General features: G+C 35.8%; 2 protein-coding genes across 3 annotated transcripts; one reads left to right on the forward strand and one right to left on the reverse strand.

Moving 5' to 3' along the window:
* The first annotated feature begins 599 nt into the window (after positions 1 to 599).
* On the forward strand, positions 600 to 22048 carry LOC149801588 (TM2 domain-containing protein 3-like). The gene is made up of 5 exons (XM_089955835.1): positions 600 to 707; positions 5548 to 5840; positions 13830 to 13989; positions 16257 to 16332; positions 19084 to 22048. The coding sequence occupies exons 1-5, from the start codon at positions 614 to 616 to the stop codon at positions 19256 to 19258; spliced, it is 798 nt and encodes a 265-aa protein (XP_089811961.1). The 5' UTR covers positions 600 to 613; the 3' UTR covers positions 19259 to 22048.
* Positions 22049 to 32331: 10283 nt separating this feature from the next.
* On the reverse strand, positions 32332 to 117293 carry LOC149801589 (AP-5 complex subunit beta-1-like). 2 transcript variants are annotated; one of them, XM_089955836.1, is made up of 25 exons: positions 117149 to 117293; positions 110256 to 110347; positions 109115 to 109241; positions 108221 to 108352; positions 101971 to 102083; positions 98482 to 98536; positions 90865 to 91023; positions 90060 to 90134; positions 80549 to 80686; positions 77304 to 77448; positions 74675 to 74831; positions 69953 to 70042; positions 69265 to 69400; positions 66948 to 67083; positions 62830 to 62936; positions 62498 to 62570; positions 61920 to 61986; positions 59259 to 59401; positions 58475 to 58548; positions 57291 to 57369; positions 56245 to 56274; positions 47167 to 47230; positions 44902 to 45066; positions 44354 to 44460; positions 32332 to 34157 (listed from the first exon to the last, which is right to left on the reverse strand). In XM_089955836.1, exons 1-25 carry the CDS (start codon positions 117275 to 117277, stop codon positions 33970 to 33972), a joined length of 2781 nt encoding a protein of 926 aa, XP_089811962.1. In that variant the 5' UTR covers positions 117278 to 117293; the 3' UTR covers positions 32332 to 33969. The 2 variants fall into 2 exon arrangements, with proteins under 2 accessions (XP_089811962.1, XP_089811963.1); XM_089955837.1 differs by lacking the exon at positions 117149 to 117293 and adding an exon at positions 116865 to 117121.
* Positions 117294 to 144179: the final 26886 nt, after the last annotated feature.

Genomic DNA, 144179 nt, shown 5'->3' on the forward strand with positions numbered 1-144179 from the left:
CCTGGAAGATTTCTTAAAATCTTTTTTGTTTGTTTAGTTCTTCTTGCTATCTTTTCAGCTTGCTCAGCAGAAGAAGACCCTCAGTAGCTTCTGAAACTCTTTCAGTAACCTTTGTAACAGGTTTAAAAAATTGTTCTTTATTTTCTGCATATTCAACTTGTGTTTCTTGTCGTTCTTGCAGTTTTGGTTTAAGAGCATCACGAACAGGGATGTATCTTCTGATTGCTTCTAATCTTTCTCGAGCTAATCTAGAAGTGTAAGATTTCATTATTGATATAATAATGATTTAATTACTCACACAATACAGCAGCAGAGAGGGTGCGACCACTAAGTGTCACGGTAGGTAAACAAAACATATACAAATTTTGAAGAAAAAAACAAACGACAAAGATAAAGTAACAAAATAAAACCTAATCCAGTTAGAGAAACTCTCGGTTTTAGTTAGAGGCTACGGTTTGACGTTATTGACTTTTTATTTTCATTTTTCGTAGAAAGCTTTATTTTTCAATAATGCACCTTCCAGCAAGTGGTCTGTTCACCCTGCCGCTTCAATCTACGAGCGGATAAAATTTTACTCGTCAAAATTTGGCTTGGACACGGTTATTCGACTGTCATGGTGGCCAATAGGAGCGTCCTTGTTTCAAGTCTGAAGTGTTTTGTATTATTATTCGCTGTCCAGGTTCCGTCAGAAGCAGAATATACGTCTGGTGATTAACATTAACAATAGTTGTAAACAAAATCATTAGGAGAACCCCAAAAAAAACCCAGCTTCACAAAATGTCATTCACAAACGTTTGTTTCATAAGAAAGACTCGCATGTTCCTCTCACAGCAGTTTTTATTCAGAAAATTCGACGAACATTTGTGACGACACGAAAAAACCTTATTTGTACTATAAATATACACTGATATATAATTTTTTTTCGTGTTTTTAAAATTTTTCGTCTTATTTTGATGATAACATGTCATACGTGGTTTCTCTCATCCCCCTTTTCCACTTCAAACTTGTCCTACAACGTAAGGCCTCGCCTGTGATATTTATGTTTTGGGCGTCGAACTCTTACTGCCTATACGACGGCACTGTGTAGTATGTTTTGATGTCGACTGACATCGTAACAAAAGTCAAATTTTCATGAATATCTCACACATTTGGCGGCCTGTATCAGAGCTTTTCCACAAATGAAAGTTTTAATGTATTAGTCAGACTTTACTTACTTTGATGTCTTTTTCCAAATAAATTCAAATTCTCACACAAGCAAATGGACCTGTTTTCAAGTTTTGTTGGCCTTCATGATTACACTGAAGTATTATTCTTTAACAAAACAAATAAAAATTATAGTATGTTTGCAGTGCATATTGGAACATTAGGTAATGTTTCGTTTTGTTCAAGAAACATATCCCTACATGAACCCATTTAATCATACTTTGGCATACTCAAATACCATCACATTTTAACAAATTCAAATGTAGATCAACAGAAGATGAAAATGCATCCATTTGCATGTGTCATATTTTGATTCCACCAGGACAATGACAGTACAGTAAGTATATTAATTACACATAAATTTGTGGATGAGTTTCAATATTGGCTGCCAGGTGTTTGAGATATTCTTGAAACTCTGACTACTCATAATTAACAATGGAACACGCTTCACAAAACCATTATTTGGGGAGGAAGACATAGCACTAAAACATAAATAACATGTGATACATCTTACAATGTAGATTGTATAGCTTCAGCCTAAACTCCAAGCAGCTTGTACACTCCATCAATTTTTAAAACAAAATGCATCAGGTATATAAAAAAATATACAAAATGATCATATTTCATGCATTGATTTATAATTCTATGCAGCCCCCAACATCATCTTCTTAACATTTAAACTAAAAGGAAATTTTTATAGTTTATGAGGAGCCTGTTCACGGCCATTTTCTGAATACTGGAAGAGCTCATTTGACAGTGAAAGGGTGGATGCAAGCATACACATGCATAAAAGTTAAACACTTTGTCATCAGCATCCAGTGGTGCAGTGTCTAATTCTAATATTTCCAACAAACCTGATGAAATGGGGTGGGTGGGTGAAATTGTCCTTTTATCTCAACATTACGGAAATGTACAGAATTTTTCATAGCTTACAGAACACTATGAACATCACTCGTGTTGTGTGAACAACACATACCTGCCTATGCAAATATGAATACCTTGTTAGTAGTGATTTTCATTAGGTTTGAATTACAAACAAGGTGACAGTGTTATGGGTCACTTGGTGTCAGTCGAGTTAGAAATTATAAATCATTGAATGAAATTAGTAAGTTGTGTGCATTTCATTGGTGATTTCATTTTTTAAATCAGTAGCAGAGTACAGGCTGCCATGATTGTTGGCTTAAACTATAGAGAAGATGTTAAGGAGGATTGTGTGCATTTGACCTAGTTACATGTAACACATTTTATTTTTATGGTATTGAAGTCTAGAGGGTTGCAACAGTTGCCTCATGGAACCAGTTACTGCACAATTGTTTTTTTATTCCTAATTTTGGTGCTTTTTCTGTTTGTTGCAGAAACAAAATGTACCTTGCACTGTGTGCTATTTCTTTCTCATGCCAGTTCTAAACACACATCACAGAGCCAGGAATAATTATGATCATGAAGCATCCATTTCTTTGCAAAAATGGTGCAGACCCTCTTATATCAGAATACTGAATCTTATCAATTGATAAGGCATTTTTCACCCAAACTTTTTAAATTTGTTAAGTTATGCCTACTTTATTAGCAGCAATATTCGAAACTAAAATCACCATAAACCACTTACATTTTGAACATGTGTATGTTTACATGGAGAGAAATATGCTGTGTGTTTTGACCATATGACTTTAAATGAGTACAATAGAAACTATATATTGTAATGAACTTTTACGGATAGGAGTATTTAGATTACAATATTGTAATTACAATCAGGTGTTATGAATTTAGGTATGTAACAAAAGAAATTGAAACCAACAATTTGAATAAAATCAACAAGTCCAAAAATATAGTGTTCCAAATGAATTCCAGTAGCCTTGAATGTCCTGATATAACACAATGATACAGTCCAGAAATGTCTCGAATGAGTTCTCAAAACTCCAAAGTAATGGTAATCCAAAAGGTCAATGAGCATATCATTAATTCCAATTAATTTCCTCTCAGATATATATGCCAACAACACAATTGAAAACTCTAATCACAAATGGATTCCTGCAGACTGACTTAAAACAGGAATGATTTGTTTTTCAGATACCTATTTATACAGTTTCACTTGATCTATAACATAATAGAATGTGAAGCACTGAAGACTGGCTTTAAACTTAAATGATATATAATCATTGTTTAAAATTTACAATCATGGACAAAGACTAAGCACATAATATAATATACCTAACAAAGATACACATTCTTAATCATCTATCACTTAAATAACAAATTTAATCTTCATTATCTCTAAATCTTCACTAGAAAACTGTCAGTCAGATTCTAAATTGGTTGATAAGAGACTCTATAACATACACTTGAAAGCACATCTTAGGTGTCTTCACACCAGTGTTTATCCATTGAAACTACATTGGTCACTGATGTTAGGGATTTAACTTTACAAATGATGTTTAGGGAATTTATAAAAAATTGAATGTGAATCTTTTGAACTCATTTTTTTAAAAGCAGAAGAATTAAATTGCTTATTTTAGTGACAGTTGATTAACTATATATACATAAAGTTAAAACCTGTTATAATGCAATTCATTATAACGCAATTCATTATAACACGATTCCTCTTATAATGCTATGTCAGCATGGCTCCTATTTTATTGATTTGAGGTGACCTCTCTTTTTAACATCCTAAATGCATGCTCTCCAAAAAGTCGATTATTCTTATCCCTAGCAGATTTTTAATCCCATCACTGCATTTAATGTTGCCTTAACTTGACCATGCAGAGTTTCCACCATACTGGCATGTATCCAATTCAAAACTGAAGTATATTGATGTCTGATGAAACCCGGCAAACAAAACAAACGATATATGATCAAGAGGTTAGTTAAAACTGATGATATTAAAATTTCAATGCACGTCTTTTGTGGGGAAGTTTTTAGAAATTTTTTTTAACACAATCCCACTTACGTCATGATGTTATTCTTTGGACCCCAAGCATTGTGTTATCATGGGTTTTACTGTATTTGTAATTATAGTGATGTAATCTAGGTATTCTATCAGTTTGAATCAACTACAGTATATAGTTTCTGATGTGCTCATGTGAATTCATATGGCTAAAATGGCATGCAGACCAAGAAGAGCACAAAAACGTTAAGTAAATGACTGATCATTTATTTACATGACCTTTTTGTAAATCTTAGGTTTCTGTGTTCCATGACCTTTTTGTAAATTCTTAGGTTTCTGTGTTCCTTGGTATTTCTGTAAATCTTAGTTTTCTCACTTCCTTGGACTTTTAGCAAATCTTATTGAAATATCGTGTTAATGCAATATCCTCATGCTCTCACATTCTGTTCAACAATACCAGATTCATATCTGTAATGACATCAATCACTGATATTTCATATCTTGACATGAGTTTAAATATTCCTTGATTCTCTGTCTTTTCTACATGATTTTATATCTAGTTGCCTTGTACATGAATTTACTGATCAATGGCCAAGCATCAGCCCTTTTGGAAATGGTATGGTGTGTGGCAAGGATCTCATATAAGCCAGTATCAGTTAGCATACTAGACTCCCAAACTAACTGCATATTTTGATAATCCTTACATTTATCTTCTTGCATCCCGTAGAATTCAAATTAATCTTCCTACTGTCCATTGGCATTTATTTCGCTTTCAAGATCAGCATCTTTTGCCAATTGACTTCCTGCCTGCAACTTGTTACTGGGCTGTTCTGTGTTGTTCTGTTTATTTTTTTATATTGATTTTAATGCATGCATATTTGGCCATTTGACTATCCCCAGCAGCTCATTACTGGGATACTCTGTTTTCTTTGTTCTGTTTATTTATTTTCATTGATTTTAATACAGGCATATTTGGCCATTTGACAACCCCCTGCTGCTTGTTACTGCTGGTTTCTATTTCTATGTTCTGTTTGGCTTGAATGTCTTTGGTTCTTCATTTTACCGTATGTAACATTTGCACATCATTTTCAAAACTGTCCACTTTCTCAGAACAGCACTTATTTACATGGTACTTCATTTCTTTCTTTAATTGTTGAGTTATTTTATCTCTAAAGCTCATCATAATCATTTCCAAATCACTTAACATAATTTAGATTCCCTGACCCAGCAGTGAAAGAAAGACTGTATCTGTTCATGATGAAGCAATAGTTCATTACTTTCATTATTTATAACTTTCCATTCCAACAAAGAAATGGTGAAAGTAGTGTTTTTTGACATTTTGAAGGATCAGAAGGTACTGAAATTCTTATACTTATATTTATCATTTAACATCTGTAAGGTTGGCATCTGATAGGAATTTTAATTTGTACAGTTAATAAATTTATAGTCCTCTTTTACTGTAGGATCAGCAAGCAACAATGTAAACTCAGCAATATCTTCATCACCATTGCCAACATCAGCTGAAACTAGTTCCAACAGTTTAACGGGGAACACAACAGAAGGACCAGTGTCAACGTCACTAAAACCAACACAGAGCACCGTTACTCCGGATGATTCTTACCGAGCACAATGTCCTGACAATGCTTCCTGTTCCAGCCTTGGTGGCCAATGTATTAATTGTGACTTCAATTATAACTGTACCTATGGAACAAATCAGACAACAAACTGCACTGTAAAACCAAATATAACATGCTTTGTAAGTATCACCATTTGCAGGGATTTAAATTGTATACAAAACTTTGTTGTCTCAGAATGTTGCATGTTTTCTTTCAGTCATCAAAACTTTTGATATTAATGTGGCAGATATCCAGCAGAGTACAAGTAATGGTTATAATCTCTTTTAATATATATTATTAATCAAATCAGCATTGAAGACCGCCTGTATTAAGTGCTCAGCTAATTTAAATAGCCAGCTTTTCTGAGTTCCTCTGAACCAGATTATTATCAAATGAACTGCTATTAAGCAATCACTTATCTTCAGAGGATACTTTTCAGACATGGCTGCTTAAGACATTAATCTGACCATTAATATGTACCATCTATCCCTTTGTTTTTTATTCCAAAAGTGAACACTTTAAATTTATGTTAATAATAGACTTAACACTTAAGATAGTTTGAATTATAGTTCAAATATAGCTTGAATAATAATAATAATGTCGAAGTCAATTTAATTGAAAGATGGAAAATGGTTTCTACCAACTGAAGTTCATAACCTTCTTCAGTTAGCAAATTTACAGATGGTTTGCACTTGGGGGAAGGAGGAACTCTGTTCTCTTAGGGTCAGTGTGTCAAAAGCCAAGGTCACTCTGACTGAAAGAAGAAAAATTGTTCACACAATAACATTAGTTCTACATCGTGTACCTCAACAAAACTTTATGGATGGCTTTCACTTAGAGTAAAGAAGAAGCTTATAAATTTCTGGGTCATTGTGTCAATTATAAAGGTCACTGACTAAAAGAATTCATGTTTCTGCACATAATATATCAGTTATTACCCATGTACCTTCACTAGAGTTTATTGATGAAAAACACTTAGGTAAGAAAGAAGCCTATTGATTAGGGGGCAGAAAGTCAAAGGTCAGGGTCACTGCAACTGAAAGATAGCTTTTCTTTTGCATAAGAACTTTTGTTCTAGATCACCTGCCTTAACCAAAGTTAGTTGAGGGCTTGCACTGAAGATTTGTGTATGTGTGATTTGGATTTTTAACGTAGCTTTAACAATATTTTAGTCATTTCACTACGATGTCTGCAGTGGGGCAGTTTATAGTGATACCCAGCACTGGGGCATCATGCCGCAGACATGTCACATTATCCTGACACCAGGCCAACCAGTCCTAACACTAACCTCATAATTTTGTGCACCAAGTGAGGCAGCTGTTAGTATCATTTTTATAAGTCTTTGGTATGACTCGGCTGTGGAAAGAACCCATGACCCTCGCATCTGAGGCAGACGCTCTAACCACTAGGCCACCTGAGTGGAGTGGTCCTGAAGATATAAAAGAGGCCTATTGGTTTTGGAGTCAAAAGGTCAAAGGTCAGGGTCATTATGGCTCGAAGAAATTGGGTTGTGCAAAATAACCTAGGGTAATAAGCCACTCTCAGCAGTAGAAGTGACTAGTGTACTCTTTGAGATGTGCATTCAGTTAAGGTTGTAAAATGATACATCTATATTTGTCGGCAGTCAGTGTCAGCCATACTGCCACATTGAGCTCTATAGTACAGTATACGTGTACTGTTGGAATGATGCTGGCATTGATTCTTTGAGTACTATAGACAGTATAACTTTCTGGAAATAAAGCATACTTCAGAATGTTTACTGAGATGTGCCTAAACCAATGACAAAACACTTCAAATACTATGATAATGTTATAAAGTGTCCACTTTGGTTTGACATGAAAATGGAGACTGGAAAGATAATAACAGATGTATTAGCATTATTTTCTTTTCCGAGCAATATAGATAGGCACAAAACTGCCTTATGTGACAGAAATAATTTGCATTTCAAAACTGTTTTGATGACAAGTGTTTATCTTTTGTGCATGTAGGTAGTAGAAAAGGAAGTCCCAAGGATGTCCAGTGGTTGTGTTCTGAATATCCTGAAGAAGTTGTACATATAATATGCCAGGATGCCTCTTAGAAATATAGTACACTGAAAAATACATTTATGCAGGGATTTTATTTAAAGCAAAAATTATGGAGGTTGTGGCCACATAGTGTAGTATTATTATTTGATAAACACTTTTAGTCTGTGAGAAATGTATGAATATAGGCCATCTTGTTTATAACAGTTTGCCTTATTACTCTCACTGTCATTAATCATGTAAATGTGGCAAATTGGACATAATGGACACAATATACATTGCCAATATCTAGTTCTCCAACTCTCATTTTGGTGTAAGCATTTAATCCTTTTTAGCTCCACTGGTCTTTGACCAGAAGAGCCTATGGGATGGACTATTGCCTTTTGTCCATTGTCTGTCTGTCTGTTTGTACAGGTTTGTTATTGCTACTGCTAAACTACATGAAGGACTGCCATGACACTTGACACGTACACTTATTTGGCCAAATGGTTTACAGATCACTCACACATATCATCTCACATGAGTTTGAGTCTAGGCTCAATCAATGCAGGTATATAAGAAAGTTTGCCAGGTGCTTTCCATGGGTCATTTGTTCTTCCTCCACCATATATACTGGCGGCCATATATAAACCCTCATGTGCTAAAAATAGTGTAAAACCCCACCGAGACAAACCAAACCAAACTTTGACATACACAGTAATCCTGAGTTCTGGTTGATCCAAAATGAAAATGGTGCAACTCGAACATCCATTTTGAAATCTTATTATCACTACTGGTATATCGACATGTTTTTACTAAAAGACTTTTTATATCTGCTAGGTCCTAAATGAAAATGGTGCTGATCTGACACCTAATATGGCCTCCACTGTAAACTTTGTTATTGTTACTCCCTGGAAAGACATACTGACATGGGGTCTGTGCCAGAAGATTTATTGTGATGTCTAGTTCAGTCCTAAATGAAAATGGTGCCACTCAGATATCCAAAATGGCCACCACGGTGGCCATCTTGAATTCTTATCACTACTCTTTCAGAATGGATGGTCATATCAGTATGAGGTTTTCACTAAAAGACATCTTATGATGTTCAGTTCTTCCTATAAGAAAATGGTTCTTATCTGACGTCCACTGTAGCCATCAGGTCAGCCAATTTGACATTAGTTTTAATGCTATTCCTGAATAGAAGGTCATATCAACATGGGGTTTTCACCAAAAGACTTATTATGGTTATATCTGGTTGGAACTAAATGAAAATGATATCACTTAAGCATCCAATTTAGCTACCATAGCAGCTTTATCTTAAAACCTTCTTATCACAGAATCTCTTATCAGCATAATGTTTTCACTAAAAGACTTTTTGTGATGTATAGTTAGCCCTAAATGTGACCACAGCAGCTATCTTCAAAATCTTGTTGCTGCTCCTCCTGAACAGAAAGTCATGAAATGAAAATAGTGTTGATCTGACATTCAGTATGGTTGCCACAGGTGACATCTTGAAAATCTTGTTATCACTACTCCCCCAAGCATACATGCCAACCATTACGCTTTTGGCATAATCATTATGCATTTTTTCACTAAATTACGCTTATGCATAAACGTATATGGATTACGCTTTTTCGGTATATCCACCTTCCCAAAAAAATCAGTTGTTTGTTTTCTCATTTTTATTAACATCCCATTAATTCCACAGACCTTATTTTAGAAAAGACGGCTTCTGCATAACTACAGTATAAGAGTACGCTTGTCCGTGCACTTTCTTAACAGTATTATGTTCTATTAAAAACAATTATCCGATTACCCAGAAACATGCAGGTTCTTCTTTCAAACTTGTGACCTCGTATTCTATTTATAGCAGCTGTATGGCTTAGTGAGGAGAGAACAGACTGGTTTTCTAATTTTTAATCTTTACTCACAGATTCTTTTTTCTAATTTATATTTAGTACTAAACCAGTCTATAGGTATTTGGCGCTAAAAAGTATAATTTATTTTAGTCGATGCATGTATGAGAGCAAAATTATCTCCTTTCAAATAATTTCACAGTAGGATTGGAAAAAGGCCAAAAATAAACGAAACAAAACATACCAGAATCCTCCAAAGATGAGGACACGAGGGCAGCATCACGTGACGTCTATTGCAGGCCGTGTGGAAATAATTTTACTGTTTGGTGCTAAAAGTCTTCAGATGTATTCTAGTTGATGCTTGTGTTAGAGCACATTTATTTTTTCAAAGAATTTCACAGGTGGATCAGTAAAAGACAAACAAAAAGAATCTTTCAAAGATGAATACATGAATGGCATAATACAGCGTTCCATTCTCGGGCACAGGGGCTTGTATCGTTGCTTAAAATTGACCTGTCATACATGTACTATATAGTACATGTATGACAGGTCCGTTTTAAGCAACGATACGAGTCTCTGTATTCTAGGGCAGCATCATGCTTATTGCAGTGTGTGGAAATGATTTTAATATTGGGCATGTTGGTAAATTTTATGTGGAGAAACACTTGAAAACAAAGAAGCACATCGAATTAGCTCATCTTACGAACTCCAATACTAAGATAACTTCTTATCTGCAGCAGAACTAAAGTGCGGACATGAATGTTATAAACGCAGAAGTGTTATTTACCGAGTTCTTAATAGAAAGATAATGAAGATCTTGCTATTGGTGCAGAAGCAAGAGAATTCAAAGAACACAATTCTACTCTAGCTGTGAACGTGTTTTATGATAATGTTAGAAATTATTATGCTACAGAACCAGAAATTCCCTTATGGAGATGATGTGCTTTTAAATGCTTCAGTTGCTGATGTAAATGAGAGACAGTCAAAAAGCTTTGAAAGTGCTAGATTCTTTGTCAAGAGCTATCCCTTTCTGTTACCATCCTTGTCTACCTTGGATCATCTGGAAGGAGAATTCCTGAAGTATAAAGTTGGGATTCTACCTGACAATATACTTAATGCAGATAGAGTTGATGTGCAGTGACACCTTATTTCCCAGCTAAAAGACTCAGTCACTGGAAGATATAAATTTCCTCTTCTTTGTCAGGTTATGAAAGGAATATTGGTTCTTTACCATTCTAATGCTGACTGTGAGAGATTGTTCAGTATTGTTAACAAACATAAAAGTGAATTCAGATCCAGGCTCAGTAACCCAGTACTTTGTGCTCTACTGGTGTGCAAAACATTCATGGTCTCAGCTGGTACAAAGTGTTTTAAAATGCAACATGAAAATCTGTTGCTTTCTAAAGCTAAAAGTGCTACATATGAAAACTTGAAGCAGTAAAGGATGTTAAAAAACGAGAGGGGCAAATAAATCATTGTTTATTGAATTTGTAGCATGTTATGTGTGGATACCTCTTTTTCTGCTTGGATTCCTCTTTTTGTCCACTTGGATTACACTTTTTCCTCGTCAGGGGTTGGCATGTATGCCCAAGGTGGAAAGTGATATTGACAATGGGTTTTCAACAAAAGAATTCTTAAGGTAAAATCTTGAAATGCTTATCACAAGTCCTTCTAGATGGAAAGTATTATAAACAGTTGGTTTTCTGCAAAAGACTTCTAATTGTCATAGTTGGTGCAAAATGAAAATGTTGCCAATAAGTGCCTGACATTGACAAGAGTATCTCCATCAGCTTGCAGTTGACATGTACAGGTTCTAATTAGGGTGAAACAAGAATGCAAAGCAGATATACAGTAGAACCTGTCTTGAAAGACCACCCCTTGTGCCAAATATTAATGGTCTCTCAAAACAGGTGGTCTCTCATGACAAGTCACAACACAATATAATAAATAAATCCATGCATCAAGAAGGTGGTCTCTCAAGACACGTTGTCTTCCATAGCAGTGGTCTTTCAAAACAGGTTTTATGGCACTTGAACACCAAGACCACACAGAGCACCCTAAACCCACACATGGTCAGTTCAGGTAACATTAGCCAAAAGTACTACCCTTGTGGACTCCTGGACATGATTATTATTACTACAGTGACATATATATATATATATATATATATATATATTACCTCAGTGATAACATATTCTTTGTAGTACTTAAGGTCTTTTATCACTCATCAGGAGAATAAAACCAGAGTTACATTTGAAGAAGATATGCTCTGCTGCATCCCAGTAATTGGCCAGAAAAACAATCACTAGCTGCAGGTAGACAGCATGGTATCTAACACTTTTGGCCAGCAGGACCTGTGTTAACTATCACATTTATGATGTAAATATATTGAGGTAATTGACATATCTTGTAACATCCCAGCTGCCATCATGCCAGTATGCAGGATAGAGGTGCATTTCCATGGAGGAACTAACACACCCATCCCTCCAATCAATTCAATTTTCATATCACACTGTTTATAGAATGGTTTATAAAGTCTCTATTACCAAAAATTCCAAAACCTACAAAGTTTTTATCTAAAAAGGATCAGCAAGGCTAAAACTTTCTGACATTGTCATCTTAGCATGGTGTTCAGGCTTATCCTAAATGTAGTTGATAAATACACAACCATAAAAAATTAAATACAAGCAGCATCACACAAGCCATACGATTAGGTTTTAATTGATGAAGTGGCAAAAAGTGAATCAATAGGCCATGATAGACCCCAAGCCAATGAGATCATAAAAAATCTTGCTGAAATTCATGGCCTTGAAGCCTATTCCCGGCACACCTCCATTATATAATACAGTTTTTCAGTAAGAGGCAGACACAAAATGTGTTACCAACAAGGCCTATTTTTGTGTTTAAATATTTATACTGCTCTCATTAGTTGCACTGTTACAAATCTATCTTGAACAAATACACCAAGCTCTTGCACAGCAATACCATAGCCTTTAGTCAGGAGGAGTTTGCAAAGTCAATCTCTGAGCACCTTCTTGCTGACTTCAGGCAGTGTAACAAACATTGGCAGAACTTGTCAAACAAAGCATCATGCCAAAATAAATTTTAACCAGGCTCAGGTTTCTCAATACTAATTCCATGGTCAGAACCAAGAGGACTGGTCATAAAGGAGACTGCCAGCAGTGATGTAGCCATTGAGAGTAACCAGGTAGACTGGAACATGTAACTGGTAAATGTTCACTGCTTATGTGCATGGCCATATAGGTCACCTCAGATTTCATAATGAAATTGGCAGCGCAGATAACGACAGAGGTGCAGTACATTAAGGACATGTTAGCATGTAATGACTTGGTAGCCAAGCCAAGCTTCTTCTATTCATAGGTGTATTGGTTTGGTATAAGGTGCTTACAGACTCCACAGAAATGACAGTATGTGATTGATAGTGTCTGGAAAATCAGGCCCAGTCTGATGGCATAAAGAACACTGAAAATGAGCATAATGTTGGCAATGGCTACCAATGCTGATAAAGAAAACAAAGAGACTGCTAGGGATGCATATTTGCATGATTTTAAGACAAAAAGTTTTTGTGCCAGTTGGGATAATTTTCCCATGTTGTTAGTCATTCCAACAAGGGCCAGACATGGCCTTGGCAAACTCATAGCACATGCCAATTGTTTTTAAGTGCCTTGAGATACATAAAAAAAGTGGTGTCACAGTGAAATATTGCCCAGTGCTGAGCTCATGGAAGTTTGATGGTGGTCTACGGATTACGAAAGTTTGTGATCTGACCTCAGATATGTGCCACAGTGAATGTACAGCTGTTCTGAAAATCTTGTCACTAACTTTCTTGAATGGGTGGTATTTAAATACGAGGTTTTCACCAAAGTCTTCTAATGGTGTCTGCTTTGTACTAAATGAATATGATGCAGATCTTACATCCAGTATGGCTGCCTGAGTGGCTAATTTTTTAATCTTATTGCCCAGAATATCAGAGAGGATTTCAACACTTTGCAGTTAAAAAGGAGAAATGGTCTTTCCATGAATTCCCGGAAAGTCTTTTCAGACATCAATCCCTTCATGGGACACCTTGTCTTTGAAAGCTGTATCTCCAGTTTTCTGTGGTAAATTGTCACCAGACTTTTCTACTTGAGCTTAGTGGGGGAATATGTAAGTCCCTAAGTGGCATGAAGGTCAACTGGTCAAAGGTCATTGTCAATCACTGATGACAAATGTAACAGCTAAGATTATTAAATTCACTTGTTCTTTCTAGGGTGATAGAACTTTCATCAGTCGTTATGAATGCCGCTACTGTTACCAGCTGAACCCAGAATTCCATATTTGTCAGCCATCTACCAACTGTGTTGCCAAGACAGCCCCCAGGCAGCGATACCAGTCAAAATGTACTACAAAAGAAGAAAAATTGTGTTTAGGTAAGTTCTTAGAACAAAATCATGTTTCAACCGTACTTTATTGTCTTCTTTCTTTATAGGATATTTAAAAGTCTTCAAATTTTGTATGCTGTAAATTAATGCAATCTTTGTTGCAGCCCATCTAGATTTGTATGACCCACTTCAACATATTAGCCTTGTATGTCCATCCAACACACTTTGGTTTAGTTTTCATTCAAGCTAGTTTTTTTGAATTGGAGCATTGATATTCAGAAGGGGAGGAGTTATTACATAGAATACAATGAAGTGAATTAAAATTATTTCTTTAGATTACATATTTGTAAAATGGATATATATACCTTTGTAATGATATTTCCAAATTAGGGAGTATAGTGCTTTTTTAAATTGTAATGATAAAATATTTTGTGTGAAAATGCCAAACCCTCATTTACATACAGTATGATGTAGACCAGAGGTAGATTATACAGTGATCACATCTTCACTGGTAGCTCATTTGGTAGAACAACTGACTTATAATCCAAGACTCGTGGTTTATTACCCACTGAGGCTGGCACTGTGTTAGCTGTCTCAGTGTGGTTTTGTTAAAGACAGTAGGTCGCATTTCACAGCATGATATAACCAATAATGTGCTAAAAGTGCCATTAAAATCAACAAAAAAACCAAAAAAAACCTGTCTCCAGCTTACAAGAAGTTTCTGCAATTTTGTCTGGACAGGAGAACATAGAATTTTGGGTTCTTTCACATAGCTTCTGCTGTCAGAGCCATTACCATGGTGATTGTTATGATACCAGCTCATTTAAGGTCATTTAGGGTTCCCATTCTTCATAACTTCGACAACCTCAACAGCATCCTCAAATGAGCCCTCCTGTGTATTCTGTCACACATCTGGGAGAAGGTGACTTGACTAGGCCTGATCCTTGTTAGTAGTGACTTGACTAGGCCTGATCCCTTGTTAGTAGAAGTCAGATCTTATCCCTGATCAGAATTTTGTTTAGGTGGGGACCGATTTTCTCATGTGTCGAGGAACAGTCTGTGAACAGAATCTCACAAGTTCTTGCTATCTTAGCAAGGTTGGATAAAAAAACGTATGCTCATCTCTACCTTTCTTTCTTTCCTGTTTATTCTGAATGTGGCATTGGACTTGATTCCCCTAGGAAGTCTTCATGTGTATCCTCTCTAGTTCTTGCTTCTTGTGACCTGGAAGCTCTTAGTGTCATCACCAACTACGTTGCTGAAAAAAATCATGACAGGTTTCTGATTGGAGTTCCAATTCACACTCCAGAACCTTACTCCTTCTTTTACAACAATGTCTCATGTAGATTCAGGGGAAGGGGGGCTCACCTAGTGCCAGAGGGAGTAGTTCTGCACACCACAAAATGAGAACTGTTAATCTATTACTTTAAAGTGTGTCAAGTGATTATGGTTTTGGTCACAGCATTCCTCAGAAATCAATGGGGCATTAATATACATTCTCTCTGCTTGGAATTTTGTTCCCTTGTCCATTGGACAGCCTCAGAATGGGCAAGATGAATTTTCTGGCGGACACTTGCACAAGCAGGAGCAAGCAGTCCTCTGTCCACCAGGATCAGGTTTTGAGCAAGGTTGCCAAATGCTAGAAGGCTATCGACCTTCAAGGGTTATGATGCCAAGTGGAAAATTGTAATTGGCACATTAGGAAATGCATAGATTCTATCTGCACCCCACCCCCTTGACTGCTTATAGATTTCATCTTTTTCTCTTCAAAAGAAAAGGACTTTTGACTATCCACCATTAAGGGCTATAGATCAGCTCTCTTTAACACTTTTAAAATCTCTACGATCTCCACTACATGATTGCATCTTTCAGAACTGATCAGGTACTCTATGTTCTAGAGATGATTCTCACTCTTGATGCTGTGGTGAAATTTCTTGTGTGCACTGTGTTTGCTATCTAAATCTTCTTCCAAAAGTGTTACTTATAAATTTAGCCAAATTTACACTTTGGTTGGTTAATTCTTAAACTTTGTCTAAGATATCAGGTTGAAGGTCAGAGGCTGTAGTTAAACATTTTTTACTGCATTTACAGGTGTCTCATGAACATGGTAACTTAAATATAAGAAACAAGTTTTGTTCCCTAATTTGGAATTTCTTAACAGAGATGGTTTCAATACTGAGCAGTTAAAAAGAAGAAATGGTCGTATCTTGGATTCTCTTTTAGGCCATTAGAGCATCAGTTGATTTGAGGGAGTTGCGTTGCTATCCTTTACTTTTTAAAAACAAATGTTGAAATATGCTTGTTTACATTTTCAGGAAACAGAGTATTTTACAAAAATCTGCTTTGTAATTGGACAAGTGGATACAAATGGTCAACAGCTTTAATACTTAGGTAAATTCTGTGTTTTTTGTGTGTGTATATCATATAAATCTTCAATGTTAAGTGGTGGGGAGAGAGAGAGACTTTTAGGTTCTTACGAAATCCAACAGCGTAATGAACCTATATATGAGAGGTAAGCATGGTAGCTTAGTTGATAGGGTGTTGGACTCCTAATCCAAGTTTCATGGGTTTGATGCCTGCCTAGGTCAGACTAAGCTGGCCGCCTTGGTGTGTCCTAATGAAACACATTTAACTCCCATTTCTTAGCATGATATAGTCAATGGTTTGTTAAAAGTGTCATTAAAACCAACCCCTCAAAAACATAACAAAGACCTGTATTATGCCCCAGGAGTTTCTGAAATTTATTTTTGCCGTGCTTTACATGCTTTGCTTGTAGTGAATTGCTTCCGGAATCCTAAGAATGATCACTGAATGCTGTCGAATTTTTCTCGATGAGCAAAATATCTTCTCCATTCCCACCAATGAAACTTACACGAGTCAACACCTGTCGTTAATGTACCATATATATAAGCATAAATTCACACACATTTTAGGGATTTTTAGATATAACAAAAAAGGGCATGGTTTATTTGTCAATCAATTGCATGTGCTTTCACTCACTTTAGAACAGGCAGTTTCTTTGAAGTATGTCGAATAGGCTTAAATGTAACCTTCAGCTATTGCATAGAATATGAAATGGGGATATGTTGGCGGGGGGGGGGCAAATAAGGCACTCCACAGGGAGAAACAGCGTGTCCTTTTTGAAAATTTCACGTTTATTGGAAAAATCAGAGAATATTTTGTGAAAATGATCCTTAAAAACTTTTTGCTGGTAGGTCCCAATCTGCCTGTTTTCGGATTCAATCTCCCAAATTGGCTTTTGAAAAGATTTATTTTTTGCAAGACACACTAGAAAAACTGTACGGTATGGTATTAACTAAATTTATTCAACGACTGTTCGAATTCTTTGGAAATTAATTCTTTATGGACGTTTGAAACTTCAACACAGAAGTGACATTTTTCGTTCACTGGAACCTATTCGGATTTCTTGCAAATTTTGGAATTGATAGGACTTTTAGGAACTAGGAATTAATTCACCTTGTTTTAAGTTAATTTAGTTCTTTCACTCCTATATTTTGAGAAATACAATATTTTTAATTATGCAAAACTTGTTTGTTTTGCTATTTCTTGTTGCATAGTTTAAGTCTCTGCAGTCGTATCACGGGATTGATGGCAAAAAGAAAAGATCAATGAGCAAAATTAGCATATATTACTTACCCCTCCTGGATTCATGTTTGGTGACACGCTCCTTTTTCAAAATATGACAGCCAGTTGTAAATGAATTGACGGCTTGTGCCTTGAGACATATATCACAGAACATCTGCTTTAACTTTGTATAATATCTCAGCCATGGACGCCCAAGTTTCCAGCTGTCTAGAAATTTTCGGGAACTTTTGACTGGTTCGTCAGGATGTGGTGTTGCACTTAAAGCATCTCAATCATCATATTCATGATAATTGAGGTTGACTGCCAGGTTTAATCTCAGGTTCAGTGACTGTGTTTGATGAATTTGCACTAAATCCAAATGCTGTTAATTTTTAAAACTTTTTTTTGAGATTTTTTCCATTTGCTTTGTATTTATACACAGCAATCTGTACATCAAAGGTAATCAGTTTTCTCTGAAGTTTCAGCAAAACTATTTTATTGGTATATTTCTTTTTTAAAAACAAGGATTAACCGTCCAATTAATTGTAGCTCTTTCTGTTCGCGTCTTCAGAGGTCGGTTGATTGTAGCTATAGACCGGTAGCATGATCGAGTTTATCACAGCATACAGTAATCAAGCCAGATGTCAACATAAGCGGATTATGATGTAACAGTGCACTGTAAAGATGGGTTTGTCAATACAAACGAAGGATTTGTTTATGTAACATATAGTTTCCAGTGCATTGTGTAGCCAAGTTTGTGGCTTCCTTTCGTTGTCCCTTTGAATTTCTCCACTCCAAATCCATGATTGTATGTACAAATTAAACAACCAAAAAGGCTGTTGCCAAAAAAATCATTAAATGGTATATTTTGTCGCCAATAAGGGGAAAAAAAATCGCAATTTGCGACATTGGCAAAGCCCAGGACGATCCCTGATGTTTATCCCATGCAGTTATGTTTTCCCAGCTGTTTGAACACACTCTAATCACAAAGCACAAGCCAAAAGAAGTAAGAAAGCCTATCTTCTGGACCTATCAAAACCCTATAATATTGAACGATTGATCAAAGGTCTGTAGCAAACATTTCAACAGTGTTTTTTTTACATCCACCATAAGGCAGATTGTATTATATTTTCGTAATGTTTCCCCAAAAATATTTCTTCTGATGTAGTTGGCCCTAATCTGCAAATCTGACATCTAGCATTGCCACCATTGGCATTTTCACCAAAAAAAGTTTTATTTATTTTTAGTTGGTCCTAATTAAAATGGTGCAAATCTTACATCTAATATGGCTGCCACAACAGCTAATTTGAAAAACTTCTTGCTGCTGACAAATGTCACATACAGTTGCAACATTCGGCAGTTAAAAAGAAAAAATACATGTATCTTTAATTCCTGGAAATTCTTCCTGATTATTAGACTGTCGGTCATTTCAAGGGACTCTTGTTTGAACATTATTTTTTACAACACAATAGCATTACAGTTAACATGCTCAGACAAAATTTATATTTTCTTGATATCTTATTGATGCTTATTTATTATGTATATATTTCATTTCAGCATCACTCTAGGAGGTTTTGGAGTGGACAGGTTTTACTTAGGACTGTGGAAGGAAGGGATTGGTAAATTATTCAGCTTTGGTGGGCTTGGAGTGTGGACTTTGGTGGATGTTATTCTGATAGCCACTGGCTATGTTGGACCATATGACAGCTCTCTTTACATCTACCCCTGGTGAAAATAAAGATATGTAATTATCAAATCACCAGGCTTCACTCATGTGCTCTGACTAATTATTTGTTGGCAGTATTCAAATCATTACACAATCAAACCTGTGAATTGAAGATCGTCTGACCTTTGGCTAGTATGGTTGGACACCTAGACATTTTTCACCATACTCGAAACTTAAAAATGTCAGGTCTTCCCTTACTGTTAATCTAGTTTGCATGGAATTTCAGTTCAAACTCCAAATGTACTTGTTTTAGTGTGAACTGGTTTTGAAAAAAAAACTTTTATTTTACAGCAGCATCTATGCTAATGGGTAGACAGTGCTATCTCACCTTTTGGCAATAGGTTAATTTAATATAATTCATTGACTAACTTTAACCCTGGCTATAAGTTAATTTAATATAATTCATTGACTAACTTTAACCCTGGCTATAAGTTAATTTAATATAATTCATTGACTAACTTCAACTCTGGCAACAGGTTAATACAATTCATTGACTAACTTTAACTCTGGTGATAGGTTAATTTAACACAATTCATTGCCTAACTTCAACTTTGGTGATAGATTAATTTAATAAAATTCATTGCCTAACTTCAACTCTGGTGATAAATTAATTTAATAAAATTTATTGAATAATTTCAACTCTGGTGATAGGTTAATTTAATATTATTCATTGATAAACTTCAGCTCTGTCAATAGGCTAATATAATTCATTTACCTACTTCTGGCCTAAATTCTATTTATAATATTATTTTGAATGAATGTTATCTGCTTTTATATGGTGTCTGATAGAAGTATTTTCTGTAATGTCCTTTTTTCATCTAGTCTTAAATATCTGTGTACATCAGGTCCGCATTTTTGATAAGCTTATCCGTGCAAACCATGTAGGATAAAATGATACATCTTTTTATTCATTCTGTTCCATGCCTATCAACACTAACAAGACCTGACTGGTAAGATGGTCAATATCTTTCCACAAGTCCAACAAATGTTTAGGAAGATGTAATGAAATTCATTTGCTGCTGTTGTTGACTTGGAAAACGTGCATTTGTCAAGTTTAGAAGTGGGGGGGCTGCTGCAGTGAAGACTAAGTTATATTCAGCCAAAAAGGTTAATAAAGTACTTTCTGTCTTTAATGACCTCCAGTTCATTTTCATAAACTGCAGTTCCAAACCCTATGGAGGTCAATGACTTTTTGCTAGAGCTCTCAACTTACGTATTTTTATTGTTTTGTTTTTTATTTCACTGGCAGCATTAATCATCTTTCACAGTGAGCAGAACAGATCAACACAAGATGATGTCCATTAAATGTAATTCTTGTCTTTACTGCATATTTTTATAAGCGTGGCCAAGTATCGGAATATTTCATTTATATATCTGTGATGATCATTTGAATTTTCAAAGATACTGATTGTCATACCACATTCAGTGTTGATGTTTTTTTTGTTGCTGACATTTCCAGATTATAGTGCCTGAGGTAGCCCCTGCAAAGTAAATCTAGTTCCTTAAAAATGTACAGTTTCAGTGGTCTAAAATTTAAAATACAGAAATTACAGGATAGATGAAGAAGAAATAGTTTGGGGTAAAAAAATTTTTTTAGTGACTTTGGCATTCATTTGCAGTCAAGTGAATCCCATATATTTAAAATATTTTACTAAACCTCTCAAAACCTTGTTGGGGCCTTGGGTGGCCAAGTGGTCTGAAGTGCTTGCCTTTACCAATCATTGCTGTATCACTTCTGTCTGTGCAAGTTTGAGTCTCAGACTCGGCCAATGTGGATATGTGAGAAAGCTGCCATTAGCTTCCTGTGGGTTAGTGGCTCTTATTGGGGTTTTCCCACCAGTTATACTGGCCATGATGTTTAGCCTATCTTGCGCTGAGAAATTGTGTTAAACCCAAAACAACAACGAAACCACGTTAGTTTGTGTTTCATATAGTTGGTTCCCATAATGCAGTATTGCTCAAATTGTACTGCTTAATTTTTACAGAACCACAGTAAAAGACTGACAGTTTCAAGGAAACTGAACCTCTATTGATTTAGCTTTTTTGCAGTATTTCCTTTTATTTTCTCCATGAACAAAATATATTGTTACACTTATGTTTTATGTTCATCACAAGTGATTTTAAGATACATTATTGTTGGCTCTTTAACAAAAATCCAGATGCTAATTATGCATGTAAAATTGATCGTTCATGATGTAGAGATTCAGAGCATACTGAATTCATTTGAATGAGGATATATATTGATAAACATTGAGTTTTCAATACTTTAATAATGTATTTTTTTTCCTTCTTTAAAATGCTGTAATCTTTAAATATTCCATGATTTCCATGTTGAAAATGCATGTCATTTTTCTTTTTTCTTTTAACTTTTATCAAGTCCTCATGTAGGGGCAGAAATTTATGAACCCTAAATACTTTACCATTAAGGGAGTTATAGAAAGTTTATCTGTTAACTAATATATTTCATGAGCCCCTAGAATAGAAAGTTTATCTGTTAACTAATATATTCCATGAGCCCCTAGAATTTATATGCAAATGTCTCTATGAAAAGTTTTTTTAGTAAAGTCCTAACTCTGCCAATAGACACAGCTAGTTGATGAAAAAATTTTCACTCCACATTCAGAATCATACCATCATGTTATTTTTAAACCCCCCAAAATGTGTATGGTCAGTTTTAAGAACATGTGTATGATGAGAAAATGAGAGAGAGAGAGTGAACATAATGTCAACCTGTATACATTTGTGAAACATCTATTTATTATTTGTTTTATTACCATGTAATAAATTTTAATAGTTCTTGGACTTTGTAGATTTATTTATGCCGCTATCTACTGTTGGACTTTACAGTGAGTATACGTGGTAATTTATTTTCCAGGACACATTTACTGTATAGATACTTAAATTTGTGGATTGGGAAGGGGTCTTAGAGCTTCCATAGATGGGACATTATTTGTCGGGTCTTTTTAGTCCAGGTTATTGATAACCTCAGAACCCAGAAAATAGAATGAGAAAGTAAAAAAAATTTTTTAAATTGTTCATGCAATAAAATAAAAAAGCCAGATAATACAATAATTATTGGAGATTTTAGGGATCTTGTATTTTACAGTAAAGTGAGGCTTTCCACATCTGGAACTCAAACTTCCTGGCCTCTGCCCGGCTTGATCACTTCTAAACATGTTTGTAGTAATAATTTTACCAAACCAGTTGTCATTGACTAATGAATTTTCAGTCAAGATTGTACCATAAATTAAATTTTGGCAAAAATAGGACAAGGCTGCAAGGAAAATACTGACCTGAGAACCATTCTGTTTAAGATAAGATGTTTTTATTTCAGACTGCATAGTCCACAGTAAGTTAATATATAAATACAAAAGTATTTTAAACATAAAAGATCAAAGATATCTTATGTACAAATATACAGACTGTATCTGGCATTACTGAGAATGAAACTATGTAAGATATATAAAGTGTAATTTGTTCTATCTAATGAGAATTTAAATGAATTTCATAGTTCCAGATATTTCAAGATACCGTTAGTACTATTATCATCATCATTGAAAACACATACTTTCTCATAAGTTGACTGAAAGGGATACACCTGTCTTGTTTTGTACTCAATTAGGTGAGACAAAATCAAGTGTAATAAAACTTTTTAAAAATGTAGTAAGGTCAAACTAAAGTAAGTCCTTAGAAATCAGAAGCCCCTACCAACCCTTTCCTAGTGCTCTAGTGTTCCTGCAGACCTTTATATTTATTTCACCAACACTTATCAAAGTGATTATTTATTGACGTTTTGATCAGCTTTCACAATCTTCCCTTTATGGTGTAGTGACCCTATGAATATATCTTTAAAGAAAAAACCACAAACTTCTGCCTCTCTTGTATGCTAAGCAAAGCAAATATATTAAAAAAAGGGAGGTAACTTTTTCATCCCAAACTGTATTTGCATATTCTATAGAATTACAGCAATAAACAAAGCGTGGTGCACATCTCATCCATTACAATAATATGAACAAAACTGTGCAGTTTTATGTATTTGATCCAATTTTTGACTGAAAAAGATTCATGGTTGTGCCTAACAATTTAATTTCATGCACAAGTTTCAAGGAACCAAATTTCCTGCACTTATTGCTAATGCAAAATATTCTCATTGATTTTATTGTCTGTGAGGTTTGTCAATAAAGGGTGTTAGTTAAAAAGGGACAAACACTGGCAGGAATAGACTGAACCAAATACATGCATGAATGTATAGATCTACACATGGTTTGCACAGGTCTTGAAAAGACCTTGAATTTGATGTTTGAATTAGAAAAGCCCTTGAACATTAAAAGAAGTGGAAAAATCTCTTAAAATGCCCCAATATGTGTACTGACATGAAAAGCCCTTGACTGTTGTAAATGTTTGACATAGTACTGTTAGTATTATGTTTTTACCTATTTAATAACTAGGATGAAAACTGAACTTTAACAAGCTTTCATTTTATCACGTTATTTGAGCTCATTCACAGTTTCTGTTGACAAGATCCAAGATGGTAGGACTGGGCGGCCTGGTGTCGGGATAATATGACTGGGTGGGACATCATGTCACACGTCTTTGGCATGATGCCCCAGTGCTAGACATGACTATAAACTGTCACACTGCAGACATCGTAGCGATATGAATGAACAAATTGTTAAAGCTACATTAAAACTCCAAATCACACACAAAATCCAAGAATGCTCAATTCTAATCACATGACCAAAACAACAGTAACTTGCAAATGAGTGAATGAGTGGAAGTTGATTCAAATTAGTAGTACATTGTATCTGATGGAACAGTGGCCATGAACTTAGAAATGGCCAAAGAAAGTAGCATTGTTATTCCATGTGGATTTCCATGTTGTCAGACTTGGTATTTGATCCAGAAATATTCTATACATATAGCCAAAAGGACCTTTTCAACTGAATGTAACTCAAGAGCTGCAAGAAATAACTGTGTCTAAAATGCACACTGATGTGTTGTGTACTGTTTTCTTTTAGGATCAAGTAAACAAGAAATGTCTTGATGGAAATCCCGTATCAACACCATTTGTTTAGAAGAAGTAGCAGTAAAAACATGTACTGGTAGTTACAGTGACTGCTATGGCATCTATTTTATGAGATCATGTTTGCATCTGTTTAAAATAAGACCAATAATATGTAGTAGGAACATGCAGTTTTTATTGAAAACCCCATGTCAATATGACCAGCATTATAAAAACCATACAAATTTTAAAAGGGTCATCGTGGTTACCCTGGTTGAACTAAGATTGCAGCAAACTATGTATCGTAAGAAATATTTTGGTTTTCCTCAGAGTTTCACATTTTTGCATTTGGTTCAAATCTATAAAAAGACATTCCAATGATTTTGCATACTGTTAATCCATGTTATAATAAAAACATTTTTTATTTATAACCAAGGGGAGGTTTAAAGGTTTAATGAATCTTCAAGTTTCATTATTTTGATATCTAACAGGCTTGAAAGTACATAGCTAGTCCTTATTTCTGCGATAATTGCCTGCTCTGCTTGGATATTTTCATTTTTATAGCTTGATAGCTAATTTATAAGAGGGCCAAGTGAATCTGATATTCCTTGCTGGGGTTACATATCAGTTAACTGTTCACTAAGCAGGTTTATGTAGTAATGTAAGAACACATGCTATGTAAACTATCTTTAGTATTTTGTATATTGTGTTGACTTTACCTTTTTTATTATAAATGATACAAATTCTTAATACATTAACCCCTGGAGGTTTTTGTCCTTTTCACCTGATATTCGAGTAGGCAACACATTTTGAAAGCTATTTCTGAATACATCCAAAAACACAAAATTCCATGCGATCTTTCAACAACATACTGCCTAGTTGTGTTAGAACATCATTTTTCATTGGGTATTTGGCTCGTGCATGAGCAGAAGGGTAAAAGTTGGATTTTTTGGTTTGCTAAACGGACCCATTATTTTTGTATCGAGATTTATTCCAAATGCCCATCTTATCCTACTTTTTGCAAAGGTTCATCAGTCTGTTTGCAGTTCATACTGGTTTGCCTTAGATCCGAGACCAAAAAGTCTAAAAATCCGGACACAAAATCGGATTCCAACCACATGTGAATTTTGGGTAGAAAAAAATCTGGTCCAAAAAATGAGGTATTTCCCTGTATTTTGTAGTGCAACTAGAAATTCCAGATTATTTTGGTATCATTGTAGAGCTACATCTGTCTACCTTTCTGTAATATCGCCCACTTTAGTGTATCATGCATGATCATGATGCTACAGAGCTCGGTAGTGGACTACTACCTCCTGCCATTAACTAGTCACCAGGGGTTAATGTGTTAAAAGAATTTTTGAATTTTTTTTTGCAAATCATCAAGGAATGGCTAAATTTGTAATTTATCTGTAATGTCGATGCACAAGTGATTAAATATGCAAGGAATGTTCATATTTGGTGACATCATCAAAATGCACCCATTAACACATTAACCCTGTAGGTTTTTGTTGTTTTTGCCTGAAATTCGAGTAGGAAACACATTTTGACAGCTATTTCTGAATACATCTGAAAACACCAGGTGATCTTTCAACAACATACTGCCTAGTTGTGTTAGAAACATTGTTTTTCATTGGCTATTTGGCTCGCATGTGAGCAGAAGGGTAAAATTTGGAGGTTTCTTTTTGCTTATCTTACTTTTTGCAAAGGTTCATCTGTCTGTTTGCAGTTCATATCGGTTTGCCTTAGATATGAGACCAAAAAGTCTAAAATCCTGACACAAAATCGACCATGGGTGAATTTTGGGTAGAAAAAATCGGGTCCACAAAATGAGGTTTTTCCCTCTTTATTTTGTAGTGCAACTTGAAATTCCAGATTACTTGGTATCATTGTAGAGCTACATCTGTCTACCTTTCTATAATACCACCCACTTTAGTGTATCATGCATGACCATGATGCTACAGAGCTCGGCAGTAGGCTACTACCTCCTACCACATTAACTCGTAGCCAGGGGTTAATGTGTTAAGATGAAGGCATAATTAACATGCAGTTCTTTATCATAACTGAAGTCATACAAGATGTTGATGATAATAAACCAAACAGATAAAAATTATGCCTTCAAAAGTGTTAAGCCCAGTAAATTGGATGCAATATCATCTAATTAATAAGTGTAAATTTCATTCATTAGTGAGAGACTCCAAGATCCTGATGACAGAAAAATATGTACCAAGTGTGATAAACATCAGGTTACAAAAATGGCTTCCATAGTCGTAACAACCTCAATCCAATGCAATACTACATTATTAATATGCACAGATATTGCACTTATCATATTACTTTAAAATCTTAACAGTATGGTTCTGCTGTATTGTTATTAAGTTCTTCTGAAAGAGGAACAAGTATAATGTGAAGTGTGCATTTGCAACAAGCAGAATGGATTAAATTAGCATACCTCTATGCTACCTTCATGTACTGGGTCTGAAATTTATTTTTGGTATGAGGGAAAAAAATGTGCTGCCTAAAGTAGATAGTGCATCAAAATGACTGCTCCCATGTACTCGAGGAATGACCTTCAATTTGTCTTGGACTGGTTCATTTTTTCGAGCACAAGGGTGCAGCCACTTTAATCAATTATTTTAGCAGTTATTAAAATAGAGGAAAATTAACTTTGCTGGTGTAGACATACTAACTTTTGAAGATGCAAAATGAATTGTATCGAGTCTCGGATTCAGCCAATGTGGGTATGTGAGACAGCTTGCCAGTAGCTTCTCGTGGGTCGGTGGTTCTTTCCGGGGTTTTCCCGGGTTCTTCCTCTACCATTAATACTGGCTGCCATGTATAGCCTATCATGTGCTGAAAAATGGTGTTAAGCCCCACAACAAGAATAACAACTAACAACATGAATTGTAAAATCCATTTGTTAAAAATGTAAAAGTTATCAATTGCTTTTCTTTCAAGTTTAATCTCTGAAATCCAGAAAATGAAAATGACTAAGCAAAGCTGACAATATTTTGACAGATGTGTTCTTTAGTCAAAGTCAAGCTGTAAACATTATTAGCCAAATTACACTCATCAACCAAGATACTCAGCAAGGAACGAGTTTAAAAAAAAAAGTAAATTCTGTGCAAAGCGTGAAATTGTAGAGAAGAATCTTTAAGCCATCATTTCAAGTTTGATCAAATTCTAATCAGAAATATTCTCCCAGTGAAGTAACCAGTTCTGCCAATCAGATACAAGATGAACTCCTTAACATGTATGCATCTCATTCATTATTATGATTAAACATGATCTTGATGTAAAGATGTACTGCCATGTCGGCCAATTCTGCGCAACGATATGTTATTTCTGTAAACACTGGATCACGTGCTACTTTGGGTCAAAAATCCATTTTGTATCCATTAAGAACAATCGTACATTAATTAAGAAAAGTGATATTCATAAAGTGTACAAAAATATCCCACATTTAGACTCGAAATGCACATAAAAATGTGATTTCTAAATGGCAACGTGAAAAGACCCACTCCATGACCTTGAACCTGTAACCCATAAAATTTGATTTACTATGCATCTTTTAGAATCATACAAATAAATACATTATATAAAAGATGGAAATGAGTACCTTAAAACAAAACTGTATTTTAATCAAAGTTTCCAATTTTGCAAGAAGTTGTCCCACACGTACAAAATTGTCTGCTACCCAACGTGCTTTCTTGCTGCTAGAACATAAATTCTCAACAAATTCCCTGGCACATAGTCTTTTTCCAAATTCTGTTGTAATTTTTCCCCATCAACAAGACGTTGTAAACACATTACATCCTATTCATTGTTGTTTCTCTTCCAGTAATAGCTTATTTTTCATGAAAAGTTGAACTTTACTAACTTTTTTACAAGATCGGTTTAGTTTGCTTAATATCTCTTGCCATTTATTGGCATTTTTACATTGAATTTTGTAAAACTAGCTATAAACCTGACCTAACTACTCAAGTGAACTGCTGACAGAAACAACCAATGTAATATATTTCATTTCCATAGCCCGATGGATAAACATTACATCTTTTCGAAGCTATGCGCAGAATAGGCTGACATATCGCGAGTCAGGAAAACGGGGGTGGTATCCTCTGTGTCCAAAATTAATATTATTTTGAACAGAATATTCTGGTGACAATTGCATCTATTCAAATGGTAAGCATTGCTGTATTTTATTTTTGTCAATCGCTCGAATTTGGTATGCGTTTTGCTTCAATATTGGAAACGAAAACCTTAGGTGCGCAGAAATGCCTGACAGCAGAGTATTCCAACTATGATAAAAATTAGATCAGAAATGTTGCCACCAGAGTGGTAACAAAGTCGGCCAATAAGTTTCACTCATTACTTATATAAGCACTTATTCTGAAGCTTTCAAGATCAGATTGGAAATCTGGCTTCCAATGTAGTAAAAATGTTGACCAATCTGAGAAGCAATATTATCTTATTAATATCATGGATCTCGCTCATCAAACCCATCCAAGATCTTCATAACACTAGCTATATTTCAAGTTTGATAACAATGGGATCACAAATTTAACTTACAGAGGTAACAAGCTCAATCAGATGCAGATCACTGCATCTTGCTCATAATTTCAATTTTTTTTTTACCTTGATGAATTAAGCATATAGTCCAAATTTGATCAAAATCCAATCAGGAATGCAGCCTCCAGAGTGGTAACGAGCTCAGATAATCAGAGTATCTTATGCATGGGTCTCACTCATTATTGGATCCCTCTTTCAGTTTGCTCCCAAACCCCAAAGAAGTACTTTAAGTACCAAACATGTTATTATTGTATCATTTAATTTGGGTCGGACAGCTGATAAATTAAGCAGCGAGGATTTAGACATGCCTTCTGACTAAATATGCATTTCTTCCACTGGGGGAATAAAGTGATTTGTCTGTATGTGCATCTTCAGACCATAAAGTATTTACCTACCAACTTTCATTGCAAGCCATCAACAAAAATCTCTCATAGAAACTGAAGCGCTGCTGGCTGAAAAGAAATTCCAGAATCTAAGACCATAAATGCTGAATACTGAAACAATCTTAAATATTCTTGAAAAACTCAAACATAGCAAATATGACAACAAAACCAAAAATACTATTTTCTTGTATTTGTGTTAATATTTTCACTTGATAACTAAGTGCAGTACAGAATTCTTTATCATAGCATTTAACCTTGATATCATGGGTAGAAGACCAAATTTCAATATAACCATTTTGTCGGGAGTAGTAGCCATATAAAAAAATGTCAGGATTGCCATCAAGGCAGCCATTTTTATACCGCAACAGATATTTATGATAGCAACAAGCTTTGACATGCACACCTAGAGGATACAACTGACCATATTTTACCCTTTCATGACAATCCATCAAAATATGGGGGACTAGATATACTAGTGAGACTGTGTCATACACTGCATTAAGCTACAAGACAAAAAAAGAGCAATGATTCGAACAAAAAGTGTGGTATCAAGGTGATTTGTTAATATGCATATCTTCAGGTAATGCCCATAATATTTACCAAATTTCCTGGCCATTGATCAGTAACTGAGAATGGCTGCAGTAATTAGGTTGTCTACTCTGAATTGGGATAAAAGACAAAAGGGCAGGAGTACTGTCATGTTTCACAGCAATCCATACAAATCTGCAGGACTAGTTGCAGTAACGAGATTATGGCTGATGGAATGATAAATGGACACGACAATTACTGTATTCCCCTAGTTCTATACAGGCAATGGTAGGGGTATAAAAAGGCTTTAAACAGTCTGTTGATCAATTCTAGCAATCACATTATCTAAGCTTTATTCAGTAGATAGTTATAGAAAATGTACTTTTGTCATACTCGAACTGTTTAACTGAGGAACAAATTGCTAGAAGGTGTAAAGACTTTGAGAACACCGTTCTTTTATAGCCAGCATGCCTTCCTTTTATAACCAGCATGCCTTCCTTTTATAAAGCCAGCATGCCTTCCTTTTACAGTCAAGTCCATGTGCTGTCCATTTCCAAAAACCTGTATCAATCATACAATAATTATACTGTATGACCCCACTATAGCACACTCCATTATAGCACAAATTCGGATATAACACAATTGTGGCGTGGCTCAAGAAATTTTATATCTTTTCATACACAAGAATTTTTGTTGTTGTAAAGTACAAAAAAAAATCCATGAAAAGTTTTATTATCATGTTGGGGAGATCATGTATGAGATTGAATGTAATATGATCATAATGTTGCTCATGAAAATTTGTATATTTGTTTGTGAAAAAGTTTTATTTTTCAAAGTATGAAAACAACTGTGCAAAAAGTTTATTATCATTTTGAGGAAGAGATTGTGTATGCGTTCAGATATGATCATAGCGTGGCTCACAAGATTTTACAATAATTTTGCAAATTTCTTGAAGTGCACAATTTTGTGCCAAATAGGCTTAGCCTAGTTCTGAAATAAAGTACGCAGATTATAAAGCTGATTATTGTTAATCTTGAACTATGCCTGTCAATATTGCCTGTAAGTCATCTTGAATGCATTCTGTGTACAATTTTGGCTCAAATGAAAGAAAAGGTTCTCATCCAAATTTATAAATCAGATAATTTCAGTAATTGCTAATCATCCAAGTTAATCTCACTACTACAGGTTGTTCAGATTACAGGGCAATGATTTCTTAGCTTTAAAAAAAAGTGAAAGCTGCCAACACCCACACTTCTTTGTGGTGTAATCTATTGTCATTCTGCCAGCTGACCAGTGTATACTATTCTGCATTTCCTATAAAAATTACCCCATTGTTCCTAACAGATATTCTTGCAGTATTAGTTCAAACTAATTGAGATCAAAGTGTTAATTAGTGGGTATTTACAATGGATAACAGGATACAGAACACAAAGCTTTAACTGTTCAAGACTGAAGCTCCAGGCATCCCTAAGTCTGAAGTTAAACAAATGCAATTGGCTTTGAGATTAGTATTGACAAGTCAAGCAAACAATGTCAATAAATTTTTCTGTGTTTTAAGGGAATAAAATATATTATTGATATATGCTCAATCAACCATCATATATATCTACTGCAACAAGTTTATAGACCAAATTCTCAGCAGTTTTGGTCCCCCACCCTTGTTTCATCTAAATCCTTTTTATTTTCTAGCTGCAAATCATTTACATATATACAGGAAACACAGATTGGAACAAAACCATTTAAGTTATAGGGGACAAGGGATTGGCTAATGTAATAAAACATTCTACTCTCTGCTTTTTTGCTTTTTGCTTATAAGAATTTTTTTTCAATGAATGTGAGTATTTTATCAAATTTGTTCCTCTGTTTTTTAGAGAATGCCTCAAGAGTATTTAGGGAACTTGCTCTGAACTCACACAGTCGAATTGTTTACTCCCAAACTGGGTTCAGGCAGTTTACATGTACAGTGTACACACACCTGCTGAATTCTCATTTCAAGAGCATTACAAGATCAATACATTTGATCTTCTGTGTGAATTTTCAGTCATGTCATGTGCATTTCAAGCCTAAATACAAGTTTCATTTTAGAAATTCTCAATGTCTGAATTGTGCATTTTAGTGTTGACCGAAAATCAGACTCTTTGGACATGTCCAGCAAATATAAATGTTGCAGAAAAGATCCACCTGTTTCATAAGTTTGTGTGAAAGTATTGGAAAGAAATTAATGTCCGGATTTGAACAGACCTAGGAAATATTTTTTATTATAGAAATGATATCTCTTTATGTATATTGATGATGGAACTAATATTATGGATAAAACAGATTTGACTGGTGAGTACTATACTCAACTATTTACGCTTACATAGTAGATTTTGTATACTTACAAATAAATATTAAATATGTAACAACTATTTTAAGCACCCCTTGTTTAATCTAGAACAACCTGCTAGCAGAGTCAATTAATCCACAGTAATGCACCCACTTGTATCCCCCACTGTTTTTATTATTGTAAGGTCCTCATTTTTGAATCCCAACAATCATGTTATAGCAGGGTCACACTGTGTTTCAATTTTTGTAAATGAAAAACACACAAGAACAAGAGGTATTATTTATCCTTTTTTATTATTTAAAATAAATATTCTTGATTATCATACCTGCCACTTCTATGTGTGTGGGTGTGAATAGTAATACTAACCACAGTGGAGGATCAAACACTACTTTTTTCACCTTGGAAAGGATTTTCTTTAAATAGATCCCCCATGCTTACCTCCCAAGGGGGGAGGGGTAGGTAATCAGAGGTGTACAGTGTAACGTAGTAGCTGATGGGTGATACATAGAGCACCCAATTTAAAATAAACACTGAGTGACTTTATATCACTTCTCTGGCAAAAATACATAAGGTATTTGTATACCAAATTTAGTTTGCATTGGTAATTATTCTTCTCTGCTTTTGCTTCACTTCTTCAAAGCCTCTGACAAAGGGAAGCTATCTCTATGGCCCCCTAACACCTGAACAGTCATTAGTTCATTCACTGTTTCTGATGTCTGAATAATTATTTTTTGCAATTCCATATGCCCTGTCAAAGTTAATGTTTAAAAATTTGTGCAACCATTTTTAATAGCAAAAGGATTATTTTTCTAAAATTCTTGACGCAAAACACATAACATTCCTCCTTTTAGTTCTTTCCTTAACCAGTTGCTGGCATTCAACCACTTGTCTTGGAGGTTTTGTTCCTTTTCTTTTTTGTCTTTTTCTAAGCCTCTTGTTCCCCTTCCACATTCCCTGTGGATGAGGTGCCAGCTATTTCTTTGTCGTCAGTTCATGTCATGTCAAAACATGAAAGCTCTCCACTTGCTCTGTAGTATCAACCGTAAAGAAATTGGTATCTTCATTTCAACATTCATAAACTAGCTGCTTGTTACACTTTATAAATTTCTGTTATAGTGTTATGGTTGATCAATGGATCAGTTTGCTATCACCATCTAGGAGACAGTTATAGATACGGATAGTTTCTGTAAAAATCTGCACTTATCACAATCATACAGAAACTTGTATTAAAACACTAAATCTACCTTAGTATAGCTTGATTGATAGCAATGGCAAAATGGATGACCAAGACTTAATTTGACAGTTATTCTAATTTGACAGTTATTCTGAGTTTTTGTCTTTAAAAAAAAACCCAAACAGCACACATGGGGTACAAGAAATTGCAGTAACTGCGAATAATTTGCGTGATCATTCCCCAATCAGTTTTGGGAAGTTGCATGACTAGCAATCATTGTTGCAAGAAACCTGCAATCCCACAGCCTGGCAGCATCTCTGTGAATTCTTCTAAATACTAAACAAGATGGTTTAAAGAAATGGCTGTCACTTTTCTATCACTGCCTGGAACTTAATATTAGAGAAGCATTCACACCCAGTTTTTAACAATTTGACTCTAATATGACAAGGCCATTTTCAAACACAAGTCCATTTACTCATTTGAAAATTATATTTGGATGAGCCCCTAGTCTTATTGTTGGAGAAATATGGGTAGCAGTCAAAGTATGAGTATTTTATGGAAACATTTTCTGGCTATATTTAGTCATATATTGCACAAGTCCCTCTAAAATTACCATGTTATTGCACCATATGAGTAGTATATAAATTTAATCAGGTTTCTGGAAACAAATCTGCTGCGTCAGTACTACACACAAAAATGAGAAATGTCAGTAAAATAATGCCAAATCATCATGCATATTCATGTCTTGTTTCCTGGATCTGATGTGCATGTTGCTAAGGATTCCAGAAACTTGTCCACATGCAGAAGAATTGTAGAGAAGTCTGTAGCTATGAAGACTGCAATTTCATTCATGTCACTGACTCTGCATTTGAGCAGAAGATGATACTTTGGTGGAAGAAAAATTCCATACATGGTTTCCGGCAAATCTGGAAAAATATATAAACAGTAAACTATGTAGTTCAAACACTGTTTACTTTACACAGATTACAAATCACCTGTAAGATGTACTACAACACAATATTGACTTTAAAGAGATTATAAATCACTGTAAGATGTACAACAATATTGACTTTACAGAGATTATAAATCACCTGTAAGATGTACTACAACACAATATTGACTTTACAGAGATTATAAATCACCTGTAAGATGTACTACAATATTGACTTTACAGAGATTATAAATCACCTGTAAGATGTACTACAACACAATATTCACTTTACAGAGATTATAAATCACTGCAAGATGTACTACAACACAATATTGACTTTACAGAGATTATAAATCACCTGTAAGATGTACTACAACACAATATTGACTTTACAGAGATTATAAATCACTGTAAGATGTACTACAACACAATATTGACTTTACAGAGATTATAAATCACCTGTAAGATGTATAACAATATTGACTTTACAGAGATTATAAATCACTGTAAGATGTACTACAACACAATATTGACTTTACAGAGATTATAAATCACCTGTAAGATGTATAACAATATTGACTTTACAGAGATTATAAATCACTGTAAGATGTACTACAATATTGACTTTACAGAGATTATAAATCACTGTAAGATGTACTACAACACAATATTGACTTTACAGAGATTATAAATCATTGTAAGATGTACTACAACACAATATTGACTTTAGAGATTATAAATCACTGTAAGATGTACAACAATATTGACTTTACAGAGATTATAAATCACCTGTAAGATGTACTACAACACAATATTTACTTTACAGAGATTATAAATCACTGTAAGATGTACAACAATATTGACTTTACAGAGATTATAAATCACCTGTAAGATGTACTACAACACAATATTGACTTTACAGAGATTATAAATCACCTGTAAGATGTATAACAATATTGACTTTACAGAGATTATAAATCACTGTAAGATGTACTACAACACAATATTGACTTTACAGAGATTATAAATCACCTGTAAGATGTACTACAATATTGACTTTACAGAGATTATAAATCACCTGTAAGATGTACTACAACACAATATTGACTTTACAGAGATTATAAATCACTGTAAGATGTACTACAACACAATATTGACTTTACAGAGATTATAAATCACCTGTAAGATGTACTACAACACAATATTGACTTTACAGAGATTATAAATCACTGTAAGATGTACTACAACACAATATTGACTTTACAGAGATTATAAATCACTGTAAGATGTACTACAATATTGACTTTACAGAGATTATAAATCACTGTAAGATGTACAACAATATTGACTTTACAGAGATTATAAATCACTGTAAGATGTACTACAATATTGACTTTACAGAGATTATAAATCACCTGTAAGATGTACTACAACACAATATTTACTTTACAGAGATTATAAATCACTGTAAGATGTACAACAATATTGACTTTACAGAGATTATAAATCACCTGTAAGATGTACTACAACACAATATTGACTTTACAGAGATTATAAATCACCTGTAAGATGTATAACAATATTGACTTTACAGAGATTATAAATCACTGTAAGATGTACTACAACACAATATTGACTTTACAGAGATTATAAATCACCTGTAAGATGTACTACAATATTGACTTTACAGAGATTATAAATCACCTGTAAGATGTACTACAACACAATATTGACTTTACAGAGATTATAAATCACTGTAAGATGTACTACAACACAATATTGACTTTACAGAGATTATAAATCACCTGTAAGATGTACTACAACACAATACTGACTTTACAGAGATTATAAATCACTGTAAGATGTACTACAACACAATATTGACTTTACAGAGATTATAAATCACTGTAAGATGTACTACAATATTGACTTTACAGAGATTATAAATCACTGTAAGATGTACTACAATATTGACTTTACAGAGATTATAAATCACTGTAAGATGTACTACAATATTGACTTTACAGAGATCATAAATCACCTGTAAGATGTATAACAATATTGACTTTACAGAGATTATAAATCACCTGTAAGATGTACTACAACACAATATTGACTTTACAGAGATTATAAATCACTGTAAGATGTACTACAATATTGACTTTACAGAGATTATAAATCACTGTAAGATGTACTACAACACAATATTGACTTTACAGAGATTATAAATCACCTGTAAGATGTATAACAATATTGACTTTACAGAGATCATAAATCACCTGTAAGATGTATAACAATATTGACTTTACAGAGATTATAAATCACCTGTAAGATGTACTACAACACAATATTGACTTTACAGAGATTATAAATCACTGTAAGATGTACTACAACACAATATTGACTTTACAGAGATTATAAATCACCTGTAAGATGTACTACAACACAATATTGACTTTACAGAGATTATAAATCACTGTAAGATGTACTACAACACAATATTGACTTTACAGAGATTATAAATCACTGTAAGATGTACTACAACACAATATTGACTTTACAGAGATTATAAATCACTGTAAGATGTACTACAATATTGACTTTACAGAGATTATAAATCACTGTAAGATGTACAACAATATTGACTTTACAGAGATTATAAATCACTGTAAGATGTACTACAATATTGACTTTACAGAGATTATAAATCACTGTAAGATGTACTACAATATTGACTTTACAGAGATTATAAATCACTGTAAGATGTACTACAACACAATATTGACGTTACAGAGATTATAAATCACTGTAAGATGTACTACAACACAATATTGACTTTACAGAGATTATAAATCACCTGTAAGATGTATAACAATATTGACTTTACAGAGATTATAAATCACTGTAAGATGTACTACAACACAATATTGACTTTACAGAGATTATAAATCACTGTAAGATGTACTACAACACAATATTGACTTTACAGAGATTATAAATCACCTGTAAGATGTACTACAACACAATATTGACTTTACAGAGATTATAAATCACTGTAAGATGTACAACAATATTGACTTTACAGAGATTATAAATCACCTGTAAGATGTACTACAACACAATATTGACTTTACAGAGATTATAAATCACCTGTAAGATGTACTACAATATTGACTTTACAGAGATTATAAATCACCTGTAAGATGTACTACAACACAATATTGACTTTACAGAGATTATAAATCACTGTAAGATGTACTACAACACAATATTGACTTTACAGAGATTATAAATCACCTGTAAGATGTACTACAACACAATACTGACTTTACAGAGATTATAAATCACTGTAAGATGTACTACAACACAATATTGACTTTACAGAGATTATAAATCACCTGTAAGATGTACTACAACACAATATTGACTTTACAGAGATTATAAATCACTGTAAGATGTACTACAACACAATATTGACTTTACAGAGATTATAAATCACTGTAAGATGTACTACAACACAATATTGACTTTACAGAGATTATAAATCACCTGTAAGATGTATAACAATATTGACTTTACAGAGATTATAAATCACTGTAAGATGTACTACAACACAATATTGACTTTACAGAGATTATAAATCACCTGTAAGATGTACTACAATATTGACTTTACAGAGATTATAAATCACCTGTAAGATGTACTACAACACAATATTGACTTTACAGAGATTATAAATCACTGTAAGATGTACTACAACACAATATTGACTTTACAGAGATTATAAATCACCTGTAAGATGTACTACAACACAATATTGACTTTACAGAGATTATAAATCACTGTAAGATGTACTACAACACAATATTGACTTTACAGAGATTATAAATCACTGTAAGATGTACTACAATATTGACTTTACAGAGATTATAAATCACTGTAAGATGTACAACAATATTGACTTTACAGAGATTATAAATCACTGTAAGATGTACTACAATATTGACTTTACAGAGATTATAAATCACTGTAAGATGTACTACAATATTGACTTTACAGAGATTATAAATCACTGTAAGATGCACTACAACACAATATTGACTTTACAGAGATTATAAATCACTGTAAGATGTACTACAACACAATATTGACTTTACAGAGATTATAAATCACTGTAAGATGTATAACAATATTGACTTTACAGAGATCATAAATCACCTGTAAGATGTATAACAATATTGACTTTACAGAGATTATAAATCACCTGTAAGATGTACTACAACACAATATTGACTTTACAGAGATTATAAATCACTGTAAGATGTACTACAATATTGACTTTACAGAGATTATAAATCACTGTAAGATGTACTACAACACAATATTGACTTTACAGAGATTATAAATCACCTGTAAGATGTATAACAATATTGACTTTACAGAGATCATAAATCACCTGTAAGATGTATAACAATATTGACTTTACAGAGATTATAAATCACCTGTAAGATGTACTACAACACAATATTGACTTTACAGAGATTATAAATCACTGTAAGATGTACTACAACACAATATTGACTTTACAGAGATTATAAATCACCTGTAAGATGTACTACAACACAATATTGACTTTACAGAGATTATAAATCACTGTAAGATGTACTACAACACAATATTGACTTTACAGAGATTATAAATCACTGTAAGATGTACTACAACACAATATTGACTTTACAGAGATTATAAATCACTGTAAGATGTACTACAATATTGACTTTACAGAGATTATAAATCACTGTAAGATGTACTACAACACAATATTGACTTTACAGAGATTATAAATCACTGTAAGATGTACTACAACACAATACTGACTTTACAGAGATTATAAATCACTGTAAGATGTACTACAACACAATATTGACTTTACAGAGATTATAAATCACTGTAAGATGTACTACAACACAATATTGACTTTACAGAGATTATAAATCACTGTAAGATGTATAACAATATTGACTTTACAGAGATCATAAATCACCTGTAAGATGTATAACAATATTGACTTTACAGAGATTATAAATCACCTGTAAGATGTACTACAACACAATATTGACTTTACAGAGATTATAAATCACTGTAAGATGTACTACAATATTGACTTTACAGAGATTATAAATCACTGTAAGATGTACTACAACACAATATTGACTTTACAGAGATTATAAATCACCTGTAAGATGTATAACAATATTGACTTTACAGAGATCATAAATCACCTGTAAGATGTATAACAATATTGACTTTACAGAGATTATAAATCACCTGTAAGATGTACTACAACACAATATTGACTTTACAGAGATTATAAATCACTGTAAGATGTACTACAACACAATATTGACTTTACAGAGATCATAAATCACCTGTAAGATGTATAACAATATTGACTTTACAGAGATTATAAATCACCTGTAAGATGTACTACAACACAATATTGACTTTACAGAGATTATAAATCACCTGTAAGATGTATAACAATATTGACTTTACAGAGATTATAAATCACCTGTAAGATGTATAACAATATTGACTTTACAGAGATTATAAATCACCTGTAAGATGTACTACAACACAATACTGACTTTACAGATATTATAAATCACTGTAAGATGTACTACAACACAATATTGACTTTACAGAGATTATAAATCACCTGTAAGATGTATAACAATATTGACTTTACAGAGATTATAAATCACTGTAAGATGTACTACAACACAATATTGACTTTACAGAGATTATAAATCACTGTAAGATGTACTACAACACAATATTGACTTTACAGAGATTATAAATCACCTGTAAGATGTACTACAACACAATATTGACTTTACAGAGATTATAAATCACTGTAAGATGTACAACAATATTGACTTTACAGAGATTATAAATCACCTGTAAGATGTACTACAACACAATATTGACTTTACAGAGATTATAAATCACCTGTAAGATGTACTACAATATTGACTTTACAGAGATTATAAATCACCTGTAAGATGTACTACAACACAATATTGACTTTACAGAGATTATAAATCACTGTAAGATGTACTACAACACAATATTGACTTTACAGAGATTATAAATCACCTGTAAGATGTACTACAACACAATACTGACTTTACAGAGATTATAAATCACTGTAAGATGTACTACAACACAATATTGACTTTACAGAGATTATAAATCACCTGTAAGATGTACTACAACACAATATTGACTTTACAGAGATTATAAATCACTGTAAGATGTACTACAACACAATATTGACTTTACAGAGATTATAAATCACTGTAAGATGTACTACAACACAATATTGACTTTACAGAGATTATAAATCACCTGTAAGATGTACTACAACACAATATTGACTTTACAGAGATTATAAATCACTGTAAGATGTACTACAACACAATATTGACTTTACAGAGATTATAAATCACCTGTAAGATGTACTACAACACAATATTGACTTTACAGAGATTATAAATCACTGTAAGATGTACTACAACACAATATTGACTTTACAGAGATTATAAATCACCTGTAAGATGTACTACAACACAATATTGACTTTACAGAGATTATAAATCACTGTAAGATGTACTACAACACAATATTGACTTTACAGAGATTATAAATCACCTGTAAGATGTACTACAACACAATATTGACTTTACAGAGATTATAAATCACTGTAAGATGTACTACAACACAATATTGACTTTACAGAGATTATAAATCACTGTAAGATGTACTACAACACAATATTGACTTTACAGAGATTATAAATCACCTGTAAGATGTACTACAACACAATATTGACTTTACAGAGATTATAAATCACTGTAAGATGTACTACAACACAATATTGACTTTACAGAGATTATAAATCACCTGTAAGATGTACTACAACACAATATTGACTTTACAGAGATTATAAATCACTGTAAGATGTACTACAACACAATATTGACTTTACAGAGATTATAAATCACCTGTAAGATGTACTACAACACAATATTGACTTTACAGAGATTATAAATCACTGTAAGATGTACTACAACACAATATTGACTTTACAGAGATTATAAATCACTGTAAGATGTACTACAACACAATAATGACTTTACACAGAATATAAATCACCTGTAAGATGTACTACAACACAATATTGACTTTACACAGATCATAAATCACCTGTAAGATGTAATACAACTTGACTTTACACAGATCATAAATCACCTGTAAGCTGTACTACAACACAATACTGACTTTACACAGATCATAAATCACCTGTAAGATGTAATACAACTTGACTTTACACAGATCATAAATCACCTGTAAGCTGTACTACAACACAATACTAACTTTACACAGATTACCAATCACATGTAAGATGAACTAAAAAAACAATATTGACTTTACACAGATTATAAATCACCTACTTGACTTTACTACAACACAATATTGACTTTACACAGATTATAAATCACCTGTAAGACGTACTACAACACAATAATGACTTTACACAGAATATAAATCACCTGTAAGATGTAATACAACACAATATTGACTTTACTCAGATCATAAATCACCTGTAAGCTGTACTACAACACAATACTGACTTTACACAGATTACCAATCACATGTAAGATGAGCTAAAAAAACAATATTGACTTTACACAGATTATAAATCACCTGTAAGATGTACTACAACACAATATTGACTTTACACAGATTACCAATCACCAAATCTGATTAATAATAATGTGATCTCATATGATGAAAATCTTTGTCATGGCTTTGGACTGTGAACTTGATACTGCAGACCATTGAATTCATCTCAGTCAGGGTCAAGACTGAAGCACATGCTAAATTTGGTTAAATCCAGAATTATTTAAATTTAACAAAATGTAAATTTTTAAAGAAATATTTCTCCAATACTTACATGATGATAATAATAAAAGGAAATAAACACTGCTACCTCTTGAATCCAGTCATCCTGGAAACACCAGTAGCAGGGTAGTTTCATAAATTGGCCCCTGGCAAATTTCTTAACTTAAGGCTATGGTGTGACTTTTTCAGCTATTATTGTTTACTATTTAAAGATATGGATATATTTGTGAACTAGGTGTTTCAGGCTTGTGTTGTTCATGAAACTGATGTCAGGCATGCACACCTTCCATAGTTACTCTGCAATATGATGACAGTAAAATACCAATAGTTGGCTAGGGAGAAGAGCTAGCCTCCCATAGCAGTAAACGCATGGGTTAGGGGCAAGAAGAATATCTCAAAAATGGCTTGGATGGCAACTATTTTCAACTGCATCAGCCTGTTTAGTACACACTTCTTTGCAGAATTTTCATCTAGGAAAAGGGCATGTGTTTGCACTGTGAGCATCACATGGTGTCAAAAATGACCTTCGGACATGAAAATTGCAGGTAGAAATTTGGGGTTAGGGTGAATAAACTTCTGCTATGAACTGCCATTGACTTCTTTGGTCAAGTGGATAATATTCTTATGCTTTATTGTAATATAGGTATCCCAAAATATGGACCTTTTTGACTTCACTTGTGTAATTGATTTTTTTATGATATTTTTATACTAGGTGGCATTAAATTTGTACATAAAAACTGGCCCCTGCCCCCCATCTAATCAATACAGAATATAAGCAAAGGGAATAAACTCTTCCAAATTACCTAACCTATCTACCAGTCATTGGCTACCCATATATACTGATGCTGTCCAGTTCAAACACGGGCAACACATCAATGAGGATGTTTGCATTTGCAGATAGCTCTACAGTAATGTGATGAGGTAAATATTCTTGGAGAAATATAATCTACTATAAAATTTCCATTCTCTGACAAATACATTACTTGATAACATTAATGTTAGAAGACTAGGGGGAGGAATGAATGAGCATCCATCCTCTTCCACAGGTAACCTTTGAAGGAAATATGGCTAGAGTTCCTATATGAAGGATAAGCTCATCTGAATTTTCATCTGCTTTATCTGGTCTTATGAGACTTTAAAGTGTACTGAATGTATCACCCACTTAAAATGTGATGCCAAGGCTGCAGGGGTTATGTAATGTTTCTTGGCCTTTATCAGAAGACACACGCATTGTTGGACCCTTTGACTGTTCATGTCAAAGTTAGGTAAGTAGTTTCTTAGAGCATGAACAGACATTTTGACCAAGGAGAGCACATGAAAGATCTCTTTTGATTGTCTGAAGATAATAACTTGTTTTGGCAATGGAGCCTTGTTTGGGTCCAGGAATGAAGAGATGAATGGGGAGAGTTTGTTGTTCCACCTTATTATAAAAAGATCTATCACTGGAGGTCTCCAAAGTGTGCAAATCCAATGAAGGCTCAATGGATGAAGGCATTATTTTATGTTAAAAGTCTGTCCCCTTGACAATGAGTTGGTTAGAACATTAGGTCTGCAAGGAATGTATTTGATCTGAACCCTAACCTTGTCCTGGGAGCAGCAGCATTTAAAATTTCAGACCAGGACACGAAAATTGGGTGATCAGCCCTCCCTCCCAATTTTAGGCTCTAGATAACCACCATCTTGGATCTTTTGACCCCCAAAATCAGTAAGTCCCTTCCATACCTTAAGTACCCACTCAACCTTTCTTCACATCCAAAGTACACTGTGTTTGATAGTAATCAGTACAACTATATTACTGATTGACTGATTGGTGTTTAGTGATACATAAGCTCCAAGAAAACTATTTAATGGCAAAGCAATGGGAGTCAAGCGCCTCACCTAAAGATACATCATAGCAGCCAACCCAGTTTGGTGGTGGTTCGGTCAGGATTCAACTCACAACTCAATGATTGGGTATCTTGCATGCTAAACACAGATACAACACAATCTATAAGCTATCTCTAGTAAATCGTGAGATGTTAGTCACTGTGACCCATTTTCAGTAAACAAACACAGTAATCCCCCACCCCCAACATGACTGCAATAAAAAGTTTAGTTGAAACAACTGGAAAGATGCTGGTTATGAATACAAAGCATAAACAGATAGATGTACAGACAAGTGGATCACAAACACTGACTGTTGCTTTGAAATAACATTTCTCACAAATAAAAATTATATGTTACCGATATCTGTTTCCTTGTTTATCTGGTATTGCTGAAGCTTCTCTTTAGCAGCTTGGTTAAACCGTGTTGGCGTAATGGGCAAGATTTTAACAGATTCAATACCATGTCTGAAAACAAAACGCATAATGAGTATAACAGAGATTCGTTCTAAAGTCTGGTGTAAAATGTGTTCAGTCATGAGACATGCAGACCCTATTGTGTCCTATAAATTTTTCTGAATCTTAGTGAATCATCCATATTTTTAAATTTTGGTTCAGTTATGAAGACATCCATTTATTTTGTTGTTGCAGTATGACAGAACTATAAAAAGAGGCCCAAGCAGGGTTTATACTGCTCACTGGGCTTACATTATTGCAGTTGACAGTTCACCTAGAACCCATTTTTAAAGTTTATATCAATAAGCTAACTTTCTAAAATTCTTAAAATCATGTCATTCAAAAATGTTAAATAATTTCCATAGCTTTAAAAAAATGTTACTTAATATACAAGATGTGTAGGATCATAATAACTACATAATAATACATCACTCCAGATGTTCTGAAACAAACCCTGCATCAGTCACTATCCAGTTCCAAAGACTGTTGAAGAAGTCCATTTTACTCAGATTTTTCCCACAATTCCATGGGAGAGGAAGGAAAAACTCCAATAGGCTGATGTTAAATGATGGAAGGTCACAGGAGAATGTAAACTTTCTGTCACAGCAAAATGTGGCACTGAAATCAATGTAAATATTTTTTGTCATGACTTTTTTGTATCACATTTTCATTTCATAAATAACATTAAATATTTATTGTTATACCATATATCTTGTGAAAGTTTATAGTTGGTAACATTGCTCCTACAAGCTAATGTTTTTATTATGTAAAGACAATTCTGGCTCCAAATAAAATTTGTCTATGCTACTTATCAGAAAATCGGCCCAAATTTCACTGAACAGTTGAAATGTATGCAAATAAAATTGTTTCCACAACTTATCAGAAAATTGGCACAAATTTCACTGAACAGTTTAAATGTATGCAAATAAAATTGTTTCCACTAAATATCAGAAAATCTGCCCAAATTTCACTGAATAGTTTAAATTTATGCAAATAAAATTGTCTCCACTACTTACCAGAAAATTGGCCCAAATTTCACTGAACAATTTAAATTTATGCAAATAAAATTGTCACCAATATTGCATGAAAGGAAAGCAGTAGTGTAAGGTGACTTAATGAAAATCATGTGTAAAATTTACAAGAAGAGGCCCAATCTGGCCTGACATAACACACCTGACTTATATAACTTAACAGTTATGCATTTTTGCTAAGCAGGGCCAATAAGATGAAAGATCACTTCATAAATATGCACAGGTCTAGCTCATAATAAAAACCATCCAATATCCAGATCTTGATGATGTTAACTAGATACAAAGCTTGATCAAAGTGGATTAGAAATATGGCATACACATTGATAACTAGCTAAGTTGATCAGATGCGAGATAACCTCATATATATGCATGGATGTTGCTCATTACGAAACTCATCATAGATTTTAATAATATAAGTAAATATTCCAGGTTTGACCAAAACTGAATCAGAAATGTGGCCTTCAGAGTGGTAACAAGGTCAGCCAATCAGATGCAAGATAACCTCAATATTTGTTTATCTGTTTATTACAGAAATCATCTTAGATTTCAATGATATAAACCTATATTCCATGTCTAATCAAACCTGGATCAGAAAAATGAACCCCAGGGTGGTAAGAAGCTAAAAAACACTTGTGCATGCTGTTTATGAAAATTGACCAGATGTTATAGTGATGGTAGTTTTGTCATTACAAACCTAAAGAAATGATCAGATTAAAGAACAAAATAATTGCACACCAAATGATGTAGAATTTGCTGTCATCAATATGCTCATGTTTCAAGAACGTTAATTCTTAAATTTCGTACAGTGAAGACTGCAGCTGTTGTACATTCATGTTAGCTGCAACAGACTGATTCTCATCTCGATGACTACAAGTGATACATTCATGTTAGCTGTAACAGACTGAATCTCATCTTGATGACTAGAAGTTATACATTCATGTTAGCTGTAATAGACTGATACTCATCTCAATGAATACAAGTTATACATTCATGTTAGCTGTAACAGACTGATTCTCTTCTCAATAACTACAAGTTATACATTCATGCTAGCTGTAATAGACTGATTCTCATCTCAATGAATACAAGTTATACATTCATGTTAGCTGTAATGACTTTGTCTGGCTTTGTGTGATTACAATGTGATCTCAATGAATACAAGTTATACTTTCATGTTAGCTGTAATAGACTGATTCTCATCTCTATGACTACAAGTGATACATTCATGTTAGCTGTAACAGACTGAATCTCATCTCGATGACTACAAGTTATACATTCATGTTAGCTGTAATAGACTGATTCTCATCTCAATGAATACAAGTTATACAATCATGTTAGCTGTAATAGACTGATTCTCATCTCAATGAATACAAGTTACACATTCATGTTAGCTGTAATGACTTTGTCTGGCTTTGTGTGATTACAATGTGATCTCAATGAATACAAGTTATACATTCATGTTAGTTACAAAATCAGATTTACTCTATGGGAAAATATCATAGGAAAATACTTGCTTAATAGATCCATGAGTGATGTTAAAATGTACTGCTTTAAAAATTAAAAGTTATTTTGTTGTATTCCATTTGTTCCAATACATATAATTAAAAAAAAAATGAAAAAACCCAAAGTCAATCAAGTGAAAGCTTGTAATATAGATAATCATGACTTCATCACTATGCTGATTTAATACCTGCAAGTGAATTTAGCTGGCACAGGCTTGATGGGGACGAGATCAACCACAATATTTACATCCTCTGAAAAAAGGAAAACTAAATATATATCCATATAATACAGATGCCGATGCCAATATGATGCAACTGAAGCAAGCTTGTGTGAATGCCCGGTATGCATGGGAAAGTCAAAAAGGGGCCATAACTCCATCAATATTTGTCAGAATTGGTGAAAATCAAACTGAAATTAAGTCTTCTTCACGTAAATGATTTGGTTTCAGTTCATAAAGTTCCAAAACAGTATTGAGTGGACATCTGTGATGGACAGGAAGAACAGGCTGGATAGGATGCATGGACATATATGAGAAACACTGTTTTGACTCCATAGATATGGCAGGGGTATAAAAAATGTACTGTTATTGAGAGAAAGAATGAAGGAGATACACATTTCAAACTGTGTTAGTCTGCCTTATTTCTTTTTAAAATACCTGAAAAATAAAGTTCATGAGACTGCATTTCCTAGAAATTAAAATCTGAAAATAAACCAGTGATTCATAATGACTTCAGTTTTATTAGCAGGCAGTGGTCAGTCTGTCTCTTTTATTTCCATGTAACAAAGTGTGATCACACATACTGAGTACAACATATCCATCAGGAAAGAATTAGTAACACAATTTTTAGATGAAATTAATGGAGTAACCTAATCACTATATTATTTTTTGCCCTGTAAACCAAAGTATCGATTATCAAATTGGTCAAATGAACATTGGACTACTTTGAGCTCAAATCACCATGTAGATCATCCGAGTCACTACATCGATACTACATGAAATAAAGATAAAACAAGAAAAATTTGGTAAATGCTTTGGTGAAAATGTAACTGTGTAGTATTATTATTCATATCTGAGAATGTTTTAACTGTTCAATCACATATACAAACAGTACAGAGAAAGCAAACCTGAAACTTTCATCCTCACACCAAGGGCTTCATCAGCAGACTGATTTAATCTCTCCTGTTATCATCACTCAATGGAATGGTGAGCAATGTTAACCGATTGTCTCAGATAAGTGACAGGTTGTAATGGCACATTGAAAGTGAGATTTAATGAACACAAAAGACCTGGTTCAAGCTCATTGGAAGTATCACAGCACATCCACAATGTTTACACTGGTCAAACTGTAACTTGGAACTGAGTAAAAATCTTATATAAAAAACAAGCCTGGTTTGAGCAGGGGATTAAAGAATCGATCTACATCCATGCGCACAAACCAACACTGACCAGGGACCATTTCTTTGACACAAAAAATAAAATAAAACACAAACATCATCCAGGATCTAAAAACATGTGGCACTTAAAATTGGAAACACTGATTATGTTACCAGGTACACAATGAAGCTCCTCGAGTAATGATTATTCAATATTAGCCTGGACAATGCTTGAGCATCAGTCAAATGTTTGCTAATTACGTAATGTAGGCTGTTGTTGTTGTTGTAGGGTTTAATGCCATTTTCCTGCATACGATACATGGCGGCCAGTATTAATGTTGGAGGAAGAACCCGGGAAAACCCCAGAAAGAACCACCGACCCACGAGAAGCTACTGGCAAGCTTTCTCACATACCCACATTGGCTAAATGTAGATTGTAAATATAAACCAGTTTTTGGAGTATAAAAGGCTTCTCAAGTAATATTTACCTGATTATAATAGTAAAATATATTTGGGCAACATAAAAAAAAATGCTTTGCTTGCTGTTTACTGGCCCACTATATTAACATTGGGTAGGAAGGTAAGCAGGTTAATAAAATAAAATGTCCTGACTTAGGTTTAACTTTATCAGGATTATATATGGTATTTTAGAATGTTGTGGTGAATGCCAGGTGGTCTTTGATCCTCAGTTATGCTAGTATACAGCAAGATAACTTGCTTTGGAAATTGTAACAAAGCTACACGAGGAATGGTATATTGCATATCCACATGGCTCACCAGCCAGTCTCTTCAAGCATATTGGAAATTGTTTGTTTTAGCTAGGTCTGAGTCATAAAATGATAAAACACATTTTTTGAGAAATTCAATCAAGTAAAAAAAAAATTATAAATAAACTAGAGCTCTTTACAATGGGTGCATCACAAGGGCACTGCACACTGAAATTTCTCAGTAGGGCATTAAATGAAAAAACTTGTGCAGGGAAATCATGTCAGGAGAAGCTGGACATTCAGGAGCCATGACTCCTCAAAATAATTATTTGAAATGCATGAAATTCATCACCTTCAAGGTCTCATCAATACAAGCAATATTCCACGCAAATATATAAAGGGGATGGATGAGGGTCATAACTCAGTCCAAAAATTGAGCAGATGAGAAAAACCCCACATATGATGCATCTAGGTCTATGAAACAATGTTCACATCAAACTGCATCTGAATATGTTGAATGGTATCCGAGCTATGCTTCTTACAAACAGCATCGCATGTAAGGATACTAAGCTGACTGACAAGGGCCACAACTGTCCAAATTGTATGGATGAGACAAATGCATACATGTCAACCCCTGACGAGGAAAAAGTGTAATCCAAGTGGACAAAAAGAAGAATCCAAACAGAAAAAGAGGAATCTACAAATAACATTTTAAAAATTCAATAAACAATTATTTATTTGTCCCTCTCGTCTTTTGACATCCCTTACTGCTTCAGGTTTTCATATGTAGCACTTTCAGCTTTCAAAAGCAACAGATTTTCATGTTGCATTTTAAAACACTTTGTACCAGCTGAGACCATGAATGTTTTGCACACCAGTAGAGCACAAAGTAATGGGTTACTGAGCCTGGATCTGAATTCACTTTTATTTTTGTTAACAATACTGAACAATCTCTCAGTCAGCATTAGAATGGTAAAGAACCAATATTCCTTTCATAACCTGACAATGAAGAGGAAATTTATATCTTCCAGTGATTGTCTTTTAGCTGGGAAATAAGGTGTCACTGCACATCAACTCTATCTGCATTAAGTATATTGTCAGATAGAATCCCAACTTTATACTGCAGGAATTCTCCTTCCAGATGATCCAAGGTAGGCAAGGATGGTAATAGAAAGGGATATCTCTTGACAAAGAATCAAACACTTTTGAAGCTTTTTGACTGTCTCTCATTTACATCAGCAACTGAAGCATTTAAAAGCACTTCATCTCCATAAGGGAATTTCTGGAGCATGTAATCATAGCTGTAGGATAATAATCTCCAACATTATCATAAAACACGTTCACAGCTAGAGTAGAATTGTGTTCTATGAATTCTCTTGCTTCTGCACCAATAGCAAGATCTTCATTATCTTTCTATTAAGAACTCAAATAACACCTCTGCATTTATAACATTCATGTCCGCAGTTTAGTACTGCTGTAGATAAGAAGTTACCTTTGTATTGGAGTTCGTAAGACGAGCTAATTCGATGTGTTTCTTTGTTTTCAAGTGTTTCTCCACATAAAATTTACCACCATGCCCGATATTAAAATCGTTTCTGCACAGACTGCAATGAGCATGATGCTGCCCTAGAATACAAGGACTCGTATCATTGCTTAAAACTGACCTGTCATACATGTACTATATAGTACATGTATGACAGGTCAATTTTAAGCAACGATACGAGCCCCTGTGCCCGAGAATGGAACGCTGTATTATGCCATTCAGGTATTCATCTTTGAAGGATTCGTTTTGTTTCTTTTTTGTCTTTTTCTGATCCCCCTGTGAAATTCTTTGAAAAAATATATGTGCTCTAACACAAACATCGACAAGAATACATTTGATGACTTTTAGCGCCAAACAGTAAAATTGTTTCCACACGGCCTGCAATAGATGTCACATGATGCTGCCCTCATGTCCTCATCTTTGGAGGATTCTGTTACTTTATGTTTCGTTTATTTTTGGCCTTTTTCTAATCCATCTGTGAAATTATTTGAAAGGAGATATATTGCTCTCATACACGCATCAACTAAAATAAATTATACTTTTTAGCGCCAAATACCTATAGACTGGTTCTGTACAAAAAATAAATTAGAGAAAAGAATCTGCGAGTAAAGTTTAAAAATTAGAAAACCAGTCTGTTCTCTCCTCACTAAGCCATACAGCTGCTATAAATAGAATACAAGGTCGAAAGTTTGAAAGTAGAACCAGCATGTTTCTGGGTAATAGGATAGTTGCTATAAATAGAACATAATACTTTTAGGAAAGTGCACGGACAAGCGTACTCTTACATTGTAGTTACGTAAAACTCGTCTTTTCTAAAATACGGTTTGTGGGATTAATGGGATGTTAATAAAAATGAGAAAACAACCATTGATTTTTTTGTAATCCATACACATTTACGCGTAAGGCGTAATTTAGTGAAAAAAAGCGTAATGATTACGCCAAAAGCATAATGGTTGGCATGTATGCAAATGGCACATCTAAATGCAAAAGACAATGTTCTTACCAAGTGACTCAGAAAATGTATGACCCATGGGTCTCAATGACCTGGACCTTTGATTAAGGTATGCAGTCTTGGTTACTGAGCAGAAACCATCATGACCCCTGACCTCTAGACCCCAAAATGTATGAGTTTCTTTATTACCCTAAGTGCAAACAATTCAAGAAGTGTTGTCAAGGAACTTATTCTAGAATAAAAATTATTCTGCAAAACCCATTTTTCTTTGCCTCTTCCATACCTTAAATGCAAGCCATCTACAAACTTTGCTTGAGGTACATGACCTAAAAGTAACTAAAATTAACTAAACTTAAAATGCAAAAATAATTTTTCTTCTTTTTTCTTTCCATCATAGTAAGCTTGACATTCTGACCCCAAAATCAATAAGATTTTTTTACCAAACATGCAAGTCATCCACAACCTTAAGCGAAGGTACAATGATTGAAAACTTACAATGTTTTGCAGAAAAGACTTTTCTTCTTTCAGTTACAGTGACCTTAAAGTTTGATCACAAAATTGATAGACTTCTTACATACCCCAAATGCAAGCTACCCAAGGAGTTTGGTCTAGGTCTGTGATTTAGAATTAATGTCATTATGCAAAAACCATTTTTCTTCTTTCAGTCACAGAGACCTTGACCTTTTCACCCCAAAATCAATAGGCTTTTTTCTTACCAAGCATGCAAATTATCCACAAACTTCAGCAGAATTTTTAATGCAGAAACCATATTTCTTTTTCGGTCACAATGACCTCTGGAACTTGCCCCAAAATCAATATGCTTATACCTTACAAAAAGTGCAAGCTATCCAAAGTTTGGTCCAGGTAAGTGATGCAGAACATTGTGCAGAAACCAATTTTTATTTTTCCTATCAAAGAACCCTTATCTTTGACTCTAAAAATGATAGGTTTCTTCTTTACCAAGTTCCTGCCATCCACAAACTTTGCAAAATGTTGGTGGGTGGGAACTAATTGTAATTATATAATACTTACATGTTTCTATTGCAATACTTTCATGTTTCCAGGACTCCTAATCCCCAGTCCAAGCTAATTATTCCCTACAATGAATATTGGAGACCTGAATTGAAAAGAAGATGATCCAGACTTACTCCTTAATCATCTGACTTGGACCAAGACAACATGACATCAGAGTGGAGTGGGAGAAGGGAACCTTTGCAAATAGGATGAATTTCTTCAACCTTCTCAGTACCTCACCAAGAGGGGGCCCCAAGTGGCCAAGTGGCACTCACCATTATGGATCACTGCCTTCTCACCTCTGTGTGGGTTGGAGTCTCAGGCTCAGCCAATGTGGGTACATGAGAAATCTTGCCAGTAGCTTCTCATGGGTCAGTGATTCTTTCTGGGGTTTTCCCTGGTTCTTCCTTCACTATTTATACTGGTTGCCATGTATAACCTATCTTGTGCTGAAAAATGGCGTTAAACCCTATAACAACAACAACAACCTCACTCAGATAGGGACCTTTTTTCATGAGAAATAAATCCCATGAATTCTGGCAAATTACTTTATCTTGGGCATATTGGAATCACTAATTTTTTTAGAGCCACCTTATAGTGATCTCACACTACCTTTTCCTTGTACCTTCCATCTTTGATGAACCAGAGTGAACGTTTTTATCTTCTGGGTTCTATAGAGCAGGATCACTTCTTCCTGAGCTATAATTTTTTAAAAACTACAAGTTCTGGCTTCAAGTAAGCACCTCATCCAGTATCTGATGCATTAGCGAACAGAAAGAAATGGAGTCTGGAGGTGTGAATTGGGAAACCTGAACCATTCTAAGACTGATGAAGAAATTCATCCCACATATACAAAATCCTGAGAAGGGATGAGATCCAACTTCTTTAAGTTGGAGATAGGACCAAAATGAGTCCCTGTTGCCAAAAGAGGAACAAGTCCTTCAGAAAAGAATCTTGCATGATGCTGTGCATCAACTAGTCATCAAAATACTGGAGGATGTGGTAAAGGCTTGCAAGCATGGACATAATGCCAAATAGAACTGCTTGAAACTGAAATATCTCCTGGTTGTGACAAAACCGGAGGTATTTTCTGTGTGGTGGGAAGATGGGGATGAGAAGGAATGTATCCTGAAGATCGGTGAAGACTGCCCCATCATAGGGCATTATGGCATTCCTCACTGAGATGGCAGTCTTAATCCTGAAGCATTCTTCCTAAAGAAATCGGTTTAAGGCAGAAGTGTTGACAATGAGCTGAAACTTTCCACCTTTTTCAGTACCAGAATGACCCAGATACAGAAACCCATAGCTTGATCATTCAACTGTGCCATTCTATAGGAGGGTGTGTACCTTTTCCTTAATGGGGCCAGTTTGGGTTGTAGATAGAAAATGGGGGTTGTGATAGGGAGGATGTTCCCACAAATGAATTTGGTATATCTCCTTTAAAATGGAACAGACACACACATTGTCCATGATGCCCGATCAAATCCCTGAACAGATGGCTAGATATATGGGGATAGATGAAGATTATACAGGAAAGAGAGAAACTCATGGAGAAGGGGGTGGAATCCAGAGACTTTCCCCACTGACCTCTCTGACTGCCTCAACTAAAAACTACAGGTGGGAAAGAGCTCCTCACTGACGCTGTTTGCAAGACTGTTGAGGATGTGCCTGCTTTAAGAACTTGGAAAAAGTCCCATAGGGTAGTCAGGGTGGCTGCGCATTATGTGCTAGTTCTGATGGGTGCAGAGTTGCTTTCAAGGGTAGGAGACCTCTGAAAAGCATCTCTACCTGTTCTTGCTGTGGTTGAGCAAGACCTTAGACGTCTCCAAGGCGGCATCCCTGCAAAGCTCCCCACTGACAAGAAAAGAATATGACACGTTTTCTTTGCTAGGGCCTCCTGAAGTGCTGCTGGAGACTAGGACTCCTCCTTCATGAGACTGATATTGGCATGTGATTCAATCATCATCTGAATGCAGGACTCTACAATTTTTACCTGGAGGTGATGGTCACAATACTGCCACCAGTTCCTCCACCCCAAAGGCTAGACAGGACTGTCTTTGATATCCCTCTACAGAGAGGGAAATACTGAAATGGGACTTTGGATTTCTGTTGACTCATAACCACTGCATGTGTGTGTGATGGGACTAAAACTACTAGCTGTCCTCCAAGGCAAATAGGATTGCTGATCACTTCTAGACTGTCTAGGAAAAGACTGGCAACCCTCTATGCTACATTATGTTTGCCTTATCTTCAAACTGACGTCATTGGATGGTGGTGGTGAAAGACTCACTTTCCATTTCACACATCCCAGAGGGATTAAATGGGAACAGGGTAGGGGGATGCCGATCTGACCCCAATTTCAAGCTGGGCAAGTGCAACCCTATTTAGCATTAACCCAGGGACTGGGGGTATTGACCTGTTCCCTGTCCTCACACTTTAATCAAAACCCAGTGACTGATTCTCAAAGCCTGGTGACAGGCACCCTGTAACTGGTCAAAGATCGGTCAAGCCACGAAGACCTGACAGACATGCTCACTTCAGAAGTATCAGAGTGAGATCACTGCTCTTGCTCTCAGAAAAATGCAGTTCACTTATCTCTGTCATCAGGACACTGACCTTGAGAGGATACATCTCACCCAAAACTGGGTGGCATCACTCACTATTGGGCATTTTCCCTCCCTAGGGAGAGGCCACAGATTGATTCCTCACATACTTCATACTGAATATCTTGGATCCTTGACCTTTGGAAGTCATGGTATGTCGATGCCACACAGGGGGAACTGTCTTCCCTAAAATGGGAAGAGAACCTGACCCTTCCTGGGACTGACTCGGATCTTCCTGTGATGAAAAGGAAAAGGAGGAGCCCTTGTTTCTCTCTCTGTATGTGCAGCAACTTTGCACAGATTCCCACACTTGATCTCTCCCAAGAAAACAAACTGGATATCCATCCATGCATGCACATCCAGTGCATGATACGCTAGTGGGGTGTTTGTCCCTCTGGGCCATCCTGTGCCTGCATTTATCCACACCCTGTGCCATACTAAGCACTGAAAGAGAGAAAATTGCACAAAACCCCCAAAAATGGGAGAGGTGGGTGATACTTAACTTAGTGTCAGAACAATGATGAGGATTACAATTTAGTGATGTGCCACTTTGCTAAGCAAGGCCCTTTATTATTAACAAGTGAAACATAACAAGTGAAACACAGAAAGCCCCTTTATTATTAACAAGTGAAACACAGAAAGCACTCAAATAAGGCACAATAATGACACAAAAAGACATAATTGGCCTAAAAGCATTTTAAAAATGACAATGAAGGTAAGTTAAAATGAGCAATCTGGTAAACATGTACTATGCACATAGTCCATAAACTCCAGATATACTGTATGCTGGCTCAGACTAACTAGTCAGACTGGGATCATGTTATTTTCAATTCTCGGCCTCCAATACTAATTGGAGAAAGGAATATTTAGCTTGGACTAGGAGTCCTGGAAAAGGAAAGCAATGCAACAGTAGCGGGTAATGTATTACTGTTATTTAAAGTACATTCTTCTGACTGTCATCATCCAGAAAATGAAATGTTAATCAACAAATGAGTAGACACATAGGGTGTCAGCGTAATATTGCTCTGCCAAAAGGCAGGTGTATACAAAAGACAGTAAATGATGTACATACCTGACTGGTCTAAACATGGTAAATGGATATCTGCCAACAAAAAAAATGATGATAATAATAATTAAAGAAGAAAATGTCAACTTCCTCAAAATAAACACACGTATAAAACAAGAAAGTGTTTTAGAGCATGCTTACAAAACAAAAAGTAAAATCTATGAACTGATAATTACATGTGATCTATTCACTTGCAAATCTATAATGACCCTAACAAGAGTCCTGATAAGGATAAACACAAGCATGCACACAAACAATAATTAAAAAAAAAAATCCAAGTATTTTCCAGTTAATATTTATTTCCACATCATATCTGAAAATTAGAAATGTGTCCAGTTGGCAGTGACACCATGCAGTACCACTGACACCATGCAGTATCACTGAAGAATGCTAGATTCAAAATGCAAGGGAAATTTTTTTGTCTACAATAAGGACCATTGGTCATCACAAAGTTATAATTTTGATTTTAAAAAATGGCGAAAACAGAACCCTTCCTGATATTAAGTACAATACGATTGGCTCAGTTCAAAAGTTATCCAGAGGAAATGAAATCGATGTGCAAACACAGATTTACAAGTCAAAACAAGGGTATAACTCTTGTCAAATTATGCTGGAAAAAAATGACTACTAAATTTAGCCAAGGAATTAATAAGATGTTCTTATATTTGGTTTCAATAAATTAAACCCATCAAGATTTTTGTGCAGAAACAAAATCTATGAACATGTATAAGATTACGTGCCCTTCCTCTCCCCACATGTACAATATTTGACGTTTGATTCGTTTAACTTCTATATCTGACACGACACTTAACCTTTCTGTCAGGCACTTGAATGTGAAATAAGAAACACTTTTATCTGAAAAGATTTATATCTAAGCAAAATTTCATCAAAATAATGGTTAACTTTGAACCAGATATGGAAGGAAAACATTTAAACTAAGCTATTTTATAAATGCAATGTTTTATTAGGTCTGGAGTCCTAAAACACACAAAAATATACATAATCGAAAAGAAAAGCCCATCATAAATATAATTTACAGCTGGATTTCTTACCTTTGACAGGTTTAAAGTCTAAACTGACAGTGATTCGTATGGAGACTGCATGAACTTTCTTAAAGTCAGTGTCAGGTTTCTGAAATCATAATATCTGAAGATAAAACAAATCTTAAAAATGTTAGAAATCATTCCCTATTCATCCACACATTGAACAATTTTAATTTGTATGATGAGCAACACAAAGTCCATGAGGGTTTGGAGAGTATATGAAACGTTAATGTGCAATTCAGTCCAATACAACAGTATCTATTTGAATATTTTTTTTCGTTCTCTCTCTCACTGATCTGTATTGTTTTGTGAGATGGCGAAAAAATGGTTAATAATAATGTGCATCATTAATGATAGACAAGATACAAAAACAATACAGGTATAAACATATACCAAAAACAGGCAAGGTGATGAAATTAACACCTATTCTTCAGATATGAAGGGGACAAACAGCATCCAAACCAAACACAAAATTGGCAATGTCTCCAAAGTAGTATAGGTCCTTGAAGACAGTGAGTTTGGTCAGCAATACTATTGGTCTCAAATTGTTTTGCTATCAATCCATTAAAATACTTCATTCACTAACATAAAATAGTTAGATACCTAGTCATAAATGTTGGACACCTGCTTTAACACAGTTATAATTCAGAGACTATTAAAAAACCAAGTCATGGGGGAGGACATTCTGTATATTGGGGAATTTAATGAAATGCATGAATGTAGGACATGTTAACAATGTGCGACTTTGTGCATTTGGTAAATGTTTGGCAATATAATTTAAATATCAGCACGAGTCGTGTGTGTGTGTGATTTGGATTTTTAACGTAGCTTTAAACAATTTTTCAGTCATATTGCTACGATGTCTGCAGTGTGGCAGTTTATAGTGATGTCTAGCACTGGGGCATCATGCCGCAGACATGTAGCATGATGTCCCACCCAGTCACATTATCCTGACACCAGGCCGACCAGTCCTAACACTAACTCTAAATGCTGAGCGCCTAGCGAGGCAGCTGTTAGTACCATTTTTGTAAGTCTTTGCTATGACTTGACCAGGGATCGAACCCACCACCTCCCACATTCAAGGTGGATACTCTAACCACTAGGTCACCTGAGCAGTCACATGAGCCGTGCAATTATATTCCAAAATAGACATTGATAATATCTACAGTAAAAGCAATACTGATGAACCTTACCAATTTCATTGCAAACTTTGCCTCAATCTTGGTCTCTAATTCTTCCAAATGCTTTAGATAATTTTCAATACTGCCTGAAAAATAAAAATCAACTTGTATTGGTTGTAAAAGTGTATTTTTTCGCACTATCATCGTGATAATATTGGCAAATTTATCCAAAATTATACAACTGACTTATAGTAAGATGAACTAGTAAACCTCACAATGATAGACATGATGAATATGATAGGCTTCATAGTTAGAATACTTCATATAAACTAAATAATCTGTAACTGTTTTATTAAATTATTTAGAGCAAAATTGTGAAATTTAATGCCTCAAAATGGTGAAAATACAACTTTAGCAACAGAAAAATACATATATAAAACTCAGTGACCATAAATCAGTTCAATATGATAAAAAGAACTGCAAATCACATGACATCATTTCATCCAATAATAAGGCATCTTGCAAAAATGTAATAACAAACTGTCCAGCAAATATATAAAAGCATCTTATTCTATTAATAACTACTTTTTCTTAAAATGTAATGTAAAATATACAATAAAATCAGTTTGTAAAGGATGAAATTTTTAAAAAAATCTAAGAACAAAATCTCTTAACTTTGGTAGGGCAGCTGCTTGTGTATGAAAATTCAAATTAGCAGATTTTTCTTGAAAAAAGAAAGTGGTCAGTCTGTTAACTCCTCTTACATGCAATAAAAATTATTCTAGTCTGACTACACATCTCAATAACTTTTTTCTATTCTACTGTATCCATATGCACTAATGTATCTCTCACTTACCTTTTTCTCCTTCTAAGCTTGCATCTCCCTTCTTGATGTCATCTTCCTCTGACTGTATGTCTCCCTGCTTACTGAAGTCCTTTTCAACAGTGGTTTTCCCCTGCTTTCCAGTTGGAGGAAGGATCATAGAAGACAGAGCTAATCTACATATACACAATATTATACATATTATTAATATTATTATTTATTATATTTTATGATATATTATAATGTATTATACACAATATTTAGTAAATTGAGGATCACAAGTGTCCATTAGAAATGCAGCCAAAATGTTAATGACTTAGTTACTGATCACTTAAATACTCACCATGTTGACTCAAATAGTGATCACATAAATAGTCACCAATGACTCAAATAGTGATCACATAAATAGTCACCATGACTCAAATAGTGATCACATAAATAGTCACCATGGCTCAAATAGTGATCACTTAAATAGTCTGATTTTTGAATCACTGCAAAGTTTTAATGCCAAGTAATTGGGATACTGATTTCTTAATCTGGTGAGATGTGTATTATTTTAGAAGAAAATGGTTTGTCTTTCTTTAAGTAAAATAAAGATTTTAAAAGCCTCTATGAATCTTTATTGCAAAGATGTCAATAGTCCATCACTTCACTTTCTTGTAAGCTTGTTATTTTTTTTAAAAGTATCTGCTCTTAAAAAAACTTTATAACTGTTCATTTAATCTGTACAAAACCATCAACAATCACATTAATAATTAATAATGCATTGTACAAATCGCTGTTCAATCCAGGGCAAACAATAGGCAACCATTGCCTGCTCAATCAAATGTCATACACACCTGTGCACCAAAAAATGACACTGTTGGAATAGGTTTATCAACCTGAATCAGCAAATTTTAATTTACCTTCTTAATAAGCAATTGTAAAATCAACAATATTAATTCCACAGCAAACCATTGCTGAAACTACTAGTGCTGCTTTATTAACAATCAAGTAAAACTAGCATCCTTCATGAACAAGTGGCTTGGCCATATTGACAGCCAACTGAATATACAGCACAGGTCTGGACAATTTGCTGACTGTTGTTGGAGTGGTTTTGATTATGACCATATAAATGTAAAAATACACCTTCAAACCTCCCAGCCCTTCAACTTACCTCTACATCGGAAACTTAATTCCTTAAATATGAATACATTCCCACATTATGTCTTTCATCAAAGGTCTGAAGCAATCATATGACTGTGCCCATATTCTAAAATTCTAACTCAATCATTTTTATTTCCTTTAAATGAAGTCAGGAATGCAAATATCACTCTTGAAATCGCTCTGACATATACAAGACACTTGTCACTGTTATTCTAGGTACACGAAAATAATATATGATATTATGAACAGTTTAAGAGTCACGGTCTTGAAATGGAAATATTTATGGACACACATTCACATGGACACAACAACATCGATTTGAGGTTATATTTGTTTCATAACTGAAAAACTTTGTGCATTACTTACTTGTATAAATTTGAAACAATGCTTGGTTTTGTATTGTAAAACTAGTGGAGCATCTATAGACCATGCATCTCTCACTGAAAAACTGCTTATATGCTGTACTGTAGACACTACAGTGGTTAGGGATTTAAATATGGGGAGACAACTCCAATGACTGGCCAATCCCATACTAGTCTTGATGTCTTGATTTCTGCTTCAATTTCATAGCAATGAAAACTCAAGAAGGTCAAGTGATCAATGCTAATAACAGAAACTGCTTTTACTGACTAAATAAGAAAATTAAATACTGCATATATCATAAGATTTTGACTCCAATATGTCTAATTCACATTTTGCAAAATCTAGCATTGTAAACTCTGGCAAACATTAAATACAAAATTACAAACTGAATCATCTTATTAAATTGAATTTCAATACACAGATATTTTTGAAGGATTGCAGGTGAAGGGTCAAGTTTTAAGTCGAAAATAGGAACCATAATTCTGTAAATTCTGCCAGAAAATAGTGAGAATGAGCTAGATCAATATTTTCCAAATGTAAAGACAAATATCGGTTTTAGTCTAAGCTCACCAGATCCTCAAGAGTTGAACGGTAACAACTTTCTGATCCAAATGAAGAGCCATAACATTTTTAATTTCTTGGAATGGTGAAAACCGAAGCTGACCAAAGACTTCCTAATGTAACACCATTTATAAAATTTGGTTTGAATCCATTAAGTCCATCAAACATTAATCAGTAGTAGGAAATCAAGATATGAAATGATGAAATGGATGAAGACAGATGACACTACATGTCACTTCTATAGATATTGCAGGGAACATAACTAAGACATTTATATCACAGCTTAAAGTAGATTAGGGGAGTGATCCTATATTTTGTACAGAAAGATTATTGCTAAGTCTTTGAATTTGTAGTCATTATCCACCAAGAACTCCGCAAATATTGGAACTCCATAAAAAATAATGAATTCATAGCAATTTTTATTGAATCTTGTCATATAAATTAAAGCCTTGGAAAAGAATACTTACAATGACAATACAGTAATCAAAGATTTAAGTAATCAATTAGTGTCATGGATTTCAAGTGAAACAAGTATACCTTTTAATCATTAGTAAAGAAATACTGATTTCTTTTGTCCAAGTTTCATGGCAAAAGTAGACAGGATCAACACAGTGTAGAACTTACCTTTTCCATGTGAACATGCAGCTGTCAAGCTTTCTGATCTGTGCCAAACGTTCTTGTTCAGTGTCAGCTGAAAACATTTTTTAAAAAAACAGAAATGTTGTCAATATGACATGGATGACCCTGTCAATATGATGCAATCAAAGGGTAAAATGCTAAGTCAAAAGGGGCCATAACTCCATTAAACTGTGTTGGAAAATGTTAAAATCTGAACTTAACCTAGGTCTCTTTAACATAAAGACTTGTATCAAATTTGGATTCAATCCACGAAGCCCTTCAAAATAGGAGTAGAAACAACAGCTGTGATGAATAGAATCACGCACGCATGCATGCACACACACACACACACAAACACATAGAAGATCACAGAAACCCTCCAAACAAACAAATGATGCATAAATATTCTAATCAACTGAAAGAAAATGTTTCTCAAGTTGAGTAAGAATTGACTCATTATTGGTACACAGATGAAAAAGTCTTAGATAATAATAATAATAATAATAATGACCCAAAATATTTTCTTTGAACCATATACAGGATTTTGAGAAGTGCAGAAGTAATCAGGATATATGCAATCTTACCTGTAAGTATTGTAGATATGGCTTGGTGCATGGTGTGGGCTCCATATGTGGTATCTGCCAGGATGCTCTTAATCTGAATGTAATAGAACCACATCAATCACTCAGAAATTGTAAGTATGTGTGTATGCGTGTTTGTATGCATGCAAGAATGTATCACTGAAATGCAAAAAGCTGTATGTAATAGCATTAAGTCATTCAATTTGTCTCCGTTCCATGCATGCTTTTTCTGAAACCATATGATTTATCTTTAAGATTTGAGGTTATCAACTATTTTAAAAATCTGATAACACTGAGAACTAAAATACGCAAGCCAAGTGGGAACATCTATCTACCTTGTAGTCTGAAGCTCCTGTTAGCAAAGCATAGTAGAATTTGGCTTTATCCTGCACATCCACATCATGGTAAGTTGTCATTATATAGTACAGAAGGTCACCCATCTCTGAAAATAATTTTTGTTTAAAAAAAAAGACTGAAGAGTAAAACATTGCTAACTTGAACATCATCAACTTAAATACTTAGTGTCACTCAAATAACACCACACTCACTACTGGCATAAAGTTTTCTCTTGCACGCCTGCAACCTTAAATACCAAACAAAAAAATTGGAGCCTTCAGCATTTCAAATCTTGAAATCTGTACTGTACTTAGTTACTGTTATTACTATATTTAGTTACTGTTTCAGAGCAGATATTATGCTATGAAGGATTACAAAATCTTACACTCTATACTTCTAACTTGACAATTACTCTTTCACTAAGCAGGCTCACATAGTATTGTAAGAACACAAATATGTAGTTTACTATATAAATTTTACCTGATAACACTCACCTGCCTTACATAATTTAACTAAACAGGCTTACGTAGCACTGCAAGTACATGTCCTATATAAACTGTCGGCCAAACTTTATCTCATGTTGATTTTACCTATTTCATTATAGCTTGATAAAAATTATTTATAAATATAACGGCAAAGTTAATATGCACAGCCTCTTGCTCATAATCAATGTCATCCAAGATCTTTATGACTGGAACCCATTTACCAAGTTTTTATAAAAACTGGATGATAAATAGTCCCTAGATCTAATGAGGTAACAAGTTCAGCCAATTAGATGCAAGGTATCTCATTAATATCTACCGATTTCACTTATTAAAGAATCTGTCTACAAAAATGATAGATGTTAAATGTGAAGTTGTTGTTGTTGTGGGGTTTAACGCCATTTTTCAGCACATGATAGGCTTTACATGGCGGCCAGTATTAATGGTGGAGGAAGAACCTGGGAAAACCCTGGAAAGAACCACTGCCCCATGAGAAGCTACTAGCAAGCCTTCTCACATACCCACATTAGTTAAATGTGAAGCAAAATCTGATTCAAATTCGAACTCAACCAATCAGATGCAATAAAACCTCGTCAATATGTATATACCTTACTCATAATCAATGAAGTTGGATGAGAAATATACATGTTCAAATGTATGGTGAGACAATGTACTCGGTCAACCAGATGCAGTGTATCTCATTAATAAGTACAGATCACACTGATTATAGAACCTGTCTATGAAAATGATAATATCAGCTTCAAGGAGATAAAATCCAATTGGAATTTATTCTTCAGAATTGGAAGAAACTCAACCAATCAAACTCAACAAATCAGCAACAATGTTATCCCATCAATAATTATAAATCTAGCTGATAATCAAACTCACCCAACAGCTCAATGATAATCAAAATCACCCAACATCTCAATAACATCTCAATAATATATAACTATTTAATAAGGATGATAAAAACTCTTATTATAAATTTAGTTGCTAGATTGTTGACAAGCCAATCCAATCTTATGCAAAGTCACATCATTAATATGAATGAATTTCAAAATCATATTCAACCAAGAGTTTGATGAAGGCAAAACATCTCAGAATTAAATCCAAGATCACCTCAAAAATATGCACAAGTCTCACTCGAAATAAAAATCACCCATATTGACAATATGAACCTATTTGCTAAGTCTGATTAGGGTCAGAAATATGGTCTCTCAAGTTGAAAGAAGCTCCACCAAAGCAAGATCACCTTATTAATATGTGTAGATACTGCTCATAATAACACATTAAATATCATCAAATAAAATATGATTAGAAGTATAGTCTGTAAATGTTGACAAGTTCAATCAATCAGATGCAAAATTACCTCAACAGAATGCACTGATCATGCTCATAAATGAACCCTTACAGACTTTAATAAACTAAGCCTATTTACCAAGTTTGATCAAAATTGGACCAGAAATATTCTCTAGAGTGGTAACAAACTAATCCAATGACATTCAAGATCACCCCATTAATATGCATGGATCCCATGCATTATCAAACTCATACTAGATCTTGATCATATAAGCATGTATTTGAAGTCTGATCAAAATCAGATCAAAACTTCAGAGTGGTAACAAGTTCAGCCATTAGAATGCAAGATCACTTTATTAACATGTTTTGATCTTCTCACTAATGAAAATGTCCAAGATCTTGATGATATAAGCATATCTTTGATGTATGACCACAAATGGATCAGAAATATAGCCTCCAAAATTGTAACAAGCTCAGTCAGTCAGATGCAAGATCCCCATACCATATTATGGGGATCGATCTTGCTCAATAGTAAACTCATCCAAGAGCCTGAAGATATAAACACATTTCTGAAGTTTAATCAAAATGAGATCAAAACTATGGCTTACAGAACGTTAATAAGCTCAGCCACTTAGATTGAAGATCACCGTGTTAATACACATGTACTTCACTCATTACTGAAAATGTTCAAGATCTCAACTGATGATAAAAGCCAATATTTAAAGTTTAATAAAAAAATCTGCACCAAAAAAAATAGCTGCTCGAGTTGCAACATGCTCAACCAATCAGATGCAAAATCATTTCGTTAATTGGGGAACCTGGGTGGTCAAGTGGTCTAAGGCACTCACTTCTGTCTGCATGGGTTGGAGTCTTTGGCTAGGCTAACGTGGGCATGTGAGAAAGTTTGCTAGTAGCTTCACATGGGTCAGTGGTTCTTCCTTGGGTTTCCCTGGTTCACCCTCAAACCGATATACTAGCTACCATATATAGCCTATCATGTGCTGAAAAATGGCATTAAGCCAAAAATAACAACAACTTCATTAATATGTGTGATTTTACTTAATATTGAATTTGTTGAACATCTTGATATTAGCGTATATGTGACCAAATTTGAATATTCCTAGTGTGACCAAAATCGATTCAGAAAACAAGCTCAATCAATCAATACAATCTCACTTGCTAATCAAAGGTGGATAAGAAATCTAGCCTATAGAGTGGTGAGAAAGGTCAGATCACTTCAGTAATATAAAATTATCTCCCTTGTCACTGAACCCATCCAAGACTTTGATTTAATCAAAATTGGATCAGAAATACAGCTTTCATAGCAGTAACAATATCAGCGAATCAGATGCAAAATCACCTCACTGGAATATGTGGATTATGCTCTTTATCAAACTTGTCCATGATCTTAAGATTCATAATTTGATCCTCAGATAAGAAATATGGCACACAGAGTGCTTGCAAGGTCAGCCAATCAAAAGCATGCAAACGTCATTAATATTCATGTATCTTGCCTATTACTGAACTGATCCAAGATTTTGATTTAAAAAACTTGTGTTGTTTGATTACAATCTTATCAGAAATATAGATGCCTGAGTGGTACCAAAGTAATGATTAATAATGCATGAGATACAATGCCTAACACAAGACAAATGCAGAGCCATGCAATACCTTAGAGATGATAGTAAGAGTCCAAAAAGATCACAAATGTGTATTAAAAAACAAACTTGAGTTCCTGAAAATCTAATCAGGTTATCCAAAGTACTAATAAAATATGACAACCATAATTAATTTTTCTACCTCAAACAGTTTTAACTTAAAAAAACAAGTCTATGTCCAAAAAGTTCAAAAACATGCAGAAAATGAAAACAAGTTGCTGTAATGGGCTAAAAGTTTTATCACATAATCTCCAAATACAAATAAATATACCTATTAAATTTCATATATCAATCTAAAGCACATTTTGCTTAATTATCTTAACAAGACTTTTGTCAAAATGTTGAAATGTAACAATGTCCCAGAAATCTAACCAGATTGTTTATATCAAATGTGCTAACCAGATTTTACTGTCTATATTCAGCGGGTTTAACACAATCTTTCTAATAATTTTTTGGAGACATACATATGGATGGACAGTGAACATATAAAGGTTTCCCACCAAAAGCCTCAGAGGCATAACAAAATTAAGCAAAAGATACAATTTTAAACATTCATAATTGGCAATCAACAACTGATATAGAATTTCTACTACTGATTTTGCAAATTTAATATTCTACTCATATACACTTAAATTTTCCATTTTCTGTGAATAATTCTCAGTATCTTCATGTTACTACCTGTGTACAGGACGTTTGTGCCATGGCAGATGAGCAAATTTCGGCAAACAGACAAGACTGCATGACCTAACTGCCAGCTGCTGTCTGCAATCTGTGAAGCATGCTCGCATAGGTAGTGTAAAAACTTCAGTGTTGGCTGAAAACAATAATGTACTTATTTAGGAGTTCTGGATACTTACTATTCTTGGAAAGTACTTATTTCAACATGGGATTAGCAACTTTGGTAGAGTGTATTCTTAGACATGGAAGAAAAAAAATAAATTCTCACGAATACCATCCATACTTGAATGTAAGTTGAGTCATACTGCAAACTACACAGACCTTAATCCATTATTGCATAATGGGTCTGCAGAACAGGGTTTATATTTTTTGTTCTAATGATTAGACCAAACTGCAGAAAGACCTAGATCTGACAGCATATTATGTGATTGCAGATCTGGGTGTGCACAGTTTGCAGATGGATTTGACTTATAAGCAAGTATAGATTGTAATATGTATAAGCAAGTATAGATTGTAATATGTATATTTTGACAAGTCTTAGTCTATTGATACATTGGAACCTGTCTTTAAAGACCACTCTTTCTGCCAAGAAATAATGGTCTCTCAAAATAGACAGATCATAAAATCATATAATCAATAAATCTATTCAAATAATCAATAAATCTGTGCAAGAAGAACCTGGTCTCTTAAGATGGGTGGTCTCTTAAAGCCATGGTGTCTCAAGACAAGTTTTACTGTTATATAATATAGCAGAGATTCTGCTAGGATTGTGCAATTACTAGTACCTCATATTGGCAAAAATGATAAAAGTCAGTACAAGACCAAATTTTACTGATATAAATGCTAAGCAGCCAATCTCATCAAACATCATTTATGTTACCATAAAAAATTGTTGACAACAACAGAAGTCAAGACAGTGGCAGTTGCATAATCCAATTGCAATATCATTGTTGCCAGTTACAAAATTAATCCACACACAGTAACAACTGTGGTTCAGAGTTCACTTACAAAGTAAATAGTTACAGGTGTTCAAATGCACACAAACAGCTTAGTTTTAGTGTCTTGTTGAGTGTGAAAGTCTTTAACTTCATTAATAATAATAATAATACTAATAATAACAATGAGGACTTTGTATAGTACCTAATCTTCATTATGGCTTATGGGCACCTAAAATCAGAAAGTGGCAAAACCCAAACCAAAATTGGTCTCCATGTGAACAAACATGAGATTATTAATTTGTTTTGAACAAGGAGAAATAAAAGCACAAATGTTGTACTGTGTTGATGCTGTCAATCACTTATATATATATAATAAAGAGCAGGAGACTTTTCACAATTGTCCTATGAACTACCTGAGAATCGACATTGACATTACTACTGGGCATGGCCATGATTCCGCCTGCTTAATTTACAAGTGAACTCACTCAATGGAATACTGCCCACTCATTGGTAAAAAAAAGGTGGTGGGAACTATTCCATTCAAAGCATCACATTACTTTAGGGGCAACTTTTTCTCCTCCCTCCAAATCCAGCCCTCCCAAATGACAGAAAAATGTTGTTCTGTGTGTGTGTGTGTGTGTGCATATATATATATATATATATATATATATATATATATATATATATATATATATATATATATATATATGACTTGAGGGACATCTGAGAATTAACATACTGTACAATCTAATTAAAACAGATCTCTGACCTAAGGGAGATCTGAGAATTAATATACTGTACAATCTAATTAAAACAGATCTCTGACCTAAGGGAGAGGTGAGAACTAAAATGCAATACATTCTAATTAAAACTGAGATCTCTGATCTAAGAGAGATCTGAGATGTACTGTGCAATCTGATCAAAATCAAGATATCTGACCTAACAGACATATTACGAGCACAGAAACGAGGTCACATTCAGTTGACTTTTCAATTTACCAATCAGATTACATTTTTCATATGCATGAAAGTGAAACATTTAATTCAAAATATAGTTTCTAACGATAACTCTCCCTAACACAAAATGCAACGCTTTGACTGAAAGGTTACTAAAACAAAGTGAACAATAAATTCCAAAGGTTGCCACAACATGACCCTTTATCAGTGCTTCTCAAATTTAATAAGTTGATCCCGAGCTGAATCTGACTGCACACTGTATAAACTTGAAAAATATAAAGTTCACCTTTAATTACAAGAAACAGTGGTTATTTCATCTGCTGCAGCTAGGAAGCTTTATTTTTGTCATGTTCTCATATTTAACAAAACAAAATTATTTTTGTATTTGCTAACATAGGTGAAAGAAAAAAACAGAATACTAACTACTGGGGATATAGCTTTTTCGGATGCTGCCCTGTTGAGAGCTTGAAGGTAGAAATCATAGCAGTAAGCAATCTGTTCTTCTGTGGCTATAATGACCTGTCGATGAAACAGTGACAGAATTTCCACATACACTGAGCTGAAATCCAAAACAAAACATAAAATAGATATGTTTGATGTCAATATTTCAAAACTTTCTGAAAGTGTCCCTTATACAAAATGAGGACCAAAAAGAATTTAATTGTATTCATACATTTTTAAAAGGTCTTTGTTGTAATATTTTCATAAATTTCTAATTTTGTAAATTTTTTATCTTTAATAACATAATCTTTCACTAATAATTAGTATACTACAGCCCTTGTATAACATCTATGGTCATGGATCCTATTCGGATATCTAACTTTAGTTCTACGATTGCAGCTCCACACGATCTAGCATTCAAGATCGAATTACTATAAAAATAATAATATATATTTACTATTTCACTGACAATGGTAAGTGATTGCTAATTGAATTTATGAGTACTACAGTCTAAGATAAAGATCAAAGGTAACTTTTAACCATTATACAAGCTTTTCACGAAGTTATCATCTTACTTCAGCACTGGAACTGCATGACTGTCTTTGCCACTGGTTTCCCCAATTTTTAGGCAAAAGCAGAAAAACTAAAAGAATTCTAATTATTCACATACCTGTCAGGGGTATTGGATCTCAGACATTCAATGAAATCTAAGGCATGTGGAATGAACTGAGGAAATTCAGAAATCAGCTCCTGAATAAGTCTGAAAATAGAACAACAAATTCAGTACTATATAGTGAATTCATTAGAACAAAATTAATTACAATGAATATTCAGGTTTTAACATAATAATGAGGGAAGAAACATATCTGATGGAATCTTTGGTGTTTAAAATGCAACATTCAGCTTCTGACTGACAGCAATTTCCCAGGAACAAATGTACATATTTCCTTTTAATATTGCTCTTTACCATTATATCATATTATACTTTTTGGTTATCTTTGGATTTTATCATTAAATCATATAATAAATTTCAGATATCATTAAATCATATTACAGATTTCAGATATCCATGGATTTTATTGTTAAACATATACATTTCAGATATTATCCAATCTGACTTTAATCAAGAATATGTCAGAAGATAGTATGTAAACATTTCACTTACAGAAAACTGAGTTTTAAATGAAGGAAAATATGTACAAAATTTTTAAAAAAATTATGATAATATTATATATGACAACAAAAAAGACAAGAACAATAACCCCAAAAAATTAAATGACCTTCCCCATGATTTTGTTACTATGACAAAAGAATTTGAAATGAACTTGGTAACAAGATCTGACTGCATCACAATTCTGTGTTAAATAATAATAATAATAATAATAATAATAATAATAATAATAATAATAATGAAGACTTTGTATAGCACCTAATCTTTAGAAGTTCTAAGTGCTTTACAACATTAGACAACATCTACGTAATAATAGGATTACAAAAGACAAAAATCATGAAATTAGAAAACATGAAACATGCTAAAAATATTTAAGGTAGGAAACATTATTAGGTCTTTAAGTTTGTTCTTGCAGTCGAAATAGGTGAGTTTTAAGAGCACTCTTGAATGAGATCACTATGTCTTTGTGTCTAAAATCAGTGGGCGAATTGCCCGTTGCTGGGCCTTGGTATGCAAAAGAACACTGATCATATGACTTTGTTTTCATAGTGGAAATAATGAGTATACGATTGTCAGAAGAAGAGTGTAAGTATCTTGCTGGTGTGTACACATAAGTGAGGTCGGATAAATATGTTGGACTGTAGTCCTTCAGTGAAACATAGTACAGAGAACATATTTTGTTTGATTATAGATCAAATAGATAGCCAGTGTAGGGTACAGAGCAGGGGGGAGGTGTGCTCTGATCATGGTACTCTAAGAATGATCCCAGCAGATATGTTTTGAACTTTTTGAAGTTTATAGAGTAGATATTGAGATGAACCAGTCAGAACTGAGTTACAATAGTCCAGTCTTGAAAGTACTAATGAACACACAAGTGTTTCAGTGGCATCAACTGAAAGATATTTGCAAATGGAGCTGATGCATCTCAGCTCAAGATATGCAGCCTTGCATAAGTTCATGACATGTTGGTGCAATGTTAGAGTACTGTCCAGAGTAACACCTAGGTTTTGTTAACTGATATTTATTGTTTGCGGTAAAGGATGTGAATGAGAAAGTCTTTGTGTTGTGATCAGAATGGCTTCAGTTTTATCATCATTCATCTACAGCTTGTTACATGTCATCCACGATTTCACATCAGAAATGCACCGCTCTACACCTTGGATGGTAGCATCAACTTCAGTTAGGTGGCTAGATTTGTATATTTGGGTGTCATCAGTGTACAATTGGTGAGACACTGGATGATGATCTATGACACTTGAGAACAGCTGAGTGTATATAATGAAGAGAACAGGTCCAAGAACAGACCCCTGTGGAACACCACACCAATGATCAACTGGGCTGAAGTGTATTCCATTTGCAGACACAATTTGTGTCCTGTTGACCAAGTACAACTTGAACCACAGTAATGCTGTATTATGAATGCCAAATACATGCTGGAGATGGTCAAGTAATATATCATGGTCTCTTGTGTCAAATGCTGCAGACAAATCAAGGAGGGTGAGGACTGTAATCTCTCTGCTATCCAATGCAGAGAGAAGGGCACTAACTACTTTTAGACGAGTAGTTTCAGTACTGTGGCAAGGGCGATATGCAGACTGTACATTGCTAAAAACACTGTCTGAATTCAGATGAGATACAATCTGAGATAGAACAACTTTTTCTAAGAATTTTTATATGAATAAGAAACTGGGCAGGAGTTCTTTAAATCGTTATGGCCGAGTGTTGGTTTCTTCAGCAGAGGCCTTAAAATGGCAGTTTAAGTCAGATATAACAAGATATGACTATTACAATTTAGTGTTAAGTCAGAAGAAACAAGATCTTTAACAATTTAGTGTTAAGTCACATGTAACAAGATCTGACTATTACTATTCAGTATCAAGTCAGTAACATAATCTGACTGTATTACTATTCAGTGTCAAGTCAGTAACATAATTTGACTGTATTGCTATTCAGTGTCGCAAAATATGACTATTACAAGTTAATGTTAAGTCAGTAACATAATCTGACTATTATTATTCAGTGTCAAGTCAGATGATGCAAGATCTATTACAATTTAGTGTTAAGTCAGAAGTAACAAGATCTATTATAATTTAGTGTTAAGACAGTAACAAGATCTGACTATTACTATTTAGTGTTAAGTCAGATGTAGCATGATCTATTACAATTTAGTGTTAAATCACATGTGACATGATATGATGTAACAAGAAATGACTTTTACAATTTAGTGTTAAGTCTATAACAAGATTTGACTGTATTACAATTTAGTGTTAAGTCAGATTTAACAAGATCTGATTGTATTACAATTTAGTGTTAAGTCAGATGTAACAAGATCTGACAATATTACAATTTAGTGTTAAGTCAGATGTAACAAGATCTGACTGTATTACAATTTAGTGATAAGTCAGATGTAACAAGATCTGACTGTATTACAATTTAGTGTTAAGTCAGATGTAACAAGATCTAACTGTATTACAATTTAGTGTTAAGTCAGATGTAACAAGATCTGACTATTACAATTTTAGTGTTAAGACAGATCATGAGTTACTGTCATACATCTGATAACATTCGTAAACAACAACTGTTAATGAACACATAATACAATTAGACATGCACACGTAAACAGAAACTTTACTGATAACTGATATGTAACAATTACGACATGCTTATGTAAAAGATATATAAAATTTCATAAAGGTAACATTCACGACCACTCTGGTGGCCTAAGAGGTTAGGATGTCAACCTCAAATGTGTGAGGCAAATTTGCTAACTCCCTGAGAGGTATACATGCCAACAACTCCCCAAGAGGTGTAAGTGTACTTAGTGCTATTGTAAGTGGCAAAAGAGTGTAACTTGGGCATAGAAAGTGTAATCTAAATATTACATACCAGAATTACAGCACATATGAAAAATATACATTTATTTTTGCTACTAAGCTGGTTCTGCAGCTGGTCAAAATTCTTGTCACAAACGACAAAATCTATATGGATTAAAACCAAAATACAAATACAAAATATACTGAAAATTATTTATACTCAGCACACTTTAACTAGCCCTGAATGATCGTGAGCTGGAATTCTGCAATGAGCAAGATCTTGTGCACACTGTGGTGTATTACATTACTCTCATATTCTTCTTCCCAAGTTTGTAAAGTGGTGTTGATTTGTCCTTTTTTTTTTCTGATCTACCATATCTTGAAGTTTGAAAAGATCTATCTGCTCTAACATTTTCCATCATATAACATCCACAACTCACACCATAAAGCATTTTGCTTAACATCTGGCACCATCTGGCACCAACTGGTCTGCTAACTAGCTAACTTATCAATATAACGAATCTGTGAGGCAAAGTTAATACTTGAAGAAACCCATGTGTTTTCTTGAAGAATGATCACATACAGCTGCTATAAATAGCAAATATGGAAAGTACTATTCTAATGCAGTATTCATCTTTTAAAGAATATTCTGAAATTTACACGAGTGGAATCAAAGTGATGATAATAAAAATGACAAAACAATTTTTTATTGCTTTATTTTTATTTATTTTTTAATGTACCAAAAGCATAATCCATATATATGCAAACATAAACTGTAACTTGGTTAAAAAAAGCATAATGATTATTTCAAAAGCATAATGATTATTTCAAAAGCATAATGATTATTTCAAAAGCATAATGAATTGCATGTATGGGAAGGCAGCAGGTTCGAACCCTGGTCACCAAAGACATAAAAAATGGAACTTGCAGCTGCCTTGCTTGGTGCTCAGCATTAAAAGATTGGTGTTAGGACTGGCCGGCCTGGTGTCAGGATAATGTGACTGGGCAGGACATGATGCTATATGTCTGTGGTATGATGCCCCTGTGCTAAACATCACTATAAACTGCCATATTACAGGCATTGTAGAGATAAGACAATTGTTAAAGCTATGTTATAAATCCAAAAACACACACACATGTAACTTCCACACACTACCTCATGAAAGAAAGACTTTAATGAAGGCTTCAATTTTACGGATAGCACAAAATATGTGTAAGTGTAATCAGCCTTAAGTATTTTCAGTGAATTCAAAGCAATAAATCACAAAAATCACATTTCTTGACTAACTTTTAGTATTAAAACACAACTGCATACCTATGAATTAAATTTTCACAAATATAAGTCCCCAATGTTAGAAACAAATAATTTTTAATTTTTTTTATTATCATTTACTGTATCATTATGTACCTCTGTATGTCTTTGGAGATGAAGGATGAGTGGTGTCTTTCATAGATGCGGAAAAGAGCTCTAAACAAAGCTATGGCAGTCTTTCCTCTTCCTGTGTGCCACACCAGCTTGTGTAGGTATCCCAGTGATCCTACCAACACTGCAGACTCCACTCCTGCTGTTGACAAGACTTCAAAGCTATTTACAATGCAAAACTAATTACACTGCAAGGCTATTTACACTATTATGACTTGAATATCTAATCATTTACTTTTATTTAGTGTTTATTGAACAATACAAAAAGTAAGTTCCCACATTAAAAATATTGAAACAAAACCAAAAACATGATGTTGTGCTATTACTTACACAAGACGAAAGTTTGACACCGTTACAGCACTCTCAGTAATGTGACAGCTCATATTATATATGCACAAAATTCAAGTTTAACAAATGGTTCTTCCTACAGGGAGTCCTTCTGATATGCTTATTTTCAAACAGGTGACCAGAGTGATGAGTCTTAGTTGTGATCTATAGCACAAATCACACAAGTCATGTAGGCATTCAATACAGAATATTTCAGTAATCGGTGTAATTGTTTAGAATTTGAGTATACATACCTTTAAGTGGCAAGTATTCACTTCATTTTGATTCTTATACATCCACATTCCTTTGGAAAGTCATTATTCAGATGCCGAAAAGTGCCTACAGCAAATTCAATGTTAAAGTACGAAGACATTTTTGGACAAAATGAACCTAAAGGTGTGATAAAGTACAATCCAGATTGAATGTCGTGTGCTGTAGTGTCACAATGAAAGCTACACATACTGATAAACAAATTCATACTACCCTATATTGTGATGATTACACTCAACGTTTTCTTTACTTGACCCAAGTTTAGTACATGACCACCATTGAAAAAGACCATAGAGATCAATAATTTTTGGCTGGAAGTTTCTTGATGACAGATAAGGTGGAGAGCAGTCAATAATCAGGACTGAATATACTTTGTTTAAAGAAAACTAGTGTTTAATTTTAAAAGAATTTTTTAAAATTTAATTTACAATGAGTAAATGTGCATGCATGACCTATGTAACTTTTACTATATTAAGTTGTAAACTCCCCACTAACAGATGCTTGTTTTAACTGGTCAAAGAGTCAATAAGTTAGAGTTAATTACACAGTAAGCAGCTACACAGCGCCATCAATGTTTACTGGAATCAAAAGGGTGTCAAGTGGTCAACAAGCATCCTGCCACACCTACTGCATTCAAAGTCATTGCTCATCAGACATGTTTCAATATACAAACAAGAATACCATCAACATCACATTATATGCCTGCCATATGTTTAATAGTCCTCCATTTTTAGTATGGTATGAGTGACTCAGGAGATTAGTGACCAATGGATCTCAATAACCTGGACCTTTGGTCAAGGTCTGCTAGTCTTGAACTAAATGTAATCTGTTGAAACCATTATTTTCATACTGGACTTACTACGACTGTAACTTCTGACCCTTAGACCATGAATCTAAAGTGAAACAAACCAATTCATTTCAGTTTAGGTAAATCTGAGAAGAATGTCAAAGAATTTAGATTTATTACACTTTGTTGCCAAGAAAGAGAATGTTAAAGACATGTTTACTAACTCTTGACAAATCTGCATTACATTTTCGCTTACTGTGACACACACCTTGAGGTTGGAAGTATGCCTATACCAAGATATTTTCTGTCAATACATGATATATAATTGGCTAAATTTTCATTAAAATCTCTTCAGGGGTTAAAAAGTTACACTTCTGACAAGAATACAAGCAACCAAATTTATATTTTCCCTTGCTGTAAATCGCACCTTGAGGAAGTGAGCGTGGCTGTGGTATGCAACACCGTCTGGTTATGATATATACTTGAGCAATGTTTGATTAAATTGTCATTAATGATTTAGAAGTTTTACTCTTGACAAGGATACAAGTCATATAATTAAATTTTCTTTTATTGTGACCTTAAGCTTGAGGCCAGAAGGTGGTTTTGGCATTTGATACACTGCTTAGTCAAGAAATTAGTGAAAATTTCTCAAACCATTTGAAGGTTTTGGGGCAAGAAAAGCATATGTTAAAGGATGTAGAGATAATGCAATTACATAATAACCTGTTTCAAAATGGCTGTATAAACATATTAAATTGATAATTTCTGCATGGAAAGCATTCATTTTTTAAATATATTTATAAATAGAGTACCATGATATTCTTTGACTAATGAAATTTTAAGTCTGACTCCTCAAACTTAGGTTCTGACTTCCAAACCTTAATTTCTATTGAGTCTACTGCAGTATAACAATGAAAGTAAAGAGTAATATCTAAAAAAAATCATGAAATTGGTTAAAATACTGGTGGCATATCAGGCAAAGAAATGCCTCAAAATACCAAATGCAAATAATTTGAAAATGATGTTAAGTTTTGCACAAAGTAATTATGTTGTTTAGAAATTAAAAGGCTGAACACTCCAGTAAAATGGCGTGGAATCCCTCCCTATGGCAAAGTCTGCTTCAAATTAATTTTTTTTCACCTGTAAAAAGGTCACTATGATTTTAACAATATTGTGTAAGAGTATTAACAATGCAAAGTATAACCATTTAGCAATATAAGTAAAATCTACCATCCATATCCTTGGACTCGTACAGAAGACTGTTCATCTTTACTTTCATGAGGTGACATTCAACTGGGTCAAACACGGAGGGGAAAAACTTCATACTGTGATGCTGTTTTATACGACTAGGCAAAGAAGAACTGATGTCTGGAGACTGAAATAGATCACATATACTGGCATGTATTATTCAATGCCCATTTCAGGAAAGCATTTGCTTAGGTGAAATGATGCAATTATGTTTTGAAGACATAAATATTATGATGACCGTTGTTTATATTTTGAGTCTAAATGGTTACATAAGTGTGACAAAGAAAGTGTATTAAATATTAATAGATCTAAGACAGTCATGCAGCCTTCAAAAGAGAGTAGTGGAAAGAATGGTGAAGGGTAACATTCAATGCCAATAAGAACTGTATACTAAATAATATTCCCAAGTGAAACGTAACATCAAATAAATCTGCAACCGAGGAGCAATATTAACTTATTATAACCAAATTAAAAGACAATGAGTAATTACAATAAAAAATGGGAGTACAGTGAATGGAGCATTACATGCCTGCCCTGTGTTAAAAAGTCCTCCATGTAGATAAATGATATTTCAACACAGAAACTATTCTTTTTTTTAGGCTGACCTTGACCTTTGCCCTTTTGATCCCTAAATCAATAGGCTTCTTCTTTACCCTCAGTACAAGCAACCACAAAGTTTGGGCCAGGTCTGTGATGTAGAACTACTGCTACTGGAGAACTAATCTTCTTTTAGTCATTGATCTGACCATTGATCATTTGACTCCAAATTAATAGCCTTCTTCCTTATCCCAAGTGCAATACATCCACACGATTTGGTTGTGGTATGTATGTAAAAATAATGATGTGTGGAAACCACATTTTATGTTATAAATCAGTGACTCCAAACATTAATCTTTTGATTCCAAAATCAATAAGTTTTTACACAGGTGCAAATCATCCACAAAGTTTGGAAACTGTAAATGGTGGAGATCTCAAGTTATTGTGCTAAGACCAAATTTCTTCAATCAGCCACAGTGACCTTGATCTCTGACCTTTAAAACTTGAAATAAAAATGATTCTTCCTTACCCCAAGTGCAAGCTATCCATATAGTTTGGTAAATGAATATGGTAGAGAACTTGAGTTATTGTACAGGAACAGTTTTCCTTCTTTCTGTAAAATGACCATGACCTTTGAATTTTTGAGCCCGAAATAGAGTTTTTCTTTACCCCAATTGCAAGCCATCCAGAAAGTTTGGAAGCTCTAAACAGTGGAAAACTAAAGGCATTATGCAGAAACCAAATCAGTAAGAGATGAACAGACACAAAGAATCTGCTCAACCTTATGGTATGCATATAAAATATACATATAAAAAGACCTTAAGAAATTTAACCTTACTTGACCATAGTTAAAATAGCAATGTTACACGAGCTTTGACAAAAATATTAGCTATTAATTCAGGGTACAAAGGACCCTGACTTGCTGCAGTTTGCACAGAAGGACCTTACACAGAGGAACTTCCAAAAGAGGATATATCAAATATAATTGCAATTAATATGAATATTTCATGTAACAGGTAATTTTATTGGTCAAATACCATCTTGTAACCAACATCAGCTGTTAATGTTTCTGAAAAACCCATTCAACCATTTGCAAAGTCATTAGTAGATATTTTGTACCCAGAACTGACTTTCTTGTGTGTAAGATAACTTGGACATCATTCATAATGACAAATGGTATAAATGTTAATGATCGTAACACTTCAAGCGAAACAAAGCTAGCTACAATGAATTTTTTTATAAAAAGGACATGTAAAAGATACTTAAATGGACAGGTGTACATGCCAATTGCTATATTATGCATTTCTTTCAATTCATATTTTATATGATTTGAAAGCTGAATAAACATTGTTTGCATTGTAAAATCATCTGCAAAAACTGAAGTAGGATTTTCAGAACTGTGCATCATAGATGCAACCTTGCTGATGTATCCAGATCTTTTTGTTATAATTATTTCTTTGATGTCACCATTACTTTCAGATACTAAAAGTTCATATTTATGTGGACATGTTAAATTTCACTGGAAAGTAATGTTTTCTTACTCAGCCCACATAGAAAATCATTACTGATAGTTCTTGGCATATATTCTTGGCAAAATGATCAATGATGATGAAACCTCTCAGCAAAAGACCCCCTAATATCTCCAGTCACTTTAGATACTGATATCAATATCAATCAAGAATCATTTAAGTTTCAGATATTCCATTCTACTTTTACCAGGAACTTGAATCGAAAACTGTACCACATCAAACATTATTGTTCTGTCCAAGACATTTTTCTTTAAATTTCTCAACTCAGTTGTTGAAGAATTCCAGAGAGTTGTAAATTCTTCATCTCTAGCTGACCTCTAGTCACAGTCAACACCACACAAACCATATAATGTATTGAGAACTGTTACATTTAAACATACATGGTACCCAGGGAAGGCATTTTTTTTACAAAAAACATATGCCAGGGTACATTGATTTCACAGAATTCATATTAAAATGATAAGAAAATTCTAAACTGCATCTATAAGTCAGTATTCCACTTTAAAAGTGCCTTCCCTGGGTCCCATGTATGTTTTAATGGAACAGCCCTGATGTAATCATCATCACTATGATTATACTAATATCTGCAATAAAACCACCCATACTTCATGTTCCAAGTAGGGAAAAGAAGCTGATTTGACATGGTACTGGAAAAAAAAGAATCCAAATGATAGTGAATTTTTTTGTTTACTATATCTGTATTAAAATCCAGACCTTAAACCAAAAATTAATTGCATAAAGTTGTACAATTACAGTATCACATTATAAAACTTTGCCAACTTATGTTTATCTCCATCAACATGCACCTGGTTTTACGATATATTGTAATTTTTTAAACTTTATGTTACCAGGTGAACACTAACTGAAACATTTAACAAAAAAAGTCTTCGACAGAATAATAATGTTTGATGTGTTACAATTTTTTATTCAAGTTTCTGTTAAAAGTAAAATGGAATAACTGAAAGTGAAATGATGCATAAGAAATATGAAGGCTCTCAAAACATAACGCTTGAAAAATTTACCAATATAAAAATTAACATGGAGAATCAATATTTTCTATCACCTTGGAGTCTGTGACAAAATTTACAATACTCTTGATTCAGGATAAATTCTCTGACATGTAACAATTCTGTGAAATCGGGGACCTTGTTCTTTGTGTACCTGTTTATAATGCTGCATCCACTGCAATCCCAGAAGTCGGATGGCAGGCACTATACAGGGGTGATTCACAAATATGGTGAGGTGGTCCAAAAGCTGTGATTCCTCTGCTGATGTAAGAACTTCTCCCTCAAATTCACGCTAAATTAAATTTCAACAAAAAGTTTCTTAAGAAGAATCATTACTATTTAGTTTTGATTGTAAAAATAGTATACTTTGTGTATATTTTATAAATATACAAGAAATATTGAAAGGAATATTACTACATGTATTGAGGTCCTCAATAATAAGATGAAATCTAATTCTTGTAGATGCTTGTACCAATAATCTTAAAGCTGTTTTGCATTAAAAGAATGAGAAAATTTGTTTAGTAATTTAATCTGAACCCTATTATCTTATTATTAATTGTGAAAAGAAAGAGTTGATCACTTATGAACTTGGACTTTATTCCTTACGGTAGTAAAATTTAAAAAAAGATAACTTTTCTTAAATTGTACTTCTTATATACCTGATCACATTAAACTAAACTCTGCTATCTGCCAAATCCAGTCCTCCAAGAAAAAGAAAAATTATGTCTTTTCTGTCTATGCACGTACACACTATAAACAATAAAACACTACAGGAAGTAACTCTTCTAATATACTATTTTAATAACCTCCCCTTGCCACCATAATGTGTCTACCCATCTATTTAATGATTTTCAGTTTAAGCTTGGACGAAGAATTAGATACACTTGTCTGGTTACATTAATGTGTGGAGAGTAAGTAAGAGGTGGGGGAAATAATGCTGGAGCATCCAGCCCCTATCAAACCTATCTCCTAATGTGAAAGTAACACAACAGGGCCTAGGATCAGAGCAATATTTTCAACCCAACTTCTGTCGGACTTGGAATGAGGGTATTGTCCTACTGATGAAATAGTTTTCTGGCCAAATCCAGTGAAAGCTAAAATCTCCTTTCCAGGAAGGAAGGCTGTGCTATCATGAATGGGGTATGTTAACAACTATCAGGGCAACTGCCTGAGGCTCAATGACATTCAATTTTTGTTTCTGAGAAGTGAGATCACATAGGTAGAAAATAACGAAATTTTCAAAGAGTACGCCAGCTGACTGCCTCCAAAATATATCAATTAAAACTATGCATCTGAATGTCAGGCTCAGTGAGATCTTTGAATAAGAGTTCAGAATATGCTGGTCAAATGAACCAATTGAGCGGCAAGACAACTGCCTGAGAGGTTATACTGTGCTGTCCAACTTCACTTGAAGGAAGAGTCACTGCTAGGCCTTGCAGATCCTTTCCATTGGCCTCATGTAGCACCTGAGCATGATTGAACCTTACGATCAGAACTGGAGAGTTTAGGTCAGGAGAAAGGGCATGCAATGTGCTCTAGCTAAGACCATCAGAAAATATGTCTTGTAAGATAGAAGCTACAGTGAAGATAAAGACAGAGGTTCAAAATGAAGTGAGCTGAGCTATGTCAAGATCCAGGAAAGTTCCATCTGGGAAACAATGTGAGTGAATCAGGTTGTTATGTATATTTAATTCATATTGTATGCTGACCTTTGTCACTGAGAGATTGAGGTTTGACCTACAAACTTTTGTCATTTTTTTAAAGATGATTATTGCGAGTTTAAGGTCCAACCTTATTTATAAACTTGGAATATTCTGGAAGTGAACTTGTTTATAATTTGATGGAATTTGCCATTTAAAATGACCCACATCCTTGGCATTCTATTGTGTCTTAGGTCAAGTGAACTTAGTATATACCAGATGATGTAAATAATTGTTCATTCCTGTTTTTAAGTTATGTCTGTGGAATCATTAACTGTTTTGTTCTGTTCTAATTTGAGAGGAATCATTTATTTCAATTACTCATTGGAATTAAAAAGTGCTCATTCACTTCTGTGACTAAAACACTACCTTGGGATTATTGATAATTCATTCAAAGACATGGATTAGATCAATGTGATACATCAAGACTGTTGGTATATCAACACATTCAAGACTATTGAGACATTAGTACATTCAATACTGGATTTTTTTTGGAACATTCTAAACTCCTGGATGTGAGATAGAACATTTATAATTAATTGGGATTTTATTCACAATCCTGTTGTTGTTGTAGGGTTTAACGCCATTTTTCAGCACACGATAGGCTATACATGGCAGCCAGTATTAATGGTGGAGGAAGAACCCGGGAAAACCCCGGAAAGAACCACCGACCCACGAGAAGCTACTGGCAAGCTTTCTCACAAACCCACATTGGCTGAATCCGAGACTCGAACCCACGCAGACAGAGGTGAGATGGCAGTGATCCGTAACGGACAGCGCTTTAGACCACTCGGCCACTCGGGGTCCCCACAATCCTGTAAGTTCCTCTTAAACTCTTACTTAGAAATAACTTATTTTTTAATTTTACTAAACTTCTTGGTTTCATTTCTTTCTGTTACTTAATTTAAGACCATAGTGTGACCATTATCTTCAATCCCATGGTGTCAGAATGTGTAAGAAATCATGGTGCTATAGCCTTTGATTGTGATGGGGGCAAAAGGAAGAAATTAGCCAGTTGTGGGATAGCTGCTAGTTGTGACACCCCAAAACTAGTTAACAACAACACAGCACTTTCTTTCGCATGCCTTCAATGTGGATGGCCTTTTAGCTGTTGCAATTCTGACCATGACTAAAGAGCTAAACTTTTTCCCATGCAAAGTTACCCTGACAATACCAGGCTTGAAGAAAGAGCTTATCCAAGCACAGCTGAAAAACTGGTGATCTTGTTTGTTGTTTTCTTCCGGGGACCATCTACCACATGGTCAAATACATAATGACACAGGACTTATCCCATCAAAATGGGATGATGAAACCCATTCCTGCAAGTTTGACCCCTCACTTTGTGAACCATATTCAGGATCATGATCAATGGGTGGAAGCATAAGCCCACATCCCCACCTGCTGACTGATGTGCCATCAACAGCCTAGGTTTTGATGTCCAGGAATGGAGACACAAAGGTGGGTTGTTTGCCGTTCCACTTTTATTGCAAACAGGTTGATCAGCTGACAGCCTCATACACCACTCCCTTGATAACTCGCGCACATCGGGGTCCAGAAACATCGACCGCACTATAAGCGAGGGGCGAGTTATCGAGGGACCTATAAAATAAGCCCAAAACCAATAAAGTGATCGACGACATAACGGAAAAATAAGGGGGGGGGGGGGTAGGCAGATTATACTGTTGAATACTCACTTTATAATCGTTCTGAGATTAATTGTTAATAAATATCTCTTCAAACGGTGTACTTTATTATTTTCTCATAGGACAACATTAAAAATTTCAGGATAAATTACAGTATATTGAGGCGATCATCGAAAACATTATTCCACGTGGTTTCCGTTCGCTGAACATGTGTACCACTTCACACATTGTGTACTACGTCACTAAGTTTTATGTTGAATTGTATACATTCTAGTTTCATTGTTTGAGCCAAATTAGAAGTTTTTTATACACAAAAGATCGACTCTTTTCGAGAAACAGTGTCGATCGAACGATAGATAGATAGATTTGAATGCGATAGAAGTAAAATGGAAAAAAAAAAAAAACAAGAGTTAATCAGTACTGACATATTTAATTGGTCTACAAATTTAAAACAACGTAAATTAGAACAAGTTAATACTTGCCGTTTGTGCCACGCTTGACAAATATCAATTCACTTTTTGAAAAAATCAGTTAATTTTTTTTGTGTGTGTTACTCCTTGGTTTCTCTGCCGCCGAGCAAAATCCCTCAGATTTCTCAACTGCATGAGCTTTACGTAGTCAACATTTTGGGTCTCCAGCCACCTTATGGCAATATCAAAATATTTGCTTCCTGTGTAGAGGGGTGGGGGTGCAACATCTGTGTCTGCATCACTTTCAACACTTGTGTTACTCCAGTTAGAATCGTCTTCTGCTGCAAATTTGTTCGCTATAGAAATAATTATAGTTTCATCTGACATGTATTCGGCTGTAGGGCAATCATTGTCAGCACAAATCCACTCCTCCATCAAGAGAAACGCCCATCTCAGGACCATGAGTCTGTACTAATTTCTCCCAAACAGCCTCGGCATTAATGACATCAGTTTCACTGAAACATTCGAAGTCACTATCGTCGTCGTTGTCTCTGTTACTGTTTTGCTTTACGTCAAAGGCAGCTCCAAGACCCTTAATCCAGCACCCGAGGTCTCTTGTAATCGATTTTTTTTTAAATGCAACAAACACTTCCCCAAGTTGTTGATCAAAACAAAGCCGGCATGTACATGTAATTAGGTTCTCACAGAAGTACTCACGGGTTTCGATGTGACGGTCGATTGACTCTTTTCATGTTTTCAATGAACAGACTATGTTGTGATTATAATGTTTACAATGAAACGGAATTAAAGGATTAGAACGTGACTTTCACACAGGAAGTCGTTTAATTGGTGTTTATTTCATTCTCTGTTGCCACCTGTTAACATTTACCAGAAGTTTTCATTGATCGCTATTTCACCAGACTGTTTATTTACAGTATAATGACAACTATTTATCCTAAAAACTTACATAATATATGATATCTTTAAACAGAGGTCTCGCTAGGATTTTAAAACTGGGTCTTTCTGCCTCTGAATTCAATCACTAAATATCAGTATATTTTCTCACTCGGCCGCCAAGTCAAAGCCTTTGAACTAGCCGCCTAGCTGTTGCATCATGTTCTTTTCTTTTTAATGTACTCTTAAGAAATAGCAACAGTACATCAAAGAGTCTTTCAGTCACTGAATTCTGTCATTGTAAATATCAGCACAGTAAACTGATCAACACATTTTCCCACAAAGCAGGTGGCTGAAACAGGACCAGCAAATCTTTGAATTTTCCCGCGCAGCTATTACATGCGTAAGGAGGACTCCCGCCTCAGTGATTTTCTGCGTCCCAGGTCAAAAATTGGCATCCAAATACGCGTAATTAAGCGTTTTTGAGATCTCTGAAATTAATTCTTCTCTAGAACTTGCAAATTGCAAAATATGGATAATATTTTTACGGGCATTAATCACCATTTTCGATGATAAAACGAGCAATATATCAAGGTTTAATTTATCAATTCTTATCGTAATTTTTTTCATGTTCAGCATATTTTAAAGATATTTTAAATACATTTTGTCTGGAAAAAATCGGGAGCCAAGACGGACACCGCGTTATAAGCGGGATCGCGAGTTATCCGGGCGCGAGTTATCGAGGGAGCGGTGTACACTACAAATCCAATAAATGACTGACACACGGAAAGACCAATGTTGCAGAAGATGGTCTCTCCTTGACAAAGAATTTGCCAGGACACTGAGATATGGACACTAGGTGAAGAAGTCCCAAACCATGATATACATTTCTGCTGATATGCCCCTCTCCCTTGTTTGAGGGGATAACTGACAACCACAGAGTTGTCCGATAGGATCAAGATCACCCTTCTGTGGAGCAAGTCCTTCCAGGCATGGGAGAAATTATCAATTAAGGCCCCCCTGTTTCAGAGTCAACTTGTTGCTGACTGCGAAGTGGGAAGGAAGTGGACCAGCCCCATCAATCTAATGAACTGACATTAGTGCAGATCGCAATATCCAGTTTGGAAACTTCCTGTGAATACTCACCACTAACACATCTTATCTGCCATTGGTGATTTAAGCAAACAGAGTGAGGATACTACTGGGCCAAGAGGGCCATTGCCAAGGGATGCACAATAAGGAAGCTGAGATGAAGCAAATCTACTGTCACACTGAGAAAACTGTGGAGTTGAAGGTACTCTTTTACCATGACAGATGTCGTGATGGAGATGAACACTGAAAGATTGAGAATCTAAATGATGCACTTTGTGGGGAGATGAACAACGATGAGACCTGTCAGGAATTCCAAACCAAGATCGATGAAATGCTGACAAGAAGTTGGGAAAGGTAAGGGTGAAAAGGTGGTTCATGTCCCAAACCAGAACAGAACTTACCATGTTCTTGCAGTTGATCGTCCAGATAACCACCATTGATGCTGAGGGCATCTTGATGTTGAGCTAGAGATATAGTCCAAGATCTTGGTGAAATCCCAAAGACTGAGGCATAGTTCAAAAGAAAAAGCATGAAACTGATATACCATTATTATGGCAAAAGAACTGTATGATGCAAGGTGGATGGGGATAGTCAAGTTGAGGCTGATCATGCACTCATCTCTTTTAGGTGGCGCTCTACAGTTTCGTATTTTGCATAGGGTTAGGATTTTAAAGAAAAAGAATTTCCCCGGCTTTCCTCACTGGTTATACTGGCTATTTAAAAAAGACCTTGTATATCTTAGGTATAATGCAAAGAACCTTTAATTCCCTTTATTTTGGTGTATGATTGATGGATGTACTATGGGTTATAGAGTATACAGCTTGGCCTTACTTCAGATGTGCACCTTTCAAAAAAGTGCTAGCTCTACTTGGTCATTTTCATTTCCTGAACTTCAGAGGTAAATTGTATAAAAAAGAGCCAATAACTTTTTTTTACATTTTATATATTTGGTAATTCATTCATTGCACTTTCAGAAGCTGGTATTGTCTAGTCTGGCAAAATTAATTTTCCCCATTTTAATAGCTATGTATAGTGTACTTTAGACTAATTCAGGCTGATTTTTTAACACAAGGGAGCAGTCATTTTAGTTAGCAGTATGCTTAAATCATGTAAAATTTCCAAAAGTACAATATCCAAAAGAAATATCATACACATTACATTAATGTAGCATAGAGGTAGGCCAACATTCTCTCCATTGTGAATGTTTTAAATGCGAACTACTTCACCTTACATATGTCACTCTCTCAAAAGTACATATTATCTGGTGAGTGCCCCCTTAAGGAAACCTGTTCTGACCATTATGACTCCATCCTGAATCTTGGCAGGACAATGAACTGGTTGAGTCAGATAAAGTCTATAATCAACTGGAGCTTACCATTAGCCTTCAGCACAAAGAAAAGCATAGAGTAAAATCCTCGAGAGTCTGACTTGTAAACTATCTCCAGTGCCTGCTTGGAGAGAAAAACTTGATCTTTTTTCTGTAAAATGTTCATCTTTCTTGGGTTATTTAGGTCATTTGTCATGTAAGGGGATGACAAATGGGATGGGGATGTACAAATGAGATCTATAGTCATTTAAAAATACTTGGATCAACCATTTGTGGTCAAATAAGAGACTGATCCAAGTCCGCTGAGTCACTGTCAGGAACCAGGCTGACCTGATGGAACAGAAACCAGTCTTCCCCTCCCTATCTCCACAACAGTTTACAAACCCAAGAGTCCTGTGATGACTTAAGTTCACCAAAGTGTGAAAATACCGTTGTTACTGTGGCATGGTTCTCTTGTTCTCTGGCTTATGACTGTCCTTTCTCTGAAACTCTGACAGCCGCAGCTGAAAGATGGAAAGGGTTGGCAAGAAAAACTGAAGGCTCCCATGTTACCTTCTACCTGCTTTCCTCAATATACCCACTTCCACTGGACAGTAACTGCAAGTCAGGAGGCAAAGAATACGGTGCTGCCACATGATTTGGTTCAAGCGAGGAAGAGCACAATGAGGCACTCATCTTGTATATGCCTTCCATATTCGAGTGGAACATCCCCAAGGAAAGGTGCAGTGTTCTCCACATGGGTGCTGTCATACATGACCTTTGGGATAGACATAAAAGCAGCACCCATCATATTCACTGGAAAATGGGACTCTGATAAGGACTGTTATGCCATAAGAGCCAGCAAGACCATCTGAAAGGTGTTTAATGCCAGGGCAGGTGTAAAGAGCCAGAATGGCCAGTCGGGCAGCTGGGCTGGAAGTCTAGATTACTGTAGAAAGTGAATGCAAACAAAACTGTTGACTGATATGTAGTCTGGCTGGGCAGCTTACTATAAACAGTGAATGCAGTTTCTCTGACATACTGAACAATATGGAACAGCATCATGCAACATGGCAGAGAAAGTCTGCATGATTTCATATCAAAGGATAGATAATGTACTGGTCTCTATCATATGTTGACAGGTTTTGCACTTTTTATCGCCACAGGGGCTAGATTGACTAGGGTGTTCTTGATTAGTGACTGGTATTAGCTTCGCCCTGACTAGGATGTTCTTGAGGTTTTTTGTTGTCTCTGGTAGGCTACTACAGGTTTGTTCGGGAGGATTAACTTTAGTATGTCCGACAATTCCACAATGGGCCAGTGTTTCCTGATGATTTTACCTACTTTGGGGTTGTCTGGATGGTAGGTCAAGATAAATGGCATCCTATCAGCCTTTTCCTTCTTTCCATATTTTAGTAGGTCATTGCAGTTTGTTTGTTTAGCCCTCTGGCTTGCCTCCACAATCAGGTCTTTGTTCTAGCCTGGGTAAATTAAATGTTTAGCTAGTTCTTCAGACCTTTTTAGGAATGTTTCATCGTCAGAGCAAATTCTGCTCATCCTCAGTGCCTGGCTATATGGGATGTTCCTAATGCAGTGTTTAGAATGACAGCTGATTGGGAGTAGATACTGGTGTTTGTCGGTTGGTTTCGAGTAGATGTCTGTATGGAGTTTGTTTTCTACCAATTTGGTTGTTGTGTCCAGGAAAATGTGGTTTGAGCTGGAGATCTCTGCCGTGAATTTTATTGAAGGATGGAAGTTGAAGGATGGAAGTTGTTTGCCTTTGGTATGAAATCATCCAGACTTTCTCTTCCATGTTGCCATGTTGCAGTTTAATATTGTTCAATATGTTTAAGAAACAGAAAAGCTACACAAAAGGATCAACCTTCACAGATCTGATTGGATGACAAAGAAGCTGTTCAGAAGTCCGATCACAGAACACTTCTCCTCCCCTTGCCACACTTTCAGTGATATAACACTTATTGCAATTGCTCACAACCCCAACTGGAGTTCCCAAACCAGGAAAGAAAATGAACCTTACTGGATATGCCACCTTAGAACATTGAAACCAAGCAGTTTAAACCAAGAAGACTAGAAAAAGATAGCCATGCACAAATAAAATTATATTTTGCAGCCGACACATTTTCTTTTAAATTCTCTAAATTTGCCTAATAACCTATAATTACTACTATAACCATGAAATATCCAGGATATAATTTGTGCTTACATAAATTTACATAAAACAACAGCTGTCATTATGGCTCATCTATTTCTAGGTCAATAAATGCATTTTCCAGCATCTGCAACAAGTTGAAAAAAAATAGTTGAAACATAATAAATTTAAAGGTTTAATTCCTGTAGAAACAGCCATGTCAATTTTTGCAAACACACAGTTTTGTGTTTTATTTGTTTGTCTTGTCTATATTTTGTATTTGCCTTTGAAAAAAACTCATTAAGAGTCAAAAGCGCTCAGACTAGTTAGATATTCGTTTTGCACTGTTTGTTGTCAGTTTATTGCATTTATCTTAATCAATCCCTGACACATGATCCCTTGCTGAATCCAGTGCAATTGAAAGGTCTGTTATTCACCATACGATTTGTAACTGTTCGTTTTTATCCTTACCTGAATTTGTAAAATTCTGTGTAACATAGTGCAGTCTATTGTGGCCATATGCTGCAAAATCATGGGCTTGAATATCTGCAAAAAAGGGATTTTCACAATTATATATTTTTGTGTAAGTAATGCTTTTTACAGTTCATTTTTCACAGGTTTACTGATCTTTGAGCTTTTCATACATACTGTCACACAGGAAATCTAGGCAAAAAGTCAAGAATAAAATTCAACTTCTCCAAGTCTGGTTCCTACAAAATTTAGTCTGAATTTTCTGACACCAAGCTGAAAGCAAGAACATGCAAAGCACAAGACTGGTACTAAAACACTTTCAAAGGTACAGCTAAAATTATTATTCAGAAGCTACATTTTCTATAAATGACACTGAACTGTAACTTTAATATTTTTTAAAATACTTATCTTTTCTCCCTTAAGGTGCTAGCGATTTCTCTATGCCTTCATGTTAACAAAAAAGATGGCTTTCTGAAGCTGATATGCAACCAAACTCTAAAATACATTAAACCAAAACAGTTTGCTTGGTTTGGCATTTTACAGCAGAGTAACACAAGTATGTTATATGGTAACAATTCATTTGGAGCAAAGTACCTTGTTAAAGGACACACCAGAGTAAACAGTAACTTTATAGTAGAAAGTTCTAACCTCTGTTCCCAAATGTAAACAAAGTGTTATCAACCATGATGATTTCCCCTAGGTTCAATAATTTCTTAAAAGATCTGAATCAAAGGATGTTATAATAAGACACATTTTACAATCAATGCAGGAAATAAACCAAGTTTAAATTTTAACCTAAACATACCGTTGGTGATATTTCTGGCACATGTTGGACTAGCCTGCTGAGAGATTGAGTTACTTTCCACACAGCGAATGTGGTTAACAGCGGTATTATTTCCATCACACTAAACACTATCTGGCGTAATTCCGTGGGATCCACAGAAAAATGGTTCAGTATTTGTTGCTGAAATTTGAAATGAGAATCTATGTATTTACAAAGTCAAGGCTAATCTGTTCAAGATATCAAAACTATATCATCAATTTTCTGAATTCAAAATGAAAACAATTATGAGGTACATGCAGGGTGTCAAGCCAATTCTGTAATAAAAAAATTGAGAAAAATAAATGTACAGGATTGCCTGTTTTCATATCTTTTTCTATATAATCCTTTCAAATAGATACGCATGAAACAAAAATGTTTAGCACAACTTACCATGCAGTTTCAATAATTCCAACAATTCTACATTATTAAAGCCCCTTTTGTGGTCTTCCAACACCCTATTTTCATCTGATATCATTATTTGTCTTCTTTCTTTTCATATTAATATGGATACTACTACTAATCAAACTTCAAAACCATTACGGGTGTATTTTAAATCAGACTGACTGATGTGCATTACAATATTTCTCCAATGACAAGACCTGCTAGCAATTCTAATCTATGTCAGAATGGGGGGAGTGGCAATTACTGCTCTTTCTCAATGTAATGTTGTCTACATGAGCCACACTGTATACTACATTACAGTGAGACTGCCTTATAACGAATTACATTATACATGACTCCCTTGTTATAATACTGTCAATGGGATCCATAGCGTATACTACCTTATAATGAAGTACTCCCTCATTATAATGATGTCCATGGAAGCCATACAGTATACTGCCTTACAATGAAGTACTCCCTCATTATAATGATGTCAAAGGGAGACATACTGTATAATGCCATACAATGAAACTGCCTTATAATGAAGTACTCCCTCATTATAATGCTGTCCATGGGAGATATACAGTACACTGCCTTACAGTGAGACTGCCTTATAATGAAGTACTCCTTCATTATAATGCTGTCCATGGGAGATATATAGTACACTGCCTTACAGTGAGACTGCCTTATAATGAAGTACTCCCATCATTATAATGCTGTCTATGGGAGCCATACAGTATACTGCCTTACAATGAAGTATTCCCTCATTATAATGCTGTCCATGGCATCCATACACTATACTGTCTTATAATGAAGAAAATTATGCATATAATTTTATTACCACTGAATAAAATGGAATCCATGACCATACTCATTTATAAGTATTAACATGAGTGAGTGCACTATACAGATGTCCTTAGAAAAATTTATGGCAAATAAAGTTTTAAAACTGGAGTACACTATATACTTGCTTGTAAGTTGAGTCCAATTGCAAACAACAGTGACCCGGATCAGCCATCACATAATGCACTGCCAGATCAGGGTCTACATTGTTCATTCTAATAATTCCTTCTAACAAACTGCATAGACCCACTAAGTGATGGCAGATATTGTTCTATGCAGTTTGCAACTTATAAGCATGTTATGTATCTTATGATCAAGAATATAGTAAATGTTGTTGTTGTAGGGTTTAACGCCATTTTTCAGCACAAGATACATGGCAGCCAGTATAACTGGTGGAGGAAGAACCCTGCAAAACCCCAGGAAGAACTACCGACCCATGAGAAGCTACTGGCAAGCTTTCTCACATGCCCACATTATTTGAGCCTGAGACTTGAACTCACACAGACAGTGGTGAAATGTCCGTGATCCAGAACAGTGAGTGCTTTAGACCACTCGGCCACTTGGGACCCCCATATAGTAAATGAAGATTACTGCATGATTGCATAGAAAATGCTGCATAATTCCTCCAACAGAAATATTGCATGATTCCATAGACAGAAATACTGCATGACTGCACTGAGAGAAATACTGCATGATTCCACATACAGAAATACATGTACTGCATTATTCAATAGTCATAAATATTACATGATTCAACAGAAATATTGCATGATTCCATAGACAAAAATACTGCATTGTTCAACAGACAGAAATATTGTTTGATTCCACAGACAGAAATACTGCATGATTTCAGATATACCAGGTACTGCATGTTTCCAGACAGAAATACTGTGTGATTTCACATACAGAAATACATGTACTGCATGATTCAATAGGCAGAATTATTATATGCTCATTTTTTTCTCTATTAACTTCACATTGTCAGAATCAAGTAGTATTTTAAGATATTGCACTCACATGCACTTCATATTGCACTCACTTGCATGACACATGTGCCCAATAGTGTATTAGGAACTACTATGTAAACAAATCATGTACACTCACGTATTAGACGCTTTACGTTTTGGTTGATTAAATTTGTTTCTGAATGAACTAAAGCAGATGTTTTGTGGACAGCCACATACCACCTGCTTTGCCACATTCCACGTTAACCTTTTTGATACAATGTTTCTGATTTAGGCTAGCGATAGACACCAGACAGGTCATAAAATTGCTGGGTCCCTACAAATAACATGCAAGTGACAAGGCATTAACTGTCTTCTATAGCTGGTAATAAGAACAGCAAAAACTATACTTACAGTTTTACATCCTGAATTTCCTCAAAATGTACTTTCTTAGTTCTGCAAATCCGAATTACATGAGCCATGTCATGGATTCTTAAGCTTGATTACACATTTTGAAACTGTACTGTAATTTCAACTATATTCCAAGTGCAATTACATCCTCCTTACTGCACTCAAAATGAAATAAACATTATATTCCATAGTGTCTTTTTGATAATTGCAATTGAAAGCCTTCATATTTTTCCCACATTATGATTTCAAACATTCAATGACAACAGAAACACACTTGCACATGTCAACATGCTGCTCTCTCGCTGCTGAAATCAGATGTACTTCATGTAGAAATGACACAGATAAATCCAATTATCACAAAATTTGGCAGAATCGACAAAAATACCAAAATCTATTCATTCCAGACTAAATGGAAAAGTTGTTGCAAAGCGCATTAATTCAAAATATGAATCTAAATTTCAATTTTAAGTAGACCAAAATGCCATTTTTTTTCTCAAAAGTGATGTCTAGCAAATTCAAATTTATCTGGGCGGAGTTATGTGCGCATTAATAATGTTGTTGTTGTGTACTGATGAATCTGCACTTTTGTATTTAGTTTGGAATATGGCATAAATTCATTTACTTTGTTTCTTGAGGTGTATTTTTGTTTAAATAATTAAACCTTAGTTAGGATAAGAAAATGAGCATATAATAAAAAGGTTACTGCATTTGCATTTGAAAATATAAACTCATTTTGTTGGATGGATATACGCTACTCCCAAGGTTGTGCAGTATACCCATCTGAAAAACTTTCATATTTTCACATACAAATGCAGTAACCTATAAATACTGTACGATTCCAGACAGAAATACTGCATGATTCCATAGACAGAAATACTACATGATTCCATAGACTGAAATACTACATGAATCCACAAACAGAAATATTGCATGATTACATAGACAGTAATGCTATATGATTCCACTGACTGAAATACTGCATAATTCCATAGACAGAAATACTGTGTGATTCCACGTACAGAAATACATGTACTGCATGATTCAATAGATAGAAATAATGCACGATTCCACAGACTGAAATACTGCATGATTCCACAGACAGAAACACTGCAAGATTCCACAGACTGAAATATTGCATGGTTCCATAGACAGAAATATTGTATGGTTCCATAGACAGTAATAGAATGATTCCACTGACTGAAATACTGCATAATTCCATAGACAGAAATACTGCATGATTCCAAAGATAGAAATAAAAATGAAATTACTCAGGATCAAAATTTGTGACCAGAAATTAGGAAATTTCTTGTTAAATATGTGGTTCAATAAAGATATTTACCACATACAGTACCTCTTTGAAAAATGGAAGCAATGTGGATCAAACATTTTTTGTTCCAATAGTTTCATGTTTACCCTGGACACATACATGAAACACTAAACACAAGTAAATCTTTCAAGTGAGTTTAAGTATCTGAGTGATTGGCACTGGAGTTATTCAAAATTTTAATGTACAAAGTGATAGAATAAAAAAAGTTTCCTATAAAATGTTATACTCATTTATCCAATGGTTGCCAATAAAGCAGAGTCTATTTTGAAATCTACTTCAGCTGACATATTCTTGTTCATGAGGAAGAGGTTTGAAGTGCAGAGGAAACATGCTTCATGCCATCCTTATTAAATGTACATGTTCTGTACAACCTAGAACTAAAAATCAAACCAAAATACAAAGTTCAAGTCATTAAAACTAGGTCACAGCTGTTCAGCCTTGGTAAATCATGTTATCCCAGAATAAACTGTTTGAGATAACATAATTATCTGAACTGAAACCCCTGTACAATGTAACAAGAGACCTTCGAAGGGTCAGACACTCAACTGGAATTCAAAATAAGACGATTTCTTTCTTTTAACTGCTGAGCATCAAGATTTTCAAGACAGCAGTTGTTACAGCCATAATGGGTGCATAATTGGCACCATTTTCATTTAGGACCAACAAGGTATTATTAGAAGTCTGGCGGTGAAAACTAAATGTTGATGTAGTCATCCACGTGGGAGTAGTAGATATAACATTTCAAGATGGTCACCATAGAGTTTCTGTTCGCATCATTTTTATATAGAACCAAGTAGATACTGTAAAAACTCTTATGATTTTCAAAATGGATTTCATATCAGCACCATCCTGGACCAGCAAAACATTGTAAGAAGTCTTCTGGTGAAAACCCCATACTGATACCTCTTTTCTTTTGCAGTGGCCATACTGGAGATCAGACTGACAAAATGGGGATCAGACTGGCATCACCTTCATTTACAATCAACTAGACATCATAATAAATCTTTCAGCAAAACCCCAGTGCCAAAACGATCATTCATTCAGGAAAAAAAATGCTAACAAGATTTAAAAATGGTCACTGTGGTCGCCACAATGGATGTCTGAGTGGCACCATTTCATTTAGAATCAACTGGAAATATAAGAAGTCTTATTATGGTGAAATACCCATGACAATATGACTTTCTATTCAGGAGTAGCAGTGATACATATAGTTGTCATGGTGGCCATATTGGACATTAGATCAGCACCATTTTCAGTTAGAACAAATTGGACATCATAAAAAGTCTTTTAGTGAAAACCCCATGATGATATGACCATCCATTTAGGCAGAGAAGTAATAACTTTTCAAGAATATTGCAGTAAAATTCCATCCTAAAGAGCTAAAGAGGCTTGCTATAAAAAGGAAATTACTGATTGGTCAAAATAACTGGGACATTTTTAGGTCACTACCACAACTAGATTTTGACCAATCAACTGTTGTCTCAACATGATCTGCATTATAAACAGATTACAACAGCATGCATTATGTGAATATTGGTGGGGATTTGCTGAGCTCTGAAACTTAAAATTACTTATGTTGTAAGTTGGCAAAAATTTTCTTGTTGTCATGTGCTTAGGTTCAAATAAACAGTAACACAGAATGAGTGAAAACAACAAGCTTTTTAAAATTTAACAAACAATTTTTTTGCTGGAAAATTCTGTAAAAATAAAAAAGGAGAAGAACTTATGGTTTCAACAATCAAATCCAAAATTAATCTAAGAATAATCCATGAATTTAATTGCAAAAATCCTAGTAATAAATGTTCTAATAATTTCAAATTTGAATTCTGATGTAAAATCCAAGATGGATGACGATGATGTATGCTATAGTCAGTACTATGCTTATCTACAGTTACTTGTAGAAATACAAATAATGGCACTCCGGTGTTGGAAATCCAAATTAAACTTGTAAACAATGTCTTTCCAAAATCTGAGTAGCACTCCTAAAAATATTTCCAGAGAATAAAGAATAAATCCTTTTGAAATCCAACTGATCTGAAGAATTATTATAGCTCAAATCTGGCTACAACAAATTAACCTGACATCAGTATTAAAAGCCCCCAAAACTGAGAAATCTCTCTCTACACACCACTATTATAACTAACAAATGCGTTATTATGGAAAAACCAGAATTGCGAAATCAAAGGGGGGGGGGTCAGGTGATCCTGTTTATATCACAGACACAGAATATGGCCTTGATTAGACCAATGATTTTATTCCCAGAATAAAAATTTTAAAAAAGTGTTTACTTCTTAACCCATGTAGTCCCATCATGACTTGACAACAACCAATCATTTTAAAATAAAACAGAACTTTGCTTACTAATTCTGAAGCCAGGTCAGAATTTAGATCAACACCTGTTGTTTATAAACTAACAGTCAAGGTCAAACAATTTTCTGAAAAAGTATCATCTCTAGCGAATAAATTTACATTACAATAGCATGTAAGAAAAATAAAAATTTAAAACTGTCAAACAAACAATTAAATTAAAATATATATATATATATATATATATATATATATATATATATATATATATATATATATATATATATATATATATATATATTAAATCAGATATAGGTAAGACTTGTGAAATGTAATTACATGTTTATAGAAATACCTGCTGTTATCTTCCCTTTGGCATGACAATGTATCAATAAAGCTTCAGTCTAGAAAACAACAGTGACCTGTGGCAAATGTAATATTGCCCTACCAGATGCATAATCACATAAATTTTGACATTCTCTGTCTCTTACCTTCTAAAAGGTGCTTACACATATAGATGTATGAAAGCTCATAGAAAGAGAATCATTTTTCACATCAAAATGATACCTAAATTACTTAAAAGTGTGACACTAAATGCAAATATTAAAAAACTGTGCACTAAGCATGCAACTGCAACAAAGTACAATCATAATATTTACTTATTTTAGTATAAAGTTTCTATCACATACCTGTGCCAAAAACATGAATTCGTTTTCTCTGCAACATGCTATCAACTGACAATAAGTAGGCAGAACAGGCACAAGTTACTTATACCTGATGCATGCCAAATGTTAAGTGATACTGAAGGGCAGAATGTGCACTCAGATTTATTCTGCATCTACACAGCCCATGGATGAATGCATAGTAATTTTTACACCACCCAGTCAATATTTATGACATCATATGAGAGGACAAGTTCTTTTATTGAGCCCTAGGGAGGGTTTTTCTAAAGGGGAAAAAGTACAACATTATGTCACAAAGATGATAAGTTGACATTTTTAATGCCAGAAAATGCCTAAAATTGAAATGGATATTAGCCTGGGGTGGGGGGAAATGAAGAGAAAGCTTCAGTGGAAAAGGTTTAGTGAACACCCTGATATCTGAAGGATACATATGTTAACACTTAAAACCATGAATGCTATTTAAAGCTATTTCTCCACAGCTGCATCATGCCATTATTCAAAGCAGCTTCCAACTTAATGATGTTCAATTTCTAACTTATGAAGTAAGGCTTTTCTTAACATTAACACACAAAACTACCACTAGTCTCTCTCCTCCCTCTTGTCAATTTCCATCCTTTTCTAGGCCTCTGAAAGGAACCGGGGATATGGTTGTGCATGAATTATCAAGGCACAGGTGTACAGAAGCAACAATTAATAAGTTTACCGTTATTTGCCTTCCAGACACCATTTCTGTGGGTGCTGTATCAGTGTTAATTAAGCTGAAACATAGAAAATTAGAATGACAGTCATTTGAAAGTGTAATCAGCAATTACAGAGAACCCTGAAACAATTATGTACCCCAAAATGCATTTCTTCTGTGTTGCATTTTTCACTTATGTTTATTCTTGCATGGTTTGGAAGTGCATCTACAAACATTCAAAATGCCTGCAAGACTACACAATGGAAGTAAAGCTGAAGGAATCTTAATTTCTATCCAATAAATAACTGATGTTGTACATAACTGAGGCAAAAGATCACTTTTAAATCATAATTCCTAGCTTCTCATGATGAAAAAAAACAAAAACAAACTTCATAGATTTTTAAACTTGTAGTTTGCATTTTGTTTTAATTAAAGTTTTACCTTACATCCCATAACTGATAGCAGCATCAATAAAAATGTTGGAGAGTAGAAGGTATTTGGTGGTGATCAGGAATTGGCCATTGGAGTATAGGTATTTACATACAACTGATTTTAAAGTGATAAACATTCAAAAAAATATTTCAATGATCATTTATTGCTAGTGCTAACACTGATGATTTTTTTTTTTTTTTATTAATTCTGCATTTTTGCTCAGTGTTCAGTCCATTTTCTGTTAATTCATCATTCTATTTGTATTTCAAAGGGGTGCATAGATGTTTAAGGGTCTATACTAGCTTGCCTCGGGAAAGCTTTAGGTAGGTAGGTAGAGTAGGTAGGTAATAATAATAATATTAATAATAATAATAATGTGGACTTAGAACAGTGCTTAATCTTTTGAAGCTCCAAGTATTTTTTAATATTGAATAACACATAAAAACATATCAAATGACAAGATTACAAAAAAACAAACACCATGAAATCACAAAAACAAAAACATGCTGGCAATAGTTAAGGAAGTAAACATTATTAAGTCTTTAAGTCTGTTCTTGTAGTTGTAATAGGTGAGTTGTAAGAGCACTCTTGAATCAGATCGCAGTATCCTTGTGTCTAAGATCAATTGGTGATTCATTCCATATAATGGACCCTGGTATGCAAAGAACATTTTCCATAAGACTTTGTTTTAATAGTTGGAACAATGAGAATACAACTGTTGAAAGAGAATCAGATGATTCTAGATGGGGAGTACACATGGGTGAAGTCGGATAGGTACGTTGGACTGAAGCCAGTCAATGAAATGTATCATAATGTACAAATTTATGTCTGGTTCTGGTTTGAATGGTAGCCAAGGAGGTTACAGAGCAGGTTGAAGGTGTGGTAAGTTCTTTGCACCATAAGGAAAATCCAAGCAGATGTGATTTGAAATTTTTAAAAAGAGGAAAAAATGATTTTGATATTGCATGGGAATTTTTCAGTTTAAAGAAAAGAAAGAGTAGTGTCAAAACTGAACAAGGTATTTCCACATGCAAGAAGTACGATACTGAAGTATGTTATGGTCATGGAATGAGCAATTTAAGTACCATCTAACTTGACACCACAAGAAGACAGGGATTACAGTGTTATCCAGCAGCACTACTTCAAAAATGGTGAAAAGTTACACAAAGAAAATTCTGGCAATGTTTGCAGTCGCACCTACATCTTTATATAAAGACACAAGTGTTCAACATAAGAATATAACAACTGCCGTCTCTAGATTAATTGTAAAAGATCTGCAAGCTTTCAGTATTGTTGCAAATGATGGTTTCAAAGAAACTGTTAGGGATTTGGATCCTCAATATCACTTACCATCGCACACATACTTCTCTGAAACAGTGGTGCCAGATATGTATAAAGCTTGCAGAGACATGAATAAAAAAAAGTTACATAAATGTGCCTGTAGCACTTACCACAAATGACTGGACCAGTAGAGTCACCAAATCTTATGTGACTATTACTGCTTCAATCTTAAATGAAAACTGGGAGCTGCAGTCTTTCGTTCTGCAGACCAGGGAGTTTTCTGAGAGTCACATTGGCTTGAACATTGTTAAAAGTATTAGTGAATTGTATTTAGGAATGGAGTCATACGTCGAATGAAAGGTAAAAGGTAGCATCACTTAGCGATGTTACATTTTTCAAGTAGTAAATGTTATTGTGACCATTTTATTGTTTTCGTCGACTATTACTGTATTCCAATATGAATTGCAAGATGAGTTTGGTATATCACAATATATTGCAATACTGTTTGGGGCATATCAGTGCTCCTCTAATATGCAAGATGCAAAAGACCTATGTGGTCATGAGATAATTGCAAATATGTATCCTAACCCAGTCGTACGTGAAGTGTAAGTCACAGTGACCATCTTTTGTTCTGAGGGTAGAGTATAAAAAGAAACGCAAACAATTATCAATTTGAAAATTCCAGCACAGTGTCCAAATTTTTGTAGTAAGGGCGTGTACCCATCAACATGTATCCTTTCACCAAGTTTAATGATTCTTGGTACAACAGTATGTTTACAAGTTGAAATAATTGTAGTCTTGAGCTAAATGTAAAAACTTAACATAAGCCATTGAAATGTAAAATATAGGTCACAGTGAACTTGTTTTGCTCTGAGGGCAAAGCATAATATTTATGCATACAATCATTTAGTCTGATAACTGAAGAATGAACAGGGCTTTCAAAATAAATGAAAAACCAACAAAATTCTACCAAAGTCAGTGAAGCATGAAATATGTGTCACAGTGGTTGAATTTTGTGATGAGAGTGTCATACTCATCAAGATGCATCTCCTCACCAAATTTCTAAATTCTGGGAATAAAAGTATGTTTATAGAGTGAAACAATCCAGATATAAATGGAAAAACTTATGTACATTTAAATACAAAGCTAGTCCCCTCCCCATGAGCTGGGTACCACGAACCCATTCCAAACTGTTGTCTAGGACCTAGGAAGACCAACTGATAGAGATGAAGTGAGGGTGTACCTGTGTATATACTTTTAGACGTGCTAATGCCAATGCTGGGATGTACAATAGCTCTTCTCTACTATGAGCTTAAAATAGTACCCACCTCAAAAAACATGTAAAGCCAATTTCATGTCAGGACTTTTTAAGCAAAATCAATCTCCATCTGAATTACTCGTCGTGAAAGCACACCGGCAAATTGTTATGTAGTTTTTTAAAATATATTTCAGTTAGTTCCGTTGTAAGTTCAGTGAAGAAATGTCGGATATCATATTTGAAAATGCACAAGATGAGACAAAAATGCTGGAGAATTAAACCAAAATATCTACTGAAATCATGTCCTATGACTGACACCATCGCATGTTTTATTCCAACTCAAACATAACAACAAATCATTTATTACTTCCAATTATAAATGCACGAGTTTCAGATATAAAGACAATCTTCATTTTTTTTGTTAGTCAAAGAAATGCAATGAGAAGAAGAAATCTTTTCTAGAATGAAATTATAACAAGCTCTAGTCATAATATGATTTGTCAGCTTGTTAAAAGCTGTATGAAGTGATGTTTTAGACTTACATTACATAGTTCTCCATGACCTTTGCCAGGAGAAGGACACAGTCTTGGATAATGTCAGACCTCTCTTGCTGAACCAGCTTCAAAAATGCCTCTTTGTGACTGAACAAAATGCCCTGTAACACAAAAACATTAGAAAATTACCTTGCTGGTGAGAAATTATGTTCATATCACCTTAAACTCTGACCTAATGACTCTCTAAGACCCTGAACTCTGAACTACAAGCTTTCTCAACCTACCCTGAACCTTCACAAATTCTTTGTCTCTTGCTGCACCTGTTCAAGAAGTGATAAGAATCCTCTTACGCAAGATAATTTGACTATTTCAATTAACTGATCTAAATTATTATGTGATTTCATTGGAGATTCCCATGCTTGTAATGCACTGCTTTATAGACTATCATTTAGACACTTTTCTCACATTGGATATTCCCATGCTTGTAATGTACTGCTTTATAGAGTATCATTTAGACACTCTTCTCCCATTGGATATTCCCATGCTTGTAATGAACTGCTTTATAGAGTATCATTTAGACACTCTTCTCCCATTGGAGATTCCCATGCTTGTAATGTACTGCTTTATAGAGTATCATTTAGACACTCTTCTCCCTATACTTTCTTTCCACCCTGTGACTTAAGGGCATAAACAAAAAATATACGACATGTACTCTGAACACTCATGCTCCTATTAATTACAAAAGATTCAATCAACAAAACCCAACTGAATTAAAGTTGATATACTGAATGCTATTAAGACAAGGGATAGACTTCATAAATCACAAGATACAGACAATTATACATTACGGAGAAACAGTCAAGTCAATGATTCAAAATGCAAGGAAAACTCACTATTCCACAGAAATATTAGATAGTATTAGAAAAAAGAACTCTAAAAAACTCTAGAAAACATTCAATGTCTTGAGGTAAATCCATCAATAACCTGCCACTTACATGTATTAGTGATGAAAATCATGATATTCAGCAAGATCCTATTGAAACTGCACATGCACACAATGAATTACTTTGTGAATATAAACAAAAAACCTGTGATCTCACAGCTGATAAAAGATTCTCCAGTGATGAATTAAATGAGCATACTTCTTCTAAACTAAGCAAAGAGTGCTTCAAAATACCTAAAATAAGTCTTGACTTCATTTTAAATGAATGAGACCAACTTGATGTCAGAACAGCTACAAGTCTAGATAATGTAAGTGCTAAATTCCTAAAACCCTTATCTCAATTGATTGCACCTTCGCTTATGCAGATCTTCAATCTAAGTATTTCCACAGCTATTTTTCCAAACAGGCTAAAACTGGCAAAAGTAATTCTGATACATAAGAAGGGAGATCTTTCTGATATGAATAACTATAGACATATATCAGTTTTATCATCACTTTCAAAGATATTTGAAAGACATGTTTGCAATGAATTAGGAAACTAACTGGAATCATTTAATTTATACATCCATACCAGACTACTCTAACTAGAATAGTGGATGACTGGTTAACAGCAAAAGATCAAGGCTTTTAACCTTGTAAGTCACAAATTCCTGCCGAAAAAGCTTAGCATTTGTCAAGTTAACCATGAAGTTTCAAACCTATTTTGAAGGCAGACAACAAGAAGTCTCTATTTCAAATAACCTTTCAGCTAAGAACCTGATAAAGTCAGGTATTCCATAAGGATAAGTTCTTGGACTATTACTCTTTCTGTTGCACATCAATGATTTACTTTATCACGCTGAGCTGTCCACCAGCAACATGTTCGCAGGAGTCACAACATTATATAACACTGGATCAACACGTCATGAGATTAGCACTAAATTAAATAAAAAGTTTGTAACTGGTGAGAGCACAGTGTATGAAGAAAAATTCAGGCAAATCAAAAACCATGATCATAGAAGTCAAACAAGAGTAAAAGCTGAGAAAAATTATTTCAAAGTAATGATAAAAGGAATGGATATACAACAGTCTGAAAATGAAAAATTACTTGGCATCATGATAGACAATATCTTGTTCTAGAAAATACAAGCTGATAAGGTCATTAAAAAAGTTAACTTGCTACTTTATCTCTTGAACAGAACAAAATCTTATCTCCCTCAAGAACAGTGATGTGATTTTGATTTTTAATGTAGCTATAACATATTTTCAGTCATATCGCTAAGATGTCTCCAATGTGGCAGTTTATAGTGATGTCTAGCACTGGGGCATCATGCCGCAGACATATAGCATGATGTCCCACTCAGTCACTATATCCTGACACCAGGCCGACCAGTCCTAACACTAACCTCTTAATGCCAAATGCCAAGTGAGGCAGCTGTTAGTACCATTTTTGTAAGTCTTTGGTATGACTCAGCCCGGGATCGAACCCACGACCTTCTGCTTCCGAGGCAGATACGAAAACCACTAGGCCACTGGAGCGGTCATGCCTGGTCTAATGGTTTTTAATATGACTCGGTCAGGGATCGAACCCATAACCTCCTGCATCCGAGGCGGACGCTCTAACCACTAGGCCACTGGAGTGGTATCCCTCAAGAACAGAAAAATATATTCTACAATGCACATATCATGCCACATCTAGAATATTGTTGTTCTATCTGGGGTAATGGTGGTATAGAAAATCAGGAAAGATTGCTAAAATTTTGAAAAAGAGCAGCTAGAGTTGTTCTTGATGCTGATTTAGATACACCATCAATAAATCTTTTTAAAACCCTAAAGTGACTTTCATTTGAGCAGAGAACTCAGTTTCAAAAGAATTTACTAGTCCATAAATCCGTACATAGTTTTTTGCTCCAGATTATCTTACATGTAACTTTAAATTTGTTAAAAATGTAAATATGTATAAACTAAGATCCAGTTTAAACAAGTTACATTTACCTAAACCAAATTTTCATGCCAAATTTTCAAAAAGCTTCTTAATCAACATCTACAGAAACAATCATTTATATGTTTTTTGTTCAATTCAGTACTACTACATTTTAGTACATTATTATCATGTACTCATCTATGTTTTACACATGTTCACAATTACTAATGTATGAATCCTGTATACTATTACTTTTATGAATCCTGTATACTACTATTTGTATGAATCCTGTATACTACTATTTTTATGGTCTCGACTGCCTGAATGTGGCCAATTTATCACTACAGGGGCTTGTTATGTCATGTAATATATTATAACATGAAACCCTAAGACAAAAACAACAAGTAAAACTAATGTATTGCTCAGTTGATAGCAGGTATGTAGGGTGAGGGTGGAGGTATACCTGTAGCATGGACCCACCCTGTATACAAGCATGGTTTAAATGTTAACAAAGGAGTAAATAAGCTCACATATGTTCGCAAAAAAATGTGGACATAAACCGGTCTCCAAAACTGACAGAAGTTTATCCAAAAACTGTACATTTACGCAGTAAATGTGTGATGCAATTCCAATTCAAAAATGAAATTTATTTACATATTCTATAGTTGACTGTTCAAAATCAAATACTGCAAATATCCAGTCAAAAATACATTACAGTAAATATGGGAAGTTATGCTTCCAATAAACATTTTTTCACATGAATATCACAACAATGTAATGTTTAGTTGTGAAGGTGACACTTTAGGTTATGTAAGCACGGATTGTTAACTATACTCTAATAAGTACTGCATCAAACAAAATGACATCATGTGAATTGGAACATTCTCTGTTGAAAATGATTTTGTCTGTAAAATGTTCTGTGTAAACTTAGTTTGGACGTATAATGTGAATTTAGTGGCTTCTGAGACAAAGTTGTGTTAATCTTTTCTACTACTTACTAATTGCAGTTAAATTTAAAAGCAGAACAGCATCATCTTTATACCCCAGTTTTGATCCCAGCATGAGGTGAAAACCTTAGTTCTAACATATAATATGAATATGATATCCTACACATTAAATATCAGAAAAGAGTTTTTTACTTCAAGTAGTATACTTTGTGATGAGTGTCTAGTATTTATCAAGATGCATTCCCTGTTTCATGATTCCAGGTATAACAGTATTTATACAGTGTGCAGAAAACCTAAGCAAAAATGTTAACAAAGTCATCCCCCTCCTGGAGGGGGGGGGGGGTAGGTACTGTGAAACCCACTCTAAACTGTTGCCTGGAGCTTGGAAGAAAAAATGGTTGACATTCAGTGATGGTGTATGTAAGTATACATTGTAGTAGTAAGTTAAAAAGATGCACAAAACAATGCTATAAGCAAACAATGTTAAAATCATTAAAATACAAAGTCAAATTTTGTTTACATAAACCACGCTCTTTTTAAAAAAGTCCAGGTCAAAACATCATTACAGGATGCACCCCAAGCAGAAAGTTTGCAGATTGGCACCACTTTCGTTATGGACCAACTAAACATGACAAGCATGTTTGTGAATTATTTGGAATGTTCTATCTTTATTTTTGGACAATTCTTTGTATTTTAATTTTGACAATTTACTGTTCTATAACCAGTCTTGTAAAGACATGTTATTAAACCCTACAACTATTACAACCACTTTTAGCAAAAAACCCATGCTGCAATGGCTACACAAATTGGATGTCTTCTTGTGAAAACCCATCCATTCTGGATGAGTAATGCTAACATTTTAAGATGGCATCTGTAATGGCCATGCTGTATGAGGTGCCACTTTCATTTAAGGCCAACCATACATCTTAAGAAGTTGTGATAAGATTTGCAAGTGGACCATGGTTTGAGCCACACTGGATGTCATATCATCACCAATTTCATATAGGACCACCTAGATATAATATTAAGTATTCTAGTGAAAATGCCACATTGATTTGAACAAATATTATGTACATCTAGCATTAACAATATTTTCAAGACCGTTGCCATGGCAGTCAAACTGGAGGTCAGAACAGCACCATTTCCACTGAGAACCAACTAGGTATTATGAGAAATCCTTTAGTGAAAAGGTACCATCCCTTAAGTATGAGTGCTAATGACAGATGCTGGACACCAGGCCATTGAACAAGCTTTTATTTTTGACCAATACAGCTAAAATGTTTATTTAAGCAAAGTTTTTATATAGAGTTCTCTGTCCCTGTGTTATACAAGGTCTCCCTCTTTATCAAATGTGCAACATATGATAATCTATGTATCTTGGTCCATAACTTTTTTAAGACAATGGAGAAAGATCATAATGATATTTACCCAAGTCTTGTTGATTTGAAACTGCATACCCAATATGGTAGGATTAATTTTTATGAATAGAAAAACTGACTGACAAGAGCAGCTTTATGCAAAGAATTTTCTGCCACATTCCATTTCATATGCCCCAAAACTTCACTAAGATAAAAGCACAAAAATCAAACAAAATGTTTTCAATCAATTATTATGTATATTTAATTTGCATTGTTTGTTAATTTTCTTTTATTCATTGTATGCTATGGATGGCTGTGTTTTAGACATGGACTTCTCTAGGGTCAGGTTTATTTTCTTCATGACCAGAATAATTGATTTTGGTTTTATAAATATGTTTATCTCAACTGGAGTTCGGAAGATTGGAAATTCTTCATGAAACGCTGTGTCTACCTGTTGTTTACTACTATTTATATTATAGTTTTAGTAACAGGCCTTCTAATTATAACAAATATTTTATCTTGTAAATATTTAGAACCTTCCAGAATTAAATTTTCCATTAGGTAATAGTTTCTTTTAGAAAAAGCTAATTGTGATATGAGGTCAAGTAGAGGACAATATAATCTTGTTTATCTAGAAATCATTCATTATAGCTTTAAGATCTGAGCAGAATCAGTTGTATTATTGTTGAGTCCATAATTTCATTTGGCTGGAATTTATTTATTCAAATTATTTAATTCAAGTTATTCTTCTTTGAAAATACAAAGTGCTCAAAAATAACATTCTTGGAAATAGAGACTTGGATTTTATAGTGAAATTCAAATTAGGATATATTCTTGGATTGTATTATTGTGATCCAACAAGAGTGTTGTCACATCACCACAACATGGACCACCACAGGCACATCAACACTTTCAGCATTGGATTTAGTTTGGAATACTCAGTTTATTCAGAACTTTAGTCATTGGCACTTGTGTTAGAAATTCTTGGATTATTTGTAATTTAATTTTCAATACCATATGTTCTTTTTTTACATCTTTCACTTTGTATTCTATATAAATAAATTATTTGTTGAATTTTACAAAACTTGTTCATTTTGCTCTTGGCTATTACTTAGTTTAAGATCAAAAAGTCGTAATAAAATCTTACTGGAGAAAAATCCTCAATTTGGAACAGGCACTGACAAGCACAGGCTTGCAATCTCTTGGTCTCTGGTTGACTTGTGTACATAGCTGCTGTAGAAACCAAGTCTGACACAACTGTTTTCCCCACTTCTGTGTGCTGAAGTATATAAAATTAACACAAATTTGTTATATTGTTCACTTACATTAAAGGGGTATTATCAATTAAAATGTGGTGAAACTAAACTCATCACCCTCATATCTCATCAAGACTAATATCTTTGTACCACTCCCTCTCTCTCTCACTCCATCATGGCATTTCATCGTATTGCAATTGCCTAGATATATCATAATGTCTTTGGATTATTTTTGTCCATCTTCAAGCTACAATGTAAGTGAGCTGTTGCTGTATACCGTCACAAGAAGTCCTGGTCTTACATCTTGAGCCCGCATTGCAAGCACAGCTGTACACTTTGTAACACTGACCACAAGGTCCAAAGTGTTATCAAGTGTGTCACAGAATTAATGGTCTTTACTTTGAGATATCAAAGTACTGACATAACCCATGAAAGGGTCAAGGAAATAAAATTTTATCTGAAGCATTAACACAAATCTTCTATTTCTGTCACTTGACCTCAACTTCAGACAGGCCGTTTAGTGTGTCAAAGAAAGAATTATCTTCAATTCATAATGATTCATCTGAAATATGATGAAAATTCTAGGAGAAAATAAGCAGCATAAGCAAATAAGAAACTTAAACCAGAACCTAAACAAAACCACCAACAACAATGCCAAAAGAAAAGTGCAGCTGTTTTGCTTTACCTTTGCTTGAAAAAGTTTGTGAGAACTTGTGCAAATCAAAAGAAGGATTATAACTATTAATGTTGTACTTGTTATTATTGTCGTCAATCTCATTACTGACCAGTTGCTCCATCTGCAAAAGAAGTGATGTGGCTGTAATGATTGCTTGGCAACAGACTGACTGATTCTTTTCTGCCCTACGCAGCTGATGGAATATGTCCAACAATGATGTGATGACCTGATCAACACTGCAACAGAAGACTGCATGATTAATTCTTGAGAAAATATAAGCCACTGTATCTTTTGATTGGTGTGCTTAACTCAGTGGGAAAAAATGTTTACTGGCCCAAGTTCATATAATGTAGATATAAATTGTCATATTTTATCACAACATTTTCACAATACTTGCACAAAGGACATAAACCTGATTCTATATATATATATATTTGAAATATATATATATATTTGAAAATATATATATATATATATATATATATATATATATATATATATATATATATATATATATATATATATATATATATATATATATTTGAAATTTCTCATTGAAAGCATGTGTCATTATGGGCATCCTCCAGATAAAATCTTATAACTACAGGCTTTAACAATTAAAACATTCAGTTATTTTAACCAGTGGTAACATTTTAAAATTTAGAAAACTTTGAGCAAATGATAGTAAACTATGTTAAGTTTCTCAGAAACCAGTGGCAGTTTCTGCAAGTCAATGTGAATACAACCAGTCATGTATCAACTATTTCCTGTCTACAATTTTCAAGAAACTGTCAATTGTATGTGCACATCACTGTGGGTACAACCTGTCACATGTCAACTATTTCCTGTCTGCAATTTTCAAGTGACTGTCAAACTGTATGTGGCACGCTGCTGTGGGTAGAACCAGTCACATTTCACGTATTTCAAGAAATTATCTAATTGTATGTGTACTGCTGTTTTACAGGCCAATAATTTACATAATTACTTTTGATTTAATGAAGTGTATTTTCGCCCAATTTTTATATAAAAAAAATCCTGACAAAACAATTATGATAAACATCCTTAACTTAGCAGTAAATATTTGTTGTGCATCTGACCCTGGCATTTGACCACAGGGGCTGCAATCGACCTGGCTTAGAAACTGACACTTAACTTCAGAGTGGTGCCTAACTTAACATGCAAGAACAATTATTTCTGTGCTTTTTTTTCCCTTCCAACAATCTGGATGCTTTATGTTTCAGATATCGTACCTTTCACTGTCAATCCCATGATGTCCATACTCCTCGAGAACTATTAGCAGCTCTATTTTGTAGGTACTGTCCACAACATCCTCATACAGAACCTAGAGGATGACACAATACTGTCCTAGAAATAATGTGCATTTTTACTTCATTTTTTGCTTTATATAATCAATGTTTATTAAGTCAGGCAACAAAAACTATAGCCATTATAAACATGACCAGTCTAATGTAGAGAAAATGGTACATGTGAGAAAATTTGATGCGTGAATGCACGTTAAACTTTTCTCTCGATAAAATAATAAATATTTTGTGTAATTATCAGTATATTTGCTATAACATATTGCATGTTATGTTCTAGTGCAACAGTAATAATAATAATAACAACAACAATTATTATTATTATTTCAAGATAGGCAGCCTCAATGTTTGTGAATTACATCCAGCATATCTTACATTCATGACCTATTTATTAATTCAGATGGAAGACTTAATAGTTGCAACAATTACAATCGAGAAAACAACAAACACTTTACATGGGCATTATAAAATTATGATTATTTTATGACATACAGGGTACAACCATTCTGAATAGCCAGGCCCAAGCAATATATGATTATTTTATGACATACAGGGTACAACCATTCTGAATAGCCAGGCCCAAGCAATGTATGATCAGCTCTATTTAAATACATAGAGAAATATATCACATACAATATATATGTGTGTCTTGTTTTCATTCTCTTATCTGAATTATGCCATCTATTTCCCATTATCCATATTTGCATTTAACATTGGTTTTAAGCAAAACTTTATTTTCAACTAAAAAATTTCTGAGTTCTATCTATATTCTAGACACATTTGGTGCATGCTTAAAGACTATCATATTCATATTCAGTGTATTTTGGCAATATGACTTAAAAAGAGAACAGAATCTATACATTGTAATGAATCTTAACTGAGTAACTAGATTACAGTATTATAATTTTAAGTTAGTACAAATGCTTAATCAACTACCCTTAATCAAGATTTTTTTCTTTCTGCTTTATGAAAGTTCATTATAAAATGGCATTTGAAAAGATTTCCTGTTTGAAACAACCCCACACCATGTACATGATAGAAAATGCAGCCATTCAGAATTCCTATGAAAGAAATCAAGGTATACAGAATTATAAATATACACCTGACAGAACGGAAAGTGCTATCCCTGCTTTCCGTTCTGTCTGGTGTATATTTATAACTCTCTTTCACAGGAATCCAAAATGAATGTGTAGATACATGAGAATTAATTACTAGGTCGTCAAGTGAGTGTGTCTGCTACGCACAAGTGCATATAACACCAATTGAGTAACATCATTTTTTGGTGATGTGTGCATAGTCAAGAGGGAATATGGGCTCGTGTGTGCAGGCAAGGCGATAGGTGCCATTTACCTGCGAGTCCTGGGTTTTAATCTCCATAGAGTACGAATTAAAAATTCTCTAACCTGTATGATAGTAATATTTGTATTAATATATATATATATATATATATATATATATATATATATATATATATATATATATATATATATATATATATATATATATATATATATATATATATATATATTGCTTACCAAATGAACATTACTACAACAAACTTTAGCCCACAGTTAAAAAAGGTGACTGCACAATGGCCAGTAATTACCACCCTAAAATCAGGAAGCACATGATAAACAAGCTGCCTTCCATAAATTACACAGCCTAGACTTTGAAAATGCTTTTGACCCTGTCCCCCTTGAATTGTTCAAGGTGTTATCATTTCCAGGCAAAACACTACACTGGACAGAGACTTTGTTATGTTTCCAAGAACAATGTGTGGTGGTAAATGGTCCCTAATCTGGTTGGGGGCCATTTAGTACCTATGCAAAAATCTGGCAAAGCTTGACCTCTCCCCCCACCTGTACACATTCATACTTTTTTATACACCCACCTGCATACATACGCTTGATGCACACACACACACATCCCCCAAATTCTACAGAACAGCCTATATTTAATATATAAAGAAATGATCAAGGACTAATAATATTAACATGTTTAACAAAACATAGTCCACTGATGTTGAATGTCTGGCTGCATCAAACAAATAAGCTGCGTAACTTTAAAAGGTCTGTCTAGTGTCCGCTGAAACTGAAACGCCGAGAATAGGTTATGTATTAAATTATTATTGAGGTTTCCCTCCCCCTTTTCTATACATACATACATTATCAGTAGTCCCCCATACACAAGCGTATAAAGTTAGGTTATACCCTCCCCTTCCATGCGTACAAACTAAATGGATGGCTTCTGGAGTACCTCAAGGCATTGTACATGGACCAGTACTCTTCTCCTTGCACATCAATGACACCATGACTGAAACTGACTCAGAAATTGCTTGATGACTAAATGCTATAGATTTATCAAAAACTGACCAGGATTCTTAGAGATTATAAAATAACATTAATAAACTATGACAGTGTGTAAAAAAACGGGGCATGCAATTCCAACCTAAAAACAGAAACACAATGCAATGACAAGAAAAACATGCCACAAAATCAGCATGCCATATTTCCTGGAAGGCACTAATTTTGAAAACCTCAATCAAATAAAACATTTAGGAGTCACAATCACTAGTGATCTGAAACAGAACCTTCAAATTCAAGAATTATGCACCAAAGTAAATCATACTTTAGACTTATTAAGATATAACATGTCATCTTGCCACAAAATGTATTGTGATGTGATGTGATTTGGATTTTTAACGTAGCTTTAACAATTTTTCAGTCATATCACTATGATGTCTGCAATGTGGCAGTTTATAGTGATGTCTAGCACTGGGGCATCATGCCGCAGACATGTAGCATCATGTCCCACCCAGGCATATTATCCTGACACCAGGCCAACAAGTCCTAACACTAACCTCTTAATGCTGAGCGCCAAGCAAGGCAGCTGTCAGTACCATTTTTGTAAGTCGTTGGTATGACTCGGCCGGGGACTGAACTCACGACCTTCTGCATCCGAGGCGGACGCTCTAACCATTAGGCCACTGGAGCAGTCCACAAAATGTGAAAGAATTGATTTCATGGGTTTAAGTAGACTTATCATTCAATATCAACAGTTTGGGATGTCCATTCCCAGATTTCAGATGAAACTTTAAAAAAAAATAAGCAATCATGTTTGTTACATTCAATTATAACTATACCTCAGGAATTATGAATGGCCTCATTGTTGAATAAGTTGTCTTGTTAACCGTTTAAAAAATGTAGACTGAAAAAATACATTAATATTACCGACAGGTCAACATAAATAAAAGACCCTGCCACAATTTAATCAAACCAACATGAACCTCTGAAAATGAACATGAATATATATCTGCTGATATGATAACATATGCATGAACTGATAGTCACAAAATTAGCTTTTTCCCCCTCAAAAACAAAGACTGGAATTCATTAACACTTATATTAATCACAAATGGTTAGTCCTCAGAAAACCAAACTGAAAACGTTTCAAAATTCATTCATATTTTTAAAAATAAGCAAGTTCTTGTTATGTAGGATGATGCAGCAAAAATTTCACTGATCAGCCAATAACCGAGGCAACCACAGATAGGTTTACAACCTGTGAACCTGATGCACCTTTGATACTACTGCTCCATAGACCAATGGAAACTTCATAAAAAGGGGTATGGGTGCAGTCCTACAATGTAAAACATTATTTTTGTTTTAGTGCTATGTCTTACTATCCAAATAACAGCCTTGTATAGTGTGTTATGATGTCTGTTGATATCAGAACAAGTAGTCAAAGTTTCAGGAATATTTCACTTGGCAGCCCATATAAACACTCTTCAACAAACTGATATGTAATTAATATACTTACTACACCGCTCCCTCGATAACTCGCGCCCGGATAACTCGCGATCCCGCTTATAACGCGGTGTCCGTCTTGGCTCCCGATTTTTTCCAGACAAAATGTATTTAAAATATCTTTAAAATATGCTGAACATGAAAAAAATCACGATAAGAATTGATAAATTAAACCTTGATACATTGCTCGTTTTATAATCGAAAATGGTGATTAATGCCCGTAAAAATATAATCCATATTTTGCAATTTGCAAGCTCTAGAGAAGAATTAATTTCAGAGATCTCGAAAACGCTTAATTACGCGTATTTGGACGCCAATTTTTGATCTGGGACGCAGAAAATCACTGAGGCTGGAGTCCTCCGTACGCATGTAATAGGTGCGCGGGAAAATTCAAAGATTTGCCGGTCCTGTTTCAGCCACCTGCTTTGTGGGAAAATGTGTTGATCAGTTTACTGTGCTGATATTTACAATGACAGAATTCAGTGACTGAAAGACTCTTTGATGTACTGTTGCTATTTCATAAGAGTACATTATAAAAAAAAAGAACATGATGCAACAGCTAGGCGGCTAGTTCAAAGGCTTTGACTTGGCGGCCGAGTGAGAAAATATACTGATATTTAGTGATTGAATTCAGAGGCAGAAAGACCCAGTTTTAAAATCTTAGCGAGACCTCTGTTTAAAGATATCATATATTATGTAAGTTTTTAGGATAAAAAGTTGTCATTATACTGTAAATAAACAGTCTGGTGAAATAGCGATCAATGAAAACTTCTGGTAAATGTTAACAGGTGGCAACAGAGAATGAAATAAACACCAATTAAACGACTTCCTGTGTGATAGTCACGTTCTAATCCTTTAATTCCGTTTCAGTGTTAAACATTATAATCACAACATAGTCTGTTCATTGAAAACATGAAAAGAGTCAATCGACCGTCACATCGAAACCCGTGAGTACTTCTGTGAGAACCTAATTACATGTACATGCCGGCTTTGTTTTGATCAACAACTTGGGGAAGTGTTTGTTGCATTAAAAAAAAAATCGATTACAAGAGACCTCGGGTGCTGGATTAAGGGTCTTGGAGCTGCCTTTGACGTAAAGCAAAACAGTAACAGAGACAACGACGACGATAGTGACTTCGAATGTTTCAGTGAAACTGATGTCATTAATGCTGAGGCTGTTTGGGAGAAATTAGTACAGACTCATGGTCCTGAGATGGGCGTTTCTCTTGATGGAGGAGTGGATTTGTGCTGACAGTGATTGCCCTACAGCCGAATACATGTCAGATGAAACTATAATTATTTCTATAGCGAACAAATTTGCAGCAGAAGACGATTCTAACTGGAGTAACACAAGTGTTGAAAGTGATGCAGACACAGATGTTGCACCCCCACCCCTCTGCACAGGAAGCAAATATTTTGATATTGCCATAAGGTGGCTGGAGACCCAAAATGTTGACTACGTAAAGCTCATGCAGTTGAGAAATCTGAGGGATTTTGCTCGGCGGCAGAGAAACCAAGGAGTAACACACACAAAAAAATTAACTGATTTTTTCAAAAAGTGAATTGATATTTGTCAAGCGTGGCACAAACGGCAAGTATTAACTTGTTCTAATTTACGTTGTTTTAAATTTGTAGACCAATTAAATATGTCAGTACTGATCAACTCTTGTTTTTTTTGTTTTCCATTTTACTTCTATCGCATTCAAATCTATCTATCTATCTATCTATCTATCGTTCGATCGACACAGTTTCTCGAAAAGAGTCGATCTTTTGTGTATAAAAAACTTCTAATTTGGCTCAAACAATAAAACTAGAATGTATACAATTCAACATAAAACTTAGTGACGTAGTACACAATGTGTGAAGTGTTACACATATTCAGCGAACGGAAACCACGTGGAATAATGTTTTCGATGATCGCCTCAATATACTGTAATTTATCCTGAAATTTTTAATGTTGTCCTATGAGAAAATAATAAAGTACACCGTTATGAAGAGATATTTATTAACAGTTAATCTCAGAACGATTATAAAGTGAGTATTCAACAGTATAATCTGCCTACCCCCCCCCTTATTTTTTCCGTTATGTCGTCAATCACTTTATTGGTTTTGGGCTTATTTTATAGGTCCCTCGATAACTCGCCCCTCGCTTATAGTGCGGTCGATGTTTCTGGACCCCGATGTGCGCGAGTTATCGAGGGAGTGGTGTATGCTGTTTTTATCCTGGTGGAACCAAAATCTAACATTAGGAAATGGATGCATTTTCATGTTCTGTTGACTACATTTGAATTTGTTGAAACGCGACAGTAGTCAAGGTATGCCGAAGTCTGTTCAAGTAGGTTCATGTGAGGGATACATTTCTTCAATTAAACAAAACGTTGTTTACAGTTTCAATAGGCATAATATATTTTAATTCATTTTGTTAAAGATTAATATTTCAACTTAACCCAATTTCAGCATTCCCCGCTTTCCAGCCAGCTAAAATGCTAAAATGTAAACCAACAAAACTTGAAAACAGGTCCATTTCATTTGTGGCAATCTGAATTTATTAGAGAAAAGACATACGAGTAAGTAAAGGCTGACTAAAACATTATGACTTCACTCTGTAGAAAAACGTTGTTATTTTACTGAAAATCTGATTTTCATTACGATGTTAGTCGACATCAAAACATGTCGTAAGTTAGGCAGTAAGATCCTGACGCCCAAAACATAAATATCAGCGTCGAGGTCTTACATGTAGGACTATGTATGGGTGATATCTGGCAGCTCGCTTTTGTTTTACTGATCAACATGTAGTCTCTGGTGGAAGAATGCAACTTGTTGGCCTAAACCCTACAAAACCTCAATTTAAGGCAATTAGTTTTCAATACATTTAGGATCTCTTAACTTTGTATACTCTTTCTTGAATCTCCGTGGGGTTTTATGTTGTTATTAAAATGTCACGGCATGGTCGTGACACCAGTTTTCGAGTTAAGGAAGTGTCAATTTCAGAAACGTTCCTTGATGGATCATGCATACTTTTAATGCATCAAAGACGAAGTAAGAGTCCTGGAATCTTTTCAAAATGGTCCCATTTATGATGCTGTCCCACAGTTCGAACGCAGAACTCTGGCGCTGGTCTTGCGACTGAGATCTCTGCCGCAACATCTTGCAAGGGACACAACTTAATGATTTGGGGCAATCGGATCATCTCTGGCCTTTTCCATCGCAGAGATATAGGTGGCGCTCTACAGTTTCTTATTTTGCATAGGGGCTTAGGAATTTAGAGGTAAAGAATCATCCCGGCTTTCCTCATTGGTTATACTGGCTATTTAAAATGGACCTTGTATATCTTAGGTATAATTCAGAGAACCTTTAATTTCATTTATTTTGGTGTCTAATTGATAGGTTTAATATGGGTTATAGAGTATACAGCTTGGCCTTACTCCAGATGTGCATCTTTCAAAAAAGTGCTAGCTCCACTTGATCATTTTCACTTCCTGAACTTAGAGGTAAATTGTATAAAGAAAGAGCCGATAACTTTTTTTTTACATTTTTTATATTTGGTAAGTCATTCATTGCACTTCCAGAAGCTGGTATTGTCTAGTCTGGCAAAATTCATTTTTCCCTATTTTAATAGCTGCTATGTATAGTGTACTTTTAGACTAATTCAGGCTGATTTTTTAGCACAAGGGAGCAGTCCAAAGAAATATCATCAACATTATATTAATGTAGCATAGAGGTATGCCAACATTCTCTCCATTGTGCATGTTTTAAATGCAAACAACTTCACCTAATATACGTCACTCTCTCAAAAAAGTACATAATAACTGGTGAGCGCCCCCGTAACAAAAAACAAAAACCAAAAAAGGCCACTTAGAACTAGTCTGGTTCCTTGGTTAGTATGCTCGTGCTCGGAGCATACTAAACAGGGAACCAGACTAATTTAGAACTGCCTTCCGGCCTTGTGTTGTTATTACGTCATAATAAGTTAAAATAATTAAATAAACTAGAGACAAACAGTCATACATATAATTATATTGTTAATTTTGTAAATTCTTGGGTCTTCTATAAGCGAGAATTGGTTTAATTTTGAAAAGCGATTTGACGCTAGTTTTATTGCATAAATTTAGGACACTATAATATTTATTAATTATACGACCTATATTAGGTAATGAAGGATTATATTGTATTGTAAAAGGAATTACATCTCTCTCTCTCTCTCCCTCTCTCTCTCTCTCACTCAATTTTACATTCTGCTGTGTTTAAAGCCTCATGTTGAGTGAGATTACGGGCTTTGTTCAGTGCAGAATCAATTATGTATGTAGGATAATTTCTATTTTGGAAATAAGTTCGTAATTTATTCAAAGAATTTTGCAATTGACAATCATCTGAAATGATGCGTCGGTATCGTTTGGCCTGGCTATATGGTATACCGTTTTGACATGACATGGGATGACATGAAGAATATTCTACATATTGGTGGATATTAGTTTCCTTGATAAAATAGAGAGAGATGTAATTCCTTTTACAATACAATATAATCCTTCATTGCCTAATATAGGTCGTATAATTAATAAATATTATAGTCTCCTAAATTTATCCAATAAAACTAGCGTCAAATCACTTTTCAAAATTAAACCAATTCTCGCTTATAGAAGACCCAAGAATTTGCAAGATTTTTTAATCAGAACTAAACAGACAGAAAATAAAAAAATACACTTTTCGTCATCTAAATGTAACAGACACCGGTGCTCTCAATGTGCAAACATAAGAGAAAGTACTTCTTTCAGTAGTGCTAATACAAAAAAAGGTATTTTCTCTACGTGATAACACTAACTGCATATCAAATGATGTGATTTATTTAATAACCTGTAAAAAAATGTAGCATGCAATATGTTGGACAAACACTACAACAAGTTTCTAAGAGAATGAATAATCATCGCTTTCACATAAAAAATTATAGAGTACCTCAGTTTTCCTCTAATGTTTCAACACACTTTAACACCAATAATCACTCTCTACTTGATTTTTCTTTCATGCCAATATATATTGTGCATGGTGACATGAATAGACTCATAAAAGAAACTTATTGGATTCATAAGTTAGATACTCTGTATCCTAATGGACTTAATGCTAATGCACTATATAAAATTGTATAATTTAAACTGATATATTGTATATCCTTTATAACAATATAATTATATGTATGACTGTTTGTCTCGAGTTTATTTTATTATTTTACTAATTCAAGTTTCATTAGAGACTCGTGTATCTTTTAGATCCTGTCATATATAATTGTTATGATAATGCATATCATTTATGACGTTACGTAATGACGTAATTGTTGTTTTAAAATAAAAGACGTCATCCGTCACTTTCAAAACATTTCGTGCCTGAAGAAGCATACATTAAATGCAAAACTAGTTGCACAGAATTTTCGGCGTTTGTGTTGTTTTTTTTATCACAAGTCATAATAAGTTCAAATTGTCATAATGGCAAGATGACGTCTCATCAATATCAGCAATATATCCAATCGTTTAAAGTCATTGAAAACCAATGATTTCTGCCAGTTTTGTCCTTACAAAGCCGCAGGAATAGCATTAAACATGTAGCAGTTCAATTAATGCTAAAATTTTGTAAAGTGTTATTTTCCACACTAATCATTTTGGAAGAATCGTCGCACTACTACCTTTTCACACATCTTCGCCAAATACTTACCAATTCGGGAAGTATCTCTAAGATTACCTCCAAGTTTCTTTTATTTAAGAGTTTAATGAGTAGTAAATGGGGCCACATTAGGGACAATGGGACTTAGCATTAAAAACACCCCTGGGCCACTTTAGGGACAATGGAAATTTAACATGGAGAAAAACGCTGGGCCACTTTAGGGACAAAGGGAATTTAACATGGAGTTTGGGTCTGTCTAGGGACAAGGGAAATTAACATGGGAATAGAGTTTGGGTTTGTCTAGGGACAAGGGGAATTGAATATGGGATTTTTTAAAATTTTTTTAAAAAAGGGTAGGCAATGGAAAGGCTATCTCTTTTCGAGAAATAAGGCTGGCCCTGAAAAGGGCCTTTGGGTTTATGTTAATATTAATATTAACATAGATGGCATCTGTCACATCTTCTTCTTCTTCTTCTTAAACTCCTTCTAACTGCCGGTCCATACACAAGTACCCTCTTGAGACATCCTTGTCTTTCTATGCAAACTCTCCTCATCCATTGACTAGTATCTGTCCTATCAACAACAGTCCACTTGGACCTGACATACATGAGCATGTCCGTCCTAAACATCATGGAAGACACAAGGGTGGATGACTCAACTGTGGTCCACATCTTGAAGCGACGAGAATAGGTGAATCAATGCAGTGAACTGCGCTTATTCATAGGTACAGGAAGGATTGAAACGGATTGAATTCATTCACCAATCCGAACACGCGTTACAAAATTCAGTCAGCTCGCATCCAATCCGAAGAGAGCAGTCTGTGACGTCACGTGGTCTATATAGATTAGTTAGCGCTTGTGTGCAGTCAATCTATGCGACAGTGATTCAACATGACGGAAACTCAGAAAACGATCCATTGGGGTGCACCAGCAGAGGAGACTGCCCAAGGGAACCCGGACTTACTTTCAGAAGAGGTACATTGGGATTTTGTGGATTTTCTTACCTCGCAAGAATTTGTTCCGGAACCTTCGTTACCTTCTTCATTACCGCAAGTGGAGAATTTTAGACAGAGACAGAAAGAAGAATTGGAGAAATTTATGCAACGACAAAAGGAAGCGGAACAAGCTTTTCTCCTACAGCAACAGCAACAGCAACAAGAAGAGGTAAGAAAAAAACAACAGCAACAACAGCAAGAAGAAGTAGCAGCAAAGAAACAAGAGGGTGAAAATCAAACGGCTACGGTACTGTTGGACATTTTAGCGGAGTTAAGAAGTCTGAAACAAATGTATCAGACTTCTTTATCACGACCGAAGAGAATACGACCTTCCCGAGCTAAACACGTCAACCCTGTGACTAAGCCTATCGTACCACCCTTAGTGATTTCAACCCAATCATCAGAAGTAGGCCTCGGCCGTGGCAAAGGCTTAAGGCAGTTAAAGTTGATTGGTTAAACTCACCCCTACACCAAAATAAAAAGGCCCTTTTCAGGGCCACCCACATTTCTCGAAAAGAAATACAATTTCAATTGCCAATAACTCAAAAAAAACCAAATCAACAACCCATTTTTACCCTTATAGTACGTGTCTGTGTATGAGTGCGTGAGTGTAGCTTCTTATTTTAAAATCAAAACTCAAAGACACTTACCTTATATCATTCATGTATTCTTTTCTCCATTTTTTACAATCCAATTCACAATTCACCGCAGAACACTTTAATTAAAAGTTCATTGACTTCTTCTTTCTCCTTGTTTAGTCTCTCTGTTTTTTGAATTTCTTCACCGTTTTTTCCTCATTTTCTTCCCTTCTTCTTTTCTTCTCCTGTTTCTTTGCTTCTTTTAAATAGAATTGTCTTCTTTCTTCCTCTGAAGAATCCCTCTCTTCTTTCGAAGAATCCCTCTCTTCTTCCGAAGAATCCCTCTCTTCTTCTGAAGAATCCTTCTTTTCTTCTGACTCCTCTTGTTTCTTTTTTGGGCAATCTGGAGACCAATTGTTCTTTTTCTTTACAATAATAACAGGTATCCTGACTTTTGTCTTTTTTAGCCCCTGGTTTTTTTTTTTTGACGGTCTGGACACTCTGAAGACCAATGCCCTTTCTTCTTACAGATATAGCAAGTATCTTGACTTTTATCTCGAAAGGAAGGAGAGTAATCCGTCGGCTGGTCTGAAGAGAATTTTCTAATGACCCCTCGCAAAGCTCTGACGAAACGTTCGATTTGGTTAGTCTCTTCCATCGTTGTGCTCGGCTTGAGAATGAAATGAATAGTGAAAGGACAAGACACACACCCTTTTATATACGCTGGTTTGTCATGACTATAAATTAGTCTATGGTGTTTAAACTTGAGTCATTTGACGTTTTGCACTCAAGATGAAACGATCCTATTCATTCGAGAAGAAAGAAGAAGAAGGAGAAAGTAAGAGGCAGAAACGTGATCTATCGCCTCGTACCAGGGCTGAAATCTTGGCACAAATTCATGCCAGTGATTTTGAAGAGGACATGAGTGAACCAGAATCCGAACCCTCTAAACCAAGTTCACCACCCTTAGACAACCCTGAAAAGTACTATTCCATTCGAGAGACGGAAAAGCGCTCCTCTAGAAAATTTAGAACCACGGCTTACACCTACACGGTGAAGTTTAAAGATTTCAAGGCCGACGTACCCTTGGAGAAAGCAAAAGGGTTTATCACCGAGATGTGGGATTCTTTGCTCACCTCACTCAAGCGACAATGTCAACCCAAAGAAGACGATCGCTTGACACTATCCATAGATCACGACGGTTTGAAATCCCCTGTTTGGATCGAGTTTAGCAGACCCGCAGAACTAACCCCTTCCAAAGTCATGGACAAGATTCAACATGTACAACAATCTAATGACCAGTTTGACATCACCGATGGTAAAGCCACACTGAAAATGGCTCACGTCTCTCTTCCTCAAGGGACAGGACGCAAAAAGATGTTATTGGTGGACGACCTTCGCAACACCAAAAAGAGTCTCGTCCGAATTAACAACCCTCAAGACCAGATGTGCTTAGCCCGTGCCATCGTGGTGGGACGAACCTATGCCAACAAGAACGACACGGTAGAATGGAAAAGAACCTGGGAGAACATTCGAAAATCGAACCGAACCAAACAACGAAACGAAGCAGAACTCCTGTTGCAACAAGCTGGCCTGTCTAAAGACACACCCTGTGGCATTCCTGAGATGCAAAAATTGCAAGATGCCCTAGCTCCACGCTACACCTTGAAAGTGCACCCTCAAGAAATGCGCGGACCTCTGTTGTTTCGAGGCCAAGACTTTAAGGACGGAAAATACATTCATGTTTATTATCACGATGACCATTTCGATACCATTACCACTATCACCGGATTCCTGGGATACAGATATTACTGTGAGAAATGTGATTATGGTTATAACAATCGAGAGCAACACAAGCATTGTGGATGGAAATGCCCAGGATGTTTGGCCTCTCCACCCTGTCTGAGCGAAGAACCAGTGCCTTGTTCGACTTGTTTGCGCACGTTTGTCAGCCCTACCTGTTACCAACAACATTTGAAAACACAAAGTTCACAGAAGAAATGTGCTTGTCAACTCCTGAGATTGTGCCCTACGTGTAGACAAGGCATACGTACCAACAGTACCAAGGCACACGTATGTCGAGGAAAGAAAAAATGTCACATTTGTCACCACATCGTCGACTTGGAACACCAATGCTACGTGCAAAAATACCAACCCCCACCAGAGAAAGAGGACGGTCACAAGAAGAAAAGCAATTTCATCTTTTTCGATTTCGAATGCATGCAAGAGACCGGCATTCACATTCCTAATTTCTGCGTGGCTCATCGAGCGTGCGAGAAGTGCATTCAAGAACCTATCTTCAGTCATTGCCCTCACTGCAGCAAGATTCCTGGAGGACGTGAAAAAATCTTTCGGGGACCGAACACGTTAGCCGATTTCGCTCGATGGGTCTTAGACCCCATCGACAAGACGTGGAGCCAAGAGGACATCGAACGTTACGGAGATTGTCATCGTCATGCCACGGCGTTGGCTCACAATTTCTCCGGATACGATGGACAGTTTCTTCTCAGATACTATACGGAACAAGGCACCGAACGTCCTAAAGTCACTTTGAACGGAGCCAAAATCATTTTCATGCAAGTGGGACAAGTGCAGTTTAAAGATTCGATGAGTTACTTGGCCATGCCTTTGAGCCGAATGCCTAAAACGTTTGGAATGACAGAAATGGCTAAAGGGTACTTTCCACACTATTTCAATACGGAAGCCAATCAACATGCCGTTCTACCCCATTTGCCTGAGGCTCACTATTACAATCCCGACAACATGCGTACCGAACAACGAGAAGCTTTCTACGCTTGGTACCAGGCTCATGCCTCTGACCCCTTCGACTTTCAGAAAGAAATGCTAAAGTATTGTCGTTCCGACCTGGACATTTTACGACGTTGCTGTGGAAAATTTCGAGAACTGTTCATGGAACACGGAGGGGTCGATCCTTTGAAAGAAGCTTGCACCATTGCCAAAGCGTGTTCCTTAGTGTACCGCCAACGATTCATGCCTGAAAACACCGTGGCTGTCATCAGTCCTCAAACGACCCACTTTGTCAAACGTCAATACTCGGTCAAAGCCCTACGCTGGTTACATTACTTGTGCGACAAGGAAGACAAATGGATTCAGCATGCCCGCAACGGAGGAGGCGAAAAGACCGTCGGAACGTATTCGGTCGATGGCTGGGACTTAGAAAACCCCAAGATCGTGTACGAGTTTAACGGTTGCTTATTTCACGGATGTCCCGTCTGCTACCCTGACCGTGACACTAAAATCAGTTTTTACAACGGACCATGGAAGACCTGTACCAGGACACTTGTCAGCGACGCCTAAAGTTAGAACAGCAAGGATACCAAGTGGTGGAAATGTGGGAACACGAGTACGATCACCGTTTGAAAACCGATCCCGAGTTTAAACGCCTCGTGGAAAGTTACCAGTTCATGGACCCGTTGAACCCGAGGGATAGTTTGTACGGAGGAAGGACCAATGCCACCTATTTGTTGTACCAAGCCGACGAAGAGAAAGGAGAAGAAATCAAATACTTGGACGTGTGTTCGCTGTATCCTTACGTGTGCAAATATTGTCGCTTTCCCGTAGGGCACCCGCAATTGCTGACGGAACACATCGACCTGAAAAACATTCGACAATACGAAGGCTTGATCAAGTGTAAAGTTTTGCCTCCCACGAACCTATACCATCCCGTCTTACCTCACCATTGTCAAGGCAAACTGATGTTTCCCTTGTGCCGTACTTGTGCCGAAACGTGCAACCAGGACCAACCTTGCCATCACACCCAGGAAGAACGTGCCTTGACGGGAACCTGGGTCAGCGTGGAATTGTTCAAAGCTCTGGACATGGGATACCAACTGTTAGAAGTGTATGAAATTTGCCACTTTCCCAAGACACAACAGTACCACAAGGGTGACCCTACTCAGAAAGGCATTTTCGCCGACTACGTGGATGCCTTTTTGAAACTGAAACAAGAAGTCAGCGGCTATCCTTCCTGGTGTCACACTCCCGAAGACCAAATACAATTCAAAGAGAAATACTACGAACAAGAAGGCATCTCTTTAGACCACATCGAAAAAAACGAAGGCAGGCGATCGTTTGCCAAAGTGATGTTAAATTGCTTGTGGGGTAAAATGGCACAACGACCGTGTTTACCCAAGACGGAATATTTGACAGAACCTTCCCGCTACTTCCAGATGATTCACGACAAAACCAAATACATGAAACACGTGGACGTCGTTCGAGAGGATTTGATCTTGGTCAATTACGAAGAAGATCTGGACTTTGTACAAGACGACCCTTTTGGAAATGTCATCATTGCGGCTTACGTGACTGCTCATGCTCGCTTAAAATTGTACGAAGCTTTAGAACTGTTAGAAGAACGCGTCCTGTACTTTGACACGGACAGTTGCATTTACATCCATCACCCGATTCAACATCACCCTGACATCGAAGGAGACCGTTTACGAGCCTGGACAGATGAGCATCTCGACGACAAGATTCTAAGTTTCGTCAGTGGCGGCCCCAAAAATTACGGCTACGAATACCGGGACAAACAAGGAGAAGTGCACACGACGTGCAAAGTGAAATGACTGACTCTGAATCATCGTACCAGTCGAGTGGTCAACTTTGGGGTATTGAAAGAAGCCTTGCAATCGGGAGAGGATGGAAACTTTAAAGTGACCACCTATCAACCGAACAAGATTGTACGTTTACCCACTCACCACATCGTCAGTCGACCCTTGGAAAAAGTCTATCAAATTGTATACCAGAAGCGAGTGCGACTTCCCAATCACTTTACGTTGCCGTACGGTCACGTCGGTATTGGTCTGTATATAAAAAGGAACCCTAGGCAAGATCGATAGTTCATTGTTCATTGAAGTAACTTACCATGTCGTTGACGAAGAAGAAACCAGATTGGTTTGGCTTGGACCCAAGAGGTGGCCCAGTATGCACGAGAGTTATTCAAGGAAAAAAGTTACTTTTCAACCCGTGTTAGTGACGGTGCCAGAAGATCCCATCACCCAGGACGGGACTGTCGTGGACAGGCCTGAAAGACCCTTTCGGGAGGACACTTGTGTGACCTTACCCCCTACTATAGAACTGGTTAGAACTTTACCCAAAACATGTTGTACAGACACTTGTGTTTATTCCACGTTCATGGTTATCATGTGCCTTTTATTCTTGTACTTAAGCCTTTGGCTTTTATGTATTTTTGTCTTTCGTATTCATGTTTGAAAAAAAACATTCAATAAACGTGTTCTGAAAAAAAGTATATAAACTCTTGTCTTGTTTGTTTTCGTGTCACAAGTGACATTTCTCACACTATGGCTACCTCTGCTGTCTCTGCTCCCTCTTCCTCTACTGTCAAAGTCATCGACGAACACTTAGATCGTGCCAGTTGGGAGGCTTTGTATCTTCGCCATCCCTTTAACATGCTCATTGCTGGACCTAGCAGTTCAGGCAAAACCGAATTCGTCAAACGTTTGATCGAACATAAACATCATTTGATCGATCGACCCCCTCAACGAATCGTGTGGTGTTACAAAGAGTGGCAATCGGTGTACAGCCTCTTGCGAGAAAGTCAAGGCGATTCCATCGTGTTTGTGGAAGGCATTCCTAAAGAAGACGACGGCATCGTCTCTGACTCCCGTCAAACCCATTTGGTCATTTTCGACGACATGTTAGGAGAAGACGAAGAAGAAATTAAACTGTGGTTCACGTGCAAAGGGCATCACCGTAATGCCAGTGTCGTTTACATCATCAAAATTTGTTTCAACAAAGTAAAGCCCATCGCACCATCAGTCTCAATGTGCATTACGTGGTTTTGTTTAAAAGCCCTCGAGATAAATCGCAAGTGCAAGTCTTAGCCAAACAGTTAGGAACGCCTTGGCTGACTCAGGCGTACGACGATGCCACTCAAACTCCACACGCCTATTTACTCGTCGATTTGAAACCTACGACTCCCGAGGATTTGCGATTTCGTACCCACTTGTTTCACCACTGGTGCCAAGACGGAGGGCCTGTCCTGTACACGTCTCCGTCCTCGACTTCATTTCACTCCACATAAAAAAATCTATAAAAACCTCAGACCCTTTTTCGTCTGTCTCACTCTCAGTGCGAACATGACGTCCCTTCAGTCGCATCTTCCCGTCAAATTGATTCGTGCCTTGTATGGCATCAGTCGAGAAAAAGATCCACAAACACGAGCTCGTGTCTTAGAAGCTAGTCTCAAAGAAGTCTTACGATGGTTCACGGTGACGGCACGTCAATTACTCCAAGGAATCATTCAGATTCCTCATCAAACCAAACGCTTTTTTGATCGAAACAAAGTCGCTTTGGTCCAACTGGCCGATCCCCGCATCGACACTCAAACCAAAAAACAAATCATTTTGAAACCTGGAGGGAGCGGTACTCTAGGAGGGGTCATCATTCGCTCTCTCTTAAGATGGGATCCTAATGCCCCCAAAGTTATACCCAAGACAAAAGTCCAACGAAGCCCCAAGAAGAAAAAGACCAGGTCCCCAAGGAGAACTTCTCCAGTGGCAGGACCCTCCTCTGACCAGACACCACCACCCCGGAAAAAGAAAAGAAGCCCCCAGAAAAAGAAACAGAGAAAAAGTCCCCAGAAAAAGAAAAGTCCACAGAAAACTAGTCGCAAGAGAGGCACTTCGACCAGGACGCAACCTTACACTCGCAAACCACGACCTGCCACGGCGGTGACTGCGTCTCCGGCAGCCTCACGTTTGTCCACTTCTCCGTTAATGACACCCAGAACTGAAGAGTACTTGGAGACGTTGATCACACCAAGAACTTCTCCGTTGATGACCCCCAAAAGAACTTCCCCAGTGGCAGGACCTTCCAATTTAGTAGCAGTGGCTGCTGCTCACAAAGTACCTTCTCCCAAAATCAAAGTTCAAGAAAGATCGGGCATGTTACAAAGTTTACTGGACTTATCCAAGCAAGAACTGGCTCGATTTAGTCCGTTACGTACCCCTGCACGACGTGTCATGCCTGTTCTCAAACTAATACGACGGCAAGACAATCAGTGGCGACGCGTTCCAGTATAAAAAAGGCCTGTGACCAAGTCAGGGTATCAGTGTTTTTTGGTGCTCCTGAAGACTCAAAGATGTCACCCTCCAGAAAACCCCAAGGAAAGAAAAGGAAAGGACTGCCACCACGTTTAGCCAAACATGGGGACATGTTATCTGTCCTGTCCAAAGCTTCTCCACCCCTACGAAAAAAACTCATTCAAACGGCCTCCAAAGAGGTCATCGATACCGTGTGCGAATGTTGTTTGAACGTTTTGAAAGGCACGATCCCTTTGTCCAAACACCAGAAACAATGCTTAGGCAAACATCGTCACGTTCTTCGCCAAATGGTTCAAAAGAAAATTCCCATTCGTCAAAAAAGGAAGATGTTAGTGCAACGTGGAGGTATTTTACCTCTCTTGTTAGGCCCCATACTGAAAGGAGTCTTGGGAACCATGTTGGGAGGACTGGTGGGAGCAAGATAAAAAGGCCTCGGAAGTTCCAAGATCTCAGAATCGACCCCTGACAACCCCATGGAAGGACGAAAACTAGCTTTAGTGCCTTACAAACGATGGATGGAATACCATCGGTGGCAAGAACAACACACCCCGCATTTACCTCCCAATCCCAATTTGAGCGAGATGTCCCAGTTACAACACGAATTGCAGTCCTTGATGGATCGCCAAGATTTGTCCGAAACAGAAAAATCGCAAAAGTACGGTCAACTTTTGCAACGACTGCAACTCTTTCACCAGAAAGCTTTAGACGAAACAACTCTACCCACTCTGAAAGATTTTAAGACCTTGATGAAAAGTCCAGCACCATCACCAGTACCAGTACCAGTACCAGTGACCAAGACAGAAAAAGGAAAAGAAGAAGAAGAAGAAGGGTTTCAAACTCCACCAGAAAAAGTACCCAAGTTAACAACACCACCTACCTCCAGAATTGGATGGATTAAAAAGATGATGGCCACCCCTTCTTCCTCACAAGAGAAAAAGAAAGTGAAGACAGAAGTGAAGACAGAAGTGAAACAAGAACCGATATCCCCCGCTCAGACATCCTCCTCCTCTTCAACACCTATTGCCGGTCGCACACGCAAAGCATTGCAATCCAAGAAAATACCCCAAGAGAAAAAGAGTAGCATCCTCCAAGAGTGGGTGCCTTATTAACACACCAACCAACACAAAAAAATGGAAAAAGTCTTAGCCAGCATTTACTACGATCCCTCCCATCCTGCAGGTTACGCAGGAGTTCAAAAATTGTATCGTGCTGCCAAAACGCGACTGAAAAGTCTCCGTTTACCTCAAGTGCAACGATGGTTACAAGAACAAGCTACCTACACTTTACACAAACCCATTCGACGCAAGTTTGCCAGAAGTCGCACCCGAGTGGAAGGCATCGATCATCAATGGTAAGCCGATTTAGCCGATGTCTCTCATTTGGCCAGCTACAATCGTGGCTACAAATATTTGTTTTGTGTCATCGACGTCTTTTCCAAATTTGCCTGGGTCGTGCCCTTGACTTCCAAATCGAGCAGCGAGTTAGTGCGAGCCCTGCAACGAGTGTTGAAACAAAGCGGTCGTCAACCTCTTCGATGGCAAACGGACAAAGGCACCGAATTTCTGAACCAAGCTTTCCAAAAAGAATTAAAGAAACGTGACATTCATTTTTTTACCACCGAGAATCCCGAAACCAAAGCTAGCATCGTGGAACGTTTTCAACGCACTTTGAAAGAACGCATGTGGAAATATTTTACGCATCACCACACTCTGAAGTACATCGACATCTTACCGCACCTGGTGCAAGCGTACAACCAATCTTACCATCGAAGCATCGGACGTGCCCCGCAAGACGTGACTCCCGACAACGAAGTGTTGGTGTTTGAGCGCCTGTTTGGTACGTCCCCGACGAGGGCTGTTCCCAAGAAAAGTGGAATGTTGGCCGTAGGAGATTGGGTGCGCATTGGCAAAACCAAACGCACTTTCGACAAAGGTTACTTACCTAACTGGACGACCGAATTGTTTCGCGTCACTGGACGAGTGCATGGCCGTCATCCTGCTGTCTATAAATTGGAAGACGTGAACGGAGAAGTGCTCAAAGGAACGTTTTATTTGCCCGAGTTACAACGTGTCACCAAAAAAGAAGACGACGTGTACGACATCGAAAGCATTCTCGAACGCAGAACCCGTAAAGTGGGTAAACGACGTGTCAAAGAAGTCAAAGTACGTTGGAAAGGATATCCACCCAGTTTTGATTCTTGGATCGACGCTTCGCAAGTCATCGACTATAAAAAGAAGTGACCATCATGCCTTTTCACACAGACGCAGCTACGTCGACCACTCCTCCTTCACCTAGTTCTTCTGTGCAAGATTTACAAAAACAACCCTTGTGGGTGTGGTGTGGAGAACGTGTGCCTAAAACGCAAATCGTCTTTTTCTGCCAAATCTTCGTGGTGTATTGTTTCATCGGGGCAGCCATCGCCAATTTGAGTTTGCAACAAGGAGACAAACAATTGTGGACCATTTTATTGAGCAGTTGCATCCGTTACCTGCTTCCTAATCACTCCCTGAAATTCTCCTCGAACGGGAACCCCGGGAACCTTGTGTCCAGTGCCAGTGCCAGTCACCACTTCAACCACAACCAGAACCCCATTTTAGACGGAGACACGCCTCTGACGTCCACTAACCCCTCGGACAGCCACAGAACTCTGGAATTATGAGTCACCAAAGCCAATTTTACTTAACTTTACCCAGTGACAGTTCCATGGAGGTGTTTCCCAAGAACACGTTGTGCTGTTACACGGCCAAATTACCTCACGCCATCCAGTTAGATCACGAAGCCCATTGGGAAGTGGCTTTAGTAGAAATGATTCACCCGACCCAAGTCCTCAATGTCCTTCCCAATCAAAATTTTTTTGATGTGGAAGTTCATGACGAGCAAATGCAACAGTGGATGGATAGCAATGTCAAATATGACAAGAAAACCCGTACACAAAAGTACACCACCTATCACTTGTTCATTCCCCCAGGCTATTATTTTAGTGGTCAACATTTGGTCAGCACCATAGCCTCCAGGTTTAATGTCGTGTTTCTGAAAGCTTTGGAGCATGTCAACAAAAGTGTCACCATGGAGTACCACAAAGCAGCTCGTCGCTTCTTGATGAAATTTGAACGAAGTAAAATCATGTCCATTTTATTTTGTCCTGAATTGTTTGACATGTTGGGCGGAGACATGGACATGAGAAAAGCCATGCTCAAGAAAAACGAATTACCCATCGTTTACGACAACGAGTCTTTTAGCAACTTATTTCGTGCCCCGGTAGAACTGAACCAAGGACTGAATTTGATGTTCGTGTATTCCGATGTGGTGGAGTACAACGTGGTGGGACACACCTCCGTACCGTTACTGCGTGTCATTCCTTTCAAAGTGGATTCTGCCACGAACACTGACGAGGAAGGTGGAAACACTTACCACGTCCACAGCGAATTTGTCCATCCTCACTATTTGCCTGTCAGTAAGTCGTATTTGGACACGGTCAACATTGCTACAAAAGGAGATCTGGGACAAAATATTCCATTCACCAAAGGAAAAGTCACGGTGAAACTCCATTTTCGAAAACGGTTCTCTCACGACTCTTAAGTCATGTATCCAGTGTACCGAGGGGTTGCTCGACAGCGAGGACACGGCTTAGGAGATATGTTAAAATCGGCCTTTCGTTCGGTGGCCCCGGTGTTGAAACCGATGGTGACACGCGGATTGCACGCCTTGAAAGATGCGGCACTGACGCAAGGCAAAGAATTTCTCCAAAATGTCATCATCGACAAACAAAACCCTAAAGAAGCCTTCATGAGGGCAGGTAAAAATGTCTTGCTGCAAACGGGCAAAGACATTTTAGGCCAACGAGAGACACCTATAAATGCCCTGCACACTACCGAGTCAGGCATTCAGCAAGGACAAGGCAGAAAGAGACGACGAAGAAAACACCCTTTCACCAGACTTCAAGCTAGAAAGGCCAAGAAAAGAAGAACCGTTCGAGACTTAGACGTTTTCGATTATTGAGAAAAGAGACAAAAAAATGATGCACCGAGAATCTTGCGCTTGTTCCAAGACGGAACTTGATCTGTTTGCCATGCCCCCCCCCCCCACGATGATGACGATGCAAGAATCCCAGTGGGTGGAATTTCACCCCGTCTCCTCACTGACCGATTCCGCTCCCATCGAGTTTGAAATCAAAGGACAGCCCGAAGATTACATCGATCTGAATAGCAGTTACTTGTACCTGAATGTCAAAATTCTAGATAAGACTGGAGGTGCTATAGACGATGAAGCAGTAGCTCCCGTCAACAATTTCATGCATTCCTTGTTCAGTGGAGTGGACTTGTACTTGAATAACAAACTGGTCAGTAGCAGCATGGATACTTACCCTTATCGTGCCTACCTGGAAAATCTCTTGACGTACGGAATAGATGCCAAGAACACTCATCTCAATGCCTGTGTGGTATGGGATGCTGACGAACCTACCAAGTTTGAAATATTGGAAACTGATGAAAAGAAAGACAACAATGATGGATTTCTAGAACGAAGAAAGAGAATCACGGGAGCCGACACAAGTTTAGAACTGATGGATCGTTTGCATTTGGACATGTGGTTGCAAGAAAAGTATTTGCTGAACGGGGTGGATGTCCGCCTGAGACTGAATCGTAGCAGTGCCGCTTTCCATTTGATGGCTGATAGTGACGGTTACAAAACCAAAATCCTAGAAGCCAGACTCTACGTACGCCGTGTGGAAGTGTTACCTAAAGTGGGAAACGACATCAGTCAGACGTTGAGCAGAACGACCGCCAAGTATCCCATACGACGCGTGGAAGTGAAAACCTTCACCATTCCCAAGGGACAGCGATCCATGATCGAAGATCATCTGTTCCAAGGACAGTTACCCAAACGTTTGATCGTTGGTATCGTCGAGAATACAGCCTTCAACGGAGCTGCCGAAAAAAATCCTTTCTACTTTCAACACTTTGGCGTGTCCAAAATCGAAGTCAGTCGCGATGGCAAGACCTTGTGTACCCGACCTTTCGAACCTGACTTTACCAAGAAGAATTACTTGAGATCGTACTTGTCCCTGTACGAAGCCACCGGACAGTTAGGAACCAATACCAGTCACGGTATTACGTACGAGGATTATGCAGGAGGCTACGCTTTGTGGGCTTTCGATTTCACTCCAGACCAAGGCAGCGACGAGGGACATTTCCACCCTATAAAATCCGGCCAGATTCGTGTGGAAATTCAGTTTAAAGACCGAGACCCTGATGAAACGGTGAACGTCATCCTGTATGCAGAATTCGATAATACCATAGAAATCAACAGTTTGAGAGTAGTCATCCTAGATTACTAGAAACCATGGAAGACTGTTATCCCTCTTTACCTAGTGGAGAAACTTTTAGTGTTGGATTATTGTTAAAAAATGTTAGAGTTGTTGTTGTTTAGTGTTAAGTGATTTTTGAATAAAAAATGTTGTGTTTTGAAAAAAATGCCTTTGTCTTTTGTTTAGCTATAAGAATGTTGGATTGATGCTCTTTCATTTCTTACTATCCCTCTCATGACACTCACTAAACGTTGCGACTCAAAAACCGTGTGGGGGATGTTTTCCTTCACGTCCGCGCTTTGACTTTAAGAACCGGGGTTGTTTCCAGTCTAACCATCCATTGTCGACTCATCCTCCTACGAAGATGTGCTCCAAACTAGCTAAGCTCAACGAAGCCTACGTGAATTTGCATAGGGTCAGACACAGTCTGATACCAAAGCCAGAAGAAATAGAGAATGTGAGAATGTTAAAAATCACTGAAGACCTGATAGAAGAGCTCTTCAGAGAAGAAATGAACAGGGAAAAAGAAGAATGGACAGAGAAGTACAGACTTCAGAGACAGCAGCAACAACAACAACAGCAGCAGTAACCTGAAGCTGACAGAGGCTTTGTCGATTGTCGTATCGACACCAAAGAGTTCTTCTTCTCTTTTCGAAGAAGCAGACCTATCGCCAGAAAGTCTATCCTCAGAAGACATCGCATTCTTAGAAACTAAAAAAGAATGCCATAGCAAACAAAAAAACAGCCCTTTTCAGGGCTACCCAATACTCTAGAAAAGAAATAACAATCCATTTGCCAATGTGTGTAGGTAGAGTAGTGTGAAAACAAACACTAACTCTTTTTTAAAAAAATGTGAGGGTATGTGTTTGTGTGTTTGTGTTTGTAAGTGGTTAAGTAAGTTGGTATGGATAGTAGATTAAAATGATGTCTTTTTTTGGTGTTTGAGGTGTAAATTTGGGGTTAGATTAGATTGCTTTGCGTATGTGGATAGTCTATTGAAGTGATTTATAAAAAATTTTAAAATAGTGATGGGTAGCATAAAAAGTGAGTGAGTGTTTCTTTTAGGTCCGCGCGTTGTTGTTTTTTGGTCATGATGTAGGTAAGATCAATTTTATGTTTTTAGGGGATGTTTTCCTTCACGTCCGCGCTTTCACTATAAATTGAAACTCGTTCGGCAGTCCAATTACCCTTGTTGATTGATCAACACCAAAAATGAACACGAGACTGGAGAAACTGTTGGAACTTCATGTGCATCTGGAATATGCCAGGCGCATATTAAATGAACTGGCCGCGGAAGCCATTGTGGAGGAGGGAAGGATAAGAGAGGAGGAGGAAAGAAGAAACAAAGAAGAGGAGGAGAGAAGATATAAAGAAGAAGAGGAAAGAAGATACAAAGAGGAGGAGAGAAGATACAAAGAAGAGGAGGAGGAGGAGGAAAAGGAGAGAAGAAGAAGAAATTTCAGAATCCCAGAAACCGAAAATTGGGATTCTGAAGCGACATATCCTGCCTCTGCTCTCTCCCCCCAAAAGGTAAAAAGTAACTGGGGGATAAGATGTGTATGCGGCGCCAGGCCTGGAAGGTGCCACCATTAACCAGGTGTCCATGAAGTTCCAAAAAAACAGCCCTTTTCAGGGCTACCCAATACTCTAGAAAAGAAATAACCATCAATTTGCCAATGTGTAGGTAGAGTAGTGTGAATATAAACACTAACTCTTTTCTAAGATAGTGTGAGGGTATGTGTTTGTGTGTTGGTGCTTGTAAGAGCTAAGGTATGTTTGTGTGAATAGTAGATTATGGGTTTCTTTATTGTTTCTTAGCGTATGTGAAGAGTATAGTTAGGGTTTTGTAACCGCTCACGTACGATTGTGTGGATAGTAGATTATGGATTTTGTTTATTGTTTCTTAGCGTATGTGGAGAGTATAGTTTGGGTTTTGTAACCGCTCACTTACGATTGTGTGGATAGTAGATTATGGATTTTGTTTATTGTTCCTTAGCGTATGTGGAGAGTATAGTTTGGGTTTTATTATATGAAATGAGAAAAGTAGGGGGATGTTTTCCTTCACGTCCGCGCTTTCACTATAAGAACCCACAGTATTCGTCGTTCAAACCATTCTACAAAGAAGATGGCTTCTAACCAAATGGACAAAATACAAACATTGCAAGACGTTTTAGACAACTTAGGAATGATGGAACAGATGTTAATAAGACTCGTTGAAGACCATTATTCCTATAGTCCCCATCGTGTAAATATGGAAATTAATAACTTAAAAAAGGTAAAGGACAAGATTAGTGGTGTCATGAAAGAGATAAAGGAGGAGAAGGAGGATGAAGAGGAAAAAATAAGAATAAGCAAATGGAACGAAAAAATTGAAAAAGAAGAAGAAAATGAGAAGAGGAAGAAAGAAGAGAAGAAGAAAGAAGAGCAGGAGAAAAAAAAAGAAAGAGAAGAAGAGAAAGAGTGTAGGAGATAAAATAAGAACTTGGTGGAGAAAAAGAAGAAATTAGAAGCAGAAGAAGAAGAAGAAAACCCAAAGGCCCTTTTCAGGGCCAGCCATATTTCTCGAAAAGAGATAGCCTTTCCATTGCCTACCCTTTTTTAAATTTAAATTTAAATTTAAATTTAAAAAAACGTTTAAAAAAAAAAAATCCCATATTCAATTCCCTTTGTCCCTAGACAAACCCAAACTCTATTCCCATGTTAATTTCCCTTGTCCCTAGACAGACCCAAACTCTATGTTAAATTCCCATTGTCCCTAAAGTGGCCCAGCGTTTTTCTCCATGTTAAATTTCCATTGTCCCTAAAGTGGCCCAGGGGTGTTTTTAATGCTAAGTCCCATTGTCCCTAATTAATGTGGCCCCATTTACTACTTTAATGTTTTATTTCTGAGTTTATTGTGGTAAAAACTGTCAGTTGCCGAATCATTCGGGCGTTATGTAAACTGTGTGCATCGGAAATGGACAGTTTATAAAACGATAAACTCAGGAAAAAACAACGTTGAACTCTTATAATAAAATAAATAAATTCCTTTGTATGAGGGCCTCAAGGTAGATTAGTTCTTAGCTAATTGTGTTACCCTCTTTAAATAAGGTCATTATTATTATTATTATTATTATTATTATTATTATCATTGCAATTATTTATAATTTTATTTATTTATTATTGTTGTTTTGTCTTGTTTTCTTTTTATTTAAAAAAAAGATATTCCCTAAAAATTTCTCACAATTGTAGGTGATCTAAGAATTTGAACATTCCACAGCATTGTCTTAACCTTTAATCTAAATTGGCATACGTGATCTGAGAAATGTTCAATATTCAAAGCAAAGGATGTGTTTATTTGTTTGACATTTGAATGACTCTTGGATTTGAATCGCTCTTTTTGACTAGTGGTTAGAGCGTCCGCCTCGATTGCGGGAGGTCGTAGGTTCAATCCCCGGGCCGAGTCATATCAAAGACTTACAAGAATGGTACTAACATCTGCCTCGCTTTGCGCTCGGCATTAAGAGGTTAGTGTTAGGACTGGTCGACCTGGTGTCAGGATAATCTGACTGGGTGGGACATCGTGCTACATGGCTGCGGCATGATGCCCCAGTGCTAGACATCACTATAAACTGCCACACTGCAGACATCGTAGCGATATCACTGAAAAATTGTTAAAGCTACGTTACAAATCCAAATCACACACACTCTTGGATTTGATGCTCTCATGAGTTTATTATATCCTGGCCGAATAAATCTCGTCCAGACACGTGACTACCGAATTTTCATTTCTTTAAATCTATTTTCGAGTTCATTAAGGCTATTTAAAAGGGCTACTGCACAACCAGCAAGATACTTACGTTATAATCATATACTCATTATTCCCACTATGAAAACAAAGTCATATGGACAGCGTTCTTTTGCATACCAAGGCACAGCAACGTGGAATGAATTGCCCACTGAACTTAGACACAAAGACACAGTGATCACATTCAAGACGGCTCTCAAAACTCACTTATTTCGACTGCAAGAATAAACTTAAAGACCTAATAATGTTTCCTACCTGAAATATTCTCAGCATGTTTTTTTATTTTTTTAATGTTTTTCTAATTTCATGGTGTTTGTTTTTGTAATAATATTATTATATGTTTTTTTTATCTTATAGGTGTTGTCTAATGTTGTAAAGCGCTTAGAGTTTCTAAAGATTAGGCGCTATATAAAGTCCTCATTATTATTATTATTATTACTTACAAATGAAATTAAGAGTATCGGTAAATGGTTACAGTCATAGGGATCCAACAGTCAAACAGTGCAAGACATCGACCCTGACAGTTACGATGGGGGAGTAGCGGAATTTTTACCCACCGTCGCCCACATCAAGGTCTACGTCTTACAAGTTACATTGTAGAACGGAGAATCCAATTGTTATAATGTTAGTCTTTGACCACCTCCTCCTCCTCCCGTTATGTTGGCACCAAGTGACTCCGTCGCAGCACATAGCTGGTAACAAGTTTAAAGGATCACCCCGTCCGCCTCTTCCTTCTCCCAGTCCCTATATGAATTTACCAATGGTTTTAAATTCATTTGTAATTAGCTGCACTGAAAGTACTGTACAATGTCCCGACGTTCTTCTTGGCAGATGTAGAATTTCCCAACTTTTTTTGTCAAATCTAATCAATGAAAGAATTATTTATCTTAGGAAAAAAAAATCACAAAGATTTGTTATTTGATTCTGTCAAATCAATAAATTGAATTTTCTAAACAAAATGTAAACCCACCATTCTTATTTCGTTTTAAAGGCATGCAGGGTGTATAATAGTCTGATAAATCAACCCCACAAATCTGTGTTGATACTCATGGAAACCCGCGTAAACTTTAGACACATACCGGTAATTGCTAACAGCCACATAAAGCGCGAAATTCAAAATGGCCATAGGACATATGGTTGTGCTATTCAGGGTGGATTTACAAGTCACCAAACATGATTTGCTCAGGAAATATAATCTACATGCCACCAAATGAAGCCTTTAGCCGACGGTTGCTGCACAACCACGAGAAATACCGATAAGTGTATAAAATATACATCGATGTGTGCAGACAAATTTTAATGCATATAATTGCAGCTTTTAATGAATAGGTGATATCATCTCCTCACCCAAAAATCAATATCACCGCGGGTGAAGGACTGATTTAGAGGACTAGATGTATACCTTCCGATTCAGTGTTTACATTAGTTACTGTGTGCGTGACTCTATTTATAGAAGTCTGATCACGTGGTTATGTTCTGACCAATGGAAATCTTCCCTACGTTTATCAACTGAGGACAGATGACAATCATGCCTGTTCTCACGCGCTCAATAAATGAGACCGGACCAATTCAAATTTACTGACCGTAGCCGTTATTAAAATGGTGAAATTATTTTTACCTGATAAGATAATGCCAGTTTATAAAATTGCAGTGAATGAGTTATAAAATATGAGAAGTAAAGTAAAGTAAAGAGTTCGACTTTTTTTTCTTCCATTTTACTTTTTAAGTACAGGAAATGTCAAAGATCAAAAAGAGTTTTGGACCCGCAATTAAAACGCTACAAAAAAAAATGGTTACCCCGCGCCGCGCTAGCTTTAAGATATCCTGTAAGGGTCTAAATTAAATAGTCCCCAACCCCTACTTGGGGGGAAGGGTCGGTTTGACCTTGGAAACGGGTGTTTGAAGCCACCCCCTGGAATAAAGTGCAAAACAAACAAACGAACAACAACAAAAATTATGTGGGCATTACGCCTCCGAATACGGGGTCAAAGAGCTTCGCTTCGTGCTTGGGCGCACGCGACACCGTTTCGGCCAGCGAGCTACTCGTTCGGGTGGCTTCAAAAACCTCTTTCACACATACAGCAGCCAACGCACCGGAAAATGAGTGTATGAAATTAAAATTTTGCACTTGAACATGCTCTATTTGTATTAATCAATTAAGTAAAAGAGTCAACTTAGTATATATATATATAAATATATATATATATATATATATATATATATATATATATATATATATATATATATATATATATATATATATATATATATATCGTGGCTATTTCTTTAATTAGACGAGTATACAAACACGCCTCGCGAGATTAACACACGTGTCTGGCAGATGACTTTAACTTGAACTTGTTATACGTGTGGCATGAGCTGTATTGGAAATATTGTAAAATATTCACATATAGGTGGAACGAACCTATTCCTGTATTAAATGCAGCATTGGAACAAAAGGTTAAATTTGTTCTTTGCAAAGTGTGAAGCCCCGCCGCTAAAGTGCGGCGAAAAAGGGGCTACATTTGAGTTCAAGTTGAGGCGATATGAGGCAATCAAAGATAAGATTTTTAATTAGAGACACACAAGCATGACAATATTGGAGGTTGTACAGGCATTGTGGGGGCGCTCTACATACATTATGAACTTCTAAGAGAGTGACATATATAAGGTGAAGTTGTTTACATTTGCAACATGCAAAATGGAGAAAATATCAGTATATCGCTGTGTTCCTTTCATGTATTGTGGTTGAAATTTCTTCTGATATTCTACTTGTTGAAACTGTACATGATATAAGCACACTGCTAACTAAAATGGACGCTCACTTGTGCTCAAAAACAGCCTAAATGAATCTAAAGTACACTATCTTTAGCAGTTATTAAAACAGAGAAACGAATTTTGACAGACTAGACAATACCAGCTTCTAAAAGAGCAATCAATGAATTACCAAATATATAATATGTACAAAGAAAAGTTATCGGCTATTGTAGTTTTTTTCAATACACCTCTGCAGTCCAGGACGTGAAATTGCCCAAGCAGAGCTAGCAGTTTTTGAAAGATGCACATCTGAAGAAAGGCCAAGCAATATACTCTAATACTATCCACATACCAAAATAAGGGAATTAAAAGTTATTTGAACCCTGCTTAAGATATATCATGTCTTTTTTTAAAATAGCCGGTATAACCAGTGAAGAAAATCGGGGAAATGCTTTTTCTTTAACAATCCAACCCTATGCAAATAAGAAACTTTGGAGCGCCCCCTAAATACTGGCCACAAGGAAAACAATGGCTGATGCGGTACATGAGCTGATGCGCTTTCTGCCAAGAGGGATAATGAACCACCCTGACAACGGCCAAACAAAGTTAAACCACAGCCAGCACCATGACCGGCGAGACGTCATGTTGAGACGCCAGTACCAGCTCCAATGGTTGCAAGACGTGTTGCATTTGTAATAAGAATGGGAAGAGCCAATGCAACTGCAATAGTCTACCGTGCCATCGTACCTCAGAAGCATTGGCTCAAAGAATATGCCACGGTTTTTCTTAACGATATGGCACTTGGCGCTCTAAACGATATTAACGCGGAACACAGACGGCTTTGCGGTTTCAGGTTCATTCTAGTTCTGATGGCACATCTGAAAACATTGCACCAGATGCTTAAGAAACGGTTACTGTTGTGGCTTATTGTGCAAGCAAAACCATTACGATACTTCCTCTTGACGCTTACTTGTGCTCCACAGCGATCTGTTATTAACATCCATAACAACGACAACCGCTCATTTGAGTGGGCTATTTTGTCCGCTGTTTAGCAAATGAAATATAGCGAGCATCCGTACTTACAAATCAATTATGTTTAGCCTCCAAGAGAGCTAAATTTGAGGGGATGGACTCTGCGTCGGCGAATGCGACATCGATAATTTTGAGCGCCCAAATCTGGAAATCGCACTCAGTGTTTGTGGTCTCTTATCCACTACGCGTAGGCGATTAAGTATGGCTAAAGCTGAAAGCGTAGCCAAAAAAAAAAAAAAAAAATCAACATAATTGGATAAAAGACCTAAGTCGTAAGGTACGACATAATAGCAAGTTCAATGAAAAAAAGCACATCCGCGGCAGATGCCTCCTTGTCAATAGCCAAAATTTATGTGTTCGAGCTATTGACCTTCTCGCATAGAAGGGCTAGTTCATGAGCAGTGATGAACAGTTTGAACAAACCAAATTGCCACCAGTGGAGTCTTTTACAGCCGGCTTAGCCTTACTTGACTTTCCAAAAAGTAGTACGGATACTACAAGCTTGTGTGTACGGCGCTTAATTGCCTGAACCTCGAAGACTACATCATCTCCTGCTGACCGACTTGCTTCTGATGGCGGACGTGCTTAAGGCGTTTCGTGATATCGCATTAAAGTCCTAATGCCACTGCAATCCGACATAGCGTAGCGTTCATTTCTTATGTTTACAACGGTGAAATCATCAAATTTTGTTTTCCAGCTTTTGACCGATATCGGTTCGCCCACAGATATCGCCGATCAACGTCGGATTAATTCGCACACATCTGAAAAATGGCAAGTTTTCGTTGTTCGAACGATAAATTACATGCCTCATAATTTGACGAAACGTTGATGCTTTCTGGTTTTAATGGAAACCGATGATGCATAGGAACAGTATCTTTCAAGATTCAGTACCATTTAGAGGATTTGGCATATAGAGCTTTTTGCACGGAACGGCTGCAAAACTACCGCCTGGATTCATCCCATTACTACAGCTTTTTCATAATGATCTGGGATATCTTGCTAAAAAAAACGACTGGCATAAATCGAACTGCTCACAGACAACGATACTGAACTCTTCCTTAAATGATAAATTAGCGATGGCAGTTTGATGGGAAATCAGTGCCTGACAAAAAAAAAATAAAAAAAAATATTTTGAAAAATATAAAATTAAAATTAAAAAAAAAATAAAAAATAAAAAACACAACCCCAAACCCAAAGCAAAAAAATGTGTTTGGGCTACGACTCCACCAGACCAAATAGCTGCAAAAACTACCTTGATCTAAAGAACCCCTAATGTTGAGCCTGAGCAAAGCAGGATTCGAGTGGGTCGACCAAGGCTGCTGGCAAGCCCTTTCAGCTTCATTGGTGGCAATCGAACTGCTCACAGACAACGATACTGAACTCTTCCTTAAATGATAAATTAGCGATGGCAGTTTGATGGGAAATCAGTGCCTGACAAAAACAAAAATAAAAAATAAAATAAAAAAATATTTTGAAAAATAACAAATTAAAATTAAAAAAAAAAAATAAAAACAAATAAAAATTAAAAAAAACCACAATCCCAAACCCAAAGCAAAACAATGTGTTTGGGCTTCGACTCTAACAAACCAAATAGCTGCAAAAACTACCTTGATCTAAAGAACCCCTAATGTTGAGCCTGAGCAAAGCAGGATTCGAGTGGGTCGACCAAGGCTGCTGGCAAGCCCTTTCAGCTTCATTGGTGGCAATCGAACTGCTCACAGACAACGATACTGAACTCTTCCTTAAATGATAAATTAGCGATGGCAGTTTGATGGGAAATCAGTGCCTGACAAAAACAAAAAATAAAAAATAAAATAAAAAAATATTTTGAAAAATAACAAATTAAAATTTAAAAAAAATTAAAAACAAATAAAAATTAAAAAAAACACAATCCCAAACCCAAAGCAAAACAATGTGTTTGGGCTACGACTCTAACAAACCAAATAGCTGCAAAAACTACCTTGATCTAAAGAACCCCTAATGCTGGTCCTGAGCAAAGCAGGATTCGAGTGGGTCGACCAAGGCTGCTGGCAAGCTCTTTCAGCTAACTCAAGAACGGGATATATCCACGAGGTCGACACCGATTATAGTAATGAACCGTATAACGCACACAGTACTATCCACTGGCCGCCAAATCGAAGCTCGCTGCACGGGATTGAATGGCATGAACCAGCGCGGTCCAGTGAGCAATCACTGAGTGTGCCAATCTATTTTCTTCTTTGCTGCGCAACGAAACTTGATCCAATACGGAATATCAAGCTCTAGAGCAGACTCGGGATGCACTTCACCAAGATTTACCTGGCGTTGAAGTTTGAACAGAGCCGGTGGATGGATCCCTACCTTCAAACTTGATAAGGAAGTGAGGGACAGGGCCACATCAGGATTCGAACAGGACTTTTTTCAAACCGATGAACATCTCCGTGTTTGTAGAAACGATGACGAACCATCGATAGCGAATCCGTTTGGACCAGGCGAAGCCGAAGGTGAAGAAAAAAAAAGCTACTCCGCCAAATTGCTAATCCGGCTTTTCAAACCAGGAAAATCTTCGACGGCAACTTCATAGAGGTTCACTGCCTGATTTATACATACGTGGGTATTTGAGATTTGAGTAAGCTGTTGATAAACGACTTGTACTATTACAGCATTAAGACCAGCCACGGCGACAAAGCAAACCTGCTGTACACGGACACCGACAACCTGCTGATGAAAATGAACCTTTACCGCGACATAGCCGACGAGTGCAATGGTACCCCAATCACAGAGTTTGTAGGCCTCCGCCCAAAGAGGTGTAGCGTAAAGATCGAATGCCCTTAACTTAGACACAGCGGAGACCAAACAGCCGCCAACAGATCGTTCAGACTG

Source organism: Sinohyriopsis cumingii, chromosome 4 (assembly GCF_028554795.1).
Source record: "Sinohyriopsis cumingii isolate HCF-2022 chromosome 4, ASM2855479v2, whole genome shotgun sequence".
Taxonomy (NCBI): Eukaryota; Metazoa; Mollusca; class Bivalvia; order Unionida; family Unionidae; genus Sinohyriopsis; species Sinohyriopsis cumingii.

Excerpts from the sequence above, each read along its gene's own strand:
- LOC149801588 (XM_089955835.1), top strand. The coding sequence starts at position 614 with ATGGTGGCCAATAGGAGCGTCCTTGTTTCAAGTCTGAAGTGTTTTGTA. Across the intron at positions 5,841-13,829 it reads AACCAAATATAACATGCTTT|GGTGATAGAACTTTCATCAG; the intron begins GTAAGTATCACC and ends TGTTCTTTCTAG. Across the intron at positions 16,333-19,083 it reads TCAACAGCTTTAATACTTAG|CATCACTCTAGGAGGTTTTG; the intron begins GTAAATTCTGTG and ends ATTTCATTTCAG.
- LOC149801589 (XM_089955836.1), bottom strand. The coding sequence starts at position 117,277 with ATGTTGCGGCAGAGATCTCAGTCGCAAGACCAGCGCCAGAGTTCTGCG. Across the intron at positions 110,348-117,148 it reads TCGTCTTTGATGCATTAAAA|GTTCTGTATGAGGATGTTGT; the intron begins GTATGCATGATC and ends GTCATCCTCTAG. Across the intron at positions 62,571-62,829 it reads CAGGAGCTTCAGACTACAAG|ATTAAGAGCATCCTGGCAGA; the intron begins GTAGATAGATGT and ends TATTACATTCAG.